The sequence below is a fragment of the Telmatherina bonti genome (assembly GCF_933228915.1).
Source record: "Telmatherina bonti genome assembly, chromosome: 6".
In the NCBI taxonomy this organism is placed as follows: domain Eukaryota; kingdom Metazoa; phylum Chordata; class Actinopteri; order Atheriniformes; family Telmatherinidae; genus Telmatherina; species Telmatherina bonti.
Genome location: NC_136624.1, coordinates 25893821 through 26037999, shown reverse-complemented (window position 1 = coordinate 26037999; position 144179 = coordinate 25893821). Strand labels below are relative to the sequence as shown.

Sequence of the window (144179 nt, the reverse complement as noted above, 5' to 3'; positions counted from 1 at the left end):
TACCTGTCTGATAGCTATACTAAAGTGGGCTACAGACAAGTTAACAAACAAACAAACAAAACCTGTTATAAATGATTAATCGTCTCCAACATCTAACTGCAACAAAGCAACAGCCATGAAACACTGAGCCAGATGATCCAAATAGAAAATGACCTTCCAGGCTTTATCAGCTCCAACAAGCGTTGGTCAGCTTCCATGATTTCTAGGGGGTAATGGATATAATATGAAAAATATGCAGTACCTGTGAACATAATACAACTTTTTCTTTCTTTCTTTCTTTCTTTCTTTCTTTCTTTCTTTCTTTTTTCTTTCTTTCTTTCTTTCTTTTTGCTGAATAGATGATTTTAGTTCACTTTAGCTACATGCTACCAGCTACCTAAGCTAACTCAGCTCAGTCAAAAAACTTTTCTCCAAAAAGAAAAATATTTGCACATAATTTCAGTTTTGCATGATGTCAAAATACTATAATTTAAAGTCCAGCTTTGTCAATTTATATCTGCTCCTTGCTGTTAGTTTTCTTTCTTACCTGAATTAGTTTTGCTGATAACCCCACTGTTCTTTTCCTGCCGTCTACATCTGCTCACAGTTATGTTCAGCCTAGTTTGAATATCTATTCTTGGTTTTCTGTTGAGCTCCAGGAGATTGTTCATCTTCATAGTGGATTTCTTTCCTTCTTTTTTCCTTGATTTTTGCATTGTCTTGGTTAAGCTACCTAAAGTTGTTCTTTTTTGCATTCTTTTACCTTGAAATTATTATTGATGGTTTTTCTTTGAATTCCCTTTTTGTAGCATCCCCATTGTTTAGTTTGCTGATGCTATTTAATGTTTATTTCCTGTTTTTTCATTCCTGCCATGTTTACTTAAGGTCTGTTGTTTTTACTTTTCAGTGTCCATCACTTGGGTCCCTCACGCCTATTTACCCATCACAATATTTTAATTTGCTTGGAGAAAGTCTATTAAATTAGTGGATGTAATAGGAGTCAAAACAGAGACAGTTCACATTCATCTATATAGCTGCCTTGTATTTGTGTCACTACTAGTTGTTACCACCAGTGGAGTGCTTTGCTGAAACTGTTGTTGGTGTAATTTGCTTAAAATGTCTATTTCCATGTATAAACAACACAATAAATGTTTGATATACAAGCACAATACTCAAGACCTGTTTTGTCAGGCCTTTAATTATCTCAGAGTTTTTCAGCATATGGCCAAAAGCTTTCAATAAAAATTAAGTACATTTTGCCTTTGGCTATGACACACACCACTGCATCTTACTACACATATAATGGTTAAACATATAGAAGAGTTGAAAGAGACAACATTCTTCCATGGCACGTTGGGACATGGTATGGAGACAAAAAGGAAAGCAACACACCAAGGATAACATGAGCTTCACTTCTTTAAAAAAAAAAAAAAACCCTGTTAAACTAACAAGCAAAAACAGCAAGCGGCAGATAATAAAGCTTACCATTTATATGGCTCAAATGAAACATGGTATGCATTTGAATTATAATTATGTATTCAACATTTGGTGAAACTGAACATAGATTTTCAAGACAAATATTAACAAAAAAAAAATAAATAATAAAAATTTCTTTCCTATATTGCTGCTACATGTCAATAGTGTAAAAGAAATATTGTGATTTATATAAAGTCAAAACATTTTTCATCTTCATAACAGATATCCCAAAAGTTACTGTATCTCTCATTGAGATATGGTCATAACTAGATTTTTAAAATGGCACCCATAATAACGTTGTGATACCCAATGCTTAAAATTCTAAATGTAAGAATGGAAAATGTCAGAAACTTCAGAAATAATGAGAATAAAGTGGTTTTTAATTGATTCCAGTAACTACAGTCACAAAGCACCTACATATCCAAAATACTCTTCTCCCACAGTGATACACCTAATGAGAAATTCATATTTTAATATGGCATTTGTAATAATGTTGCTGTAATGCGTAACGCCTGGGATATACTTGCTGCATACACACATATGCATGTCGACATTCTGTACCATCTTGCACCATCTGTGCTGCAGCACAGTGTCTCCAAAACGCTCCAGGTCATCGTTTGGGACTGTACATTGTTCCACCCTTCGCAAAGATAGCAATGCCACATCAATTTCCACTTCTTTTGGCAAGTCTCTGCAACATTCCCTAAAACATTTCCAAGCTGTTGACAATTTTTACGTTAAAAGTGTTTGTCACTGTGCAACGGGAAAGAAAAACCAGTAAGATGCTGGTAAGTTTTCCACGAGGTCTTAAAGGCACTTTTCAAAAATATCCACCATTGTGTTTACCTCTACCTTGTGTTCATGCTTTTTTTGGCACAAGTGTCTCTTGAATCCATGTCAATATTCTTACAAATGCAACATGTTACTTTGTGTCAATGCATATGGCCCACCACCAAATAGATGCAACATGTGGCAGCTATAATGTGTTGGTGACAGCAAGTTTATCCCAGCCTTTCATTTTACAGATTAATCTCTTTATGCTATTTCTTTTTTTTTTTTCTCAGTATTATAGGGTGACCCCCCCCCCCCCCCCCCCCCCCCTAAAATTATATTTGGGAGAGGTTGCTCTAGATGATATGTTTGAATAAATCTAATTGAATAGCAGCACCTCCATACATTAGTCATAGACAGACACCAAACTCATCATCAACCTATTAGAAAAATATCAATAACTCCATCCAAAATCATCAATAGTTTATATAAGTCATAAGTTTGACTCATATCTCATAGAGCAAAAGTAATGCTGTTGCCTTTAGCTTCAGAACGAAGCTATTGTTTATACTGGTAGTAGTGCTATCACAAATGCTTTCCTGAATGCAGCCATTATTCATCATGTATTATTTCCAAGTTTAGCCTTTTTTTTCACTGAGACTTTTTAGTTTATGGTGGACTTAACTTAAAATTTTAAAGCAGAAATAAAAGGAAATGGGCAAAATGGCTTCCTCAAAAAAAGTTTTCTGACAAGTTGGGGTCAGGTGGAATCACTCAACAAATGGCATGTGCAAACATGCACAGGAAACACATGATAAGATACATACAAGTGTATAAATGAGTTGCACTGGTAGGCTAAATTTATTGTTATAAAGCCAGATCCTACAAAATGACAGGCAGATTTCAATTTTTTTTTTTCATTGGAAGTTGACTGTTTAGTGTTAAAAATGAATAGATGAACATAATTTGCTATGTTATGTTTTTACTATGTGTCAGAATTGTTGTAGTGTATCTTAGGGGTCAGAAGACAAGTATATATTCCTAAATATAATATGAATATTTTAGATGACAGCAGAGAATAAAAATATATATCAGGATCTATGAATGGTCTCACTGTCTGTTTAAGATTGTGTCAGGGTAAGTGATGTAAATAGTCAGTAAGTGTAGCAAGAGAAGTGTGAATAATTTCATGCCTAAATTAGTTAGCCTTTATGACAGAATATAAAACAATTATTTGTTATTCAGGGGCTGAAAACATTTTTGCTTTTCTGATTAGGACATCCAAACAATTACCAAAGTGTGACTCAACAACTGACTTATTCAAAGAAAAGTAAAGGCAGCAAATAAATCTCTGCACTATGTCTTTTTGCACTATTTCTCAAACTTCTTTTTTTCACATTTCTTCAGATGATTTTTTTTTCTCTGAGAGCCTGTCAGGGCTCATTTAGCAGGGGTGTGTCCCTTCACTGCACACTGACCTTTCCAAAGACAATTTAAAACTATATTAATAGACAAATCTCTCCCACCCTAGAGTAAACTCCGCCTCATCTTTCTTTCCACCTACTTTGCTTTGGTTTTAATGGCCAAAACAGAAAAAACACCCAAAACACTTTAACTGCAAGCAAAAATGTCAGTGCTGTGCTTTTTCAAAAATGCTTTGAAGACTAAAACAATAAAAAAAAAAAAATAAAGTTCTTTCATAACTTCTAGTTAAAGTGAAAAGACTTTGGAACATGTTCTTGTTGTGGGATGTCTGCAAGGCTGATGAATTTTACTTTTATTATCTTAATGAGCTGCTTGAAAGTGTCAAACACTCAGTAAAAAGAATTCAGATTGCTCACAGACGGCTTGACCCCACACCGGAAACAGGTCAGCTGCCTGCCAGCCACTCAGCTGGTAGCTTGGATTGAATAACTGGTAGTTTCATTTTCAGGTCTTTCTTTTTGCTTTTACCTCTGCAGTGACCAAGGAGTTTTATTCATTGCACATTGTGTGTGTGGTTTCCCTGGCAGTCTTTTCATTTGTATCTGAAACAGTAGAAGACTATTTCCACAAAGACAGCAGCAAACAACTTCAGGGAACATAAGTGTCTCCCTAATGAACTGTCTCATCAGCTGGCTCTGAAAAGGAAAAAGAAAGGTGATTAAGAAAAAAAGATGCTATGTTTTGTCGAAAGACAATGAAGACATTTGAAAGACATGAAAGACACTTGATCAGCATCAGCTGATATCTGATTGATGTCTCTTCTCTTCAAAATAAAACAAAAAAGCAAGAAAATTAGGGGAAGAATTACAGTGTAAAAAGTGAGAAAGAGGAAAGAGTAGAGGCTGATAGGTGGGTAGGAGGAACCAAAAAGTGAAGGCATTCCTTCACTGATGGCAAGTTTCTTCTCCATTATGGAATGTGATGGAGTGTTTGCATTGCATTGCAAATGTGAGTACAGTCTATGTTTTATTTGACATCTATTCATTTTGAAAAAGTTAAATATTCCAGTATCCCCACCTCCACTCCCCGAGCCCCTCCACCACCTTCTCCAGTGTTTCCTTCTGCTGGCCAGAATGTCTTGTCATGAGAAAAAAGTTAAAGTATGCCCAAAAAAATAGCTCTAGCTGAAACCCAGCCCTCTAAGAGCTACCAGAGAGCTTCCTTCTTAATTAAATAAAGAACATAAAAAGCCTTTAAAAGAGCCGCAGTGTCTTTGCTTAAGGTCACCTTTCACCGCTACATTTCTGTTCTAATACAGGAAGTGATCCCTTTTTTGTTTCCCTCGCCCTCACACTTTTCATTTGGGCAAAACCTCCAAACTTTAAGATTTTTTGACAGTCAAAAGGTTTTTCCTACAATCTTTGTTTTGGCGTTAAAATCTGTCTGGCAAAAATATGGCACACAGATTGTCGTACTGTATGCTGTGATGCCAGACAGGACAGGTTAAAAAAAAAACAATGCAACGCAGTGGTAAAACCAGCTATTTTTCTCACTTAAACATTTTCTGTTTATCTTGCTAAGTATAATTAAATTATGTACTGCATTAACAAGTCATAAGTCATTTTGCATGCCCGCACTGCTAGTCTTTTTTTTTCCCTGTGGTGAAACAGTTTAAAAGTTTTACTCCTGTAACATCTCCAACAGCAATAACAAAAAGGGAACAACTTAGGAGCGGGCCACCCTTCAAATACTGTGGCTTTCCTGCTGGTGTGCTGCAGAGCTCTAACACACTCAGCTTTATTAAGTTTAGTCACATAAAGCCAATTCTATCACAGCAAGTATAATTTCCAAGTACAGTTGGTAAAATTATTCTATAGCATTATCAGATGACTTTCCTTCTTCTGTTTTGTTTTTTGTTTATGTTTTTTGCCTTTGTTTTATTTATTTATTCATTCATTTTATTTTATTTATTTATTTATTTTTTAATTTCATTTAGCTTTTTCTATTTCTAAGTGTGAGGGACCGAGCCGAAAAACCAGAGAAGCACAGGGAATGTTTTTAGAAAAATATAATGTCTACATTTATTTAACAGAAATAACAATAAATCTTTCAGTGCAATAACTTTGGGCCCATAAAAGAGGTCAAAGAAACCAAACGTCAACCTAGGTATTAACATAAGGAACTCAAACATTAACTGACCTACCTAACTGACACACAAGGGACACATATATACTGGCTGATCAGGCCATTCTGACACAAGGGGGGGGAGACAATACAATACTATATACCAACTGTAACATAAACTTAACTTATCAGAAAGTGTTACATATAATCAATTAAGACAATAAACTAAACAATCTGAAATACCTAAATAATACAAACCAACTGACAATCAATAGAAAAACCTAAACCCCTCCTATACTTCCCTCCTATAAAAAAAAAAAAAAGATTGTTCTGCCCAATTAGGCCTCAGCCTGATTTAAGGAGCTCCAGTGCAGCCAGGACTCTTCTTTGGCAGGCTTGAGAACACCAAGGAACTGGCAACTCAAAAGGAAAATATATTAACTGAAAGCAAAGCAAATTAAGGTGACAAAATAAACCAAATTAACAAGGTGACAATATAAGTTAACTAAGTGTGTGCACCCAGTTAGTCAACCCCCTGTCAACCCAGCTAATAAAAAATATGAAAAATGATAAAGTATCTTTAAAGTGTTTACATAATTAAGAAAAAAAAAAAAGTTACCAGACCTTTACTGGGTGGCAGCTCATGCTGCCCTCACACTCCCCCTCCCTTCAGAGCTCTCGCCCCCCCAGCTAGAGCGGTAGTCTGCCGTTACATTAAGTTTACCAGGGATGTGCTGTACTGTAAAGCGAAAGGGTTGCATCGCCAAGTACCAGCGGGTGATGCGACTGTTGGTATCTCTCATCCGCTGCATCCACTGTAGAGCCTTATGATCTGTCTGAAGAGTGAACTCTCGTCCTAGAAGGTAGTACTTCAAAGAGTCAAGGGCCCACTTAATTGCCAAGGCCTCCTTTTCCACTGTTGAGTAGCGGATTTCTCGCGGGAAGAGTTTGCGGCTGATGAATGCCACGGGATGTTGATCCTCTGTTGGGCCCTGCAAAAGGACTGCTCCAATACCCCTTTCTGAGGCATCCGTTTGCAAAATAAAGGGCTTATCAAAGTCAGGGCAATGAAGAACTGGGTTCTTCCCCAAAGACTGTTGAATGTCCTGGAAAGCGGCCTCTGCTCTCTCTGTCCACTGGACCTCCTTAGGACATTTTGATCCAATCATGTCTGTGAGTGGAGCGGCTCTGGCTGAAAAGTTGGGGATAAACCTCTGATAAAACCCCGCCATCCCCAAGAAGGACCTCAGCTGCTTCCTGGTTTGGGGCAGAGGGCAGGACTCAATAGCATGCACTTTGCGGACCTGTGGCTTGATTACTCCATTCCCAATGATAAACCCCAGGTATTCCGTCTCAGACTGGGCCAGAACACACTTCTCAGGGTTTACTGTTAAACCTGCAGACTGTAGACGCTTCAGTATCTCCTCCAAATGCTCCAGGTGCTCCTCCCATGTACCACTGTAAATCACAATATCGTCGAGGTAAGCACATGCAAAGGAATCACAGCCATGTAGTACCTGATCCATGAGCCTTTGGAACGTTGCTGGGGCCCCATGCAATCCAAATGGCAGGACAGTAAACTGGAAAAACCCCCAAGGAGTCCTAAAGGCTGTCAACTCCCAGGACAACTTTGTTAGGGGAACTTGCCAATAACCTTTACACAGGTCGATGGTGGTCAGGTATTTTGCTTTACCCAGATGCTCGATCATGTCATCAATACGTGGAGTAGGGTAGGAGTCAAACTTTGACACAGAGTTCAGATATCTGAAATCAATACAAAACCGGATTGTGCCATCTTTCTTTGGGACTAAAACAACTGGATTGCACCACTCACTCTGTGAGCACTCAATAATCCCCAATGAAAGCATCAGATCCACCTCTTTCTTCAAGGAAACTAGAAGGCGCTCTGGAATCCTGTAACTCATTCGTTTTACTTGTACATTATCCTTCAGCCTTATGTTATGCTCAATCACATTGGTGCGACCTGGATACTCCGGGAATATTTGTGGATTACATAAAGCTCTGACCTGATGTTGATCAGCCGACAGATGTGTCAGATCAAAGTCCAGGGTTCCTGGTGAGGGTAGATACTGATCATCCACAAACTCCTCCTCTTCCACTGGACTGATCAGCAACACATCCGCTTTCTGGGGTCTTTCTTCCCATTCCTTCAAGAGATTCACATGCAACACTTTGCAAGTATGAGATTTCCCCAGGATAGCGACTTGATATGTTGTGTTTCCAAGTTGCTTCACCACTTCAAATGGTCCCTGCCACTTAGCCAGAAGCTTGCTGTCACTGGATGGCAGCATAACCAGGACCTTTTGGCCTGGGAGAAATGTCCTATGCCGTGCTGACTTGTCATACCAAGTCTTCTGGTACTTCTCGGCCTCAGCAATGTGCTGCTGTGCCAGTGCTGACATTCTCTGCAGCTTTTCTCTCATCTGCAGAACATAGGAGACAATATTAGTTTCCCCACCCCCCTGTTCATCAGTCCAGGTCTCCCTCAGCAGGGCCAGTGGTCCCCTTACCTCATGGCCATACAAGAGCTCGAATGGAGAAAATCCAGTAGAAACCTGGGGAACTTCCCGATAAGCAAAGAGGAGGTAGGGAAGCCATTGATCCCAATCAGAACCAGTATCATTTACAAACTTACGGAGCATCTGCTTGAGAGTTTGGTTGAACCTCTCTGTCAAGCCGTCAGTTTGTGGATGGTAAGGAGTAGTTCGTACACCCCTTATACCCAACAACTGGTACACCTGTTTCAGCAGTGTGGACATGAAGTTAGTACCTTGGTCTGTTATAATTTCACAGGGAAATCCAACTCTGGAGAAAAATTGAACCAAAGAAGAAGCCACTAATCTTGCTTTAATAGATTTGAGTGGGAACGCTTCTGGGTATCTAGTTGCATAATCTGTGATCACCAGCATGTAGCGGTTACCAGCTTTGCTCCTCTCCAGTGGACCCACAATATCCATGCCAAGCCGCTGGAAAGGAATACCTATAATGGGAAGAGGATGAAGCGGCGCTTTCGAAGGCAGCCTATTAGATGTCACTTGGCATTCAGGGCATGTCCTACAAAATCTGGTAACATCGGTCTGTAGGCCAGGCCAGTAGAAATGTCGCCTAATACGAGCAAGGATCTTGTGTTTCCCCAAGTGGCCAGCCCAGGGGATGGAGTGAGCCAAGACCAGTACTGTATCTCATGCTTTCTTAGGCACAACCAGCTGCTTAGCTGAACCCTGCAGGCGGTAAAGGGTGCCACCATCCAAAACATACTCAGGACTTTCAGATCCAGCCTCCCTTCCATTTTCCTTGGCTCTCTGCAAAAAAGTGGTTAGACTTGGATCATTATGCTGCATCTGATTTATGTTTAAGGGCACCTTAAAATCCAGTGGAACCTCCTGAATAGCTTGTCCCAGTGGTGCTCCCACCATGTGCTGAAACTTCTCCTGCCTCTTTTGCCTGCGTGATTTCCGGAACTTGCCAGGCTGTACATCGAAGTCCGCATCATAAAAGGGCAGGGCCTTCAGGGTTACAGACGGCTCCTCTACCTGCTTGGCTTGGGATCTGGTAATGGCAACATTACAACATTGAGAGTCGGATAATAAATCAAACAGGACTGGCAAATCACTCCCCAGCACCACTGGAAATGGAAGTTTATCAGCCACACCAACATTCAAGAGGTAAGATTGTCCTTGCACTTCCATATAGATGTCTGCTGTGGGGCAAGACCTCTCATCTCCATGTACGCAGCAAATGGGAATGGTCTCAGATGTGCAAACAGCATTAGCTGGTACATACTGCCTTTGCACCAGGGTCTGAACACTGCCTGTGTCAACCAGAGCTTTCAAAGCTTTCCCATTAATCTTGACATCTGTCAGTTTAACTGCTTGTCCATTATCACTGGATCTACAAGCGCTTTCACAGGGAACCACACACATTTGGGTTAGTTTAGGTGGATTTTTTTGGGCACATTGGTTTTGTGTGACCCTCCTGTCCACACAAATAACAAATGGGCACTTTATTGTACTGCTTTGTCACTTTATTTGCTGGCTGATTTTCCCCAAGAGTTTTACCCCCACCTGGTATCACTTTCTGATGTTGAGAGGATGCAGGCCTGCGCGTGTCCTTTGCAGCCTTCCAGGTGGAATAACTCCACGGTTGTCCTCTTTTCCGAGCAGCCACAAACAGCTCTGCTAATTTAGCAGCTTCTGCCGCTGATGAGGGATTATGCTCCCTGATCCATACCTGAAGCTCAGGAGATAGCATGCACAGATATTGCTCCAAAATGATAATTTCACCAATATCTTTCACAGTTTTACCTCTTGGTTGTGTCCACTTGCCATATAGCTCCTTTAATCTCACATAAAGTTCCTTAGGAGTCTCTCCAGGCTTAACATCTGTGGAACGAAATCTCTGTCGATAGGTTTTTGGATTATCATATTTCTTAAGAATGGCTTCCTTGACACATTCATAATCATCAACATCATCCATATCCATATGCACGTAGGCGCTTCTAGCTTTACCAGTTAGCAGTGGTATAAGACGGAAGACCCAGTTGGACTTTGGCCATCTGCATGATGTGGCAATCCTCTCAAAAGTAATAAGGAAATGTTCAATGTCATCTGTTTCTGACAGTTTTTCAAGTCTAGGCTCTTGGAGAAAGCGAGACTGACCTGGAGGTTGTGCTGGGGCATGAAGATCTGATTCTTTAGGACGTCGGCCTCCCAGTGTTCTGTTTCAATGGCTACTGGTGTTGCAGAAGTCCTAGCTTGCACTTCCAGCTGAAGTAGTTGAAACTGGTGCTGCAATGCCTTAAAACGCTGCTCTTGGCGACCTGACTCCTCCCTCAGCCGTGCCTCACGGGCCTCCTGCTGTCCCATGTGAGCACGAAGAATCCCAGCCAGATCTGACAATGTTGGTTCATGAATGGCTTCATCCTCAACACCTGCTGTCCTTCCAGAGGCTCCTGGCTCCAGAGGATCCTCATGCTCAGCCTCTTCCTGTGGTTCCACACAAGTTTTATTCCGCCCACGCTGCATGATCCACTAGTTGGGGTTAGGCAAAAAGGTTGTTTTTTTTTAAAAAAACCATCCCAATGTGCTCTCTTTCTGGCAGATCCCACCACTGCCACCATATGTGAGGGACCGAGCCGAAAAACCACAGAAGCACAGGGAATGTTTTTAGAAAAATATAATGTCTACATTTATTTAACAGAAATAACAAAATAAATATTTCAGTGCAATAACTTTGGGCCCATAAAAGAGGTCAAAGAAACCAAACATCAACCTAGGTATTAACATAAGGAACTCAAACACTAACTGACACACAAGGGACACATATATACTGGCTGATCAGGCCATTCTGACACACAAGGGGGGAAGACAATACAATACTATATACCAACTGTAACATAAACTTAACTTATCAGAAAGTGTTACATATAATCAATTAAGACAATAAACTAAACAATCTGAAATACCTAAATAATACAAACCAACTGACAAACAATCAATAGAAAAATCTAAACCCCTCCTATACTTCCCTCCTATAAAAAAAAAAAAGATGGTTCTGCCCAATTAGGCCTCAGCCTGATTTAAGGAGCTCCAGTGCAGCCAGGACTCTTCTTTGGCAGGCTTGGGAACACCAAGGAACTGGCAACTCAAAAGGAAAATATATTAACTGAAAGCAAAGCAAATTAATAAGGTGACAAAATAAACCAAATTAACAAGGTGACAATATAAGTTAACTAAGTGTGTGCACCCAGTTAGTCAACCCCCTGTCAACCCAGCTAATAAAAAATATGAAAAATGATAAAGTATCTTTAAAGTGTTTACATAATTAAGAAAAAAAAAGAAAGTTACCAGACCTTTACTGGGTGGCAGCTCATGCTGCCCTCACACTAAGTAATAGCATATGTGTCAGTGGAATATTGTTGGCTCTTAAAATATTACTTATTGCCAACATATGTACAAAATACACGCTACCCTGACCCAAACCATACTAAGTCTGGTAAGTCCCATGCAACATAAATGCAACCATCAATGTTAGTATTTAGCTGCAAACCTGCAGATCTCTACAAATTCAGAATCAGAATCAGTGCATTAAACTTACCACTATAACAGCAAATATTATATCTTTGCCGCCATATTCTCACTTTCCATCAGCTCCTGTAGATGGAGCACTCCACCTGGCAGGGGTTCTGGCCAAGCAGTATCAGTGTGGAGACCTGTGGTTCTGGCCCACTATCTGTTGTGTATGAGGCCATTGTCTCATTGAGGTAAAGATAGCATCTCTCAGACATCACCTTAACAGGCACAGTATCCCCAGTGTTCACGCTCAGCCTCCCATGAATAAGAGCTCAGCTGCTTGCTGAAAACACTTTTGTTTCTCTTTTCTGCTCCCATCCTCTTTTTTCTTGTCTGTTTTAGTGTTTCTGGCCTAATTGTGTTATGACCAGAGAACCTTGGGCTCGAAACAACCCATATTTAGTTTACATTGGTGAGTAATAGGTAAACTAGTTTCTTAAACATGCAGTCAAACAGGGTGTGAGTTGAGCCTGAAATGGGAAGAAAGTAATTGATTGTTCACTGTGGGGAAACAGAGGTAGTTAATGATGGTATCAAAACTGGTGTCAGGGACAGAGAACTGCCAAGTATTTCATCAAGAGATTGGGGCAATAACACAAAAGAGTACTGTAGATGCCATTATATCTTGATATAAAGTCTGTGAGTGGGCTAGGCAAGGAGGCAAGGTTAAGGCAGACCAGGCCTGTGTGCAGTTTCCAGGCACAGATGGGCACAAGGAGCCTGGAAAGCAGAGCACCAATCAGATCATGACACCCCCTGTCTCACCATCAAGCAATCTTTGCATGTTAGTATCACCCATTTGTGAAGTGTGCATATTACCTTTATTTTTGGAGAGAGAGAGAATATGATAAGACTAGATGCTTCAAAAAATTAATAGAAATGGAAAAAAAATACCAAGGTAATTGCTTCGGTCAGTCTTCCAACTATGGGGTATTGCAAATGGTTATTGACCAATAACTGTGATACTGACAGGAACTAAATAGCTATATTGTACTGAAAGTATCTAACTGATATTATTGTGATAATGCCAAGAAATGAAGGAAAAGGAAATTCCTGTAAAAGCATTAGTATATTTTGTTACAGTGAATGTGTTTGACCATGTAATGAAAATCTGACTTTGTGAAGGGCCCAGTTCAAACCTGTTTTTGCCTCTAAGTGATGGTTTTTTTTTTTAGATCTGCAAGTTTTTTCCAAGTCTCTCCAGTTTATCTAAAGTAATCCTTTGCAGATTATTCTAACTTGGCCACTAGTTCAAATTTGATAGACTGGTGACCTCGTCCAGAATATGCTTGACCTCTTCCCAAGTCTCAGCAAAGCCCCACAAATATAAACAGTGGGGAAAAAAAAGGTTTACTGGATGGATTTAGTTGCATGTATGACATGATAACACATTTTAGGAGTTCTTTTGCATTACAGACAGGTGACATATCTGTATGTTTTCATAGTAGCTCACTGTCATAGTGAGCTAAAGGTCAGGCCATGCATCTGTTAGCCTGTCATCACATGTGACGCAACTAATGAGGCAGCAGTAGGAGGGATGTGATAACCAACAAGATAATTGTGTCTGTCAGAGTGAGACAGACTAACTATTACTTCTGAGGCCTCTGCTATCACGCTAAGTGGAGCACACTGTGCAGACATTTAGCTTAATAGCTAGAGGGAAACTTTGGGCAAAGCAGAGAAAATATTCAACATGAACAGATGTGTAACTTAATTTAATTTGGTTGCAGTTGAATAAGATAAATTCTTCTAGTGTCTAGGCATCAAAATAATACAAGACTAAACATAAATTACGTTCATTGTTTTACATTGTTAACAGTGTAAAGAGGAGAGAATTTGGAGTACTTCCTGAAATATGCTGCACATACAAGAAAAACTAGCCAATACATGTGTTTTCTTCCATTTAAGTGTAGGATACTGTATGTCAGAGCAGAAACATTTATGCATGTTCTGTCACTCAGGTAAATACTGAGATCCAGCCCAGCTCCACTCCCCACCATCACATACTCAAATTACAGCATTCCTTTCCCTCTAACCTGCACTTAAGAGTTTAAAAGGAAAGGGAAAGGATGCCTGAGGAGACATTTTAAGAGGAGTGAACAAACCCAGCACAGAAAATACCCATGCAAAGACAAATACTGAGGTTTTCTTTATGTTTGTTTGTTTTTCAGCTAAGGTGCTGCAGCCTAAAGATGTGCAACAGACAAAGTGTTGTTGTAAAATCACAGTGGAGTACTTTATAGCATAGACAAATGTAAAAGATAAAAGATAAAATATGCATTATTTATCTAGCCACTAGGGGCAGTGTAATGAGCTTTACACAGAAGATTGTGTTCACTTGGAAGGTTGGCACAATAGCCAGTTTAAAATATTGATACCATATTGTTTCACAATATTCATCAGATTCATAACTTGCCCCTTTTCAGGCATGATCAGCCTTCATTGCTACATTAAGATTTAAACAAGTCAGATTTCTATTTATCTGATAACATGGTCTGTAAGAACCCCAGCCCATCATATATCAATTTCACCTGCTTCTAACGTCCATGTGTGAAAGGGCTTCCTTCTTACAAGGATCAAAGCTCGGTGTATTTCTCAGGGATAATCTTTTCACACAGTTTCCTCAAAATACAGTAGGCCCCCACCCTGCACTCATACAGAAGGAGTTTTACTATTTTTATGATCGCGGTGCATGAATAGAAGAACTTATAAATCTTTGGACTGCCTGCTGAGAAGTTCCAGTTTACTTTCATAGAATAATGCATCTGATAATGTTCTAATAAGAATCGCTCAATTGAAGCAGTGTTTCTCAATCCTGGTTCTCATGACCCACTGCCTGCATATTTTAGAGGTAACATTAGGTGATAAAGGCTCATGCATCACAACTAAACAGCTATATTGTACTTATTTATACTAAAATAAAAAGTAACAGCAAATGGTTTAGGTTTGCTTCATTTCAAATTAGCTAGTGACAAAGGACAGTTACATGGTCTGGTTGCTAGTCTGTTTAAACACCTTTTTTTTGCTAACGTCTTTATTTCTTGAATTGACCTAACTGCTGTAGTTCTTCTATTTGGACACTTTTATCTCACATCCAATCACAACACACTTTTTTTTTTTCTTTTATTAAAAACATCAACAGTCGTAGCCTTCAAGTTTTTCCAGCACTGTAGGAAGCACCCCAGGACAGAGAAAGAGAGCGACAAACATCTTCCCCTCAGGAAACAGGATGTACTGACTCAGACTTGTGCCCTCCGAAAACTCAAAACCCCCCCAAACATAATAAAGTTTTCCAAAACACAATATGGGTTAATCGGAAGCACGGGGGCCACCCAAAGCTGTTTCTCCCTTTTGATCAGCCACTCGTCCATGCCTTTCTTAGTATTAACAGACAGATTTGCTTCCAGTGTAAACTTCCAATGCTTTAATCAAACTCATTCATGAACACTTTGAGGAGGAGGGGAAATTTTGATGAGAAAAAGAAAGTAGATTTCAGACTTCCCAGAATCAGCCTGGTTGGGTAGCACCTCATCCCTGCTTACATATTTTACGTTTAATTTTAAACAAGATCATTTATAACAAATTATATATGAATGAATACAGTTATCAGAGTTGGGTCTCAGTGGCAACATGTCGAGCAGAATTCACACAGTCACACTTGCCACTGTCTAGATCTTGCATCCACAGAGCATAATTCTCACAGCTGAAGCTGTGGTTCATTTGTTTATAAGGACGAAGTGGATTACTGGTTATGATGATTGAAGGAATTATTTGAGGAGCTCTTTTTTTCTTATTCAATATAACTAATAGAGCAGGTTTTTAAAAAGAAATACTTAAATAATATCTTGCTTGTTGTAAAATTTCCTTAATTTATTATATAGACTTCTTATCACAGGACCTTATCAGTGAACTCTCCCTGTTTAGTAGGGCCCAGTGTCTCCGATGGATCAGGACAACCAATCATGTTGACGGTTTGAATCCCACTGCCCCAGTCATCTACCATATAGGCTTGGACAACACGTTTTACCCTATTTTCCTTGCTAGTGTATAATTGTTAGAGCGGTTGTCAGAGGTCGTTGGTGTGCATTGTATGGCCTTCTATCAGTTCGCCACAGGGCAGCTGAGGCTATACTTGTAACTCACCATCTTCAAGTAGGAATGAGGAGTGGATGAACAGTGGATCCAATAGAGCTTTGAGTGCCATCAGCAATAACCTGCAATATTAATCTAGTCCATTATTAATATTCACTCTAAATATTGCAGCGTATTCTTTTAACATAGGTTTTAAATTTAACCTCAGGGCAAGCTCAGATGCAGAAGCAAAAGGTAATTAGTATTGGTACATCTAGCTTCAGATGACAATCATTTATTTAAAAGAATGTTTATCATTTGGCTTTTTAAGGAGGAAAGTTGCTGCTAAGAGCACAAGTTGATGTGAATATTGTGGTGTCCTCGTTTAGGGTTAGCAACGAGATATGTCATACATTATTTTAAGTATTTCCTCTACATGAAAGTAAAAGGAAGACTTTTCAAAAGTAGAGACATTTTTTGGTATCCAGAAGCACTGCAGGGATCAGAACTCAATCAAGTCACCTTTGTCTTCAAAGCCACATGAACCTTGGCCGCACAGAACAAGAAGTTTAGACCTTTTATCTCCTCTTCACTCTGAATGTTGGGGTGCAGATTCCTGCTATATTTTGCCTGTATGGATATCTGAATCTCAAGTAGATCCTAATCTGACGTGGCAAGTACCTCTCCCTGTCTCTTGCTTTTGCTGGTTTGCCCATCGCTCTGCTTTCCTTTAGAGAACGTGGTAGTTTTGTTGGTTGATAATCATGTTGATGAGATTTTACAATCCTTCAAATTATCAAAACATTAAAATTCCCACGGAAATCACAACCATCATGACATACTTTTTTCATTTGCTCTCTCTATACACTAATGTAAATGCAAAGATTTGTGTAAATTCCCCTGTTTTCTGAACACCTCTCTGTTTTTCTATGCAGGAAGAAAGATACAGGGCAGGACTAATAAAGCTTTGATTCAGAAAAGGCCGTCTGGGAGTATGAGTAAGACCCAAGAGCTGAGGCTAAACAAAGGATTCTCAGTCCTGCAGGGCAGGTCAACTTTATTTGATGAAGAGTAGGAATGAGTTCCTGTTTGTATCTCCTGCATGCGCAACTTCAGCACATTCTTTACTGAGAAACTCCCATTTCATTTTAGACCACTTTTTCTGCATATTAATGATGCAAGATTTTTTTTTTAAAAATAACTAAAATAACTAAAACATTCTCTTTAAATTGTCAATACACTATATTTCTTATTATGGAGTTTCCAGAAAACTTTGCATAATTCTGCAAATATTGCCAATAGTTAACATGGAATAGCTCAACAATATTCTTCATGAGTTTTGTATGCTGATGCTGCCAAGCAATCAGAAAAAAAACTATCCAAGATATGCAAAACAAAAAAAAATCTAAATTCAGAAAATAACCAATATCTTGGTGTATTACTTCAAATTCAAATCTTTGCATTAGTTGCATGGATTAAATAAATCTTACTTTACAGCCAAAAGAGCACTTTCCCAACAATCCAACTCATAAACTTTCACCCAAAAATATCCTTATTCTAGTACATATCATGTTGTTGAATAAGACAAAAAAAACAAAGAGATCAAAGAATTTTTCAACATCACATGTACGCCAATGGTTTTGTAACACCATTGTTGGTTAGAGAGTTTAGCAGCAATGACCCCTGTTTGTGGGAGGCCAGTGGTATCCAGGGATATTGCTTGAAGAAGCATGACGGATGCTGAGAGAGGTTAGAGAGAGACAAACAGAGCCGAGGGTCAGTTTGTTTGGGATTCTTGAGTAGAGATAGCGGCTCACAAAGCCTTTCTAATGGGAACCAGCTGAGTGCTAATAAAGCTATAGCCAGACAGAGGCTATTTGCGTTTGTTGTAGACTTTTGGAGTTGGGGGAGTAGCTTCTGTTTATTGTGTTTTATTCTCCCAAGCTCCTCAAAAGTACACAAGAGAAATTTATACTGGGTTAAGTTTACTTTTAGGTTCACAGGATTCAATTCAGTAACTCTCTCAGCTGTAAAAAATCCCTCTGATTTGCTGAACTTGTGTTAAGATTTGAGATTAGCTTTTTGCTGCATTATGTGTTTATTACAGCATGCTGAGATGATTAGTGTAGTAACATGGATAGCATACAGTGTATGTGATCAGTTGGATTTAAAGTCTCTGTGACAAAACAACAGCTTTGTGACAGGGTAAAAGTTATGAGGCCCTCTATCACTTTCTGACACACAGGGAAGTGCTCTACAGCAGGGAAATACTCAGCAGTTGCTTTTTGCCGATTATACTTCTGCAGCACAAACAGATGCACCAGCTGCTCCAGCACTAAATACTGTCAGAACATATCATACATGCAATCGACAATAACACAGGTGTCGAAAGAAGAGAAGTAAGAAATTGTGCCCCTATAAATGACTTAAAGAAGGGGTAAAGAAAAGGGTAGCAGGTCAGTTGTTTTAAATCTCTGGCCTTCAATAAAGGATCACTGGCTGAATTCCTGTCCTGCAAAATGTATTAGTGATTTTATCAATCTACTTCCACAGTGACTAACATTTGTACCTTCTTCACACCTGCTACATGAGGTGTTGTGAGTACATGGATAAGATAAGAATTTATGTACCTGGTTGGATTTAGACATTAAAAAATGTATGGTTGGAGTCAGAAAAACTAAACATTGTCATACATAAAGATAGTTTAAGCTGTTTTCCTTGCTATTTTATAAGAGAAGTAAGGAACTCGGGCTTAATATTTGTACATGTCTTGGTTTTTTGTTTTTTGTTTTTGCTGTTGTCATTTTTGTTTTATGTTATAATATTTTGGTGAACACAGTTTTGTAAAAGCATGAGAATTGAGCTAATTCCTACTCTTTGATTTTAAAAAAGTGATTCATGGAAAAACTAATACTGTTGTAATACTGACACAAGTGAACCACCATTAGATGTTACTGGTGGGCTGGGCACCATTTCTGAATTATGGGATCAGTTTAGTTTCCTGGGGAAGAACCTCATCCAGAACAAACAGACGTCGTGCTTGGTTTATGTAGAGAGGCGACAGATAAAAGAGAATTTGTTTCCTGCCTCCAGCTCCACGTCTTTTTGTTTCAAAGGGAAACAAGCATGTTTTGTTTTGTCTGAGTTTCTGCTGTGCTGTAGAGCATAACGGGATTCTTCTGAAAAGATCCTTGATTACATTTTGGAAATGATCCATGGTGCTGTAGGTGTGAAACTGGAATGGGTGTTACTTATTTTCTAAACAAAACATAACTTTGTTAATGCGTCTAATGACTGGTCATCATCAAACAGATTCAACCTCACAGCAAGGGTTTAGATGTGGTCAAAGCACAAAAACAAACAAAGAATTATTAGATGCCTAAATTTTACATTAGGTTGTGCTGTTTTTTTTTTTTTTTGTTTTTTTTTTAATGTAAAATTTGTATTTGTATAGAAATTAATAAAAAAAAGAACATTTTACATTTTGGAAAAATACATGCAACTTTCAGATGAAGACAACTGAGGTGTGTGCCTTTGACACAGACAAGTATGAGCAGAAAGTTGCCGCTTAAACACTTTTGCTGATGCAGGTTGAAAGGAAAATTTAAATTTGCAGCTCATCGAGGTGATAAGAAAGTATGAGAATAAACATATATGGCATTTCGAGACAAATCCATGAACAACCTCGCCATGCCAAGTTTCTTGTTAAATCATAAAAGGAGCGGGTTAATTGTTCATTGGACACAGAAACACAACCCCCCAGATGTAATCCCTCTATGTCACAGACAAAATGTCTTGTGATGAATAAATTGACCAAACCAAAACAAACATTTTTCTAGTTCTTGAGGCCTTGAGAGCAAGAACTATATGTTTTCAATAAGTCTTTGACAAAATGATCAACTACACATTATTCTGCATGTCAAGCTAAGTAAAACAGATGAGATTTTGCAGTGAAATGCATAAAACATGTGTGAACATTTAAGCTAGTAAAAGCAGTAAAAGTGCAACCTTGTTTGCTTCATTTAAACTCCTAACTGTGAGTGTTTGTCAGACATTTGCTTTCCTTAATGCAAACATACTATCTTTGGGGAGACATGTTTCATCGTAGTCATAAGAGTTTGTGCAGTCAGTAAGCACCTCTTCTCCATGTATTTTACTTGTAGATTCATCAGTGGTATTCCTAAAAATCCAGACTCATTCAGATAAAATAAAGCTGCAGCAGATGGAATTTGGGTACCTATTCTAATAATAAACACGCTGATGGATAAAGTTTCCAGAGTGGGGGTAAAAATATCACAACTGACACCTTGATACACTTCATCAGCTCTTTTCCTCTCCATCATTGTTTGGAATCAAAACAGAGGAGGGATATTTATGTCCCCCCCAACACTCAGGTTATCCCTTTTGCTCCCTCTGAGGACACATCAAGATGATTACATGGCATAACCCCATACCTCCAGTGATTAGTGTCAGTCAAATCTCAGATGTATCAAATATTCTGACCAGTCTGCTAATGATGCACTCATCTGGCCACCAAATGAGCCAGAAAGTGGAAAAATGTATCATTTATTTATTCAGCTGACCATAAAAAAACAACTAGCAGAGGAAACAATCGGTTATCTCTTGTCAGCTGAACAATAATCAACTGCATTAATTAATATGTGATTAAATTACACAATAATAATAAGAAAAGGAATTTTAGAGAAATTAAATCTCTTCTCCAAGATTTAATAATTTGTTGACTTCTAGCTTTTTTTTTCTTCGTTTCTTTTTGCATATGTGCAAACAAGAAAGTCAACATCTACCTTCTGCAAATTTCCTGATATAGTATGAATAGATCCACCATGGGAGAAAGACCTTGCAATCCAACCAAGTAAGGAAGAGTTGCTCAAATCTTTTTCTGTCAAATAAAAACATTTCATGACATTAATTCAAGAAAAAAAAAACGGTTTCACTACTACTACTTCATAGTATACAACCCACACATTAGCTTCTTAATACATGCAGCTCTTACATCTCTCCCCTGTAAATGGGCACATTTTCATTTAAAATGGTAACACTCAAGGACTGCATGTTTTTTGGGAAAATGTTAATAAAGAGCTATGTACAATTTTACATAAACTGCATTGTTTTTGTTGGATTTTCCGTTTTTACCATAGAGCTTTTATATTGACCCTCCACAACACACTGCTAATGCAAGTGTTTTAGCTACGCAAGTTCATTCCTCTCTGCTACACCGAAGGGAGACAATAAACATGTTTTTACAGTTTTAGATTTTGAAAGAGGGGAGGTTTAATATTTTTATGATTCTCATCTCATAATGATCACCAGAATACATTTGTTCTTCTTTTTTTTAGTATGTGTCTTTGTCTCTGTCTACTTCTGAATATGTATAATGTGTTGGTCTGTGGCCACAGGTCCTGAGCTTTCTTCTCATAGCCATAATCTAATCGATTTGTTCTTGTTTTGTTTTATCTAAGTATTGTTTTGTCCTTTCATGATTTTTTTTAAATGAAAAGCATGGAAAAATAAATGGTTAAATCATTAACCATGTAAACCAGTTAAATTTTTAAGAGGAAAAGCTATTGTTGACCATCATGAGATCTTGCTTGATGAGAAAACTTTATTTATTTTATCATACATTTACCTGTACAACCCTGTCGATATTTTTAGATTATGTCATTTTAACTTAAAATGGTTTTGAGTGAATAAAAGAACAAATACAAGACAGCTTAGCTTAGCTTGCTTTGGTCCATTTCATCTGAGTATCTTTTTACTTTTTAAGGATAAAATACAGATTCCAAGAGTAAGAGTCACATCAAAACTCTTCACTTTTCTCACTGATCTTTCTGTTTCCATGTGAATTACTGTCGCAAGCCCCATCTGGCTTACCACAGGTGAACAGAGCAGCCATTGAACTTCTAAAGTTATTTACTGGACATCTGCCACATGCCGATTATAGCACACTGAGCTACAAACTCCGTCAACTGAAACATGCTCTACCACCACAGTTAGGTCCTTCAAAAATGCTACATTGCAGCAGAATGAGTCACAACAAGAAGGTATGTTTCACATACTATAAAGAGACTTTGAAGTTGACCTACCTAAAAAAGAACATTTAAAAATCAACACTGTAGTTCCATAATCAGTATATTAAATCATAGTTCTTGCTATAAGATTTATATTATTCATGCATTAATAATTGTTTAACACTACCTGTATGGGGCGCTGAAATGAGATGCATGACATGAAGTCTGTTTTCCTGGCAAGTGCAGCCAGATACCTCTGAGGTTTTTGGCAAGAATGTTAAATTGAGAACTTACGTTAAATGGCACACTATAATCACCTTAGGGGTCTATTGGTCTTTACTGACAAGTTTGATGTGCATTATTTCCACAAGGGGGCCTTTTAATCTGACTGCAATCTTATTCCATTCTGTGCAGTAAGCTGTAAGCATTTATCATGTCGCTCATAGTCTCTCTTCAGATGGATTTGAATTACACTCTCACACATAAACACACTGCCTCACCATCTCTCTGGGGACTAAAACACAAGTCTTACTTTTTCCACCCCTCACGCCCACTTTTCTGTCAAAGTTTTATACTCATGGATGCTCATCATGAATAACTGCAACCACAAGGCAAATATGCCATGGGATATTTGGTTTTCTTTTAATCTATTTAAGAGTTATCCTCATCATATGTACGGCGCATTGACTTTGTCCAGAACACTGTTCTTTTGTCCACCCTTGCAGGCAGCCCTCTCAGTTGGCCCAGTGACCTGCTTCCTGCCTTTAATAAACAGCCCTCATCATGGTCTGAAGTGTTTCTCCCCTCAGCTGGAGTTGGACTGGATTACAAAAACCCATAAAGCTTTGTAAAGGTGCCATTTAGGTCTTTTGGGCAACACTGCTAACACCTTTATTGAGCCAGGAATACTAACTAAATAACTGTGTGAAGAGACAATGGAAATACCATCCTGGTGTCTAAGAAATGAACAGCTCATAATAAAGGAAATTCAAGACGTTTTAGACCATTAAAACTTATTTTACCATACAAATGATACTAGTAATGAGACAAAAGCCTAATACAAATTCACCCTCCGCCGCCGCCATTTGTAAGTAATTGTAATTGTGATGTTGCTGTAATTTGTACTTTTTGCGGCCTCTTGGCAAGGACACCCTTGAAAAAGAGGTTTTTATTTTCAATGGGACTTTCCTGGTTAAAATAAAAAATTTAGCCCTATCCCTCTGTAATGGGAAATGTTCCACTCCACTTTTAGCCACTATATTTGTAGTTTGGATGATTTTGTGTTAGAAAGTGTTTCTTTTTAAAGACTGAAATTCTATCAATTCAACCAATTTTATTGAAGGTCAATAGGTCACCAGGGACAAATTTACAATCATTTCAGGACATCAAAGGACAAAAATTCCCCTTCCAAAAACTGCCATAAAAGAATATAGAACAACAGTTATTTTTTTTCCTCAGATTTTTCAATCCTCTTCAGCCCTGATAAAATATACCACACATGTAATCATTCAAATTATTTTTGACCATTTAAATACCACTTTTTAAACACTAAGTCAAATAAAAAGTTTGTGTGTAGTTTGTGTGCTCTCGCCGTGTATGCGTGGGTTCCTTCTGGGTACTCTGGTTCCTCCCACCATCCAAAGACTTGCATGTTAGGTTAATTGGCTACTCTAAATTTTCCCTAGGAGTGAGTGTGAGCATGAATGGTTGTTTGTCTCTCTGTGTTGGCCCTGTGACCGACTGGTGAACTGTCCAGGGTGTACCCTGCCTCTCGTCCAACGATTGCTGGGATAGGCTCCAGCTTCCAAGCAACCCTTAATTGGACTAACAAGTTCAGAAAATGACTATGTAATTCATTTTGGGTTGTTGGGGAATTAATGTAAATATCTATCTGTATATACTAAAAATAAATTTAAAAGAAAACTGATCTTGTTGCACTGGTACTTTTTTTTTAGCAGAGTCGGATTCATAATTTATTACCCATTCTCATAGTGAGACAAATAAAATCCTTCTGACTCCCATTAAAACTACATTTTTTAATCTCTCCACCATAACATGGTATAATTGTGCATCCTCTAATGTCAGAGCTTTATTTTAGAGAAAAATAGTTAAATTAGTCATTTTTACTGGCTACAATGACACGAGGCTAGATATTATTGAAGCTTTTTTTTTTTTGAAGGAGACTTTTTTGTCATCCAATGACTTCAAAGGATTGTAAATTTGTGCTATCCACAAAGGTTAAAGAGGACTTAAACCCAGGTTTTTGTAATTTGTAATGAACAAAGACATGCAAGATAAAATTCAGACAAGACAGAACATCACTGTCTTGAATTAAATCTAGTTGTAGTTGAGTGTCAAAGCAGTAAATAAAAGTCCATCTACATAATGCCAGCTGGACAAAACATTTGGACAGCTAGACAATCTGTTTAACTATCATTAACCCTTTATTAGGCAAATGTCCATATTTGACCATTTCATTGGATGTATATAATGCTTCTGCATGACTCCATGAAATCATATAACCACACTGAGTTTTCCACACCAATCATCAAAGATTCCAGGTACTTCATTGAAATCAGTCTTTGGCATATACCAACCACTAGCCATAATAAACCTTTGTTATTAAAAAAAAAAAGTTATTTAAGTTGTAAAGTCTTGTAATATACTCCAATATTATGATAACACATTTTCTTTTATCAAGTATTTAAATGCATGCCTAACAAAGGGTTGACAAAAATGCATGACCATGTATTTGCAGTATGAGCACAGGAACCTTTTTCACCAACATAAAAACATCACTTAAAAAGCAATGGCAGGTGATGATGGTGATGGGAGCATAAAAAATATTTTAGGAGATGCTAAAGCCACCAGACTTCTCCTTGGCAAGTCAACTTTACTGCCTAAATTTGCCAAAAGCTCACTTCTTATTTGTTTTTTTCAGACAGTATTGCTAGTTACCACATGCACCACAACAGATTCTGGCAATATGCACCATTGGTACTGAAGTCTATATTGTGGATTCAGTAGCTTTTGTCACAGTATAAATACCAGCTTATAAAGCCTTTCCACTGGGTTGTGTAAAACTTTTATTGTAACATCAAAGACATTTTGTTCAAACAGGTTGTGAGACATTTTGTTTATCAGATTGATATAAATGTTTCTTTTTTTCTCTCTTCATAACTTAGAAATAATGGAATACGAATTAAACAAGAACATGTTTACACAACAAAAGCAAGAAGTTTTCATTCACTGTGCTTTATATTCACACTGAGAAACCTCACAGTTCATGCATCAAGAACAAAAAAAAGACATACTTTTATGCTCATTTACACGCTTGCACTCGTGGAAATATTTTAGTAGCCTACCATGGTCTGAGTTGTTGGGCAAAGATCAGATAGACTGGAGCATTTGGGGTATCAGGCTTTTCTTCAGGACATTGTAGTAGCATTACTGAGAAAGGAGGTTTGTCCATATTTCCCACCAAAGCCTCCATTCATTTTTCTTATTGTTCAGTTCAGTTCTGAGGTACAAAATAAATATGATGGAAAAAAGAACAATCATCACAACAGTGTAGCTGATACACAGCAAAGCAGAGTATCTAATATGGAAATTCAGGCATTATTATAGTGTGACACGAAGTCAGATATTCATTCATTCATTTTCTTAACCGCTTAGTCCAATAAAGGGTCACAGGGAAGTTGGAGCCTTTCCCAGCAATCACTGGGAGAGATGCAGGGTACACCCTGGACAGCTCACCAGTGCATCACAGAAGTCAGAAATTGGAATAGTTAAAAGTATCTGCCGTACAAATGTTCATCATGTCAAATGCTCTGTATTGTTATGTTACTTTTTATTCCCTAGCCATAACCAACATCCAGCCCTTTCCATCTTCACCAGTGCCCCCAAACTCTTCTTCCCTCCTCTTTACTGCCCTTCCCTCTCTCAGCATTCCACAGGTTCACCACACAGAGCCCCATTGTGTCACAGCGTTGGAGAGGGCGCAAACAGTCCAGCCTCTCATCAAGTGCTGCTTCTGGACTCACCTTAGGAGCCCATGTACTTCTTTGCGACCTTTTCACACAAACACCCATACACACACACACACACACACACACACACTGCTTCTGTCGTCATGCACCTCTTAGTTCCATAATTTTCTTTAGCTGTATTTCTGTCCCACCCTTTTCTTCATCTCTAAGTTCCATTGCTTTTGGAAACTGGCCACCGTCAACAGCCCCCACTCCCACAACCACCATCATCCTCTTTTTTTAACCTGTGTTCCTGCTCAAAACGGTTATTGATGAGACTAAAGTTTCAAGGCAAGGGCACCAGTACACCGAGGGGAGAAGTTGTAAGGAATGGTGTATTTTGGGCTCCATGCTGTCTTGTATTAAATGCCTAAGGTGCCCCAATGAAGAACACCGCCCTGTTAGCTCTTTATTAGGGCACATTCACATCAGCCTTTTTGACCGTAATCCTAGTCCATTTGCTCGGAAAGTCCACTTTGTTTGGGGAGGAGTGAATGTGCCAAACAAATTCTGATTGGGATCAAAGAAGCAGACTCGGTCCACCTGCAAACACAGGTTTCGGTCAGTTTCAAGCGCACCAAATACAGGAAGCAGATTCCAAAATAAAGTCACTTCCTGCATTTGACATAGCATTGCATTGCAGCTAAAATACTTTGCAATTGCATTAAGGGTCCTCTGCCTCATCTGTTGTTCATACTGTGGCCATTGTTGAAGTGTATTTCTGCAGTATACTCACACAAGACAAATAAAAACCCTAAACAGCAATTGTTTCCTGTTCCATGTTTAGCTCCCTTACTATTGCATCGCCCCCTTTGAAAGGAATGGGGACGTGTTCTTCTATTGATACAAAATGCAGCATGAACACGATCTAGGTCCGCATGGATACACACCTACAACTGAGCAGAGTTCTCAATCGGACCAAATCCTGCGAACTACCCTGATGTGAATGCACCCTGAAAAACCCAGAGTGAAAATTGATAACTGTCAGTCATCTGTCCTAGCACTTATAAGTAAAAAAAAAAAAATGGAAAGTTTCTTCTAAGTTAGTATCACTAACTGCTCACTCAGTTACTTCCCAAAAACCCACTCATTTAGAAAATATAAAATAGCTACAGTAATGGACAGTGCAGAACACTGCTGTTTCAAAGAAAATGGCAGTAAAGATTGTACATCTTTACAACTCGGATTGTTTCTGTTAAAATACAAAATTATCCTCATTTGGCATTTAAACTTCCAAGTTTATACTCACCATATCAACTTCACAAATGCCAAAAGAGACATGATATGTCAAATGCTTTGCTGTTTGCTGTCATGCACTTCCTTAATTTTGTAACCAGGCATGATTTGCACAAGTGGTGCAGTTAGAAACCAAATGCATGTGCAAGCAAGTCTATCTCAACATATGATCCAACAAAGCCTGAAACAGTACAAGATAACATGGATGGAACCTAAAAGTAATTCCTGTATTTTTTTTTTTTTTTTTTTTTAAAAAGGGACTTGTTTGAAACTTGACAGCAAAACTTTTTTTCACATTCATCATGTTTTATTTTATTACCTTCAGTTTTTAAATTAAGTTGTTTTTCAAGGAACAAGTATCTTGGAGCAGAATTTTAATAAAAATCCATTCCAGATTAGATTTATTCATGTGGGATCAGAATCAGAAGATGTTTTTATTTATCTGTTTGAACAAGCTAGTTTTTCCATCTTTTCTCTTTTTTAAAATTTATTTTCTTTTACATCAGATGTGAAGATAAAACCTCTCAAACATTTTTACATTAGTACAAGGGGAAGACTGTGTAAATGTTTTGTACTGCAAGAAATGACCCATTTCACCAGTTTCAGGTTAATGAGTTCAACTGGACTCATTTCAGAGATTATCACGTGTGACTCAGAAATATAATTCTGTAAGTCTGTGGTGTTTGGGTCCCAAAGTGCCACAAGTCTGAATGACAATGTTGTTTCTTACCCAAGAAAAAAGCTTTAACTTTACACAGCAAGAAATATTTATTTCTTTATACATTACTAGAGAGGTAAACTGCAAAATCAGATCTCTATTCTGTGTTTTACTAACCTTAATATGACCATCTTTAATCTAAGTATCCTGTAAGAATCTGTTATGAATGGCCCATTAACATCATAGAGACAGAAAAATAAACAGCTCTGGCAGAGGCGCACGAGCAGAAGCAGAACGGCTAACTTTACACACATGTCTATCTCACTCAGTCTGAAAGTTCAGCATTCCTGGGCGGCTTAGATGCTGGCTGAAAAGAATGAGCAGCCACAGAGAGGGATCTCCTCACGAGATCCAGCACCATGTGGCCTGCTTTCAGCCAGATTACAGAGTCAGCCACAGCACTCACTATGGCCTGAGGAATGAAAGGAAAGAGCAGGACAAGAAATAAACGGGCATTTCAAAAAAGACAAATTAATATGTATTTTTTACATCATGTCATTTCCATTGTTGAAATTTACTGTACAATACTTATTTCTTTTTGTGCTCATTCCTGAGATAAAAGGAGGAATATGCTGTATATTGTATTGGGACAGAGAGTGACACAAAATTACTGTACTGTCATAGTCAAAGTCTAAAAAATATGTACATGTTAAACAATTTATTGGGTTCCCCAGTCTCATTCAAGCCATTTTAAATCACAATAGTCACTTTGCTTTTGTCTGAAGTCATGTGCATTTAAAACTCTGACAGATCTTTTATTTTCAAGGTTTTTCTTTTTCAATATGAAATTAGATTTTAAGCAAAACCCGGATTACTGTTTTGGATAGGATAATGCTGAACGGCATCAGAGGGATTTAGCTTAAACAGCTAAATAAGCATTTATTTGCAAGTTCATTATTTTATTGTACAAGTCTGTGACAGAAACCAACAATAAATTTATGCTCCAACACAAACCCCTTTCTGTCTGAATCACTTTAACTTGACTCCTGTCACTTTAATGGACATAACCTTCGAGGCCCAGCATGCTCATATGTCAGCCGATTGGTAAGCAAGTAGGTGAGTACAAAAATATGCTAATTATGTTTTTAAAACATTTTTACTACTGTAGAAATAAAGTACATTAAATCAAAAGAAATTTTCAAATCCACATTTTAATTTTGATGTGCAGCTCACCACAATCTTTGCCAACATACCAACATTCACTTGCAACAGGAAACATACTGTTTTATGAATCACTGAAAGATGAAGGACGCTTCATGTCAGCATCAAAGAAAGTGTTTAAAAGAATTGCATGGCCAGACTCAAATCACAAGTTGGTGTAACAAGAGTGACGTGCAGCAGGGCACAGAGCCAAGGGAAGAGTCCAGGATCTCATTTGGGTGTGAGGAATGTACATATATTGGAAAGAGTCTTGCGTATTGCATGTGTGAGTGTATAACTGTGTCTGCATGCCAGTGTCTCTTTCTATGACCAAGCATTTGTGTGTGCACATGTAAATATGTGAGTGGGTGGGGGTTAGGAGTGTAACATTGTGACAGTGCTGACTTTTATTGATTCAACTGGGATAAGTAGGTTGCAAATGTCAGAACGGCCACAAGCCAGTGTCTGAGAGACAGTTTATAAATAAACTATATATAATTTTATATATATATATACACATATATAAATAAACTGTCTTTGCAATGGGAAGTTTTTCTCCTACATTCAGTTGAAGACACAAAAGCTTCCCTTTTAGTTTCTGGTTGGTTCGTTTCACAGTAATGAAAGGAAAATAATTTGGTAATTCCCCGAGGGAAAACATGATATTGTTGTCAAAGATTATTTTGGAGTCTAACTAAATGTAAGAAAAGAAAAAATGCCATACGTGTCCATTTTGCTGACTGCTTTGAATATTACATTAAGTGAAACTTGCCAGTTCAACACTGAAGCCATTTTGTAATAAAGGTTTGGCAAACAACTAAATGGAGCCCAAACAATGCAAAGCATCAGAGGCTGATAATAAAAAGCATTAATAAAAACAAATGCAATCAGCTGTTTATTGATCCATGTTTAGCTTTTGTAAAAACTTACCAGCAGTTTTACTCTCTGGAACAACTAAGGGACTTGCTACACATTTTTTTGCAAAAATGCCTGATTTATTTTCAATTCTGGAACTCGTTTAGATATGTTTAGATATTGTTTTTGATAGCTTAAAGGTCAATTAAAACTAAACAATGATCTAAAGTGTAAAAAAAATTGCTATGAAGTTTATTCAAAGACCTTTTTTGTCAGCTTTTTGGAAGGTCATCCCAGGCTAATTGATGACTTTTAGAGACTTTCCAGCCATATTCGTCTCTTATTTTTCAGTTTTGTTGTTCATCCTCAGACCTGCAGGGGCACAGCAGCTGCACAGACAGCAGCAGACTGAAAAGTTTGAATTGGGCTTTTTTTTTTTTTATGTAAAAGAGTGAATCCAGATGGAGTCCAAGAAGAACAGAAATGGGGTGATGCTGCAAAGCTTTTCAAGAGACATGACAGCTCACAGTTGCTTTGTCAGTTTAGCAGTGTAAGGGGTGTCAGTGCAGGACCACAAACAAGCACAGAGACAAAGACAATTAGATAAAGAAAAAAATCCTGTGTGAAATAAACTATTGTTTTTGTTGTTGTTGTTGTTGTTTTGACTAATTACAAAATCACTGCAGCAAATTCAGAGAGGCAATCCTGAAGAGGTCCCAGAAAATGTCAGAGATCCCACATATGTTCTGTTTTTCATTAGCACTCCAGGTTACCTTTTTCCTGTCTCTCACTTGTGGCTCCAGCACACAAGCACGCTGCTCAATGTGCCTTTGTTTTCCAAAGGAGAACTGTCCTCTCTTTCTTGAAATGGGGATCTGTTTCTGTTGGACAACGTCTCTATAAAATCCACAGAGAATCAAAGCTGTCGTAGATAAATCTGTGTCAAGAGTTTATCTTTTTTCCACAACACCTTGCCTGACTCTCTCCTCCTCATTCTTTTTCCCACTTTGAATTTTTCTCTCTCTTCTTTCTTCCTGGATGTATGTAACTCTTATATTCATGGTTTTGGCTAGCGGCGGCAACTGTGCAGTTTTGTGTGGAACATTCCATTTTCTGCAACAGATATTTGCTTTGCAATTATGCAGATCTGTCTTATTTCACAAATCAGCTTACAGTTAAAAGGGGGAAATCAGTTTCAGGAACCCCACCAATTTCTTATAGATCACAGTTTTGTGTACAGGTGTTTGTTAGTTTGGCTACACATGTGCAAAAACTTGCATAAACCCTTCTGAAGCTCCAGGGGGAGCTCTGTGAAGTGTGATAAATTCAGTCACCTGATGCTGCTTAGGGGAGTGTCAGTCTGGATTCAAGACCACAAGTTTGAAAAAGGTAAAGAACAAAGTGGGTTTACCAGACAGTCATATCCCTGATCTTCAGCTGTGCCTAAGGCTAGTAACTTATGATAGCTGCTCCTAATCCACTTCTGCCAAATGTAAAAAATCTCCACATTCTGAAAGAAAGCAATCAGATGTTTTCTGAAATTAAACCAAAATTGCACTAAAATTAAAGTATTCATATCTATACACTGTATGTGCTTGTGCAGTTTGTGTAACTGTAAAAGACAAAGTGAGACACATGAGGTGAGTGTGTCTGGTTTATTCGCTGCAACATGACACCAATTAATTACTACAGGTTTATAATTATAACCAAATGCACAGTAGGTGTGGTTAGTTAAAACCCAGGCTGCTTTGACTTCCTATCATTTGATGGGTAGTTTTCTGGTTGGTAAGGATGGTGGTCTCACTTTGACATTTTCCCCTTTCATCATCATAATTGATAGCTGGAGACTGTTGTAAGTTGTTGTGAATTTGGGTTTGATATGTGATTAGGAGCCAGGCTCAATCCAGCAGACTGTTATAATAAGAGGACATTGGTGTGTCACATGGACATTTGTTTGGCTGCAACCTGTCAAACCTCTAGTTTGAGGAAACAAGCTTGCTCAGGTTTGCATCTGCAGCTGTGGCTTTATAAAAAGGGGGAGGTGACCAGGCTTGGCTTCTTTAGAGTTCCTAGGGGCAAAAATGTGTGCCGAAGATGGAGAGCTCGTTCATAGTCAACAGCTGCTGTCTTCTCTGCTCACAAGTGGGTATTGACTTTTGGATAATGACGCTAAACAAGCAACTGTCACAGATTTAAAATTTCTTCTCCAGTGTTCATCCAAGCTCTCTTAGGATGAAGCAGAATGTAACCTAGGCACATTGCTATTCACAGAGCCAACAAGGCTTTTCACTAAATAAATGTGATATTAATCAGTACTTTCCCATCTATATAATATTTTGACTGGTACTGCTGACTTTTCTGCTACTGCGAACCACTAAAGTTTGATTGAAAAAGATTAAGTTATCTATAATGTGACATAGCTTGAATAATCAGAAAGTAACCTATTTATACACTTTTATACTTAACTATAGGCAAGTGGCTGATAGTTTGCCAAAATCACAAGATCTATTGTGTTGCATACCAGAGGGCAAATGTTTAGTTAGAGAGTAACATGTCAGGATGAATACAGAGCAGTTTTGCTGTTTTGGTAACTTAACCAAAGTCTTGTGTGTGAAACTCAAACACAGACTTCTAGATTGTTATATCCCTCTGCTGCAAGTTCAGGCTTTGACTGAAAGCATATTTTACACAAGATGGAATTCACTATAAGGAGAAAAGATAACAACACATACAGTAAATTAGATGATACAAAAACTGATTTGAATGATGATACATTATGTGATTATACAGGTTTGAAAGATGTTTTTCTTTTTAAGTAATTTAAATTAGTATAACCAATGGCCCAATGTGATCTAAACCTAAGATTACCAAAAGGAATATGTCTACATGTGGCATGAACCAGTCTCCAGCTGGAAATTTTGTATTTTGGTGATATCTCTCCTGAAATCCTGAACTGTAAATATCCACTCTGAGAATATGTTTTACGTTTTGTTTTTCACTACTGAGGGGAAGAAATCCATGAAAAAAAAATGGTAGTGAAGAACCTCTTTGAACCTCTGCACTCCTTAAGATGAAAAGATGTCATTATACTGACATGCCCTAACTGGAGTATATATAGACTGCTCAAAAACAATGAAGGGAACACTCAAGTAACATGTTGTAGATCTGAATGAATGAAATATTTAAAAAAAAATAAATAAATTTAAAAAAAAACATTGTTCTTTCCATAGCTAAATATGCTGACAACAAAATCACACAAAAATTATCAATAAAAATCTAATGTATCAACCCATGAAGGTCTGGATTTGGAGTTATACTCAAAATTAAAGTGGAAAAACACACTACAGGCTGACCCAACTTTGATGTAATGTCTTTTAAACAAGTCAAAATGAGGCTCAGTAGTGTGTGTGGCCTCTGCGCAACTGTAAGACCTCCCTACAATGCCTGGGCATGCTCCTGATGAGGCAGTGGATGTACTCCTGAGGGATCTCCTCCCAGACCTGAACTGAAGTATCCACCAACTCCTGGGCAGTCTGTGGTGCAACTTGGCGTTGGTGGATGGAGTGAGACATGATGTCTGGAAATCGTTTAGATATGTTTAGATATTGTTTTTGATAGCTTGCACTGAAAAGTGGTCAATTAAAACTAAACAATGATCTAAAGTGTAAAAAAAATTGCTATGAAGTTTATTCAAAGACCTTTCTTGTCAGCTTTTTGGAAGGTCATCCCAGGCTAATTGATGACTTTTAGAGACTTTCCAGCCATATTCGTCTCTTATTTTTCAGTTTTGTTGTTCATCCTCAGACCTGCAGGGGCACAGCAGCTGCACAGACAGCAGCAGACTGAAAAGTTTGAAGCCACATGAGGTCTAGGATTGTCTTGCATTAAGAGGAACCCAGGGCCAACCACACCAGCATATGGTCTCACAAGGGGTCTGAGGATCTCATCTTGGTACCTAATGGCAGTCAGGCTACATCTGGCGAGCACATGGAGGGCTGTGCGGCCCTCCAAAGAAATGCCACTTACACCATTACTGACCCACTGCCAAACCGGTCATGCTGGAGGATGTTGCAGGCAGCAGAACGAACGTCCTCCACGTCGTCTCCAGACTGTCACGTCCGTCACATGTGCTTAGTGTCAACCTGCTTTCATCTGTGAAAAGCACAGGGTGCCAGTGGCGATTTTGCCAATCTCGGTCTTCTCTGGCAAATGCCAAACATCCTGCATGGTGTTGGGCTGTAAGCACAACCCCCACCTGTGGACGTCGGGCCCTCATACCACCTTCATGGAGTCTGTTTCTGACTGTTTGAGCAGACACATGCACATCTGTGGCCTGCTGGAGCTCATTTTGCAGGGCTCTGGCAGTGCTCCTCCTGTTCCTCCTTGCACAAAGAAGGAGGTAGCGGTCCTGCTGCTTGGTTGTTGCCCTCCCGCGGCCTCCTCCACATCTCCTGATGTACTGGCCTGTCTCCTGGTAGCGCCTCCATGCTCTGGACACTACGCTGCCAGACACAGCAAACCTTCTTGCCACAGGTCGCATTGATGTGCCATCCTGGATGAGCTGCACTACCTGAGCCACTTGTGTGGGTTGTCGACTTCGTCTCATGCTACCACTAGAGTGAAAGCACTGCCAGCATTCAAAAGTGACCAAAGCATCAGCCAGAAAGCATTGGAACTGAGAAGTGGTCTGTGGTCACCACCTGCAGAACCACTCCTTTATTAGGTGTGTCTTGCCAATTTACTATAATTTCCACCTGTTTTCTAATCCATTTGCACAACAGCACGTGAAATAGATTGTCAATCAGTGTTGCTTCCTAAGTGGACAGTTCGATTTCACAGAAGTGTGGTTGACTTGGAGTTACATTGTGTTGTTTAAGTGTTCCCTCTATCTTTTTTGAGCAGTGTATATACATATAAAAGTCCATGCCTAGCTACTTGTCCCTTCTTCAGGACTTGTTCAGATATAGTAGCTTGTCTGTAATACTCAAAACCAATTTGTTATTTGTTTTGGGTGAGGACATGTTAAAAGGTGCTTCATTGATTCCACTCTCTCTTTTTGATTTTCTTCTTAGTTTCTGTTTGTTATTGTCATTGATTAGATTCCCTTTTGTCTCTTTAACTTTGTTTTCCAAAGTCATTTAAAAACTTTAGGACAAGTTGTTATGCAAAAGCACTTATTATCCTGAGCCACCACAACACAAACTGATTCAATTCAGGTCATTTTTCACTTTCACCACCTTTAAAATTTGGCACCTGGTTTCATCTATGAGACAGATCAGCCTCCATAAATGGGCCGATTCTTGTGCCAAACCTTGACTTATCTACAGCAGGAAATGAGCTCCATACGTTCAGGCCACACCACAGTACTCCTCTCACAAACGTGACTTCTTATGTTTGCACTATGTCACAGTGACGGGATCCAACCAGGACATGTTTTTGATGCGATGAAATGATCTGTTGACAGTCAGCCACAGTTAGATATCATCTGAATTGTGCATAATAATAAAGGTTTTTTTCAATCTCTTTTAATTATTGTTGCAATATAATTTCTTAATCTGATTTTATCTGGTCTTATAGGAACACTTTTTGAATTTTTTCTTTCAGATGTAGATCTTTGATAACAAGAGTCATGAAGGACAAACGTGCTAATATTTGACATGTTGAACCATCTATAAAGTTTTCTAATGACAGAATAATAGTGCCTAATGGCAGCAACAAAAGTGCTAAATGAAAGTAACTGGATTTGCAATAAAAAGCCTCCATGAGCCTGTGATGGACTGGCGACCTGTCCAGGGTGTACCCTGCCTCTCACCCAAAGACTGCTGGGATAGGCTCCAGTTCCCCCGGATTATGAATAAATGAACGAGCCTCCATGAGTCCAATGAATACACAGCCAGCATCCCTTCAGAATGACAGATGGATCAGCACAGATCAGTTTGTCACTTGTTCATTATTACTGTTGAAACTCTTTATTTAGCTGATTACAGTAATAAATGTTAATTAATCTGTCAAATATCAGACTTGAAATCCATAGATTACAATGGATTTGAGGTACTGAAACCAATCCAAAGAACTTTATTAAGACCTAGAATTTCCAAGAAAACTGAAGATCTTGGCGTGGTATATAAACCCTTTTCGTTTTTTACTTTGTTTTATTTGCAACATGTTCTTTCCAGATCTTGATTAGTTCAGTGATTACCCTGCAGGAGCTTAATAGAATAAACACAGGAGAAAATTGCAAACAACGTTTTACAATTGTGTATCACTAATGTAGATTGCTAACCTTTCTTGTAAATGAATACTGTTTATTGGAACAGCACTACAGCCTGTGTTTATTGTTTACTTATTGGTGTAATTGTGTAAGATTATGGTTTTGGTTCTAATCAGTGATGAGTTAGAAAAAGTTTTCTTTCCAAACCAGCTGTAATACAAGCTTTTAATTATGTTTTTGTGTAAATTAAGCATGAAGCTAAAACTAAAATCCCAGAAAACGAAGCGCATTTTGATGCTTTCCTGAGGCTCAAATATGGTGCATGACAATAAATCAGGAATGTTTAGCTCCGGTCCTCGAGAGCCACAATCATACAGGTTTTCCATGTATCCCTGTTCCAACACACCTGACTCAAATTAATTTGCCACTGTGCAGAACATTGGCTGTTGGATCCGATTAATGTGGGACAAGGGACACACTGAAAATCTCCAGGACATCGACCCCCAAGGACTGACTCTGGACACCCTTGCAATAAATGGTGTTCACAACCAGGTAAAGTTTATTAAACATCTGAAGATGGGTGTCAGATGGGTCATGCATATCAATAAGATAGGCCAACATAATTGTACAATAAAATGCAAATTATGCAATTATTGATTCATTTGTTTTAAATAAAGGATTGGTTTAATCCCAGTGCCAAATTGTTCATAGCTCAGTTTCGGTTTTATTATATTTTTCTAATTATGGGTACTTAAACTAATTTATGTAAGGCATTTCTGCCTGACCATGGATGGACAAAAATATTTGTTTAAACAATTTTACAATGGTTATTATGCTAATTAGTTGACCCTCTGTAAAATGAAATTGTTGCCTTTGGAGACAAAAAAGTGTGGCATGGAAAGTAGTACTTCAGCTAAGTGCCAAGTCTTGCTATTGAAGGTGTTAGAAATCTCGATAGCCCATGGAGAGCAGATGTGAGGGTTTGACACATGTGCAAGATGATGGATCTTCATGACCAAACAAACTGTTCAGCAGTCTTTCAGCAAAATCTTCTAAAGACCTTAAAAGCATTGTATGTCAGAAAATCTTGCATACTTTAAAACATGAAAACTGGATGATACATATTTGTTCATTTCCAAAATGTGCAACGCTATCAATTAAAGATCAATCAAGCAGAAAATTCCTTTTTGAAATGAAATAAGGTTGCAGATATTTCACCTCTCTTTGTCCTTAGTGTCAAAATTGCAACAGATAAAAATGTTCAAAGACTGCAAATGGAAATAGCTGACTTTTTGGATGTTCTCAAAGTCTTCAAAACAGCTAATAGAAAAGAAAAAAATTGTTCCGAATCCAAACGCTGGATCTGCCTGAGAGGTGGGAACACTGATCACACTGATAGACAAACCAGACACTTCAGGCAAAAATGAGAAAGGGAACTGGAATCAGAGAGATTTGTAGGGCTGAAAAATGGGGCATTCTAAAAAAATAGGGTTTACAAAATCATAGCAATATATTTCTCTTCTCAGCTGAAAATGTCATTTTTCTCTAAACTGGTGTTTTGCCAATTTGTGCCAATCTCAGCTTAAGTCCAAATGTGTGTAACACATTGAGTGTTTTATCAAAATATTCATCAGCATTATTTGCCAGGATTTTCAGCACCTTAATATATGAAAAAAAGGAATTATTTTCGAAAATATGTGAAGCAGTTCAATTATGTGTACGTCAGCGTGGCAAAGGCTCGTGAAGTTTCCATTTCTCCCCCCCCCCCGCTCGCCCTTCCTTTGTCCCTCATCATCATCATCATAGTTCCTCTCTCTCAGAGTGGAGTAGTCACTGAAACGCATGCCCGGACCAGTGAAACAAAACTCTACCAGAGATTTGGACTACTTCACAGCCCTCCCCGATTCCTTCAAGAGATTTCCACAGATGCTGCCACATTCTGCTTCTTTCCTCTATTTTCCTCTCAATCTTTGACTCTGTCTCTCTAATTCTTCTAAACTGATCAGCACCTGAAATCTGGTCATTCTTTAAGAATATATTTCTTCTCACCTTCACTGCTGTTTTATTTTATCAAATAATTTATCGTACTATTAAGTCCGTCACAGAGTAAATAAACCACATTTTGTTTAGTGGTTACTGTTTATTTGGCCAAGCTGGAAACACATTTAAACACAAGTTCCCAGCCTCTTTTCAAGCCCCTTCAGTAAACACTCGTGCTCATGTGACAAGACTACAGATTTCATCACTTTTTACAGAGTTCCTGGCTGATGGAATCATGACATGTCCAACTAGAAATTATTCTTCTGGTGTCCCTCTTTATTCTAATAGTAATCAACAGAAATTAAACTCCTACTGATCCTAACTATTGTCTAGTACCAGCAGACTGTTTCTTATGAGAATGATTGTCATTGCATTAGCAGACATCAGAAGGTCTTGGTGGAATTCTCTACATGCTAAAGAAAGGAGCTCCAATGCCTCATTTATTTGTTCATTCAATCATTATCCGAACCACTTAGTCCGATTAAGGGTCGCGGGAGAGCTGGAGCCTATCCCAGCAGTCTCTGTGGGAGGGGCAGGGTACACGCTGGACTGGTTGCCAGTCCATCGTAGGCTTCAGTTATTATTTCTTTAAAATTATTGAAAAATTGATCTTGGAAAAGTTGAGTTTTTTTATTTACATATTTAAACATACCCCCTGAGATGGACTGGTGATCTGTCCAGGGTGCACCCTGCCTCTTGCCTGCTTATTGCTGGGATGGGCTCCAGCTTCCCTACAACCCTGAACTGGATTAAGCAGGATAGAAAATGAACGAATACACGTACCTCATTATCTGTTGTCAGTCCCACACAGCATGTACTTTATGAAGACTAGCAATATCATATTTTGTTGTTACATATATAAACTATACAATTTTATTTTTTATTAAAATCCCAAAAGAAAACAGTCCTAAACAAACACAAAATGTACTAAACTGATGTTTTTTTTTTTTGTTGTTTTTTTTTACTTAATGAAGATATGAGGCAAAGAAAGAACATATTTAATTTTGGTGCAGATTTGGATTAATTTAGCATATTGTATGGGAACGGTAGTATGGTAGCGTTCACCATTGCCTCACAACATAAAGGTTATGCTTCAAGCTTTGCCTGCTGTGGGAGGTGTGTGAGCCAGGCCTTTCTGTCTGGAGTCATGAGTTCTCTCCTGGTGCTCTGACTTCCTCCCACAGTCCAAACACATGCAGTCTTAGGTTAGCAGGTCACTCTAAATAAGATGCATCTACAGCCGGTCCTAAAGGACTGCTGTCCTGAAGGTGTTGAAGCAGAGATACATTGAAAACCAGGATTGCGACCCTCGAGGACTAAACCTGGACACCCCTGCTCAAAACCATGGATGTGTAGTTTTCGTCGTCAGCATCTACTATCTGTTATGTTTTTCTTCCCTGATCTGCTGGCACTCATCATTTGGAACTTGGTCCACATTGGGCTTCCTAATTGCCTCTGCTGTGCCCATCAGTCTCATTCAGTTCACCTGGTCTTCTGCCCATTTTGTCATGACTTACAGCCTACTTAAACACTCTCCAGTCTCTTTCCTTCTGCCAGATTATCATCAGACCAATGTCTTGTTATTGTCCAGCGTTCTACAGAGTGTCGCCTGTTGCCGACCCGCCTCTTCAGGACCCTGGATTCCTCTCCTCTCCTCTCCTCTCCTCTTCTCTCCTCTCCTCTCCTCGCCCACAATGGACATCTCTTGCCTTTTGGATTTTCTGGACACAAACCCTTGCCTTGTCCCTGGACCTCCGAGCCTTGCCTATCATCCTGGTTATGTCCTGCATCTACAATATAATCTTGACCTCATGCCTCCCTCCTGACCTTGTCTCTAGAACCTGGACTCTCACAGCTGCAGATGTCCCTGGATTGATCCTCTGCTCCTTAGCCTCATCCTTCTTTACTAAAATAAACAGTTTTTTTTGTTCACAGCTCCTTTTTGTGTGTGGCTTAACTTCTGCATCCTCACAGTAACTCCTAACACTATCCTGCAACTTTTTAAATACAACCCTTTTACACCTGAACAACACACCTGAATTAAAATATTAGCAGCTGTGCAGATCTGAATGCCATGCAGATGAGGGAATTTCACATCCAGGTGTATTGGAGAAGGGGATGCATCTGAATATTTCAGGATAGTACTGTATATCTTGAAGACCAGCACCCCTTCTCTAAATTCTCTTTAGATTTGAGTGGTTAGTTCTCTCTCAGCCCAGCAATAGACTGGTGACCTGTCCAAGATTTACCCTGCGTCTTACGTAGCAGTTGCTGGGATAGGCTCCAGCTCTCCGTGACTCTGCAGTGATAAAAGGGGTACAGAAAATAGATGGCAGAGTATTGACCTCAGATGAAGTTATACTCCCTTGGCAAAAGTTGCTTTTACTGATTTCTGGTAATTTTAGAAAGTCTGATCATCTTTAAAAGGTTTTTTTGAAAAGTGAATGAAATTTAATCTAAGTTTAAGTTTATAATCAATTTGTATATATTGGTCCTGTAGCAAAAACCAGTGGTAGAATTAAACCTATATGTAGTGTAACTGCCTACCCAGCTGCTGATTTCACAGCTTGTGGTGTTTCTGCAGTGATCTCACATGGCTTGAGTTAAAGCGCTCCTCCCTGCCTGCACACCTCATCCTCCTTCCCACTCCCAGTGTCACACCCTCTCTCCTGTCTATCCTGTCGCCTCCCTCTCTTGATTCTGCATTCCGTTTCCACCCACTTTACCTCTCACCCTAGCCCACATTTTTAACTTCTCTGTCTGCCCCATCCCCATCTTTCTGTTTCCCTGCTTTTCTTTTTCCCATACTCTCTGATTATCTTTCCAGGCAAACTTCATTCCAAAACATTTAGAGTCTTACTCGCCAACTCTTCTAAAAGCTTTGTCTCTTTAAAGCAGCTCACTTTTGTTAGAAGCACAGCAGAGTGCTCATACTGCAGGTGCAATTTGTCATCAGATCATTTTTGCCATTTCTTGGAAAGTAATTAGCATTTGTTGATCCCATGACAACTGACATTTCTGATTCCTTTGGCTGAGATGTTCATGGTAGTTTGAGCGCTTTATTTTCTCATCATTCCTAAAGCACCAGGGGTCTGTGTCCCCCTTAATCCATCTTTGTCAATGGGGGGACAGGCCTGTCTTTTCAGTGGCTTTACCAAGTCATTCATCTTCAAAGTCCAGCCTTTGCTGCAGACCATCTCTTGTCTAGGCATGAATAAAATGAAACATCTTCTGACTGTATAAATTGCCAGTTACAACAGCAACGGCCAGTGTAGCCAGCTATTTACCACCAGCAGTGGCTAAATAAGACACAAGAGCTGATTTTAGGTCTCCAGTACATATATAGATAATTGTCAGTTTAGCGATGCAGTCTTTGATGCCTTGGTTACACAGGATTTATGGTCAAGCCCCAAGATTACAGAAGGAAAACAATTACAGTGTACAAGAGCAAAATTTCACATACTCAGACATGAGTTGTTTGTGCCAAAAAGTCTGAAAATATATTTTTTTAAAAATTTAAAAAAAAAAAAAACAAAAAAAAAAAAAACAGATTTACAAGCTGTTCAGTTACTTTTGTGGGGAAGGGAGAATTATGACAAACACAACTTTTAGGCAAGCTTGCTAAAACAAACACATTTACACGAAGACTAAAACTAAATTAAATATGTTAATAATTAAAGATAGTTTGACTTGGGGTTTTTTTTGTTTTTTTTGTTTTTTTTTTTTTTTGCTTTTTTGAGTGAGGCTTACTTGACCCTCAAGTAACTAAACAAACTAATTTGCAAAATGATTATCTGACACATCTCAGAACCACAGTCCTCAATACACAGCTGGGTGTCAGAGTATAGAAGCATGGTTGCACACTCAGGACACACCAGCTGCTCTTGTTTCCAATAAAGTGTGAGAGTGCCAAGGGTCAATGCTGACAGGTCACAGCCTGCAGTGGTGGTGGTGGGGGTGGGGGTGGGGGGACCCTGTAGAAATGATACAACCCAACAGAGAGAGAGGGAGAGAGCTCTTAATGAAATTTGCATGCACTCTCTCTTTGTTACTGGGATTTATGATCACAGCTACATTTGACTTGGCAGGGTGAAAGCAGGGACAATTTAAACGACTGAGTGTGTCCAGAGGTATGATGGGAAGATCAAAGCCGTTTGCATTGGCATCTAGGAAATATTCCCAAAGATTATCATATTAATCAGTTCTGCTGCAATAATCGCATTTCAAATTTGGGGGAGGAATTTTTTCAGATGTATATTTACCTACCCGCTTTCCAAGAGTCCAATTTTGAAGACAACTTTGCATTATTCAAGTGTTTGTTCTTGTTAGATGGTTCTAGTTATATTGAATGAGGTTAGTTAAAAGCAGAATCAAATCCAATCAAATTAAAGTTTATATTAGAGCACTTTTCATACATTAAAATGTAACACAAAGTGCTGTACACATTAGAAAAGCACAACAAACAAAAAATCTATCAGTCCTGCCCTTCCCACACACACATACACACACACACACACACACACACACACACTCATCCAACACCCATTTCCAACACTCGTCTTTATCATCCCACATACATCTAGTTAAATGTTGCTGAACATGGAGCAGCCTGGTGAGGAAAACACTATTACAGGAGCCGTCTGCACCAGGAGTTGATCAGAACACAGCAGCAAGGGCACCAACACAGGCACTAGTCAATAGGCCAATGACGTGAAAAGCACCGCAGCAGCCATGGCCAACACGACACCCGGTGTAGAGGGCTCCCTCTGAGGACCACTGGAAAATATGCTAAAATGACCAAATACATTTAATAATAAAACAGTAAATACTTAAAAATGAATGTCAATTATAAAATTCAGTGTATGAAGTTCATAATAAAATAGAATAAAATGTCCCTGAAATAAATTGGGTTTAAATTAATAAACAAAATTTACACAATAAGACAATAAATACTAAGTTAAAGCCAAATTAAAAAGGTGAGTTTTGAGCCTGCTCCTAAAAACATAAATGTTCAGCTCTGAGGTCCTCTGGCAGGTTGTTCAAGAGATGGGGGCCATAATATTGAAAAGATAGCCCTGGCTAGGCAGACTATCTCACTGCGCCAGTGTAGAGTCTGGGGACTAATTCACATCAAAGGATTTTGGACAAACAAGCGCGGAGTAAACCAGTCAGAAAAATGGCGGATGTGACGTCAGGAAAGAGTCAGCCTGCAATGTCCAGAAGTGTTCAGTAGAGTAAACGCAACAGAAGAAAATAAACATGCTGTGCAGTACTATCCTGACACGCCAGGCTAGAGTGCTCTGTAAATACAGAGCGACTCTACACTGGTACAGCGAGAGTCTGGCTTGCCAGGCTAATTTAAAACAGCATTTACAGCAATGTTTTGAATGTTTTGAAGAATATGTGGTGATGCAAGGCAAGATCAACCAATCAAAGGGCTGGTTTCTTTTAAGACCAATGCAAATCTCTTTGAAGTGGAGGGACTCCAGATTGAGTCGTTCTGCATTGAATATGTAGAACACTCAAGTCTGGCGTGCAAGACTATTGAAAAGTTGCCTCTCCATGGGTATGTGTCCTGACTTTGGGAACGATTAGAAGATCAGCACCAGAGGATCTCAGAGTCTGCAAGGGTTTACAAATTAAAAGCAGATCCGACAGATAAGAAGGGTCAAAACCATTAAAAGGACTTTAAAAACAATTCTTAAGTTACCTTAAAAAAGGGGTAATGTGGGCCTGCCTGTTGGTCTTCATCAGGACTAGTGCAGCCAAATTTTGTAGTAATTGAAGACCCCAAATACTCTATTGGGAAGACCGAGATAAGCAGGGCATTGCAATAGTCCAAGCAACTAGTGATAAAAGCATGCAGTAGCATCTCTGTTTTGCCCTGACAGAGAATAGGGCAGCTATATTTTTCAGATGATAAAAAGTTTTGTGGTATTCTTTATATGTGTGATAAAGCTAAGGTCTGAATAAAAAATGAGGCCCAGGTTTTTCACCTGCAGAGATGGATGCAGAGACAATGTCTGTAGTTTTAAAATGTGTTTCACTCTCAGGGTGACTAAACTAAATATATATCCTATAACTAAAACTTCAGTTTTGTCCTGGTTAAGCTGTAAAAAGTTCTCTGCCATCTGGGATTTGATATCCAGGGTACAGCTAAAAAAAAGGGCATCCATTGGTCTGAGGTCATCAGGGAAACATGGAGATATAAAGCTGTGTGTCATCAGCATAACTGTGAAAGTTTATATGACTGATGTTTATATAGTTTCCATGACTGAGATTTTTCATTTAAAGTACATTTCTGTGTATCATATAGGTTTTCAATCATAAGAATTTGGGGGGAAAAAAGTTAATTAAAAGCTTTTCTCCATAAAAATTTACCAATACATCATTTATTATCGTTTTTTTTTTTTTTTCTACATATAGTATTGTCTGGTACTTCACATAAAAGTAAAGTCTATTTATCTCACTAAAACAGATACTTTATGTCCTCAATTTAGCTTGGCATTTCATTTTGTAAAAAAGAGAAAAAAAAACTGCGATGGCACAGCTTAAAACAGCTTAAAACAATAACCTGTACAAGATGTACCCTGCGTCTTGTCTGATGATTGCTGGGATAGGCTTCAGCTTCATAGTCACGACCCTTGATTGGACTAAGCGGTATAGATAATGCATGAATGAGTGGCTTTAACACACTGATTTACTCTGCATTAACTGTGGCTGACACTGATAGGGTTGGCTGGCTGGCTGAAGCAGTATTGGTGAAGGTCTGTCCTCCTTTGTCGTTTTAACAATAGTAGGTGGGAGATTTCTAGATGGATTATTCTAAATTTAAAATAGATCCTAAAGCAGCTGAAACTTGGTGCCTGTAAAGTTCATTTCATAAGATTCCCTATGTTTTTATTACACCAGTCATTTAACATTCATCCTGAAGCAATTACCCCTGTGAGGTAATATTACTGCATGTCGCATGGTAAAGGTGGTCATTCAGAACTTTGATAGACAATTCCATTAAAAGTAGACAAGTGGACCTAAACCATTAAACTGCCTAAATTAGAGACTTACATTTGTACTTGGAAGTAAATGTCTCAGTTTGAAGCGAGAAAAATCAACCTGACGAAGGCTAATTTGACATAATTTTGTATCCAGTTTATCTCTGACTTCTGATGTCGAATCTTTCATTGTCTCTTACTTTGTCACTCTCTCTCTTTTTCTTCTCCTTCCTTTTTCTGATAATGTCCTCTTGTGTTTTGTTTTTTTACCAAATCAGATATGGTGCATGGTGTTGATATCAAGCTGCTGGTGTGTAACATTGTGTTGTAAAGCAAAACACAACTGTTATGTGATGCCTCAGGATGGAAAAGAAAACTGCGAAGTGTGGTTTCTCAGCTCCAGGATGCTGCAAAACAATTATGGTTCCAAGAGTGCGTGATGAATGTCAGTGTTTCATCTAAATGAGTCAAAGGAACAGTTTTAAGATTAGACATTTGTTTTGTTTACTGCAGATAATTCACTCCCTTATGGCTACAGGGATCTTATTTCAGTAACATTTAATATTGGGATGTTGAAGAATGGTTAGCCAACTCTCTCAAGATACATACACATACAAGGGTTGAATCTAGTTTTCCCTCACCATAGTCAGACACAAAATACTTGGAATTAATGTGCAATTTTGTTCCCACCTGATGCAGGAATTTGAAATTAGTATTTTTACATCTCTACATGTTTGCAAACCAAAGATTATTTGTTTTTTTAGAGCCATCATTCACAACGTTGTACCAAAACCAACTCAGATTGCAACTTTTGCAATAAAGCTCTACTAACACCCTGCTGAGGATGGGTTTTGTAATATGAACTAACAGCAAATGATAAGTCTCATGGAAAAGTCCAGGTGATATTTTTCTCAGTGATCAGACTATTAATTGTGTAGTGATGAAGACACATTTTTTATGTGTGAACTCTTTAGGTTTGGGGGGGCTTCAGAACCACAGAATATCATCATCATCACTTCATTTACAACTTAAAAGGGCAAATGTCTTACCATTCAAGCTTCTATGCTCGTTGAATCTACCACTTCCTGAATGATTTGACTTCCATTTGTGCTTTAGGGTGGATTTCTGTCACAACAGAACGGGTTTGTGTGACATACTGTGTGACTATGTTAACTTTTGTCAGTGTTTCCCTACTTAGTTGTGTGTCTCTGGAATCTTTATATTTGACTGTTTTGGTAAATAAACAAAAATCTTATCCAAAAGTCATCAAATGTTCAGGAATTTTAATAATATAAGGCTTAACTATGGTAGCTAATTTTCTTGGCAACCCTACGTTTTATTTTTGTTTTGTTTTGTTTTTTGTTTGTTTGTTTTTTTTAACTAATAAATGTGGCCATGATTTGTTTTGTTTTTTCCTGGTAATAGCCTTTGCAGTTGACTGCTCGTTGACAGATCTACCCAAGCGAGGCGCGTTCTTTCAGTGTAACAAAGTGATCCAGACACCGCCATGCTTTCGCTGAAGAGCGCAGCAGAGGGGACCCAAAAAGAAGTTTCAGTTCCTTTTGGGTTCATTTCAGCACGTGGGGATAGGAGTGGTCTGAGGCTGGAATAATGGAACTTGGGAGACAGAATGGGAGGGAAACTGGTGCTCAAATTTCAGCCTGACAGGGGGTAAGGGGACGGGCTGGTATTTGGGAATATACGAAGATTCATTGAAGGCAACGGGCACATAAAACTAACGCAGCTGGCCTGAAGCTGTCGGTGCTGAGTTTGTGCTGCAGGTCCGGGTCCTGCCGCTGGATTCCCCCACCGGCTCTTTGGGAAGGTGTGAATGTCGGATGGTCTGGCTGTTGTAACAGGGGACACTAAACACTAAACAGTGAGAGAAGCATTCGCTCCCCTCGCACCCTTCTTTCTCCCACAGGGACCCTGCATGTCTAATATTTAGACATGTTCAGCTTTATGGATTCCAGGACTGTACTGCTACTTCTAGCAACCCACGTTTGTCTATTAGCCATTGTGAGATGTCAACTGGATGGAGACCGTAAGTGTCAGTTTTATTTCTCTGATAAAGAAAAGCTGGAGTTCTCACAGTGTTCAGAAAGAGAATTTTCATCATGGCCACATTTATTAGACATTTGTTTATTTTCATGGAATGAACCTGAACTCTAGATAGTTCTGAGTTAGGGGCAACTTGATCATCTCGGATACAACTTTTACGCTGTTATTTGGATGCTATTTGATCGGTGAAAAAAGGTCCACAGTTGATTTCTGTTTGCCAGAAGTTGCCTAATGATATTTCTACATCGGCAGTTTATCATTTAAAAGGACACCAGATTTATTGGCGCGCGTAGGACTGAAGAACTGGATGGAGAGCTGTGGAACGTGAACGCGAAATAACCTTCAAATGTTTGATCTATTTGCTCTCTCGCTGGAGTATCAGCTGTTATTTTAGCAGTTATTTAATTTAGTAGATTGAGGGTGGTTACTGCAGTAATCCATATACATAAAAACACAAGATTGGTATTTTAATTCTCAGCACCTCAGTGCTTTTCTCCACCTAACTCCCCTTGTCTCTAGAAGTTGACCTGCCTGACACCTGTGGGTGCTTTAGGGGCTTGGACAGACTGTTTTTAAACTGCAGATTCACTTAATATAGACGAGGAGAGGGGGAGGGGATGCACAAAAAGTGAAAGGTGGCCAGGCTCAAGGGCCTTTGGTGAAAAGTGTTCACATTCCATCGCTGTCAGAGGGCATTCAGGCGAATCCTGGCTTGTTAAGGCTTAAAGATGGAGGTATCACTAAAATTTCCTTTACAAACTTTCAAAAAAACTTATTTTGCTGTTCTCTCCATGAAGAAACAAACAGTTTGTCTCGGCTATATCTGATTTAAAGTTGAATGGCTTTCTAGAAAACTGGAAGAAGGGTTTTTCTTTATTATCACTGATTTTAGCGTTCACAGTGAGCTATATTAGGGGTCACAAAAGGTCAAATATGATATTCCATATGATTCCAGTATCTCCATCTGCTTGGAAGATTACCCATAAGATGTGACAGTCAGTCCAGAGAAATTCAGAGCCAGGGAGGAAGAGGGGTGGCTGGAAAAATAGAGACGGGGCTTTATGACTTCAGTTCTAAGACGTGTCTTTTCACAGCACAAGTCAAGCCTACTAAGCTTTGAAAGCAAGCTAAAGGTGTATTTTCCCAGAAGAAAGAAATGGGGGAAAGTAGTTATGCTGAAGTATTTCCAGATGTCAGGTTACTTTTTCAGAGACATAGGTCTTGGATATAATGCAGACCCTTCTTTGGAGGAATTTGGTAGGAGACGGTGAAGCGTCTGATTGTGACCTTCGCACAGTAGTTTCCATAAGTTAGCCACAAGGGAGAAAGTTCTTCTCTTTGACCCTATATTAAGAGGCCAATGACTAGCTTGTGAAACCATAACATTATTCAGACAGGAACAGAGCAGAATCAAAGTCAAACCATTATAAAGACAAAAAAAAAGAAAACTTTTCTTAACATTTTTTTTTTAACCTTGTCCTGTCCAGCATCATGACATTAGAATAATGATCTGGCTGCTATGTTGTGCTTAAAAAATTTGCTTTGAAAAATTAAAAACTTAAATGTCTGGTAGTATGCCAAAGGTTCCTTAACAAAAAGTACATTTTTAACTATGACCACCAGCTCTCGCCTGAGAAGACTCAAATTATCCTGAGTGACGAAAAGCCTGATATCTATCAGTTCTCAGGTAGATAGAGGAATCCTTGTCCCAGAATATCCTGTATCAGGATAAATGCTCATACCCCCAATGAAAGGACAGGTGCAAGCAATTGATAATATTTTCAGGTCTGTAAAATTAAACGTCAAAACCGCCAGGTATGTGCATGAAAGCTTACCATTTTCTTCTAACGTGTTTGAACTGGCATCTGACACAGCTGTGGCCTCCAGATGGGGTTTAAAATGTACCCCATGTTTATACAAGGCAATAGTTTGTGAATTGTCCTCTCTGTTCCTTTCTAGAAAGACTCCATTCATTGGTACTCAGGTCCATTAGGTTACCTAGTCTTAAGCAGCGCATAAAGGTAAATATAGGCACTGTGCTTGCTCCTTTTCCTCACCCACTCAGAAGCCCATAGCCTAAGGCTTGCCTTTTGCTACATCAACCACTTTCACCCGTCTGCACAGGTTCAGTGATTCTAGAAAGAGCATTTCTTTCAGCAGGTGTTTGGTCCTGTTTCTGCCATTCAGACTGGAAAATAACCCCAAATTTTGCTAGTACCTGTGTGTTGATTGTAAGATTTGCTTAAGTGACGTAATTCAGACTAAGCACAGTACCAGCATTCAATCAGGACCCTCCTCCATCACATTCTCTTGTACTCTCTTTATTATTGTCTAAAATAAAGGGAAAAATAATCGTATGCCGAATGCAAACTCTTGTCTCTACTTGAGTAGATTAAACTGTCTCCTGCTGTGTAAACTAACCCTATATTTAACTTGTTGAGGAATTTGGGCACATGGTCTCTAGTTCCTGTGAAGTTATTGGAGGTTTCCTGTAGGTCTTGTGCGGCTTGACTTTGATGTGATGCTTTACTGCCACCTTGTGGCCACTGGAGAGACTGCATTACAAGTTTAATTGCCTGGCTTGGGATGGACCTTGGAAACCATAAAGATGGAATTTTATTGAAAATGAGCAATATAACTTAGTTTATCAATTACTGAACTGATATTGTTTTAATGTTTTACTGATAAACAAAGTAGTAATATTTTTTTTTTTTTTCAATCAAAAATTCAACACATTTTCTCACCGTTGAAATGTGAAATTATTACATGATATTTAAAACTTTATGTAATTGTATGTAAAAGTAAGCTTAAATATCTATGGGCAAAGTAACGTGATACAAAAGGGATAAATGTTAGATCATTTTAAAACGTTTTATCCGCAGATTGATCTTTTGAATTTGTTTAATTGACGTCTTTATGTAGATGGTCTTTAACCCCATGGGAAAAACATTCAGAAAAGTTGCTGATGAGTATTAATCAACACAGGTTAAAAAATAGCCTAAGTTTTCTGTTTTGGTTTCATGTCACTGAGAATTGGTTCATACAGGGATCCGACTGAATTTTAACAAGTAGTCTATTTTTCAGGATTTCTTTAGATTCAGTATGCACACTTCATGTGTGATTCCCAGCTGAGAATATCAATGCTTGTTTTGCTTCAGATTTTAAACAACAATGTTGTGGCTTTCAGCAGATATCAGCTATTATTTATGAGTAACAGTGAGTGATTTTCATATCTGATGCTTTATCTTCTGCTTCCTTCCTAACTGCCTTGGCATTTTTTGTATCCTTTACTGTGATCCCACACACAGAGGAGGACGCTTTTAGCTGTTTACTAGATGGACAGCGTTATAACGACAAGGATGTATGGAAACCAGAGCCTTGTCGCATCTGTGTGTGTGACACTGGAACAGTCCTGTGCGATGAAATTATCTGCGAGGAGCTGAAAGACTGCCCCAAACCTGAAATCCCATTCGGAGAGTGTTGCCCCATCTGCGCTGCTGACCAGCCTCCATCTCTTGGTTGTAATTTATTTATCTCACACCCCTCATAAATAAATTACTGTTCATGATCATGTTGTTTATTTTGGGGAGGAAACAACACATTGGCTTATTTGTATGAATCAAAGTCTGGCAAGTTGCTGTTTACCTTATGTCAGCATTTTCTATGAACACTGCTTTCTGTCCCCAAAGCAAACAAATGATAAGAAATACACAACAACAGTGACACATCTGACATGATTTCAGTGAAATGCTAACCTCACCGTCATTTTTCCATCGCTGGCGCACCTTGGCCCCATCTTGTTTGAATACTCTCTCTTTCCCTGAGTATCGTGAAAACATGTGGGAGTCATTAAGGAAATACCTCAGTCAAGCAGACACAGCTTCACATTTCTACTCTATATCCTCTCTGTGGATTTCTGCAGATCTGATGGCAAGAAAGTACCTTGACTCTCTACTGAGAGTTCATACAATTTAAAGGAGTCTATTCACTACTTTTTAAAGTGCCATGGCTTCCTGATAAACAAGGGCCTCAATATCCAAACACTGGTAGTCAGCTTTGGAAATGTAAATAAAATAGGCTGAGGGGCATCAAGGAAATCAGAAGTGTCACTGTTTGCAATGCATGCTTGTGGTTTTAACTGCTTTATAATGTACCAATTTCTAGGCATAATGAAATGCTTTGTAAGAAGTATATAACAGAATTATTTATTAACAGTATATAAATAGGGGTGATGATCAAACCTTACCACTTTTTGTTCTGACTGAAAAGTAACCTATCTATATTTGTATAACACTATTACATAGTGAAAAGCAATGCAGGTATGTCATAATTTAAATCTAGTTTTAGCATTTTTTTTCAATCAGATTATTCCTGATTATAATGATCATTTGGCCACTTTTAGACTATTTATTCATTTTAAGGTCCGGTGATAAACTGGCAACTTGTCCAGGGTGTACCCTGCCTCTCACCCAGTAATTGCTGGGAGAGGTTCCAGCTTCACTGCAACCCTTATTTGGACTCAAAAAAAATGAATGAATGATATTCATTTTACCTGTATTAAAGCATTATTTGACTTTTTAGTCATTTGAATTTATTTAAAGAAAATCTGGACAAAAATAGTTTCATTGGACATGAAACACTATTCGGCCCTATGTTTAAAATATTTAAGGTCATGTCATTATTCTGCTGACTTAATATGGCTCAGGTAAACTCATGCTGAGCCATATTTTGCTGTATTTTAACCAACTTGTTAGAATGACGGAGATTAGGAATTACCTTTATGCTTTGCAGCCACTAAGACTTGAAGCTGCAATTGACAACCATTTAAAGCTCTGGCTACTGCCTTTCCTTGGCTCTCTGACATTCCTGCAGTCGCTTTGCTTTTGCTTTGAGCTCTATTTGTGAGATGGCAGGTCAACCATTCAGTCCTAATGGGTTCTTTGTGTACCTACTCTATGATTTGGTGGTGGTCTTTAGGATAGTTTATTTCAAGAAATTACAACAGCCTTGCCACACAAGTACACTTACTTTGCTTATGGGAAAGTACTACTTTAATCACATAGCTTGTTTATTGTGCAGTCTGTTTACTAACTGTGATATGTTCCTATCTCTGCCCTGCACGGACACCTAACAGGAGTACCTGGAGCTAAGGTGAGACAATTGAGAAAAGACACTTAAACACTGTGTGTGTATGGGTCTGTAAGTGTGTGTGAATTGAATCTCCCCTGCAATTATAACTGGCTCTCTGTATATCATGGCTGTCTGTAGTTTATGGATTTAGATGAGTGTTTGATGTGAAAGATTTGCAGGAAGCATTGCCAGATGGATAATAGTAATTTCCTGGTCACACTGTGTATCATATTTATGTTCAGTAACATTGTGAATGATACTTACCATCAAACGTTTTGTTGTGAACAGTTGGTTTATAAGAGAACACATTTACTATCGAAAATGTTCATCAAATGGTCTCTTAGGGAGACTGTTTAAAATGTGACTTAGGAAAGAGAAGGAATGAGAAAAATGTCTGAATATCTTTTTTGCCATCTTAATAGCTATGTTTCTGCTCTACTTTTTGTCAATCAGGGTCAGAAGGGTGAACCTGGAGACATTACAGATGTAAGTTAACACCACGCAGTAAACAAAGTTAAAATATAACTTTAATTTGATTAAATTTGTTTGGTACCAACCATCAAATGTTTACAAGTTTCCATAAACTCATTGATGCCCATTGGACAAAGACATGTGCAGGAAGGGGCCAAAACTAAACATTCACCTACAAGTACACATTTTTGCACAGAAATGTTTAAATGTTGCTGGAAGTAAAGCCAAACTTACACATATCTCTCGACAAGTAATCGTCCATGAAAGGAGAACGCCTTTAAATCATTTAATATTTTACCGGGCTTTAAATGTATCAACAGCATTTAATTAATCTAAACACCAACATGATATAACCAGCAAACTGAAAATAGACTGGTCAGTCCATCAATTCACAAAAAGAAGATACAATTAGAGAGACATAGACGTAAAGGCTTGCAACCCACTGAGGCCTTTATGCTATCCACCATAAAGATCCTCTCAGGCAATAGAACAACAGAGGGAGTTAACTGCCTGCTGCTGCACCTGGAAATGCTTTGCCTCACCAAGGGAGCACAAGTTCACAGGAAATAAGAGGGCATTGTTTACTGTTTGTTTCTTTTAATGCTTTGCCCAAAGAGATTTGCAATTAGCAAGTCTGCTCTGACAAAAAAAAAAAAAAAAAAAGACCATGCTTCCCTTAACCTCTTATATGCAAATACTTCAGGTAAATGTAAGCTTAAAAAATTATTAAAGACATTTTTGTACAATGTAAATGATGGGTTTTTGTTGTATTATCCTCAGGTTGTCGGACCAAGAGGACCACAAGGCCCAATGGTTTGTATCTGTTTATGCATTTTTACTTTTATCCTAACGATTTGTCTTTGGAGCCTTTTATTTCACTATTTGTAATCTGTTCTTGTTGAATTCAAGAGAGAGTGGAGGTCATGTGTGTATTCAGTTTAACTGCAAGTTGCAATGACTGAGAAGAGGCACTGATTTGACATAAAACAGCAGTAGCAGAGTTTTGACTGCTTTTTCAGGTCAAATGTCCTGAGATAACACCTGAAATTATTGACTCCTTCTCCATCTTCTGTTCAATCAGGGCCCACCAGGAGAGCAAGGACCGCGTGGACCAAGAGGAGAGAAGGGAGAGAAGGTTGGTAGGATTAATCCTGAAATGAAAAATACAAAATAAAATCATTTCCCCTCTTTTGGGATTTTCTTCTCCTGACCGATAAAAACTACGGCTGCACTCTGCGCTGTTAACAAGTACAGTATGTCCTCTAGAATCAGATAGCTACAGGTCCTGGTGGGGGAGTGGGTTGGGGGATGTGTTATGGCTTGCAGGCTATGAGAATGGTAGCCTTTCATTGAGCAACTCAGCCTAACTAGTCATGTGTCGTTTCCATTAGGCTGTGTGGTCTGGGTTGTTTAACAGATGTGAGCCTGTCGGAGACTCATAATGTAAACCTTGGCTTCTCTCAGAGGCCTCACAGTCACTCAGTGTGGGAAATCAGCCTTGCTGCATTTGCCTGGCTTTGATCATCAAATTAATGCAACAACTAGGATGTGATAGTTGCTGCAAGCAAAGAGTTTATGACATGTAGTTTTCATGTTTATGCAGATTTAAACACAAGATTTAGTTTTGGCTAGGAGAGGTTAAGCAGCCTCTTAGGTGTTTAGCACATTCTTTGTTTTGGATATTCTTGCAGGGTAATTTCTCACTACATGCACAGAGGAATGCAAGTTAGTCTAATTCAGCCTGATAAATAATTGGCATGCTCTGCAAACTGTAAAGAAACCTAAGCTTTTTGTGTTTTTGGCAACAGTATTAATAGTAAATACCATTTTTTTAATATCTTTCCTGCTGTTCAAAATGACATATTTCTTCCTGATGGATCAGTATTTGATAAGAGCAGGTCAGGTGAAGTCAGTGTCTGACATGTAAGACTGTCAGTGCACTTTGGAGATGGCTCAAATAAGCTTCAGGCTGCTGTCAGCAGTAGCAGACTAATACTATGCTGTAGTGTTTTATCTGCTAGTAACAGTTTAATCAGGGCCGGATTAAAAGTGCAGAGGCCCCTGGGCCCAGAGTGTTCCAGGGGCCCCCTTCCCCACCGCAACATTGTGAAAGCTGTGAATGATGCAGAGTGAAATGACATTTCTAACATCTCTCAGCCAGTGGTACCAATAGCAATACATGAGACGCTGTGGGTTAACTATCTGGCTTTTATGTACCTTTTGTTTCATGTCCAAACTGTTGGTGTTTTCTCTGCGTGGGCCCCAAGTGGGCGTGGGCCCCTGGGCCTGTGCCCATAATGCCCATTGGATAATCCGGGCTTGAGTTTAATGAATTATCCAAATTCAAAGATTGGCACACAGGGCTGATACGAAGGCTGAAGACAATTGTAATTTAAAATTATTTTCTGCTTGCTTAACAAACGGGACTATTACTAAAGAACAGGTCATTTGTAGCTGCAATTAATTTCAAATTGATGGTGTAAGTTTTAAAAAAAAGTGTATGTGACTATAAAATATCAAAGTAACGGTCTAAGAATAGATATTTGCAACTTCTGGATTTTTAATTACATTTTTATTCTAAGTTACTTGAGGTAACTAACAGAAACCTGATTTATGTATTCGGCAGCAGTGGTTTGTCTTCCTGTCAGCAACATAGCTCAAAATGTTAAGGCTGGATTTTGATGAAGTTTTTTTCTTTAGGGAGATATGGATAATTTTGTCAATAGACCTTCTATCTAAAATATAATGGCTACAATCATTGGCAAAAAAAAAACCAATACAATGGCTTGGCAGATGTGTGGCTCACTGAGTGCTTCTATTTGGAGCTATTTTCATTTTAACCCAATTTTAGACCACAAAGTTATTTTAATTTTATCTGTTAATTTAAGGGAAGCCCAGGTCCTCGTGGCAGAGATGGTGAGCCTGGTACCCCTGGAAACCCTGGCCCCCCTGGACCTCCAGGACCAAATGGACCCCCTGGCCTTGGCGGTGTAAGTATCCTGTGACTGGCATTCATGGGAGCTGACAAGCTGAATACTTGATTCTCGACCAAGTATGGGTTTGACTGGCTGAAATGAGCAGAAAAATGGGTAAAATGGAGCAAAGAGATAATGCAAGAACACAAAAGATGTGCAAAACTGTGGGCAATAGGAGGGGGCAGAGAGACAACAGTGCCGATGCAGAAGGGAAGAATAGATCGAATGCCTCTCATTCTTCGCAGGAGAAAAGAAAGGAGGAGGTGGATTGATGGGCGGGTGGGAAAGTGGAAGGGCAGGGGGTGATATTAGAGACCTAAGAAGGGGAAGGGAAGGACTCTTTTTAGAGAGTGGGGTAAGAAGAGTCTTTGTGAAGACCGTTCACATGCCCTCTGTCTCTCTTCTGTCTCTCTTCGTAATCACATAATGCACAATGCCAAAATGATCTTGTGTCTGTCTTAATGCCTACAAAATTGGTTTTAAGATGAATGTAGGATTTTAAAGACTGGAAAAAGTCTTCCTTTTCCCCCTTTTCAACCAATTCTAGCCAAATGTCAGAATAAATATATCTTTAAGAGCTTAGGATATTGCCTTATATCATTTTAGTGGAAAGCTGTTTTTATTTTAAAAAAAAACCGGAGTGATGTTCTGTTTGTTGCCTGTTTCAGAACTTCGCTGCTCAGATGGCAGGTGGTTTTGACGAGAAGGCAGGTGGCGCTCAGATGGGTGTGATGCAAGGACCAATGGTAAGCAAGCCTTGATGAGACCTGCTGCCAGTGTCTTTGATCTTTTTTAAAGTCGAGTCAACTGAATCTGCAAGGATGTTCGAAGAGTCTTCTTGCACGAGGACCTGGGTCACAGAGTTGGAAGGCCAGAATCAGCTCAACATCTTCTGTTTTGCGGTTGATCTGCACTTAAACCCTTCAAGGTGGAATATAATTTACAGCCTACATGAACGCATGAGGAAACACTGGCTTATCAGATCATAAGATAGACGTATCATCGTTCTTCATCTAGTCCTAAATCCTAGATTCTAGTATTTACCTTCACAAAGGTTTGGAAGAAACAACAAAAAAACATTTTTACAATGTGTTTTTCAGTCTTATTGTAAATGGTTTTGATATGAGGTTAAAAAGTACAAGTAAGCACTTTATCCAGCAACAGTGAAAGGACAGCACAGAATTTTGAATATTTTTGGAAACAGAGGCATTTTACATGGAGTACAGAGGCTTTTTTCATAAACCAAAGAACCATTGCCATTATATTTCAAGCTTACAAAAAACTGCAGCTACTGGTTAATGGGCATGCAGTGGTGTGAGAAGCATTTTGGGAGCTATTTTTGGAGCCACAGAAAGGCCTGGCTGCGCCTCAATCTAACAAAGTTTTGAATCGCCAGAAGGGGAGGGAGGGGGTGACTGGGGTCGGATTAGATCCTTTAAGTTAGCATCAGTCTGTGTGGCAATACTCCTTCTGATGGTCCCACCACATGTCTGTCTGAGAGTTTACCGCAGTATTGGGTCTCTGTGAAGCCAGCCCACGTTTACTTTGGCAGTTTCCAGCGTGCTAGTGGAGAGAACAGCTGAAATGGACTGAAGTTAGATCACAAGTCAAGCTTATGAACCCCTAAACACTTACTCAGTTCTGGTCTTATATTCTACACATACTTATCAAACACTGTAACAGTGCATTCACTGAAATATATGCACACAAGTACCCTCTAAAACATTCAAACATCTTGAGGATATAGAGCCCCATTGAAAAGCTTCTAAACACTGTGGTGGACGCTTCCCACACCCACTGAAAGGTGACTTTCATTCACTTCTGAGAATCACTGTGCTGTGTTGTGACATTTTCTTTGGCTGCATTCCCTGACTTTTGAATGAGGGTTTATTAAAACAAGACTAATGAAGGGAATAAGTTTTGATCCCAGAGAACAGCTGTCACAAGTCGTCCGAATCAAGTTTTTTTTGTTTTGTTTTGTTTTGTGTTTTGTTTTGTTGAAGCGCTTGGAATTCTGTGGCATCTTGAGGCAAACATACTGCAGCTGATTTTCTTTAAGTGTGTCTGTTTTGTGTGTTAGAACAAAAGAGCAGAAAGTATTGGATTGTCACCCTCATGCAATGTCATTTTCTATTGTTAAGCATTGATGCATAAAGCTTAAGAAAAATTGCTTTAGCGTATGAGTCCAAGCAGACATTCTCACAGAGCAGATCTAGTTTTGCTCTGAAAGAGCTGAAATAAAAATCTTACTTGCTGTCAACACGTGAAATATTGATGTTTTTTTTTTCTTGGAAAGCAAACATGGCTTTATTACTTTGTCTTTCTCTCTGAAATAGTGCAGCAAGTCATTTAGCTTTCAGTCACCCGTCTTACAGGATTACAGAAGTCCAGCTGATGACCTCTGAACTTTATAAAAACACAACGGGTTGGGAAAAAAAGCTAAAAGAAGACAAGGAGAAGTGGTAGTTGAAAAGCAGTAAAAAAGAGGGATCTGAAGGAAGAGAAGGTCTGAATGTCACCGAGGAATTTCTAAAGATGTATGGTTTTGACAAGTTGAGTTGCTGAGTATTATGTAGCTTTGGGGTAAAGCAGGTGATGTATTTTTCCAACTTCTGACTCAATTTAAGTGGATAAATATGAATGTTTTCTTCTTAAAACTCTTTTAAAAAATTCTGAAACATACAATTTAATTGTACTTTTGCACCAATTATGTCTTTAATGTTGAAAGATGGGACTATCCATTATCTTCCTGAAACTTTGCCTCTGATTTCTATCTTTTCTTTAGGGCCCTATGGGACCCAGAGGACCACCTGGCCCCACTGGATCACCTGTAAGTACTTCCTTTACTTCCAAAACAACACACAAATGTAGCTGCAGGTGCTGCAGGTGAGATTCTGTTAGTTCACAGACAAGGTACTCATAGCATAATCTCCTAATTGTAGAGTCCATGTTGGTGTCTGCTCGTGCCACACAGCCTATGCTTCCTTTGCTGTATTCAATAACAATATTAAGCTCCACCTCACCTCTGACTTTGTAAATTCCTGGAAGGTCTGCATATCACAGGCTGTACGAGATGAATGTTTACACTCAGCCCTCATCAAAATGACAGCATCTCCTGCTTTTTCCTGCACACAAAGAATACTTGAGTCTCCCGGTTGTAGGCTTCAGGGCTTTTTCCCCCTGCCACAACCCAGACACACTCTACAAAACCTGACAATTTCCCTTTTGATACCGCCTACTGGACTTACACTCCACACCCAAACACACCCTTCCTTTTTCCACTTTAACCTGAGACTGTTACTTACATTTGGCTCTTTTTGCACAACCATCTTAAAGCTGCTGAGCTGAAGGGATTCATTACCTCTGCTTGGTGGTTTAATCACATGGATCAGTTCACTTTTAGAGATTTGTAGTTTCCCTCTCTGACAGCTTTAAGATATTAATAAAAAGCATTGTAGACTCTTTTGAGAGAGATTATGTGCATGTGCATACGCTTATTTGCCTGAATGCTTAGATTGTCAGTCAACAGTTTAAAGTTAGAATGACATACATTAAATAAATTAGATATATATGTACTCTAATAGCCAGAGTATGAGTGCTACAAAACCTTCTACCATCATAATTAAGACAAAGGAAAGGAACTGCCTCTTTTTTTCACTGGTTATTGATCGGATTACCATTTTAATTCTTTGTTATGTGTACGAAATGTAAACAAACAGTACAGAATGACTTGTCGAATTAAAGTGCTTCTAAAACTCAATAAGAGTACTCAATATAACTTACAATAAGAGAATCTAAATAAAAGAAGCTTAAAATTTTGTAACAGAGATTGGAACAATAATGCGATTTTTTCAACCTTATTTTTACTCACAGGAAAGTTTAGTAATTAATCTTTTATCTATCATTTAAATCAGTGATCAAAAACATGGTTACAGCTTTCATAAAACCCACATCTATCTCTTCTTTCCACATCTCAGGGCCCACAAGGTTTCCAAGGCAACCCGGGAGAGCCTGGAGAGCCCGGACAATCTGTAAGTATTCTCCAGTGAACTTATCTTTTTCCAGGCCAACACTCCAGGACTTTCTCATTATCCTCCCCTAACCTCTGTGGGGTTTTTCACCTTCTCTCTTGGCACTTTGTTGCTCCTGAATATTTCTGTTAATACCTTCTCAAGCTTATTCCTTTTTTTTAAACAATCTTCACTGTTAGCAACAAAGTTATTACCATTAAAATTTTCTCAAGACAGTTGACCTAAACGTTCAGATTGTGGAAAACAGGGTTTAGAGCACATTCAGGCCTTTTCCAACCTCACTGTTACGACTTTTGACAGGTGAAAACATAGTTCCCCTTTATATTAGTTATAATTTTCCTTCCTGCCCAAGCCTTATTCTGTCCCAAAGATTCACAAATTCGGACCATTTTCCCCCATTCCCTCAGCAGGTGGATGGCATAGGGTCTGCCCACCACTGTGTTAATCTGCTCATGTGGAGTTCAGAGAATCAGACGATGTCTGGGATTCCTTATTCTTTTTTAGTATGCCAGTACATCATTAGATGTGATTAAAATCAAACTTAGTTCCAGAAAAGAAGTTGAAAGGTCACAAAACAGCTAACATGAGAAATGCAGAGAAAAGGTTTGACTCTTCAGTCAGAAACATTTTCAGGGTTTTTTTAGTTTGGGTAAAACAAATCAATCAAGTGTCCCCTATTAGTTTAATAATAAAAAGATAATACTTTGCAAAGAGCACATAAAATACAGTGATTAAATAAAAATATCCTATCGTACAAAGTAATTTGTTCTTTAGTTTAACCTAAACTGTGAAGCTGGATTGACAAAGAGAAAAAGAAAGTAATGCAGCATTTAGACTCATTCACTGAAGAGATTCATCAACATATAAAGTAGGAAATCTAAGGGACAAAAGAGGCTGAACTTCTTAAAAATATTGTTTTTAAAGTTTAGAAATGATTTATATGTAATAATCCAACAAGTTTATGTGATAGATTCCTACATTAATTTTTGTACACTTTATAGTAAATGTTGATTAATGTAACATTTTAGCAGTCGTCTTAACACATTAATTCACTTTGATACCCACTTCATCCTGTTCAGAGCCACTGAAGAGGCCTTTGCCTCTCACAGCTGTCATGGAGTGACTGGCTTGGAACAGTTTATAACAGGACTTATACTGAGCCAAACAATCATGTACATTTACACCTACAGTTATTTTTATAATTGCTAATTAACATTAAATTAATGAACTCTAAATCCATGTTTCTGGAAAAAGTTGCCAGAGAGAACTTATACGCAGGGACAATTAAAACTTCATACAAAAAGATCCCTGCTGAGATCCAGACTTAAAATTTTCTTGCCAAAACAAACTAATCTTTAGAGAAACATATTTACAGGTCAAATATTAATTAAGTTTGTGTGTTCTGCTGTGTCTCATTTGGCTTTTCTGTTTTCTGCCAGAGCTTATCAGAGAGAAATAACAGCACAAGTCATCCCCATGAATAATGATATAATATTTAAACTGTTTGGGATTGTCTTTGTTTACCTTAGTTGGTTAATGACAGAAACTGTATTTTCCCTTTGCTTGTGTCTTCTCTTACTAATAGGGCCCCATGGGACCCCGTGGCCCTGCTGGACCTCCTGGAAAACCTGGTGATGATGTAAGTCCAACTGTCCTATGTATATACTTCGTATAACTCGGCCCTATTGTTATTATTAAAACTTGTACTTTGACATTACATAAGCAGCAACTCTTGAGAATGCTGCTAAATAATGAGTTTACTTAGTGTTTTGTAGCTTATCATCAACCTTTTTTTTATAGCTGAATCAATGAGAGCACCTTACAGCAGAAGTAATCAGAAACAAACACGACTAAATTAAATATTTTCTGGTAGTTACTCCATCTAATTTTACAAATGAAATCCTGCATCTTTGAAAGCATTGTGAGTACCTAATTACTCTTTATTTGTTTCACCATGACAATATAAAGTACTTGTATAATTTATTTTTCTTTTAAAAGTAAAGTTTGTTTATATCATGTTTTGGGTTATACATGTCAACTTAAACTAATCCCACCAAAACATTTGTTTTGCTCAATTACATAAAAATATGCTCCATTAAAAAAAGAAGAAATCCTGGGTTCAAAAAGAAACAGATAAATAAATAAATGAACACTTCTTCTTTTTTCATTGGAGCATATTTTTATTGCTGGCTCATTTGTTGTAGTCCTAACATGCTTGACATTTTGAAGCTGGTTAGGTTTTATTAATGGTGGCAGAACAGGTTTATGTGTGTATGCCCGTTCACTGATGGAAAGGTAACTGACATAAAAAGTGTAATTCCTCCCTTTTTCCACATGGTGGCAGCAGACATGATTTCATTCAACGTATCCATTAGGGACAATTATTGCAGAAACTAACACATTACTGATTATTTAACTGTATAAAATTTATATATTTCTTATTTTTCATTTTTCATTAATGCAGCTGGAGATGAAAGCTGCGCAAAATTTAAAAATGACTGCAGATATTTTCACATCATTTCTCCCCTCTGTCTATTTTAGGGTGAAGCAGGAAAACCTGGCAAAGGAGGCGAGCGTGGACCTCCAGGACCTCAAGTAGGTTACTGTAGCTCTTGATTTTTTTCTAATTCCTTCAGAATTTTAGCACTGTGTGATTTCTTAAAGAGGAAACTGTTTGACATATTGTTAACTTTTATTTTGTTTCTTCAATTAGTTTTCATAATATGAGAAAATTCTAAGGACATAATTTGTAATGCTTTTTTTTTTACACTGAACAGATGATGAAGAATCTCCGAACACAATCATATTAGATAGTGTGGAGGAAGTTGTTCATTATTACAAAGTTGAGCATTGGTGAATGAATCTAGAACCAAATTTAAAAGTCTTTCTGAGTTACTTGTTGGTGTTGGTTTTGCTGCTTTATTGTTTAGATCCAGAGTCCTTCTTTACAACTCTAGGCCAGGAAAAACTCCTGCAGTAGCCAACATTAATCCAGGAGTCAGGTTCAGTAAGTTTTATTGGGCGGGGGGTTGTGAGTAGAACCTGGGACGGGCCCTGCCGCTATTTGAGTTTCCAGTGGTGTAGTATAGGCCCCAATGAATGAAGTGGAAGTTTTTTTTCCACTTGTTGAAAGATCTGGCACATCAGGATTGCCAAGGTGTTACAATATATTTTTATTTAAATTATACCTCTGGAGTATCCATAAGTAAGCAAAGTAAGCTATTATACTTCATTTCACAGGACTGAAGTCCTTTCAGCATATCTTTTATAAACTGTGTATAGTTCTCCTCCATCTTTCCTCCTGCGTCATAGGGTGCTCGTGGATTCCCAGGAACTCCTGGCTTGCCTGGCATCAAAGGACATAGAGTGAGTTTTGTTTTTTTTTTTTTTGCTTTATTTATTTCCAGCACAATAAGATGGTTGTCTTTATTCTTGGATTCCTGACTGTGCACTGACGAGTTCTTCATCTTCAGGGTTATCCAGGTCTTGATGGTGCAAAGGGAGAGACTGGTGCTGTTGGCTCCAAGGTAAGATTTTTAACCAGTGTGTGTGTCTCTATAATAAATCAAACTATACAAAGGTTAAATATTTCCTCTTTTTAGGGTGAGGCTGGTGCTCCAGGAGAGAGTGGTGCACCTGGACCAATGGTGTGTATTGAAATATTGCACTGCAACAAAACATTAAAAGACCTACAAGCCACTAAGTGCTAATAAAAATGGAAAATTGTTGTTAGATTTTCCTTATCTATCATTTACCTGCATAGGGACCTCGTGGTTTGCCTGGTGAGAGAGGACGTCCTGGGCCCAGTGGAGTTGCTGTAGGTTCCATCTTTCATTTTGAATCTTCCTTAGCCACAGACTTAATATTACATTCTCTCAAGAAGATCTCCTTGATCTACGACTCCAACCCAACCAGTTGAGGCAGATGGCTGCCCTCCCTGAGCCGGATTATGCAGGTTTTCTTCCTGTTAAAAGGGAGTTTTTTCCTTCCCACTGTTGCCTCGTGCATGCTCAGGATGGGGGATTGGATCGAAGTTATGATTCGATGCAATCAGTTGGTTTCTATTATACGCTATGTATGAATTGGCTTGAAATGATATGTATGTAAAGTGCCCTGTAACAACATTGTTGTGAAGTGGCGCTATACAAATAAAGCTGAATTGGATTGAACTTGTTTATGTCAGTTATTGCTGGTTGTTGTCCCAGTAATCATGTCAGTGATTATTTAACTTTTAACACGCCACAACTTTTTCCTCATCATCCCAAAAATTTTTTTTGTTCAGGGAGCACGTGGAAATGATGGCCTACCTGGTCCTGCTGGTCCTGTAGTAAGTATTCTTTTTTAATTGACATCATTTGAAGTTTTATCTTTTAAGAACAACACTTTATTAAATCAGTCTCTGTTTTTTGACCCTCACCTCTTCACACATTTGCCTTTTCAGTATGATAGTAGGGCCTGAACCTCCAAACTTGTTCGTGTTTGTGCAAGAAATTAGCTAACTTTTGTTTTCCTCTCTGTAGGGTCCCGTTGGTCCAGCCGGAGCTCCAGGCTTCCCTGGTTCTCCTGGTACAAAAGTAAGACACATGATTACCTAAGTGGTGCCTCCACTTCCTCCTCATGTATACTTCCATTTTCATGATAATGTGTCTGAACACTCGGTGATTGCTCGCTGTTAGAACTGCAAGCCTTAATGAACTTCCAGTCACTTATTTTAGAATTACGCTTTACACAAAAACAATTTAAATTTTAATTAGGTCAAAGTGAAAGAGTGAAACTTTCTGAAATCAATTGAAATAAGTTTCTAACATAAAATGGCTGCACTCTGTTCTGGGAGCGTTTTGTGGGGACAAGATGAAATGCTTTGATGAAATTGGAGACGGCTGCTCCGTCTCCATCTGTGCGGAAAATTAGAGAGGAGGGGGTTTTCAAAGTGTTCCTTTTCTCTCATTTTCATGCACTTTTTCTTCTATATTCTCTCTCTGCTTTGCATCTGATTTATCTGCATGGCAGATAAATGCTGAACCCTTTGCTCAAGGGTGCTGCACTGGGGGTTGCTTTCTCCCTCAAGCCACTTTATTGTTTGGAAAATCTTGTAGGAATTGCAAACAGGGGATCTTTTCAAAACCTTGAAGCTTCCATTGAAGTAGTAGAGGTAAGCTGAGCTCAAAAAGGTGTGTATTCATGCCTTTTAAAAAGTTACATTGAAAACTATTCAGTCTTCTTCAATATGTGTCTATAGAAGGAGATCGCCTCAGTGTGACTGAGGAGTTTCAATGCGACTGTATGATATACCAAGGAACCCTCCCTGATGGGAAACATTAAAAATCTCACATTACGTGCTTCTGCTGTGCCTTCAGGAATCTACTGTCTGTTTATCAGACCTGCTTGTTAACTCTCTGAGTGTCATGTAACACAGTCTTATATTAGTTTTTCTTTTCCCTGTTTTATCCTCATGAGTATGGATTTGCCCAGTAAAAGAGACCATGTGAAGATTTTAAAGTCCCAGTCATGTAAGCCTAAACTGAATAAACTGTGCCCCTGAAATGATCACATCTAACAGTAGGAGTTTTGTTCAGCTCTAGCTGTCACTGAACATACTAAGTAGTCAGGCTATAACCTCTTATATGCTGAAAATTTGCCTTATTTAACCTATGTAAGTTTAAAGAGAAATGTTCATGTTCTCAGTCTGGCTTCAGAGACAGTAAAAAGTTGGTGTTGACACCAAGTTTGCCAAGATTAGCATTTCCGTCTACAGAGCTACATCACCATTTTTGCAACCACATACAAACTATTATGTCATAGTATTTGCTCTGCAAAATCTATGAAGCTGCAGTAGTCGAAAAGGAATTCCATTCAGCCCCACAAGACTGCATACCGGCAGTAAAATGTCTGGCTTGTGTCCATAAGAGGTGGTTTCTCAGAATAGCTCCTTTGAATAGAAGTCCAAGTTTTTCTCCGTACTGAATAAAAACATCTGCAAAACATTAAGCACTTGGCTTTGGATAACACACAGGAGAGGCATAAAAAAACAGCAAAGTGTTTCTTCTGTCCACTTAAATGTTATTTATCATAAACATTTGACTCTTGTTTGAACAACAAAGCACAAAAATTAGGTTTTGAGCTTTTTTTTCAGGTAAAGGTAAAAAGTGTCCATTATTACATATGATATCAGTAATGTAACTCACTCTACAAAAATGTTAAAATCACATCTACCATTTGAATAATTATTATGCCAAATATAATATTTAAGTTTACCCTACCAGGCTAAGCAAGGTCACATATAAGTCTACTAATTCACATATACATTAGAAAGGAATCATAAAGTTATTACTCCATAACATGACAAGACTGACTGTCAGCAAAATGTAAACAAAACAGGAATCTTGCAGTAAAGAGACACTCTCACAGACTAAAAGATTAGTTAAGCTTTTGAATATGTCCTCTTTTGTAAGTTAAAGTAATTTAAAGTCTAAAATATATTGTGTATAAGCAGACTTAACTATAACCCTAGGACTTCTCAACCACAATTTAATGGTATTATGCACACTTTTCAGAAAGATAAATCTTGTTACAAAATTAACAATTTTACAAAATGTCAAATTAAGGACTTTTTTATTCTGCCAAAGTATGCTTTACAAAGATTTCACATTGGTCATAACAACTTTCCTCACTAAGGTGATGTTAGCCATGTGTCCTTTAAAGAGCAGTTTATAGTGATTGATTTGTGGTCTGGGATCTCTTCCACTCTTCCACATTCATATATGGAATGCCAGAGTGAGAAAGAGCAACAGTGAAAGACCCCAAAGTAGAAAAACAGAACAGTATCAATGACAAATATGGCATTTATTTGGTCGAATTAGAAGTTTAGCTTTAGGTGAATTGTAAAAGAGCTTGAGGTAAAAGGGTAAAATATGCATACCATGGTTGTTTACTTGGACTGCTTTGTATGAAATTTACCAATAAATGCTGAAGTTAGCTGGTGTCTAGATCAGCTGATGTATCAATACTAGACTAAGCTTAATTCATTATGCCTAAATAAATTTGTTCCAAATTAACAAGTAATTCCAAAACACCCATGTGGTGATGGCTTGGTTGTCTTGATCTGGATCAGTCCAAAATTATACTTTGTTTGACATGAAAAAATATATTGTTCCTATAATATCAGTTTTTACACGACAACAAAACGAAAGCCAGAATGCCCTCAGATTGTATACTGTGAGAAATATGATGGCACAATCAAAAGTCTTTCCTTTTATATTTAGTGCTGGTATTCAAAACAGTCGTACTGGTCATGCATGCTTTGTAGGAGTCTATAAAGGGAGGGATTGGGAGAGAATAGTAATGTGTTTACAGAAACGAATGTGTGGGTAGCTGAAATAGCAGAATTATAAATCTCCATTCCTGAAAGAGAGATAAATTCAGCTCAGAGAGATAATTTCAACAATGGCGTTTTCTCCAACACTCCAATAGTTTGTAGGTGCAGTATCTGTCTGTCTGTCGGTCTGTGTATCTGTCTAACACGTTACTTTTGTAAATTTACAATATCATCTTTTTATTGCCGGTCTAGACAGGTAACATCACTTTAAGACACCTGTGTTATTACTTCACCAGTCATGTATTTGGCAACATTGGCGTTATAGCGTTATAACGATCTGAATCACAACTTGGATCCAGGATTTTTTTAAAAGGATTCTTTACTATATATATATATATATATATATATATATATATATATATATATATATATATATATATATATATATATATATATATATATATATATATACATATATATATATATATACATATATATGAGGAGATGGGGGATACTGGGAATAGTGGGGATACGTTTGCCATAAAAACCTTTAACTGAAAAATAAGGCCCATAATGTCTATAGCTTGGCGGAGATCTGCACGCTCTGTGTGCTTCTAGTTTTAAAGTCTCTTTTACTAGAACTGTCCTTCTACATGTTAGATAATCTACTGTGATGTGCTTGCCAATTAGCATGAAGTGGGGACAAATTTATAATAGAAATGGGTTATACTGCCTGTGGAATAAAGTATTACAGAGTGCAACTGAATGTGCTTGGTATATTAAATGCAGCAGAGTGTGATTTGCAGGTCTTAATTTACAAAGTTTGATTTATAATTCTCAAGCATCATCCTTCTTTAAGTGATTATGATTATAGCTTTCCAACTTAAATGTGATTCAAAATCGCTTGCAATATTAACTTGTAGTATTTGAGTGCAATTCTACTTCATGGTTTTGAAAAAATGACTTAAAATATACATATATACATATATATATATATATATATATATATATATATACACATACATATATATACATATATACTGTTGAACGTTTTTTTTTATGAATAACAATATACATTTTAGAATAACAACTGAGTTTTTAATCTTAACTATAAACGTGGTTATCATCAGTTCCTCCCTTTTTTAATTTTATGGCCCTGAGAAAACATGCTGTACTTCTTACAGTTTCTTACATGTTTCTATAAGTTAGATTTTGTAAAAGTTGTCTGTTTTATCTTGACTTGTGGTCACTGATTATATGTAAGCATAAACCTGCTTATAGTTGTTGATTTATTCATGTTTCATTTTGTTTCTGTTCAGGGAGAAGCTGGACCGACTGGTGCTCGTGGACCTGAGGGAGCACAGGGACCCCGTGGAGAGTCTGGCACTCCTGGATCACCCGGACCTTCTGGTGCTTCTGTAAGATGAAATAAGCATTATTTTTTTAAAAGACAATTTTGCATTAATATGTCTGCTGAAATCTATTATTTTAGCTTAAGAAACAAAGACAATTGACAAACAAAGACACAATATTTTGTGACCTTTCTAATTAGACAAGTCAGTCCCACATGTGTGATCGTTTGGATGAATTATGATTGTGGTTATACTTTGCTTTATTTGTTTACTTTTTCTCTTCTTTAACAGGGTAACCCTGGTACTGATGGTATCCCTGGAGCCAAAGGTTCAGCTGTAAGTTGAAAACAACTAGTTATTTCATTTCATTTCATTTTATGTGTATTTCCTAATTTGGCATTGCAAAAACGTGAGGCGAGAGTGGCGTGTTGTTGTAGCTAAGTTTAGGGCTACACTAGTGTACATAATGCATGTTTTTAGTCCATTTGCATGTAGACAGAATTGCACATAATGTGTGTACCTGACATCATGTTTAGGTTTGTTCGTTTGTATATGGAAATTAGTTTGAGTTGTACTTCATAGTTATAGGTCATGTTATCACTTATAATTTCATACATCAAAAGTTAAAAGAAATGCCTTATCTCCATTACATGGAGATGTACACTGTAATGTCACTGAACCAAGTACGATAGTTTTGCCACTAATAAATTCACTGGAGAGTTATTCAGATCTGCATCCAGTAAGCTTACTAACTTTATATTTGGACAGATTTCTATGTACTTCTTGTTCTCTTCATAGGGTGCTCCTGGCATTGCTGGGGCTCCTGGTTTCCCTGGACCTCGTGGACCTCCTGGGCCTCAGGGAGCAACTGGACCTCTTGGACCAAAGGGAACATCTGTATGTACTAACTGACTCAGCTTGTACTAAAAGATAGCATATTTCATTTGAGTTTGGAAATAGTTTAGCTCATTCCCATTTCACAAGTAGTATCAGCTTGACTTTCAGATACAAAATAATGAAAATTCCCAGAGAATTATTAAGCAATCCGTTTCCCCTCCTCTTCTCTATTTGTTGTCATCTCTGTTTTTAGGGAGATCCAGGTATTCCAGGGTTTAAAGGAGAAGCTGGACCCAAAGGAGAAATTGTGAGCTTTGTTTTCAATTACTTGTCCCCAAAAATATAATGAAGTATTATTCTTTGTTTTGTTGTTTATATTTTTGCTGTTCATATTTTTGTTGTTTTTTTCTTCTTTTTGTCGCATTTCTTTTTTTTTTCTTATCAATAAATTGTTTATCTTATGATTTGCATATTCAAAATCAATTTCTTTTTTTTTTTTCTTTTTTTTTTTTGTCTCTATGGAAATAGGGACCAGCTGGTCTTCAGGGAGCACCTGGCCCACAAGGAGAAGAAGGCAAGAGGGGACCCAGAGGTGAACCTGGTGCTGCTGGACCACTTGGACCCCCTGGAGAAAGAGTAAGTACCATGTACTGTATATTTATTGGGTATTTTCAACCAATTCACTAGCTCACAATACATTATGGTTTTTTATATGCACCACATCTCGTCACACAAAAAGCTCATTTCCACCAGTGGTTGTGACTTTAAACAATGCACTCTGAAAATGCCTCAGACATGCACCTCATTTTAGTCATTGTTTTAGTTATCTTTTAAGTGCTGCATTTTATTTATTATTTTATTTTTATTTCTACTCGATTTTAAGATGTCTCTAGATGGGTTGCATGTTTGCCTAATGTGCTCTTACTACTGCCTTCCAATGTGGTTTTAATACTGTAAATGGCAAATGAACTGAACTGAACTGAACTTAGAATAAATATTATGCTATATTGGACCATTTATATCCAGTAGGTCAACAAACATTGCAGCTGCCATATTTTTGTCACCATTGTTACTATGGTGTCTCTGAAACTGCAGTGCCAGCTTTGTTTGATAGGTACTCAAACATCGAACATTGAACATAGACCATTGTTTTCTTTAAAAGGCCCATAGAACAAGACAGTACCAATGGTCATGACTTTGTAGAAGTTACCTGTGGTTCAGTCATGGCTGTACGTGATGGCCACAAGATCCACTAATAGATTAAATGTTTATGTCTAGATGAATTGTTGCAAATGATCAGATCAGATATTGTGTTTTCTGCTTAGGGCGCCCCTGGTAACCGTGGTTTCCCAGGTCAAGATGGTCTGCCTGGTCTCAAGGTGAGAATCATCACAGTAACGCTGAGACTCCTTAAATTATCTATCTATCTATCTATCTATCTATCTATCTATCTATCTATCTATCTATCTATATATATATTTGTAAATGTACTGAATAGCTTCCCTTTGATTACAATTATTGAAATATCACCATTGCAAAGAATAATAGCGTTGTGATTTTCTAGAGGCTGAAACTTGAAAGATAAAACGGTTTTAAGGTTTCCTACGAAACTTTTGTAATCCCATATGTCTTATTAATCTATTTTCTTCTTTAAAAAGGTACATGGGCTCGTTAATTTTAACTGACCTTTTAAAACAGAACAAAGTCCTAAACTAAATTGGATATGTCCTTTGTACTTTTGTGATATTTTTTCATATTATTTATATCAAATTCTATTAACCTGCATTATTAAGACCAACTTATTGACTCATGTCTCAAATGACATATCCACATCTCTTTTCCCCTCACATATATATTATAATAATTAATTCAAGTTGAACTGCATAAAGTGGCTTGCAGATGATAGAATAATGTGGTCGATAATGCACATAATGTATGCTGTGTCACCTCATAGCTCACTGAACTCAGATCAGCACCTAAGTTTTCAGCAAAAAAAGGACATTGTTTTGTCTTGTTTGTACTGGTTTGGTTTGTTTTTTGTGTTTGTTGTTGGAGGATTTTTTTTTTTATTAAATTCAAAAAGTGCTGCTTGTCAGCTCTTTTATTTTCTCAGCAGCATCAACAATCTTGAAACTTGTTTATTCGTGATACATGTAATTCCACTTTATGGCCAGAAGGTGGCAGCATAGCTCACCACCCCTTCATACACCGCTGACCTACATGTCCCATATCTCCAAAGCCAACATCTCATTTAACATTATCTTCCCACAGACAGTTTCATTTAAACTAAAATGAATCTATCAGATTTTAATCTTCTCATCTCCAGCAGGTCAATGAAACTCCTGCACACTATTAAAATGGAAACTCATTTCCTCTGGGGTTGAAAATTGTGTCACCTCTTCAGCGTTTGACCAAGTGCTTTATTCTCTTTCTCCTAATAAAGGGAGCTCCTGGTGAACGTGGACCCCCTGGAGCCAGTGGTCCAAAAGGTGCAAGTGGTGACCCTGGACGTCCTGGAGAGTCTGGACTTCCGGGTGCAAGGGTAAGCTTTTTCAGCACCAAGGGGGCAATATCAGAACTTGATTTTGGTCATTTTTAAGAAGGTGGAAGTATAAAACACATAGTGTCAACTCTCATTTAATCTTTTTCAGAAGTGTTCTTCATTGTTAAATATATTTAGCTGTCTGCTGGGGTTTTAACTTAAAGTGTTTTTTGAGCTGATCTTATATGAACTTTGAAGTTCCCCTCGGGGATGAATAAAGTATCTTTGATTTGATTTATTTGATTGATCTGTCCTGTGAAATTCTTAAACATTTTTAGACTACATTTCAGAGCAGGATGATTCGAGGTGAGTCACTAGATGCAAAGATTTTAGCATTTATTCCCATCTGTATCCAAGACTGGATTCTATCATTGATCACTTTGCATCCAAAGACATTTTTCAGCAAGTATTTTGATATTGTAACCTACAAATAACAGTAAATGTCTCATAAAAATACTAACAACTAAACTTTAAATAGTTTAAATTAGTTTTGATTTGACTTCAGATTTTACACTACAAACTTTGTTTGTAGTGTAAAAGCATCACAGTTCAAGGGGTAGACAATGTTTATACCATGGAATATATGGGCAGTGAAAACCTGAAATCTACTTCACACTAACAGTTTGGTCAGAGGTTCAGGTGTTTTGTATCAGTAAGAGCTTACGTTACCTTGCATTGCTAATGACAGGCAACGATGTAAAGTGGGTTTGGTTTAATTCATTACCAGTCTTGTAGTTTTTCGTCCTAAATCATGCTGGATAAGGTGTCATTACCTGAGGCAATTCATGACATTTGGTGCAGCTCCCTCTACTATAAAATGTTTTATCAGACGTTCTGCACTAATAAAGCATTACTACTCCTACAGCGTTGGAGCACAAGCAATAGAAGAAGTTGATCAGCTTAAAACTTGGGAAACTACAATTTTTTTGTTATGTCTGAATTCCCTGAGGAGAATCTGTGTTTCATAAGTGAAATTAGTTGAGTCTACGTTCATTCTTTAAATGCTTCTTCAAACACAATTTACTTATTATTTTGCAGCATTTATATTTCCTATTGAAGTCATTGAACTTAATATCCAATAATCTAATATCCAAGTTCTTATTATTTTATGGGCAAATAATTCAGTCAACGTTGTTTTATTGTCTAATTCAGGTCTCAGTTCTTAGTTATTTAACACACAGTCAATCAGCCATGTAAACATACCTATATTTCCTGCACTGGCATACTTTTATGCTCCCTTGTTGCCTTTGTACATGTCTCTATGAATGGGTTTTAAGACTTATTCAGACTCTGTTTTTCTCTCACAGGGCTTGACTGGTCGCCCTGGTGATGCTGGACCTCAAGGCAAAGTTGGACCCTCTGTAGGTGAACTTTTTCATGTTGTGATATGAATGATATATTTCTTGTTATCATGTGTGTGTTGGGGTTTTTTATATCGCTTTTGGAACAAACAGATAGAGTAATGTCATCTAATGATTTATTTGTACTTTCATCAAACTAAATTGCACAAGATCTATCAACTCATTACACACCAGTATAATACTGAAACTTAATTCAGCATTCACATCAAATTCACAAAGTTTAAGTGTTTGTTGTTTTTCTTTTTGGGTTGTTTTTTTTTTTTTTTTTTTTTTTTCAATTTTTAACCTGTACAACTGTGTCTAAACCAGAACTCTCACGTGAAACTGAGTGGAACAAGGCCTCTTTTGGATAGTAATCATTTTACACATTTAATTCAAGTCTTATGTTTTATTTTTCCTTGATTTCCTTCACTTTTTTTGTAAACTTGACATACTTTTGCACAAGATTAGCACTTTTTCCTTTTACAGATGTTTCACATTTTATGACTGAAAGATGGAGAGACTGGAGGATTTTTGGAGCTGTAAAGTTTTTGCTTTTCTTTGCTGACTTGTTCCCCACTCTATTTTGGAGAAAATTTTGCATTTTAGCTACATAAGTTTCAGTTTTATATCAAACAACACTGAACATTTATTTCCTTACTGTCATACCAAACCTTCAGATCCATTTCTGTCCAGATCATCTGAGCGTCATTCCCAATTATCACAGTCTCACGTCAATAAATTTATTCACGGACTTATCAGTTGTTTGTAACTGTGAATTTTACTTTAAAAGGGAGCTGCTGGTGAGGATGGCCGTCCAGGACCCCCCGGTCCTCAGGGAGCCCGTGGACAGCCTGGTGTCATGGGATTCCCTGGTCCCAAGGGAGCAACTGTAAGTAATTAAGATATTAAAAAGAAAAATATATTTTGCTTTTTATTATCTGTTTAACATTTTAATTTCAGGTCAATGTAAATATTTGATATTTTCTTTTCTGATGCTAAGATTACGCTGCTGAACGCAACGCACCTTACTTGCACCATCTGGCAGGCTGCTGAGCACCTTCATACCATTTTATGTGCATCAACACATTTTCCACCTCTATTCTATAATTAGGAGCAGCATCAAGTGGAGCAGCAGTGGCATTTTTGACTGACAGCTGCATTTTACTTCTGTTGTTAGGGTGAACCTGGCAAAGGTGGTGAGAAAGGATTGGCTGGAGCTCCCGGTCTAAGAGTAAGTTAACTTCTTTTTGTACTTTAAGAAACACGCTTCAGTCTTCCAAATAGATTTAATTGTACTATTGTTCTAAATCCTGCTTCTATCTTCCTATTTTACAATATGTCGAACTGTGATTGGTTGTGTTTAACACACTAATTTCAAAATAAATAAACAATGTTATGACTGTGACTGTTCTTGATCTGTTCTGGAAACATCTTATTCAAAAGCTCTGATAAAACTATACATTTTAATTGTTCTGATAGTATCTGCATTGGCTGTTGTTTAACTTATGATATTTATCTGTTCTCTCTCTTCAGGGTCTGCCTGGCAAAGATGGAGAAACTGGCCCTGCTGGACCCCCTGGCCCTGCTGTATGTATTTCAAAATCCCATATCTAACTCTATACAGCTTCAACACTGATGTTATCGCTTCCTTCTCCAAGTCTGCACTTAGATGCGCTTGTCAATTTCTCCATATCCCAGACTGCCTCTGTGAAAGCTATTTGTGGGGAAAAAGGTCCTTGCCTCTTTTGCTTGTTGAGAAAATTGTATTTCAGTCCAATAAAAGAGCAACTCCCACTTTATTCACGTTTTCTCCAAATATTAGAGCATCATAAATTGAACATTTAGCAAATTTTTACTACTATATTTTCTGAAATATTCAATATAACAGAATGTAACAGTCGGGAACTGTGGGTTGTCTGTTTAGGGTCTTGCTGGAGAGAGAGGAGAACAAGGACAGCCTGGACCCTCCGGCTTCCAGGTGAGTCTGTATACTTTCGCCTCAAATAGCTTGTTGATGTTTAAATGAAAAATAAGATAAATGTGGCATTATTTTGAGGTCATAAGTAAGTGATCAAGTAAAAACATCAGTAGGTTTGTCACTGATATTCTCAGCATCAGCTAGGACCAGGTTCTCTGATAGCAGTTCATCTATGAAGTCAGGACAAGTATTTGTATTCTTGCAAACATTTCCATTTCCATGTGGATGTCCTAAAATATCACTGATCAGCCAGAGCAGGCCACTGAGAACTTCCTGAGGCCATTATGTATGTCTGTTACACTACAGAAAATCATGATATACAATGTTTCAGTACAGTGAGACCTTAATATGTCCATTTTATGTCCTGCGTATGTTGCAGGTATATAAATCACAAAGCAAGGTGTTGAATTAAACACAAAACTGCTTCTGTATTTAAACATTATGACTTTGCAGTTGGAAGTCCATCATTTTCAGTTCTGTGCCCTTAAGGATTTATATCACTAATTTTTTCTCTCTTTTAATTAAACAGGGTCTTCCTGGACCCCCTGGCCCTCCTGGTGAAGGAGGGAAACCTGGAGACCAGGTTAGTAGACTTTTCCGAATTATAGTTTGAAAGTCCCAGAAGAACTACAAGTAATTTTCTGTCATAATACTGAGGAGAAAAACTCTAAGGCTCTACTGTGTCCATTATGACACTAAAATTATTCACTTTCCTCCCAAGATCAACATAATTTGTGTTTTTCTTATTTCATTTCATAGCTGTGCTGCACAAAAATAGTATCCACATAAAAATATATGTAACGTTAGTTCAATAAAAACTAAGAAATTTTCAAAGAGTGTGATTAAAAGAGAATTATATTAACCAATTATAAGGCCATTTCTCTATAAAAGTGGAAGTATTATGTTGCAGTAAGATGGTGTGAATAAGATCTCTTATCATATCTTGTTTTCATGTATGTTTTGCTTCTGATTGTGATTTAGTTTCTTTCATTGTAAGTCAGTAAAAAATATAACTGCTTACCAATCACAATGCGATATTGTCCTGACTTCTGTTTGTCTTTTTAGGGTGTTCCTGGAGAGGGTGGGCCTGCTGGTGCCACTGGACCCAGAGTAAGTTCCTAGTCTTCATTTAATTTTACTGAAATTTGTCCATCTGATTATTAGACGTGCTGCTAATTGTACTACTTCTCAGGGAGAGCGTGGATTCCCTGGAGAGAGAGGAGCTGCTGGCCCTCAGGGTCTGCAGGGACCAAGAGGTCTACCTGGAACTCCTGGAACTGACGGCCCCAAGGTGAGACCAGGAACCAGTGGATGGTTTTGAAATTTTGAAATTGCAATAGTATTATGAAACAGCTGCTCAGTTCAGTTCTATTGATGATGAACACACAATCTTATGAATGGGAATTAACTATAATTAAAGCTTATGGTCTGCCTTGCAGAAATTTTATTTCTCATTAAGAATGAAAAAATATTTTTCTGATAATCTTTTTTACAATTGAAGGAAAAATTTGCTTTAGACTTAAGAAAAGATCATAAGAAACCTGTTTTGCCACAAATGAAAAAAAGGTTGGGTAGTTCTGGTTCAGGGGTCAGAGTGCCACCAGCTGCCAGTATTAAATCTGTGCCAGTTCAGTTTTGGATCTTTGTATATGTTTTTTCCCCATTCATTACCTTGTCTTTCCTTACAAGTACAAGATCCAAGATTTTTTATGTATACTTAGATCCTACTTCAGTGCTTCAGTGTTTTTCCTTTCCTACAGGTAGCTTGATGTACTTCAAGCCTCACTAGAAGTGCATCTGTAAGTTCCAGATATGGCAATTTGTCACTGTTGCTCCATGAGTAAACAAAGAACTTTGAGCAGCTGCAGTTCCCATTTTTGGTTCGTTATCTGCTCAGATTTTAATCCCAGTGTATAGATTTTCTTCCCATAAGGTCAGACAAGAGCAGATAGAGAGGATGAGGATTATGAAGCTGAGATGAATTTGATGGTGATGGATTGGGGGGGTTGGAGAAAAAAAAAAGAAAGCTGCAGAGCAATTTGTTGTTCAAGTCACGTCATCATGCATCAGTCATCAGTCTCTGATTCAGATTTACCACCAGTTTCAAAGAACAGACATCCAAAAAATTGCACTTGTATGATTCCTGCTGTTTCCCTTAATGACAGGAGATGGGGAGCAGATATCTGATTTGTGTGGCTGTTGCTGCAACAGCATGCTCTGCTGATAAGCTTCACAAGTGTTGGCTGGGCGTGGACCTGGTGGAGTTACTTTAAAAAAATATCAAAGACTGAATTAGCTTTCATTTGTTTGGCTTTGATCTGGAGAACAGATTCTTTCCTGATGAAAGTCCCTTTTTGTTTTTGAGTGGACCTATGCTGAAAAGGAGCACACAGGGTTGGAGATGGTTTCAATTTCTTAAACCAATCTAATTAGTTGTTGTTTATAAATTATTTATATGTTGTGTTTATTCTTCTGTGTGAAGAACACCAGAAAAGGAGGGAATTATTTATTTGACTTATTCTCTTTATTGTTTGATTTCCCTGATAACCCTGAATGCAATATTCAATATATGCAAATGTGCTTTACCTTTGAGACTGTCACCATTTTTTTTTTTGTTATGATTTTGAGTTTGTACAGTTTGTTGTAGCAAAAGCAGTTCAAATTGTGACAAAAAATATGGTTACAATCCAAATAGCAGACACATTTGGACCTAATCTGGGACATTTTAGGTATTCTTGGCCTAGTTATGGTTCATATTTAGGCCACATATGCTTTACTATTTGGGGAAAATCTTGTTCAAAACCATTCCTGTGCAGGTACTTACATTCAGAGTAACCTTAAATATACTTCTGCCTCTTTCTCAAACTTCTGGAGTCACTGCTTTAACCTGTCTTTCGATCTCTGATCTGTAATAGGGTGCCATTGGACCTGCTGGTGCTTCCGGAGCTCAGGGACCCCCAGGCCTACAGGGTATGCCTGGAGAGAGAGGAGCTGCTGGCATTCCAGGACCCAAAGGAGACAGAGTAAGCCATAAAGCGAACAAATTCTTCAAAAGAACATTTCATGATTAAATATGATGCCTTTTTTTCCCCCTATAGGGTGACATTGGAGAGAAAGGTCCTGAAGGTGCTCCAGGCAAAGATGGTGCCAGAGTGAGTGAGAACAGGCAGTGCTGAAGCAACGTATCTGTTTGAATCTCAAAAAGAAGTTGATTTAAAAAAAAATTTCTTAAATATTAGATAATTACTTTTGAATAAAAGCTAAATATTCACTCTCATCCTGCTTCAAATTTTCTTGTTACAGGGTCTTACTGGTCCCATTGGTCCTCCCGGTCCTTCTGGTCCCAATGGTGAGAAGGTAAGCGTTAGTTTGTGGATGAACTCTTATGAGTAGATTATGGCACCAAGATCAAATCTTTGTCTGTCAGTGTATGTAACACAGCTGTGTAGACCTTGACGTCTTGCTGATGATGTTTTTGTGTTCTCATGAAGGGTGAATCTGGCCCCGCTGGCCCTTCTGGAGCTGCTGGTGTTCGTGGTGCTCCGGTAAGTTTTGCAGTGTAACTGGTATCATCTCACTGTGAGAGATGCTTGTGTCTTAGAAAAATCTCTTATAGAGATACAACTTACATTTCCACCTTATTCTTAAACACTGTCAGTTTGAGAATGACCTCGTATAAAACTTCATAAAACTTTTAGTTTAAACCTTTTCTATTATGTGACCTTAGGGTTTGAGTTTTGTGTGATCTCTTTCTTGTCTTTTAGGGTGACAGAGGAGAGACGGGACCTCTGGGACCTGCTGGCTTTGCTGGACCTCCTGTAAGTTTGATAAAAAAATAATACTATGACCATCTCTTACCACAGCACTGCAAAAAAAGGGAAATAACTTCAGGGCTACAGACTGCATGAAAGTAGATATGAAACTAAACCAATTTTGGATAAATATGAATTTCTATCCAACCATAAATATTCACGATACAAATTTAAAAAATGTTAGAGTCCTGTGTGCCATTTCACAAAATGCTATACTTAATTGAAAGTAGTTTAAAAAAAATATCAAATGATGAAACTAAAAACCTTAGTTTCAAAGGTTTTCAAAAACATTGTTTTAAAAAAAACAATGCTTTTGCAATTTGCAAACATATGAAAGGCAGATTCAGCTATTCTAAACCTTTTATTGTGGATTTATGAATTACTGAATAATCTTTCTGAAAATAAGCAAGCAAATACTTCTGCCAAAATGCTATATAATTTTAGTATTAATGCGGCTTTAACAAATGTGGAAGCTACTCATGCTATATGCACTAATGCACTCCTATACTTTAGCTGCTGGCCTTACTATTGTTTACCAGTGACATGCTAGACAGTCTCCTCTTCAGCAAAGAGAACTATATATTAATTGATTTGATTACATACATAAATCTTTCTTTATACCAACCCAACTGAAATTGGCTTTATTTATCTAGCACCAATACTAAATCAAGTCATCTCAAGGTATGTTTACAGACACAGTTTCTATTAATACAAGTCATTGTAGTTCAGATATAATCCAGTTAAAACAAATCCATTACATTGGCCACATTAATCCCATTTATAATAATGGAATTCAATTAAATTCTAAGAAGCATTTTACAAACTAATGGTGCCAATGGATTGCACTGAATTTTCTCTTCAGTTTAGTCCCCCACCCTGAGCAGTGGGTTACAGTGAAAAGGAATAATAAAAACCTAGAAAAACTGGAACGAACAACCTGTAGGAAAAAGGTTCGCCACGTACCTTGACAATTTTCCATTTTTCCCAACTAGGATAATATATATATATATATATATATATATATATATATATATATATATATATATATATATATATATATATAAATGGACAATATAGATATATATAGATATATATATATATATATATATATATATATATATATATATATATATATATATATATATATATATATATATATATATATATATATATATATATATAAATGGACAATATAGATATATATAGATATATATATATATGTATATATATGTATATATATATATATATATATATATATGTGTGTGTGTGTATATATATATATATATATATATGCATATGTATATATATATGTATATATATGTATATATATATATATATATATATATGTATATATATATGCATATATATATATGCATATATATATATATATATATATATATATATATATATGTATATATATATGCATATATATATATATGCATATATATATATATATATATATATATATATATATATATATATATATATATATACATATATATATATATATATATATATATATATATATATATATATATATATATATATATATATATATATAGTCCATTTATTTGCTTTTCTCCAAATACTCCAGAGAGAGATCAAATAATTGTTTTTCATACGCCACATCATTTCAAGTAGATTTGGTCAATACATTTGTGACAACACAATCTTTCTAAATGCTTTTTCCCCCAGATTCCATTATGATTTATCATAGATTTTCCATCAGGACTAATAACATAACAACAGGTGTAGTCATTTTTGTTCACAGCCTACAGACTTTAATATCACAGCTTCGTGCAGCACAGACTGAAAACAGAAATGGACACTAACTAAATCAGCAGCAGCTTATCAGTGTTTTGTATTTTTTTCTTAACTTTGCTATAAAAGCCGCCACTGTTCCTGTCAAATTGTCTAAAACCCTTCTTCTGCAATAAGGTTTTGTCCATTTTGAAGTATATTTCTGTGACTGTGTAGTGAATATTTCTGCCACTATGAGACAGTTCTATGTTATGCTACGCCAACTCCTTTGGCTTCAAGTACCACAGAATAAGGATAAGAACAACACTCAAAGGGAATAGCTTTGCTAGGAATGACCTGACATGGTAAGAACTTATAGTTCTTTAGGGCCATGAAATACACTGAAAGTTTATTATGATATTAATATCAACATGTGAAGAATCTTTATCACAGAGACATTCTAACTTGAGAAGTCAGAGGCAAAATGAAACCGCCATATATAAAGCTGAAATCTGCTTGATTTATCACAAGTCGCATCATAACTGCAAGAGTCAGTAATATTTCATATCACGTTTCCAAATGACTTGCAGTCCATTAAGACAAAACTATTTTTCATCATTAAACTGGTTAGAAAGTCCTTGTCTATGCCCCTCATAGATTTTTGCCTAAGATAATATGGATACTCTGGATGCTAATGTTAAATTACAGATTCACTCTTGTTTTTATCATTTAAAAAATGTAACCAAACTGAGTTCCACTGTGGCATGCTCTAAGATGGAAACATACATGCAATACATCTAGAAAAATGTCCTTTGTTTTTCACTTGTCGAAGTAAAAAATCATTAAATCATCTGCAAGTTGTACAGATAAAAGATTGCCATGTCCTCCCATTGTTAATTCACCTGTACTGGGTCCCCATCGACCACAGAGTAAAGTTTTCTTTTTTCTTTTCTTTTTTATCGCTTGTCAGGGTGCTGACGGTCAGCCTGGAACCAAGGGAGAGCAGGGAGAATCAGGACAAAAGGGAGATGCTGGTGCCCCAGGACCCCAAGGGCCATCTGGTGCTCCTGGACCTGCAGTGAGTGTCATCCTATTCTTTTTAGCTGCATGTCATTGAAACCAAAACATTTTAATTATGGCTCATTGAGCCACTGACACAAAACAAATGTCAGGCTGTAACACAATGTGTTCTGTTACAGGGTCCAACAGGTGTTTCTGGACCTAAAGGTGCTCGTGGTGCTCAAGGTCCTCCTGTAAGTGGCTTGTTTAAAATTTGTTTAGTATTTACCATTGATAGTAACATAAATGGAAACTGTCATTGTGCATGGTTGTCTTAGCCTGAATTATTCCTTCTTTGTTAGGGTGCCACTGGTTTCCCTGGAGCTGCTGGCCGAGTTGGACCACCTGGCCCCAATGTAAGTTCAGTTTTCTGACAGCTTGTCTACAAAGCTTGCATTTAGAGTGCATGAGTTAAAATATACCAATTAAATTTTAACGTTGAATTGTAAAAAAAAGATAGATAGTATTTGGCAATATGGGGAAAAATCATAGGTATGGCAAGGAAGAATATCCTACTAATGTGAAGGTGCAGCAAAAAAGTTGCAGGTTATTTTCCTTCATGACGTCTGACTTGTTGTTGTACAGAAACAAACTGTAAAGCATGTACTGTTGTGCCTCAAAGACTTATTCACCCACCTCTCATATCTAAACTCCTCAGGGTAATCCTGGACCCTCTGGTCCTGCTGGCCCTCCTGGCAAAGATGGACCCAAGGGAGTGAGAGGAGATGGTGGACCACCAGGGAGGCAGGGTGATGCAGGACTCCGTGGTCCTGCTGGGGCTGCTGGAGAGAAAGGAGACCCTGGAGAGGATGGTCCTCCTGTGAGTTTTTTTTTTTTTTATCTCCTCTACACTCAAGTAATAGGCAAGAGTGTTGTGTAGATATGGATTTTTTATGCATGAAATACCACGGTGATTTCTCTAGCACCCTCGTGCTGATGCGTGTGGGTTCTGTTTTAGCCACTCAAGACAAAAGAAACTGATTAAACCTGTTTTCCCCCACAGAGCTACTGGTTTAATTTCAGTAGCTCTGTCAGGCCAGACAGCCAATTTTATCAGTAACAGACACATTCTTCATTAATACTCTTAGCTGTCAGTGTCCATCACTGACTAATGGCAGACTAAGACATATGACAGTAAAGGGCAGTATCCTCCAGTGACAGGCTCATGATTGGGCTCCAGGCTTTTACCTTTTTTATTCCCCCAGCTGCACACATGCATCCTTTATAAACAAACAATGATTCCTGTCAAGATAATTACACCTGGTATCAAAGATCATAGCCTACTCAACCATCTAAATAGATACAGCGCCAAGACGTTTCCCTTCTATAGATTTCATCCCGTATAGGAATTATTGAGTTGTGCATTACAACATCAGATCATTGTGTGCTGAAAGGTGTGTCTCAGTTGTCATGTAGTCAGGTGTTTATCGTGAACATTGTTTCGGGGAAGTGTTGGACATTGTGACAGAGCAGGCTGTGGAAGTGAGGATGATGTAGACAGAGAGATGATGCACACACTGAAATGTACAACTGCGACTGTGAACAAAATCGCAGGTGCAGCAAGTGCCAGTGAAGATACACCCACAACGACTCCTTAACGTGGCTTTTTTTTAGTAACGGGATTTTTCATGAAAATAAGCTTTTAAAACACAGCTAAAAAAAAAAAAAGATTTTCTACTAATTAATGACATTTTCTATTTTGTTTTTTTCTCAGGGTCCCCCTGGTCCCTCGGGTCCTCAAGGCTTGGCTGGTCAGCGCGGTATTGTTGGTCTGCCTGGACAGCGAGGTGAAAGAGGCTTCCCTGGTCTTCCCGGACCCTCTGTAAGTAATAATGCTTTCTTATTCAAGTAATTCAACTTTCAAATTGATTATACTGGAAATAATTTTTCACTTAGTTGATTAATTAATTCAGTCTCATTGAGACAGACAAAAATATGCTCCTCACTATTTCTGGTAGCCTTGGGTAGCATCCTCAATTAACTTGTTTGTACAAATGCATAAGATATTCAATTTACAATGCAGCAATGAGTTTGTCAATTGATTAAATAGTATTCTAATTAAAAAAAAGTTAGTTATCCAGAGTTCTGATAATATGTCAATTTCCTGTGGTTTTTTTCTTTCTTTTTTTTTTTTTATAGTTTTTTTAAATGTCTGGGTTTGCAGTTTTTTGTCATGAAAAATAAAGCGCACCTGTCAGCCAAACCATTATGACCATTATGACTAACTGCTTTATATCGAGTAGGTCCTGCTCATGCTAACCAAAGAGCTATGATAAGTCAGAGCATCAATTCTAAGTAACCTTAAGTAAAAACTTAGATTTAAGTAGATACCCTCCCCATCCTCTAAGTCAAACTCTTAGTTATTCATAAAGTTTAATGACTGTATTTGTTTTTTGGTTTGTTCTTTTTTTACACTCTTGCTGTTATTCCTGTTGAGAGTATCTGTCAAAATATATACCGGCATAAAAATGTGATTTGCACATCTTTTCCAGCAAATTTTGACTAACAGCTGATATATGCAAACATTTTTTCACATAACTGCAGGGACCATTAAGTCACGGTTTCAGTGGAATTAGCATCTTATTAGAGTTTCTCTCACTGAGAAGGGGAGACATGAAATAATAGTATATCTCAAGTGGAAACATGTACTGGGCCCAAAATAAAATTACTTTAACCTACACTTAAAAAGAAAGACCATGCTTATTGATCATTTTTCAACCAATTTTGCATTCAGCAATTATTTTCAAATTGTATTATGCTAACAAATCACTTTGTGTAAGGAGATGGACATTTTTAAAATGGTTAAACAGTCTAACCTGCATTTATACGATACGATCTATAACTTGGCACCTGTAGGACAGATGAGACCAATATTCTACTAACTCAGTCCTTGTTTTTATTTTAGACAGTCACACACAAACTTGCACACTTCTTGAAATGTTCTAATAAAATCAACCCACAGACATATCAATTATACAAAGACCTCGAGTTTTTCCATTGATTCCTTTAGCAGTATTTCTCCATGACCACATTTTATCATAATGACACACACAACCAGACAAGCAGATTCACAAAGTTAAACTGCTCTCAACCCTGCAGTCGTGGCTGCTGATAAATATTCATGAATCCGCCATATGTGCGTAGTGCTGACAGTTTTGTCACTCAGTAAAGTGAAAGTGGAAAACTGGCAGACAGACTCTGGACTGACATCCTGCAGTGCCCTAATTTGATCAGTCAGAACAAATCTCGGCTGAACCAGGACTTTTCTCATTGTGATTCTGTCTAATGTTCAGTACATCAGAAAGCTTTCCCTGCTAACATCTCAAACTACTTGATATGACATGAACCACATCCTGTACTTACAGCATCTCACTGGGCATGTCCTTACCATTAATTATTCATCAGTATGCAACAAGGAGATGCCAAGAAATTTGCAGGGATGCCAAAGTCACCAAGGAATATGCTTTTAATATAAAAGTGAGCTGCAGATTCAGTTTCTGTTGTGTTCCTAAGGTTTTTTTATGTCTTCTTTGAGGTTTTATAATTGTCCAATATATACATGAAATATTTTTTCCTTTTTAATTAAAATATGAAGCATCATATAACACTTTTTCATTTGGTGATTTTTTTTTTACATCCTTTCATGTAGTTGATGATTGATGGTTATACTCTTTAACTAAATGGATGAACAATATCCTTCCCAGACCTGTGATTTCCTTCCCAGGCAGAATTTCCCTTCAGATAGATTTGACGTCAGCAGGTCAAGCTTTGGAAAAAAAAAGACTAAATACTGCTTCTTTACTAGGGGTGGGAAAATCTAATCGAAAAATCGAAAATCTGGATTTTTTTGCTTCACAATTTTAAAATCAATTTTTTGTTGAAAAATCTTTTTTTTTTTTTTTTTTTTTTAATCAACAATCCATCAGTATTTTATCAAATAATTCATTTTAAAATTGTTGTCATTTATATTGTTTTTAATGATCTTTTTACTTGTCTTCTTGGGCATTATAGCAGCAGAATGATGATCTGACTACTGTGTTGTTTTTTCCTAACTGAAATCAAGAAAAATGAAAAAGTTTTATGTATTTATTTTGTTTTTTAATCTACAAAAATCATCAATATCGAAGAATTGTGAGAATCGCAATTTAAATTGAATTGGCACCAAAAAATTGGAATCGAATCGAATCGGGGGAAAAAAGCATATTGTCACAGCTCTAATGTTTACAGCAACTTTTGGACCTAAAGTTGACATTTTAAGATTCCAGCAGACTGCAAAGACCTGGAAGTGTATAAACATTAAAACTTGCCATCTTCAGAATGGGGAGAAATCTACCTGAACACCTGAGTTGAACTGAACTGCTCTGTGTAGTTTAAGAAGAATAGGAGAATGCCTTTCCAAAAAGATCTTTACTTCCACTGTTGTCAATCATGCAGTAGCTGCAAATATGTCAAGCAAGCCATGTTTTTACTCTCAGGGTGAGCCAGGAAAACAGGGAGCTGCTGGTGGTGCTGGAGACCGTGGACCCCCCGGTCCTGTTGGACCCCCTGGACTCACTGGACCAGCAGGAGAACCTGGCAGGGAGGTCAGATAAAGGCCAACTTACAGCACCTGTGATCAGATTCATAACCTCCACATTTTGTGGCCCCCAATGTCCATTAAAATGCAGCGCTGCTTGCATCACATGTACATTTGCATTGCATTTACACCATGTCGGTAATGTGTTTCGTTGTAGTGGGAATGATTATGCAGCCAATCTGTATTCAGTATGACATCTGGTGGAGTGGTGGTTGAAGGGATTAACACTTGATGTTATTCCATTGTTTGGCAGGGCAACCCTGGATCTGACGGACCTCCTGGTAGAGATGGTGCTGCTGGAATCAAGGTGAGAAACACTAAATATACAGGTTACCGTTTTGTGTGATGCTGCTTTCATAGACCACTAACCATGTTCTGTGAGTTAGTATGTTACAAGATGCTGTGTAGTGAAATTTATATAACACATTTACTGGCCACAAGGAACAACAAGGACCTATTTTTAGCTTCTGTGTGCTTAAAGTAATAGTTGTTTAGTGGATTTTCTTTTATGTTGCTGGAGTAATGTTGCTTTTCTTGTTTTTGTACAGAATGGTGATCCTGTTGTCATATCTGTTTCTTTTTTGCTATCCTTGTTGCAGGGTGATCGTGGTAGCACTGGTCCTGCAGGTGCCCCTGGTGCTCCAGGCGCTCCTGGCGCTCCTGGTCCTGTGGGCCCCACTGGCAAGCAGGGTGACAGAGGACAGCCCGTGAGTTATGACTCCAACAAAAGCAAAACACGCCCTCTTATGCACAGAGTACAATGTTTTAGGGGAAAAAAAGCTAATGAATGACAGTTTCTTTTCCTCATATAAGATTTATACGAGAGAAATTATTGCTTACTGAATATTTGCAAATCACCTGGTATAAATTGCAGCCATAACTGTCAGTTAAAAGCAACGCGGTTAATTTCTTAGGCACAACATTTGTACTTCTGATCATCTGTTTATTTTGGTGTTCAGGGTGCACAAGGACCTGCTGGACCTCCAGGACCTGCTGGAGCCAGAGGAATGCCTGTATGTACCATAAATTGTCATTTGAGGGGCAAGTTTATTGAATTGAATTGAATTGAATTGAATTGAATTGAATTGAAATGACTTTGAAATTTACTAATTTCTAGTCTGCATAAATAATTTTTAACTCATAATTAGTTTTAGCCATTTCAAGAATAAAATCTTGAATTTGAATTTGAAATTTTCACATTTTAGTCTGTACTTACTTTGTCCTCAGGGACCCCAAGGACCCCGTGGTGACAAAGGGGAAGCAGGAGAATCTGGTGAGAGAGGACAGAAGGGACACAGAGGTTTCACTGGTTTGCAGGGTCTTCCAGGACCCCCAGTAAGTAATAATACTGACTGTATATTTATCCACTTTATTGTTTCATAGGTTCAGTGTAATGCATTTAATTGTCTTATGATTGCTGTGTTTTGTTTTGGTTTTTTTTTTGTTCTGTTTTTTTGTTTGTTTGTTTGTTTTTGCATTAGGGTCAAGCTGGAGATCAGGGCGCTACCGGACCTGCTGGACCTTCTGGACAAAGAGTGAGTACAACTACCAAAAATCTCAGCTGCAATTAAAAGCAAACCATTGTTTTGGGTTTTTTTTTCTCATTTGTTTTGGTTTTTACATGCATCGTTAAAGTAATTTACATATAAACTCAATAAATATTGACTTATTTATATTTACAATTCATTTAAATTGTATTTTATATGTTATTTTAGTTTTATACTTTTTGGGCTATTATATTGTTTTAAAGTATTGATATTTAGTTTTTAAAATATTAAGAGATGTTTTACTGCATATTGTTTAATTATTACACAAAGACAACAAAGGCTTTTGACTGGATGTTTGGTTTCTAATAATGTTTAATTTGTTACTTGTTTTGTTGTCGTGCTATCCTCTTTGCTGCTCTAGGATTAATAAGGATTATTTAATCTCATCCAACATCTCCATCTGTAGGGACTACCTGGCCCAGTTGGCCCTGCTGGAAAGGATGGTGCGAATGGTCTGCCAGGACCCATTGGGCCTCCTGGACCTCGTGGTCGCTCTGGAGAGACAGGCCCAGCTGTGAGTAGCTTTGATAACTTTGCCTGTTTGTCTTTTTATCTCCCTCTGATTTTTTTTTAACAGGCTAGAAAAAACGTTTAGTTTGTTAAAGCGTGGTTTAGCATATACATTTTCATCAGACCATTTAACAAAACCATGTATTTAAGTTACATGCTTATTTTCTATCGTGTTTGGAAGGAATTTAAAAAAATGCCCAGAACTATAAGATAATTCTTGCCTGACTTTGAGACAGTAAAAGCATGACTTTGTAAGATTCACACATTTTAATAGCTTAACCAGCACAGAGTCTGCTTTTAAAGATGTAGTTTCACTATGCAAACTAATAATTACATATTAAATGGACTTTTGACCTGGCTAAGTCACCTTAATATCCAGTTTTCCTTTCCACCCCGATGTAGTACCGTATATCATGTAATACTTTCAAATCATATGCAATATTGGACTGAGAATAACCTTCTCAGTTTAAATTATTATCAGAGAAAATAAACACCATGAAGAAGAATTGATAAGTAAAAAAAAATGGTATTAGATATGTCTAAATTTAGAGTGAGTTTTAGTTATATAGTGACTTAATTTCAGGATAGTACAGTTTAGTTTTACAAATTACATGCATTTTCATATAAACACACGACAATCACTAGATTTAGACGTCTTCAGATCCAGTTTAATTATGAATTATTTTGCTTATTTAAGCTATGGTATTTAACTTGGCATTAAAGAGGTATCACAAAGTTTATGTAACAAATGCATTAAAAAATTGTTACGTTTGAACTGTTTCAAACAGAAAGGAACAAATCGAGAGTATTAAAGCAGTTTAATAACATTTTGGCAATATTGACACTATGAGTTCAATCTTACCAGGAACAAAAGAGATTAAAGCACTGACTGCTGAACATTTTTTTAACCAATAGTAGGAGATGAGGTGGGACTTGTATCTAGTCTCAGAGAATCAGAAAAAAACTTGGGAAATAAAAGCACTTTGCACAAAAAAATACAAGATTTTCAGAAGCAACATTTCCATCTCTCTCTTTTGTCTCTCAGGGTCCTCCTGGAAATCCCGGACCCCCTGGTCCTCCAGGTCCCCCTGGCCCAGGCATCGACATGTCTGCTTTTGCTGGTCTGGGTCAGACTGAGAAATCCCCAGATCCTCTCAGGTACATGAGGGCTGACCAGGCTGCCGGAAATCTCCGTCAGCATGATGCAGAGGTGGACGCCACACTCAAATCTCTCAACAATCAGATTGAGAACATCCGCAGCCCAGAGGGATCCAAGAAGAATCCCGCACGCACCTGCAGAGATCTGAAGCTTTGCCATCCCGACTGGAAGAGCGGTGAGTGACACCGAGAGGAATTGGTTGAATTGGGGTCAAATAATGAAGTAGATAGTGGGTAGGCTAGGAGCTCAGTTTGGCAAAGTAAGGACTTGAGACAAATCTCATTTGTGCTGTGACAAAGTGTTTAGTTTTAAGTAGATTTGAAGTTGTTGTTTTTTTCCATTTTGTCATAACATCTTAGAATGACACAGTATGATGAAACAATATGCAAAACATTTCCCAGATTAGCAGCTCTTTGGGCTGCCAGGGAGAAAGAGCTTGATGTGAACCAGTGATCTCCACTTGGAGACTGATGTTTATGTTATATCACTTTTTTCTGTCTGTAGGTGAGTACTGGATTGATCCGAATCAAGGCTGCACAGTAGATGCAATCAAGGTCTTCTGCAACATGGAGACAGGGGAGTCCTGCGTGTACCCTAAACCTACTAGCATACCACGCAAGAACTGGTGGTCCAGCAAGAGCAGGGACCGTAAACACGTCTGGTTCGGAGAGACAATGAATGGAGGATTCCACGTAAGTAATACTTCCTGTTTTACATGACAGCACCACAGGAATAATGAATCTTGATTTGCTCTTGATATTTGCATTTATATCTTAATTGCAAAGCTTGTTGTTTTGCCTTCTGTGCAAGCAGGGCTTATGACAAAAAAGATATAAATCAATGGATTTTATTTTGACAGTGAGATCAGAAATCTGACTTTTTGTCACGCCTGTTTGGAGCGCAGAAAAGGATACATTGAAATTAATTTAAACAACACATTGTGAATGTTGTATTTTCAAAGCCAATTCAAAAGATCATTGTTATTCTGACACTATCTGTCCGATGCAGTTCAGCTATGGTGACGACAGCCTAGCGCCCAACACTGCTGCCATTCAGATGACTTTCCTGAGACTGCTGTCCACTGAGGCCTCTCAAAACCTCACCTACCACTGTAAGAACAGCGTGGCCTACTTGGATGCTTCAACAGGCAACCTGAAGAAGGCCGTGCTGCTCCAGGGCTCCAATGACGTGGAGATCAGAGCCGAGGGTAACAGCCGCTTCACTTACAGTGTCATGGAAGACGGCTGCACGGTAAGGCTGCAGAATTAATTGACTCATTTGTAAATGTAACTTTAAAATAAAAAGGCATTTAACCCATCTGTTTAGTCTGGCATATACTCATCACATGGTCTCATTCTATCCTGTTTTGGTGAAGTCGTGGGTCATTTATCTTCTGTTGTGTTATTTCCCTCGACACAGAAACACACAGGACAGTGGGGCAAGACAGTGATCGAATACAGGTCGCAGAAGACCTCTCGTCTGCCCATTGTGGACATTGCTCCCATGGACATCGGTGGAGTAGAGCAGGAGTTTGGAGTTGACGTCGGGCCAGTGTGCTTTTTGTAAAGAAAGAGGGATTACAAAGAAGATAGAGAAGAAGTGGAAATTTGAAAAAAAGAAAAAATACTAAATGAAACAGGAGCACTCTTCAGAAAATAGAGAAGAGAAAAAGAAAAATCAAGACACTTTTCTTTTTTTTTTTTTTTCTTTTTTAAATGGGACTTTTTTTTCTAAATAAAAAGTGCTTTTCCAAGTCGAACTTTGTAGGATATCTGCACTGAATGGCACCAGCAACTGTCATTTGTGATTCATCCATCATTGCCTCCAGTCAGCTCTTCCTCCCATCATGCACACCCTCCTTTCCCTAAAAACCCCTTTCTTCAATCTTTGTGAATCACAATCCCCCTACCGACACCGTATCTGTGAACAAAAAGGAGGAAGTATGAGGAGAGTACAGGAACATACCAGGGAACGAGAGAGAAAACAGTGTTTGGATTTTATTTATTTATTGTTTAGGTTTGGGTCCCAGGTGTGGTAGGACTGGGTTTTGCAAAGTAATAAAAGGCCCAAATACACATATTTAAAAGAAACAAAGAACTCATCCACCATTTTCCTTTTTACTTCCTCTTATTCCTCCTTCCTTATTGTCCCATTGCTCCAGTATCATGTCCACTAAAAAAAAAACATATCTTTGAAACCAAAAATGTAGCTACATACTGTAGAATGCAGGTGTTCCTATTTCTACTGCCACAGTGTGTATCGAAAATTACTGTGTATTATAATAAAGTCAATGGTGCTATGTTGTAAAACAGCTTGTATTTTTTAAACAACCAGATACTCACATGTAGTGACTTGTATATATGTATATATATATATGTATATGTGTGTATACATATATATATATGTAGTTTCTCGGAATAAGCATTTTATCCTGGGACTTTGGATTTCAGGGTGATGTATGTCCCCACTTCACCCCCTCCTGCTTCAAAAATAAGAAATATGGCCAGGAGTAAATTTCACAATCAAGGCTATTATGAACAAATATACCTTCCTTTAATTTTCTGAACATTTCTTTTGGTATTTCAAAGCTACCTCACACACATACAAAACAAAAGAGAAAAGGAATCCCCACACATCAAATGACAGCTGCCCCCCCTCCCCAATGTTTGTGTAAAAAGTTCAGATTTTAAAGTGTTAATACCATCATGTTTGGTCATGTAAGCCCAGTCTGCTGCCCACTCCCCATTTGCTGTGACCCTAAACCCCTACCGCGACTGTCCCCCCCTTCCACACTACCCTCCCTCACACAGCGTATACCCTCTGCCTCAGTCTTCACACACAGCGCAGTGATTTCAGGTGTGTCTGTCTGATGCTACAGTTCCACAGCCAGTGCAGAGGGTTCATTTATGTGAGGTTGTGTATATTATATATTATTAATAATAGTATTATTATTAATAATAATAGCATTATTATATTATTTTGATCTTGAAATGTTTTTGTTACTTTTTAATTAATGTAAATTGGAAATAAAAACCAGAACCAAGTAACAGGCTGATGTTGCTTCTTATTTATGTACTGTTTTGTCTTCCCCCAATGTTTGACTATCTGGGGCAGTGGGATTTTGTCTTTCTAAAAAAAAATAATAAAAGTGACACCTAAACATTTTTTCTGTGCCCTGCTTCTACTTAATGTTTAACTCAGATTTTCAATCAAAGACAGAGGAAACATGGATGGATTGATTGTGTTTTGATCTTCATTACTGAATGAAAAAGTAAACACATCCAGTAGAATGTACACAGTGTACCTGCATATGTAAAATATATTTCCCATCATTTTCTCCTGTGTTAATGCATGGTAAAGACGAAATTAAAAGACTGCCGACCATAATCAGCTCACTCTGTGAATTGATAATGTCTTTCTGTATTTCTATTGCTTCCATTCATCTTGTTACCATTTTCAACCTGCAGTAGAAATAAAACTTTAAGCATTTCTATGAACATACTAGAGCAATGTTTCTTTTGTTTGTTTTTTTTTATATATGTACTGGGGTTTTTTTTGTTGTTTGTTTGTTTTTTTTATTAGTGTACTGATTGCTTATTATTTAATGTATTGGTTTCTGTTTATGACTTAAACTTGTTTGAATCATTTTCGCTAAACAAAGAAAGTAAATAAATCCCTGGGACAGAAACACATCAATAAAAAGGCCACAGTGAGGAAAAAAGACGACAACAGACATGCTTGCTTTTTTGAGTTTGGTATGGTCAGTGTTGCTCAGCTAAATTTGACTCCATATCAAATAATTGGGTATGTTTGAAGAAACTGAGCTGTGTGACACACACATATACATGATGCATGATTCATGACAAATAGAAAAAACTCAGGACATAAAAATTTAGGCCAACAGTTTATACATTGTTTTGTCTTTAAAATCACAGAAATATGCACATCATATTCTTTTAGCCTGTGGTTCATCAACATGGACAGTAACAATATCAACTGATTCTATTTCACAGAATGAGAACAGTACAGACCACAGTCTCTCTGAAAATGACAAGGAACACGCACCACATTTAGCACATGAAAGAACACAGAGTTGACCTATTCCAAGCAATGTTTCAGCTTTTTTCACTAACCAATTGTCAGATAAAAATGGAATACAGTTATATTTTATCATATATCATAAACACACAAGGGTTTATACACTTAAATCACGTTAAAGACACACTGAGGCCATGAGCTTTGTAATTCTAGATGAATTCCTTTTTATGACTTGAAACTTGAATCAGACAATAAAACAGACGAGACCTCCACAGTTAAGTTGGAAAGTTCCAAATTTCTGACAACCAGTCATTGCTGACCAAGAAGCCTGTAAACAGTCACTATAACCCTGATCTACATCAGATCTAATTGTACCCTCTCTTTATCTCACAAATTGTATTTAAAGTCTGATTGATTAGCAAAAAAAAAGTAAAACATTTATTTAAAAAGGTTGTATAATAAACAAAAATGATAGGATTTGTTTATTTGTAACAGTAAACTAGATTTATATATCACTTTTCACTTTACACTCAATCCATCATTCATGCACTCCTCATTCATACTCAGTGATGGTGAGCTTCATGTGGAGCTGGGGCAGACTGAGAGAAAAAGAGGGGGAAGCATCTTGCCCAGGGACACACACAACAACAGATTGACTGGGGGTGCAGGATTCAAACTGCCAACCTTCTGATCATTGGACAACCTCCTATACCTCCTGAGCTACTGCCACCTTGTAAATGTGATGAAATCGTCTACAATAACATCATTCTAACAGCTCTACTCGCACCTAAATTGATCCAGTAACTCATTGGCGGCAGACGAAAATGAGGAGGAATATTAAAAGACTAACATGATGATATTTATTAACAGATTTTTCTTAATTTTTCCTCAAACCCTGTTGGGAAACATGGTCCTAAATATAAGTTTAAAGGGTGTTGCCTAGGAAATGAGAAGAAGCCTTATACAGTTTTTAATGTAAAAGTGAAAACTAACAAGTCTTCTTATTTAATTATTCCATAAATATCCCCACAGATGATGCTTCACAGTAAATATGATTAGAAAAATGTAGCTGTTAATCCAGTCAAGGTTTTGTTGGGCGGATATACAGAGCACCTACAGTACACACATAGGGACCCACATTCATTTGAAGATTGCACACATTACGTGCTCTCCTGCAGAAAATGATTTCATTCATCATTATTCCATGAAATGAGTTGCTTATTTTCACAGTGGCTTGAAAAACAGAAGCTATTATGATAGCGGCAAAGAGGAAAATTCTAGGACCAAAAAAGCAGCAGGATAAATGGCAACACAGAGAATCCAACCCTAAATTGAGCAGAAATATCTCTAACAATCGCTTAAATGCACCAGCATTTATGTACATACGACTGTCCAATGCTTCTGAGCTTATTGCTGCAGCTTGGAGACTAAATTGCTCACCTTCGGCTCTAATGGCTCTCTGAGAGTAAAATTAGATCACTAGCTCTCTACTGGCACCAAAACAACTGGAGTAATGTCTGCATAATGTAAAAGGATTAAACAGCATCCGCAAATAATCATCATTATTAAAGTGAAAATGGACAGAAATACCAGCATGTGACCGCATGCATACACACACGATTGAAACAAGCAATTAGAAGAGGACACACATTTCAGTTTGCACACCTGACAGACACACTCCGACTGATTAGTGCTTTTCAAGTGTTCATTAAGGGTCAACTGGTCAAAGTCTCCTAATTAGAGCTTAATGAAAGATAAAAGAGCACAGTATAAGGGATGGTGAGAAAAGGAAAGAGGGATTACAAAAAGAGACAGAAGGTAAAATTTTAAGTTTAAATAATTGTCTTTCTTCATATGTTCTTCTTTTATCATCACTTATGCTTCACTTTCTTTTTAACTCTCAGTGAAAATTGTATGACAAGCACCTTATATTGCTCAATAAAACTGTGAACATTTTAATAAAAAAGATTTTAGAAAAAAATCTATGTAAAGAAATTTAGTAATCAAATAGCTGTAAAGGGTTATTTTTCTCTGTGTCTGCATCCTCCTCCTCCAGTAACTCCTCACAACACAGTTGCTTTCGATAAAGATGGCATTTGATTATTCCATTTAAAGCAGAGCTGAGTTCAGAAACCAGTGCTCAGGGTATCTGTCTCTATTGGAGTCTTGCGTGGGCTTGGCAAGCTCTTCAGGTACTCCAAATGTCTGCGGGTCTCAGCTTGGTTCTGCCTAACATAGTACACAACATAGACAATGACCATGAAGAACCACACAAACATGGTCACGAGCATAGCTACATCGGTGGTCTTACTCTGCATGCTGCAAAAGTTTACCCCAGAATCCAACAGTTTGACTAGTGGCTGACCTACGTGCTCCCCCTGTGACCCTGGGTCTTCCCACCTGCTCCCCTCGCCCACCCCCCTCACAGAACTCTCACAGATGATCCCGTTCACCGTCTCAGGCTCCAGGTTCAGTGTTTCCATCAGTTCCTGGAGGGCGCAGTCACAGTGCCAGGGGTTGTGATAGAGGCGTGTCTTTGCACGAGTGGATCCAAACTCCTCCCTGCTGGCCTGCCTCAGTTGGTTATGTGAGAGGTCCAGCAGGCGCAGCTCAGGTCCCAGATGCCGCAGTGCCCCTGTGGCAAGTGAGTCGATGCGGTTGTGGGACAGATACAGGTCCCGCAGGTGAACCAGGTGGCTGAAGGTACTCTCAGGGATACTGCGGATGTAGTTGCGTTCCAGGTGGAGGGAAACAGTTTCTGGCGGGATCCCCTCTGGGATCTCCCGCAGGCCTGCATCCGAGCACAGTACAGTAGCCGTGTCCCAGGCACAATGGCAGCCATCTGGGCACTGAGGAGTTGCTTGACCCCACAGAGTGGAGAACAAGAGTGAGACACACAGCCATGAGTAAAGGTCCTGTCCTTTACTTCTACACCTTCCTTTTTCTCTCCACTGATGGTGGCACATCTCTCCTGACACCAACCTGTGTACATTTCCTCACCATAGCCCCCTGACGAACATCAGGTCCCAGTCAGACTCACACAGTTGCACCAGAGGAATCTGACAGATTGAGAAAAAGGGGGTCAGTCTGGAAAACATGACTGCATCACTAAACCTTCAATCAAAATGAACAAGGAGAATAAGAATGTTTTGAGAAAAGAAAGAAGAAAAGTGCTTAGTGGCTGAAGACACAACATGAATTTAAAAGGTTATCCAATAAAAACCCACCTGTATGAACCAACCATTGTGTATAAAAAACATAGGATGATTTCTGTGCAGGAAAAACACTTAATCTCAGGCACCGTGCATGACAACTAGTTCAGATCTGGTGATGCTTCATCGTAAAATTGAAATTTAAGAAGAGGCACACACATATTTTATTGCAGTGATTTCCTAATTTAATCACAGTCTAAGCAGCAGTGATGATCGTTTAAGTGGTCTAATAAGGTTTAAAAGCCTTTTTGCATTTCTTCAGCTGAAGGACATAAATCATTATAGGTGATTATCTCAAATCCCCCCATCCCCACTTATATGGTGTTCTTCCAGCAACCCAAACTCAAGACAAGAAGAAAGGCATCATGATGCTGATCAATACACATTCATCTCATACACTCCTCTATTTATTTTCCCATGATACCACAGCCCCTTAATAATGTTCCAAGGCTGAGGTAGGGATGCTGTCCATTGTAGAGATGGAAGCTAGAAAGAAGAGGGATCAATAGCCCAAGAATCGCCTGTTACACTATTAGGGACAAGAACATCAATCTTGCCCGAGTTTCACATTGTCAATAAAAGACATAGCTTAAAAAAATACCCAGCAGTGGTCTGGGTGTTGCCATCTGCTCCCTACTCCTGCAGTTAGAAGGCAAAAGTTAAAAACAAACACAAAGAACAAAGCAGTGTGGCTACACTTTTTAGATGTGAGAACACCATTGGGGCACATGTTTCACATGAGTTGTGTGTCTGCAAATGCTCTCATTGCAGTTTCCTCAGACAATCAAATCAAGTGTTTCCAAGACATTTTTGTTTTCCTTAGACAACTACGGCCTTTTGATGCTCTTGTTCCAGGACAGAAATCACAAGAGACTGCTTGAATTTGATTAGAAGACTATCCTCTTAAATGTCAAGCACCTTCTGTTTTCATAACAAAATCAGAACTGCCATGTGTGTCTGCTCTCCTGATAGACAGAATACACTTAAGATGTCATCTGTAGACTAGAAAGTGGCCTAGATTTAGCTGATATGCCTATAGGAGACGGGGTAACAGCTCTGTGACACCCGTCAAGTGGCCCTGTGTGTCTTCTAAACTGTGGTTGAGGATTTGTGCATCACTCATGTCTGTTATTAACATACTGAATGGTGATGCATGCAAATCCCTAATTAACTAAATAATCATCTGATGCATGAATAAGAATAAGGACGAGGTAGAAAGAGGTAGATTGAGCAAGACTCTCAAAGCAAATACAGCATTTATTATAATTTGTATTAGCATTTTAAGCATTTTCCATTTTTCTTTTGTGAAGTTTTTTTTTTTTTTTTTTTTTTTTTTTTTTTAAATAATAAATTATGCCACCCCAGGTGTCCTGTACAGGGATCTAAACGTTTCCAGTGAAATTTCGTGGATGCGAAATGAAATGAATGTAAGTGTAGCCGGTCACACAGGTCCATCAGAGGGTTATGACATCCGGATTACAGCCTGTTCTGTTTGTTGTAGGCGGAGCGCGTGCGGTTGCTCTTTAGGATACATTCAACTTTTAAAGGCGAATAAAAATATTTTGTCGTGTTTCTGAAAATAAAAATTGTGCTATTACTTTAACTTTAGCTATTTGCAGTTTCATTTTTTTATTTTTTTATTTTTTTTTTTTTTTTTTTTTTTTAAAGAGCCTAAATAATATAACTAAACCTGAACAACCTATTTTTACGAAACTCACTTACCTGTAAAATGGTTTCTTAACAAGTTTGTATCCATATGGCGGAGTAGGAGAGGTTTTTCACACTCCGTTTGTAGATATCTAACTTCTCGCTTGTTCAGGCTGGACAAAAATCTCTTCTTCAGGGCAGATTCGTATTTTTAAATGTCGTGTAAAGAGAAGCAGCTGCGCTTCGCGTTTTGTCACCTGCAGACGGCTCCATCGCCCTGTCACTGTGGAGGCAGATATAGCAATAAAGATATGGGAAAAACTCGCTCTCTTTCTACCTCTCTTTCTCTCTCACTGTCTGTATGTGCGTGTGAGAGAGAAAGAGATGGAGAGAGACAGGGCGTGTGTGTGTGTGTGTGTGTGTGTGTGTGTGTGTGTGTGTGTGTGTGTGTGTGTGTGTGTGTGTGTTAGAGGCGCAAACAAACACGTGGGGTGTGTGTATCGTCACCTGTTCCTGCCCCAGGCATCAATCTTTGTTTTCTGAAAATATGCTGGTTACTTCCATAGGCTATTAATTTAATTATGTTCATGTATAATTAGAGTGTTAATATAATTATTCCAGAGGGGAAAAGAACCACAGACAGGTACACACCACTCACATGAGGACAGATGCAAAACCAATAGGCTATAGGCTGACCATAATCATAAAATATTTGACCTCCACACAGAATGGGGATACTCATTTAGAGGTATGAGTCATTAATCGAAGTTGTTCAGGGAGATTATCCTCATCCAAAATGGAATTGTGCTCTCTGATTAGATGAATAAGTGTGTGGCTGACCTCACAGCTTAACATCGTTGGGAGATTTTGGACTGAGCTCTTATTATAGCAGCAACCATTATCAAAAAACATCAATTGAGGGAAAACATTTTTTGGAAGAATGAGGCTCTGGTTTCATAAACTTGCAACATTATTAAAGGAAGTTTTGAAAAGTGTTTTGGTATTGTGGATTGTCACCTTACTAAAAAATGAAAAATATATGTTGTATTTATATCCATTGGTCTGATTCACTTCAAATTGTATTAATTTAATATCCACTTCTTTTATATATAAAATCCAGCTGTGCTGTGATTATTTGAACAGTAAAGCATCAAATCAAAACAACCACTGAAAGTTCACAACTTTAAAGGGATACCATGTAACTTTTGGACACAAGGGGCACTACACCTGTAACTTACCGCTGGCCAAGACACTCACAAAAACAGTCTCCATCCTGTTTTGGATGCATATCTGCAGACCACTTTAACAAGCTAATTGTGAAGTAATTTGAATTTAGGAATTATTCAAAGGATTCTTTACCATTAAATGATAGGGTCCAGGAGGATGCGTCTCTAAAATGTTAAGGGAGTTACATTCAATTTGGTCTGTAGTCAACAAGATGCAATAGACTCATTTAGCCTCTACTAAACAACAAAATAAAGACACAGTCACATAACACAGCGTCATCAGGCATTTACTACCATTAATTTGAATAAAGGTTGGCTAAAATATATGAAAACATATATCACATTTTGGTATGTTTGCTCAACAGGCAAAGAACTAACTTAGCAGTCTAATGATACTGAAGAAAACAGGAAAAAGGAGCACAAAGCAGAGCCCTCTGTGCTTATAGAGGGGGAGCTGTAAAGAAAAACATTTCAGGTCACATGATCTCATGACAGACTGATCCACTCCTGCAAATTTACAATTTTGTCTGGTTTCTGAAGAGGTCTGATGATGAAAATTCTGAACATAAAAAAAAAAAAAAAAAGAAAAAGAAAATTCTAAACATAAGGGTGGAAAGCTTTCAGAGACTAAATAAATAACAGGGATAAAGTGGTTTTTGGTAGATTATGTTAACAGCTGTGACAAGACTTATACATGCCCAAAATCTGTTTCTCTTGGCGAGATAAGGCCAAATTTAGATTTCTGATATGGTATGAGTAATAAGTTTGTTGGTAACACTGTTAATGACTTCATACTCTTGCTCATTCAAATTATGAACAACAAAATATGTTACCATAGTTACGCTGATAACAGACAAATTCAAATAACCATCTCACAAGTAGACCATAGCCTATCCAAACACTGATCAAATGCATTGATCTAATCAAAGATTGGATGTGTCAGAATTTCCTTTATTTAAATAAAAACAAAACTAAGAAAATAGTTTTTGGAGCCAAGGACAAAAGATTAAAAGTATGCACTCACCTTCAAACAGTGATGTTACAAATCAACTTCTAAGTCAGAAATCTGGGTCCTGGACTCAGATGGCAATCACAATAAGACAGTTATTAAGTCAGCTTTTATCACTTAAATATATCAAGGATTGAAGGATGGATGTCTCAACAGCATTTTAAAAAACTTTAACATGCATTTATTTTTTGTTGACTTGACTATTACAACACTGTCCTTGCAGGTCTCCCTAAAAAGTCTATCAGACAGCTGCAGTTAGTCCAGGATGCTGCTGCTAGAGTCCTCACTAAAACCAAAAAAGTGGAACAGATCTTTATACTGGTTTCCCTTTCGTTAAAGAATTGAATTCCAAATCCTGCCGTTAGTTTACAATGCACCGAATGCTTTAGTGCCAAAATACATTCAGAATTTTCTGGTTCTTTCAGGTTATCATGGTCAAATCTATACTTTCTGTTCCCAGTCAGAACTAAACACAGTGAGTCAGCATTAAAATCTTGATCTAATGGTCTTGTTCATAAAATGCATTCAAATAAACTAGCCTTGCCATTCATGATATTTTAAAGTGTTACAAGTGGAGAATATCAGGCTGCACTCCTGACATACTTGATGCCACTCAACCAATGATGCATGGTGGCAGCAGTATCATGATGTGGGAGTGTTTTTCAAACACAGGGAGAGGTGGCTGAACAGATTTTCCTTCATGTAGACCTGCCGCAGAGCACTCAGCTTTTCAGTCTCATCTGAAGATTAACCTTAAACAGAAAAAATGACAAAGAACTTGAAATGCAACACTAGAGAGACTCGGAGACAACTAAATATCTCCCAAACCAAGAAAGGCTGTAAACTCTGACACTGTGAATGATTATTTCAGAACATGTCAATGTTATTTCAGTTTCTTCTTTTTAATAGATTGGCAGCTCTTTATGTAATTCTGGTTTTGCTTTTAATCAACAAACCAAGTGCTGACTTTCTGAATGCCAAGCATCACTTGCAAAGCTGTGCATGCACAATAGATGTCACTCTGTAAAAAAAAAAAAAAAAGATTATTTGCAGCTGTCACTGTTGGATAAACTGCAATTCTGGCTGATAGAGCTAAAAGACATCAACGTTAAAGGAAAGATGTGCCTCCTCTAATCATTCCTGGTTTGTCCATGCTCGTTACTGGAGGTCGAGCAGAGTGAGAGACCTCATTTGTAACAGTGAACAGAGAACCACTGTACATCAAGTGAATCGTGGAGATTGACTTGGACAGGCATAGAAGCAAATCTATTCATTCAGAAACACAGGAGAGGCAAGACACACTGCAACCTTGAGTCTCATACACATTACATAAAATTTTCACCTAAATAACGACAGTGGAAATGCACACGCACAAATGAGAGCATTGCAGAAAATGTTATCCACGAGGTTTACTTTTAGAACAATCATCCTCCATCTTGCTTTTATTTTCTACCACATGGGACAATATTGGCTCCTTCATAACAGAGCCCTCAGGGGGGGAAAGGATCATTCTGACAGCCATTGTGGCACCTTGTATGCCTCCTCTGCCTCCCCAGCCTGTCCTGCTCCCATCAGCCTGCAAAAACCTGACATTTTCACTCCTGACAAATATATGGCACACTGCTGCATTTTTTTTTATGTTTCTATGTCCCATTTCATATATTAATTTTTGTGAATGTTCTGTCCTTGACAAGATATCTCCATGATGAGTTTTATAGGTGATGCTTTTTGTAGGGAAAAACAAATGGGGGAAAAAAAGCTTAATGAGAAAGCACACAGAGATAGAAATAAAAATCTCAACCCAACAAAAGTGTCTATTTATTTCTGGTTTCTGAACTGAGAGTGAAAAGCATGATGCTAGGTGAGAAGTTCAATGTGCAGTAAGGAAAAGAGAAATGTGTGTGTGTGTGTGTGTGTGTGTGTGTGTGTGTGTGTGTGTGTGTGTGTGTGTGTGTGTGTGTGTGTGTGTGTGTGTGAGTGTTGGGGGGGGGGGGGGGGGGGGTGGAGCTGGGAACACAGGTGACTATGGACTGTCTGTCTAGGATGATCTCAGAGGAAGCACTTCTTCAGGATGTACATGCCTATGAGCAGTTTGCCAGTGACGATGTTGACAGAGTCAACTCACGGGTAAACCTGACTGCAGTGCAGAGAAGCAGTTGGTATCATCTGTTTGTGTTTGGCCAAGTCCTCAGAGGGAAAAAGTGAATGAACCGCATGCAACGTTAAAAACAGAAGGAGGCGGTGGCAACATTCTGAAAACCAGCATGAGAAATCTCTTTCAAGAAAACGAGTACATGCAAAGCAATTCTTTGTACGTTATCTAGCATGAAAGGAAATAAAAGAAAATTGGCAAAAATCCCAAAACACATTTTCTTGTGAGTAGTCCTGATAAAGCAAGAAGTTTGAAGATTTTAAAAAAAATCGCAGTGAGACTTTTCTTGTAACTAAGCTGTCAGTCGCTATGTATCAAACCCATTAGATAGTCAGACTCAGGGCAGGTGTTCTCCTGAGACCCCTGCCTTTTCCACACTGTGGCTAACTGGTACTTGCCAGGTCTGAAGTCATCTAAAAATGCTTACGACCAAGGACAAACAAAGGTTTAATCTGTTGCTGTGTCACTAGAAGCTGCAGAGCAGATGGAAAAATCGTCATGCTGACAAAACAAAGTGTTAAAAAAAATTTGCTTTGTAGGTACTGTGGGTGACAGGAAATAACTTAGTGTGGGCTAGTTCTCTCTGCAGAAAACAAGACCACAACCTGAAATAAACAGAAATAAAAGAAAGGGCTTTTGAGGATTCTCACAATTTAAAGAGAAAACTAGTGATTTCCCTATCAAACAACCAAACTTGGTCATGAATGAGCATGAGATAGTGCATGCAAGGGTAAAGTGGTGACTGCAAACTAAAATCAATATGTTTGGCTACACGTCAGGATTTCTTCTTTTCAGATTGGCATTTTGTTCAGAACATCTCCAACTACATCATGATTAATATAACTCTGTTCTGCCCTCCTTCCTTCAGTGAGGTGACTGAAAAAGGGTTACCTTCTGCATTGCCACAAACATTACAGCATTAGTAGGCAGTTATTACCATCTGTACCATGTGACTATGAAAGGCTGTCACAAAGGTGCCTAGATTAGATTGGGACTTTGGCTCTGGTCCAGCACAGGAGAGAGCAGAGTATTAACACTGAAATATTTGTTTGCATGTGCTTCTGAGACAAAGACAGAATAAAAAAAAACCAGAAGATGTAAGAGGAGTGCATTGCCAAAGCTATTAACATAGCCAGTTAACTCTTAGCTAAAAGGAAAACAAATAATTAGTGGCTCAAAATATAAGACCATAAATAGATTGGATGACATATTATCAGCTGTATTGCTATGAACATTCATTATCTACAAAATCTTCAACTTAAAGGGATCTAATATTTGCATTTAAAAGCCAGTTTTAATCCGATTAAAAACATCTCTGTTCAATCAAGAGGGAAAAACATTAGCAGAATATATTATAACCATACAATTAAAGAATCAACAGCCTGCACCACTGAACACCATGAATGAAGCAGAGTAGCATTAACAGCACTAAGAACTGACATGATTTTTTTTCCCCCCACAGTGACATTTTCACAATGACAGTAGCACTGATGGGAAAAATAAAATCCACTGCAATGAAATTAAAGCAATATGTTATATACAGCAAGAGTGGCAGAAGGTCAGCTTCATGGAAATCGTAGGGAGGGAAGAGTAACAAGTAGAGCTTGGGGGAAAAAATCACAAGTATTAATGAGAAAATTCAAGGTACATCCCCTGACTTTATTACTGGGAAATTGACTGTGGTTGTAACCTTGTCACAACACCGGCTGCCACAAGGAGACCCTCTTTGCGGCGTTTGGAAATTTAATTTCTTTGAATTAATCAGGATTCATTATTGATGCTTTGATCTTGGAGCTGGCGGAAGTAGCCTCTGTAGCTCTTTGTTGTGCTGTGGGTGATACCACCAATACTGGAAATGAAAGGACGGAACCACAGTCCAGGTGTCTATATAATCAGCCATTGAAAGGTAAGGCTGTGGTAGTCAGACTTTGAACATGCTGGAGATGGTCCGTCAGATGGTGTCTTATTAATTCTATGAAATGAAACCCAAGAGATGCAAGTGAAGTAGAAAAAACTGTTTATTGCAGTATTTATGATGCACGAAATTCAAAAGACCAGAATGCCAATAACAATAAACTTCTATTACCAATAAAGACCAAAATAGATGCAGTTACAAGGACAACAGAGAGAAGACATATGAGTCAACGTGATCAAGTGTGAGTCAAGATCAAGCAGAGACTGCTCTGATCTGATTTGGTTGGCATTTCCTTTCCATCCCACATCTTGTACAACATTAACAGCATCAAAATGTAATCTGCATGATAACAAACCAAAATTTTCTCTATTCTCTTAACACTGACTGATGGATCAAACAATAAGTTGTCTTCTTAGACCAGTTAGCTGCTTCCGTTTTTTGGGGATTGGGCAGCAGCCTGCAGGGTCCTCCGAGCCATCTCCAGGGCTCCTTCCTGGGTCTTGTTCCCGCCAATAAAGCCCCCGGCGTGGACGAAGATGCAGCCCTTAATCCCACTGAGCTCCGACAGTGCCTCATCTCGTACACCGCGCCACTCTTCCGGCAGCGACAGCCTGGGACAGGAGACAGAAGGGTAAGTTGGCTGACAGATGGACACAACATGGTCAGCAGCTCAATTCCTGTTGACATATTTTTGCAAAACACACTTTGTTTTCATTGGCACAAAATATAACTTTTGGAAAACAAAGTCTGGAGCCAAATATTATATAAATTAAAGGGGGGGACGAAAATAAGAGTAAAAAGTAAAGCTGTAAGAATAAATTCACTTATGGAAACAAGCAGATATCTTTAGCTAATAACTGAACAAGCCACTTTCTCAGCAAAACACCATAAATCAGCTGGCAGTATACTCTTTAGTGTGAAAAATGGGTTTGTTTACTGTGAAATAAAATTCAAAATGAACTTTAAATTTTACACTGTACAAGAAATAAGCAGTGTGATTGTAACTAAGATCCAGGAAACTATTATATCAAATTCAATTGGTTCATATTTAATTAGAATTTTTTTTTTAAAAAGTATAACAATAGACAATCATTACTTACTGCATCATAAGCCCAATTTAAAAAAAAAAAAAATCAAAATAATTTTTTTTTTATTTGTACACAACAGAAAACTTTAAATTATTCTTCTGATTTCAAAATATCTGACCAGAAAAACATAAAATATGAGGCTGATGTCAAAAACAAGCTGCAGAAATCACTGCACCGAGCACCACAATCCTCAGAAACAGCAACCAGAGCAATACGAGTCAGTTTTATACTTCTTTGCCAATGTGGAAAATTACAAGTTGGCTAAGTGGGGGAAAAGCTTTACTGTGGCAGTGAAGTCAACAGGCAATCTTACAAAGATTGGCTTTGTAGGGGTTTATGAGCTGACCTCAACAAAGATTCTCTGGATAATGTGTGCAGAGGCTGACAATTCATAAAAATGTGGAGCAGCTCATTTACCACCTACTGCATGCAACACACCCCTCTGTCAACAAGAGCAAGCCAGATCATTTAAAACATATTACCGGTTTTCTTAAGTGTGTGCGCACATGCATGTCATTCTTGCTTTGATGGGGTTATATTACCTCTCTCATTTTAGTCTAGTCCTCTTCACAGTATTTTGTTGAGCAAAGCTTCACTCTGATTTAATTCAAGTCATCACATATTGCTCTTATCTTACACTTTGACTGCCACTGAAAAGGGCTTTAAATGTGTAAAAAGAAATGCTTAAACACACCTACAGCTTGTCATATAGGTAAAAAAAAATTTTTTTTAAGTGAATTACAGAGATGCGTGATAAAACTTGTCATTAAGAAAATGCCATACATGTTCTGCATCTCAAGCAACATGCTTACTTTATAAAATAGAATGAAAATGAAGTGATATTTAGCTCAAATGGTTGACAAGGTTACCCAATACACAGAGGCTATAGATCCTCTATGCCAGCGGCCCCGGTTTGAATCCTGGTCTTGGGCTATTTGCTGTGCAGCTTCCCCAGCTGCCTCTGACCTCCTTTTCTGTCAACTCACTGTGTATTAAAGGCCACTACAGACTTAAAAAAATTAGCAGTTTGGTTAAAATGCTTGCATATGCATGTTCACCAAACACGGTTACTCTCTACGTTATTATCTCAGGACTTTAAAATCTCGCACCCATTAAGACTGTCACCTGACAACCTGGAGTGAGGAGCACGGCAAATCTGCTATATAATCCCTGTTAAAGAATCAACCAATCGATCGCTTCACAGTGTGGTTAGAAAACAAGCTTAGAGGAAAGGTCAATATGGCTGGTAATGAGGAAAGAATTGGGAGGGGCTGCTGCTGTCGTGGCTGATCAGGAACTTCACATTGTAGATGACCATTCTGTAAATGAGACCTCAATTAGCTAATTGAGGTCTTATGGAAAGAGCCCTCCTAGAACTTAGCAGACAGAGGTAATGGAAAGAAGTGCTAAATAAATGATCACCATTTTTATATTATTAATCGTCATCAACGTGTTACTTTCCTGCTCGTATATTAGAAACAGAAAATCCTCGGTTAAGTTTATCATTATTTTTAAAATTGCATGTGATTAGTAACATGCAGAACTTCTGGTCTGCTTTTATCCTTGAGGTGGTAAAAAATGAGAAAAAAAAAACAACGTACATATGAAATAATTATCTCCATATATTTGGACAGCAACACATATTTACCTGATACTCTATCTTTAGTCATAAAATAATTATACTGACAGATTACAGCTCTTATGTCCCAGACCCTCCTTTTAAAGAATTAAACATAATGAACATGTAGGGGCTGCTTCTCCAACATAAAATGGTCTGGACTTCCACAAAAGTTAAAGCTGGGTAGTTAATCTTGTTCAAACATTTTTTTTTTTACTCTGGATGAAGTGGTTCCTTGTCCTGATAGTAGTCTATACATTTTTAAATCATGAACAATAAGAAATATAGTTAGACCCCCCAGTTTACTGTAAATCTGTAAAAACTCTGACCAATCAAAACGTTCGGGCCAAATTGAAGTTGCTCATTTTTTATATTTCGTAAGCTTCCTAATGGCTGATAAAATGCAGGAAGGATTTCTCAGACCTGGCTCGGTTTATTTGCCTCCTCCTGCTAAACAGCTGAGAAAGATAAAGTCGTTGGTGGAAGAAGCTGCGGACTAGAAAAGCACTCGGAGAGCGCAAACCTCCGCCATGGTATCTAAAAAATTCCTGATTCCAAACGGTGATCCGGATCCCCACCAAAATGAAATCAGTTCATCCATGTCACATTTCTAACAACTCGCAAAAATTTCAATGAAATCCATCCATAACTTTGAGTTATCTTGAATACAAACAGATAAGTGCTGGTAAAAACATAACTTCCTTGGCAGAAGCAAGAAAAAAGCCTTGGATCACGCAAGGAGCAAAACCAAAGGGGGAGGAACCAAGACAGGGTGCTACATGAGCTAAACCAGCTTTAACAGTAGGTCTAATGCATGATTTTCTACGTCTTAATGATCGAGAAAAATTCCTTTGCAAGATCCAGCCAAGTTACCAGCACTCACCAGTAGAAAGATAAACCAATAACTGAATTTATTATAATCACAACATTTCACAACAGCAACTAGAGAGGACTCTCAACAAAACACAAAACTATCCTAAGCCTCTAAATAAAGGATTAGACTAAGCATGTTTAAAGCTGGAGCAATTCTGGGGCAGCAAGAGATAAAACTAAGATTAACCGGTAATACAATGTCGGTGGGACAAAAACACAAAAAAGGCTTAAATCTGAAGCATCATCTAATAAAAACCCAGAGGCCGTGTGATGCATGAGCAAGCATACTGTAGCTTCAAATAGCACTGTGTGTCTGGTGCTCAATGATACTGTGAGAGATAGATACATTCTGTAGTGTACAGGCCAGGGTTTAACCATCCACTCACTTTAGTCAAATGCCACCAGGTTGCAACACAGAGCTGTCAGTTCGGAGGGTCCCAATAACCCAAAACATACTGAGAGCTCCTGAAAAAGAAAGTTCTACGCATCAAAAGCTGTATTTCTAAAACTCGTCTTCCATCGGAACTCCCTTACATTACAGCTTAGCATAGCATCTATACATTAGGACAGAAGGCATTTTATTTTGGAAACTTGGATATGTTTTGGAACACAGCTAAATATAACAAAAATGTATACAGTGAGGAAAATTAGTATATGATCACTATGCAATATTACGAATTCTACCACTTAGAAATGATGGAGAGCTCTGGAATCTTTATCATGGGTTCATTTCCATTATGAGACAGAATCTATAAAAAATAAAAAAAAAATAAAAAAAAAACACTAATCCGGAAATCCATTTGTATGATTTTTAAATATTTTACTTGAATCTTATTGCTGGAAATAGAGAAAAGTAAAAAGAATTTAAAAAATTGCATAATTTGACTATTTCCAAAGAGAAATTACATGAAAATATATTGATTAAATCATTTCCTTCAATGAAAACCAAGAGATGCAAACTACTTTTTTATGTAAGATTTCATTACAGTTCTAAAACATGTTATAAATGGTTTCTTTAGTTTCATAACACTGAATATAGTTGGATTTCTGGACTTCTCAGTTCTCTGGTAACAGGCAAGGGTGACAGATATCAGGACTGCTTTCTGATTTTCATTTGCCAGATTATCACTAAAAAAGTGTAAGAGGGGAAATAAGAGAAATAAAATACAAAAAAAAAAAAAAAAAATCAGAAGACCCACATCAGTGTGACAGCTGACAGCAGACATAGTTTCAGATATAGCCCAAATTTCTTGTTTATGTTCTGTCGCGTTAAGCCTATGATATTATTCTACAAACAAGGACTCTTTTCACTCCCTTCTTCATTCTCCCAGCTCACATTTCCTTAGCAATGTGACGCAGATAAAAATAGACCTCTTTCCCCCCAGGTGCAGTAGCAGGGACACAGGCGATAACAACTCCCCTTTTGCAGAGTTGGCAAAAGCCAACTGGGAAGATGCGGGCCACCCAGAGAAAGAGCCATCTGGAGCTATGCATGGTTTTTTTTTCTTTTTTGTTTCTTTAGAATATCCATCACAAGCTATTGTTCTCATTTAGCACCGCATCAACCAGCAGGCTTGCATTAAATGCAATCTTTGAGGTACTCTGTGACCACAAACAGATGCCTGCGTTTGTAGTTGAAACGTGGTGCCGCCTGATGAGATTCTGCAGCGGTGTGGAAAAAAAGTCTAGCAGAGGGATGAGATGAGGAAAGGGTGGAAGGTGAGATATGGCAGGGGGCAGATGAGGGAGAGGATGACGCGTTCAGGAATGAAAGAAACTAGGACTATCTGGATAACAGCAAGATGGACAGGAAAAGTAATGAAATAAGGTCAGAGGTAGAAATGTTAGGCATAAGAGGGGAAAAAAATACATTAATTGGAAAGCTAGCGAAAAGAGCTCATGGAAAGAGGTGAAAATAGAAGGTAGCTGACACCCACAAATCATACCTGGAATGAACCATATATTCCACTGTCTTCCTGTGTCTGTGGACATGCTGTGCTTAAGAGGTCTTCTACTGCTCTTAAGAAGCCCACAATCAGTAATGAGACCCTTCATTCCAACTCTGTTTTCATGCTTTTGATGGGTTTCATTTTACTGAGCAGCAATCATTCAATGTACACTTAAAAATCATAACTCTTCAATCCCAATCGCCCTCGCTGTTTATTCTGTAGATCCTACTTTGTCAACTGCTAATGCAAAGCTCACATCCCTGACGACAACTAAACCGCTTCTTGAATAAAAAAAAAATATTTTTGCTGTATGATGATTATTTTAATAAAATACACAAATCTGAAAAAAATTCTTCATATAGTTAGTATCAAAGTAATACTGAGGAAGCCTTTGGCTAAAGATTTCTATATTATGTAGAGCATATGCAACATTGTCCGTTATGTCCAGCAGCAGTTACATGAACAATAATATCCGAGAGCAAGTAGCTCAGAGAGAAATAACATTTAGAGCTTGATGAAGATATAGTCCAGTTGAAAATCATTATTCCTTACATATTTAAATGTGTTGAGAACAAAATAAGAGAAGAATGAGAAACAGAAATCAATTAGTTAACCCATGGATTCTGGATTCAGAATAATGCTCAAAATAAAAGTGGAATGATCATATCACACTTTGACCCAACTTCTGTGGAAATTCTTTAAAACAATTCAAAATGATGTTCTTAACGAGAATGTATGAACTCCCAACAAGGTCTTGGCATATTCCAGAGGGATGTCCTCCCAGAGCTGGAGCAGGGCATTAGTCAACTCCTGGATGGTCTGTGGTGCACAGTGGTGGTAGTGGATTGAATGAAACATGATGTCCCAGAGGTTAATTGGATTCAGGGCTGGTCAAAGAGCAAGCCAGTCTATGGCATCAATACTTTCATCACACAGGAACTGCTGGTATACTGGCCTGTCTCCTGGTAGCTCCACCATGCACTTGACTCTGCTAGGGGACAGCAGACCTTCTTGCCACACTGCACGTTGATGTACCAACCTGGATAAGCCGCACTACCTGAGCAACTTCTGTGGATTGCAGACACCATCTCATGTTATTGCTAGTGGTGAGGGAACTGGCAAAATGCAAACATGGCCAAAAATCAGCCGGAAAGTACCATGTAGACAAAGAAGCAGTGTATCACCACCACCTACAGGACCATTCCTTGACAGGGACTGTCTTCCTAATTGCTTCTTGTTTCCACCCGTTGTCTTTTCCATTTGTTCAACCACGGGCGAAATTGATTCTCAATCGGTGTTACTTCCTAAGTGGACAGAACTGGACAAACTGATATTCCAGAAGTGTGATAGACTTTGAGTGACATGGTAAGAATTATATGTTTCCTTCATTTTATTTTTTTTAATCAGTGTTTTAAAAAATGGTGTTAAAATGTTATAAATTGTTGCAGTTCCTGTGGTTATTTTTCAAGAATGAAAAAAAAAAAGTGACTCCATGATCTGATCTGTTTTTCCACAGAATTTTAACACAAGACAAAGGATGTCAGACAACAATGTACAATCTAATTTTATCATGACAAAAGGCCCATTTAATATTTTCTACAGAACCGAATGGCCCTGGCTGCACTGTTAGCACTGTGGCCTCACAGCCAGGAGGTCGCTGGTTTGATCCTCAGCCAGGGCAAGGTTTGGTCAGTGGCCTTTCTATGTAGAGTTTTGCATGTTCTCCCAGTGTATGCATGGGTTCTCTCCAGGTACTCCGGATACGCTCTAGCTTCCCCACGACCCTGAATTGGACTGAGCGGTTGGGAAAATGAATGAATGAAGGATGAATGGCCCTGCCTGCTTTGGAGATTTTATAATGAATACATACTTCGGATTTGAGTAGTTTATGTACATGAGTGACATAAGCGTGATGGAAAATAAGGACAAAGTATGGTGTATTAAGTTTGCTATGAGTCATACTGGTAAGACTGGGGCACAAGTGGACATCAAAACAGCTGAGTCTCATAAACTTATTAATTGAACACTAATAACCTTTTCCTCCCTCATTCTTCACAGTATTATCTGCTGTCATTTTCACAAATCTCCTTAATGAATCCAAATCACTCTTATCAGGTATTATGAGGTTTACCTTTAAACATGGTCAACTGATGAAGGACAAAGAAAAAAAAAAGTCTTACCATTCTGTGCCGTCTGAACACTACAATTTATTGTTGAACCAAATTAATTTTCTCAGACTTCCAACTTAAAAACATGATAAGCAGCATTAAATATTAAATGCTAATTAAACTTCCCTGATAAACGACAAGAACACATTCCTGGCCCTGTCACAGAGTTAAAATGTGTTTTTGTCTTTTTATTCACAAACAGTCTTTGACCGAGTACAGACACTGACTGCAGGGAGCAGATAGATAAAATTTTCATTTTAGCTTTTATACAATTAACTTTAATTAAATACAGCTGATGAAATCGGCTACTGGTGAAGCTTATTATTTTAACCAGCAACAGACTGCTAAAACAATACATGAATAGAAGTTTAATAGATTATGTTCTGACAGTTTCTAATTAAAGATCAAAGTGAAATAAAATATAAACAGCACAGGCAGTGCAAGGGAACACTGAGAGGTACTAATTGTAATAAAAGATACTTTATTAAGAGATCCAGGCTGAGTGTAGAAAATATTTCCATGTTCATCATTTTTAATAATGTGGGGCATATTAAAACATTTAAGGCAACAATGTGACAACAGCCCAGATGCAGAGCTCTGGTGAGAACGCTGACAAGCTTATTAAAGCAGCTTTGTAGGTTGGACTTTCCAGGTAAATAATTCCCCTCCAGAGGTAAGTAGCACAAGTAACATCATCTGACAAATACACACAGGACTTTGTATGTCTTCGGTCTTATAAAGCACAATGCTACTGAGCGTAAATTAAGTTTTCTAAACATAGATGATGCACCTTTCGTTGGAGTTGCAGGATTGAAGATTTAAAGCGTTTTTACTGCTAAGACATGTAGAAATGCCTGAAAAGAAAATAGCAGGGGTTGCTGTGCATGGTATGGAGGGCAGATGTATGAATGAGGAGGAGTATATGCTTTACCATACTTTGTGAGCAGGACAGCTTTATTGCAAGCATAAAAAGAAGGAAAATGCAAAAATGTGTTCAGTGAGGGAGTAATCGTACTGATTGTTTTGATTCAGTAAATAACAGCTATAGATTTTTCTTTTAACAGGTTTTAATTAAAGACAGTTTTTTTATATAATTACTGTCTAAATTTGTTTAATATTTTTATTTCTGTTTGTAATTGTTGTGAAGCTCAAATTTTTATGTTTTTTTTTTTTTTTTAAAGGTGCTTTATAAATAAACTACTGACTCTCTTGCTAAATGATAAAGTTTCAAACAAACATGCCTAAATTATGTCAATTTTGCACTAGGGTTTGTTTTATTTTGTTTGTAAAACAAAAACAATATTTATTAATAATCTACCTTTCCATAACAGACGTAGAGAAGATTTATTTTATAGAACATTTTGGTGCAGAAACTGAATTCTCTTAGCTCCTTTAAGAAGCAACGTCTGCTCTGTCTCTTCTAGAAGATGGCCGCTGCGTTACATTTCCAGTCCAGTTTGTTGTCTCGCTGAACTTCCAGTTACATTTTCTACAGCTGCAGCTAATTCAGAACTCTGCTGCCAGAGTCCCCACTAATACTAAGAGAGTGAACATCTGTCAGACTCTGAGGTCTTTACACTGGCTGCCAGTCTATCAGAGGATAGACTTTAAAGTTCTGGTACTGGTCTATAAAGCTCTGAATGGTTTAAGACCATATTACATTAGAGACCTCTTGTCCAGTATGAACCTACCAGATCCTTCATGTCATCTGGATCTGGTCTTTTATCAGTTCTCAGTCAGAATGAGACATGGAGAAGCTACTCAGCTTCTGTGCTTCACACATCTGGAACAAACTCCCAGAAAGCCTCAGATCAGCAGAAACAATCAGTTTATTTAAATCCAGTACTTTTTATTTGAAATTATTTTAAGTTTATTTTAAGTCCAAAATCTCCATGTTTCTTTTAAACTGAAATTTAACATGATTTTAATAGTTTCTATCTGTTATTTCCCTTTCCTTGCTTTTTTTGTTTAAATTGAGCTTCATATTTTGTTGTGTTTTAATGTTTCTGTAAAGCAATTTAATTGCCCTGGTGTTGAATTGTGCTCTAAAAAGAAACTTTACTTGCTTTGCTTGTCTTCTTCTACCTCTTTTCCCAGGATGTAAATAGTGCTTTGTTTACTCCTTTTCCTCTTCCTGAAGTCAACAACATTCTATTCTGTTTAGTTTGTGTTCAAGATGAGGAGTATGTTACCACACCATCACACAAATGAACTGACCAATACTCTGTACAAGGCTTCTTGTCCATCACTGGTACATCCCACATCTGCAGTCATCAGAGTATTTCTGCCGATGGTAGAAGAGTTGTGCTGGAGTCTGAGATGTACAGTGTGAAGAGAAATGGTGAGAGTACAGTCCCTTGCGGTGCTCTTGTGCTGCTGATCACCATCTCAAATGCACATCCTCACAAACACTCATAAACTGGGGTCTGTTTTTTAGTCAGTCATAAATTTAGGCATTTGTTAAGGTGTCCATCAAGAATTAATTGAGCTTCTGACATAACAGGACAGGCTGAATTGTATTAAAAGCACTTGGGGAAAAAACATGATCCTTAAAGCACTCTCTGATTTGTTCAGGTGAGACTGGTAATTTGCTAATTATATTCGCTTTTGTAGCTCTTCCTGCGGTTAAATACTTGTCTGTTGTCATGACAACTTTTAACAGTCTTGAAAGAGTTTAACGTAAGCACAGAAATCATTTAGGCAGCCCAACCTTTGAACCAGCATGAAAAAATCATGGGGGAAAAAATGGAACAACAGTGAATGTCTTGGGGGGGGGAAAAAAGTTGTATCTAAATAAACCAGCACAGTCAGCCATACAACTGTTTGCAGCCACCATGCGGTGCGTTGTAGAGTAGAATGACATGAAAAAGATGAATAAAAATATGAAAGGGGCATTAAATTACTTTCCTTTTAAGAGTCAAGGATTAACAGTCATCAAGCCATCAAAATGTCCTACTATATGTCCAACTGACTATGACTTTGTTGTAAGTGGAAACTACTAAGTAACCTGCATACTTTCCATTGAAAAGCATCTTACTGTAATATCAACTTACACTGAAGCTGAAAAGATGCTATTATGAATGATTGCAATGTCAAATGGAAAGAGTGTGTTACAGGTCTACGCATACACGGTGGGAAGTGCAAAGCATCAAAGTAACATCCAGGATAATTTCAGGGTGCAACATTTCCCAAAAGGACATTGTCTTGCACCGAGATGAGCAGTGTTATTAATTCTCACAGTCAGTGGCTGATTGGTGTCAATAGTTCATTCTACAAAAATAAAATATAATTAATTTTTTTAATAATGCAATACTTTTTATTGCTTTTTTTTAAATTATTTATTCCAAGAAAGGCATTCAGACTACAATCTGATAATCATCATTTCTGCTTTGGCCAAGGAAAATATTCATTTCTGTTTAATCTCAGCAAATTTGCACAGCAAAACCTTTAATGTGATTATTCCTGTCATTTCAAAATCAAATGAGACTTTGAGAGGTCTAAATCACATTCCCATCCGGAGAAGCATGCGAGTAGATAATACTGCCCTATGTAAATAAAGTCCCTTCATCGAAGAGACTATTGTTCAACGAAGCATGGATTGCACATTTATTAATATTCATGAAAATCTTTAACATGTAAGTAGAAGCTGTAAATAAGAGCGTCTGTCAAACTGGCAGCGTGTCAGCTAGGTTCGTTTGAAGCACTGGGTCCAATTAACAGCAGGAAGACAATAAAGAAACACCTGACTGAGGAGAGTGTGCATGGAAAAAAAAGGACTCAGGTGGCTTTATGGAGGTGTTAGGTGTGTTTACATCTTCAGCTCCTTAGAGAGCTATGTGAGAGCAAAACTGCAGCATTGACTAAAGTATCGCCTTCATTCGCCAAACAAGTTTTTCTATCCATGTAGCAGCTTATCGTCTCACTGGAAAGCACGTCCGCTCTTCACAAGCAGCTGTCAAACGGTCCAGTAAGCATGAAAGTTAAATCATACGCCAGGGTTCATCTCTGCCACCAGAGCTCAATGCGATTCAACACATGTGGAAAACTCAGAAGGTGTGCCTGTCAACGTATTTTCCACTGTTTAAAACAGAATTGTTTAGGGAAATTTCCTACATAACCTGTACCATCACAAGCAGTACTCCGTAGTCCGGGAACCGCCTTAAAAGCCTTCACAACAACTTTTAAAAGATCCATGCTGGAAAAAGTTGTATTTGTAACTTCTGTATTACAATTACTGATTTTAAAAAAAAATCCCACCTGTTTTGAAAAGTGTGGAGTCCAGCAGGGACACATTGGATCCTCCACTGTCCATTCTGGTCTGGGTAAAGGACAAACTTGATGGGAGTTTCAACCTGGAGTTCCTTCTCCAAGGCGAACAAATGCTCCTTCCAGGGACACCCACCTTGAGAGAACAACACCACCTCCCCACTGGGATCCACCTGGAAATACAAAGAATAGACACATATAGGGAAGAAACCTTCAAATGTAGAAGCACAGCAACAAAAAGTGTCTGTAATTTTATATTACTTTAATAAAATGAATATAATACCAGTAGTACATTTTAAAATCTAACAGTAGTTACATATTTTGTGATGAACTCTGAAAACATAAGTAAACCTGACATGTAAAATGTAGGTAAAAATGCATCTAAATAATTTCAAGATTTGTAATAAATTAATCTTGATTATTCACATTTTAATTGCATTGCAATATTTCTCCCAATATTTTTTAGTTCAATGGATTTTATGGGGTAAATTAATCAAATTATAGACACAGACACTAATATTGTAAACTCAGGCTCTAGTAATGCCTGGAAAAATACATTTAATCTTAAAACTGTAAAAATTAAATAGAAAATATCTCTGTCCAAAACTGAAGAGGCCTAAAGTTACATTAATTTGATGTCTGTCTAAAAACTATAAATTTGTTGCCTGTCAAGACTGAAAAGTGCTTTGCGATGAACATTGTAGTCAAATATTGTCCAGTCATTAAAATTCCAGCTCATTGGATGAAGCAAAGATCATAGTTTGCAGGAAATCCTCACCTGTCTGCCATGTGGAATTAAACTATGGCTTTTGTTTTTTAAAGGGCCTTTACATAAGAACCAACAGCTGCTGATAAACTGTAAAAACAGTAAAACAAAAACTGAACGAATGAATTGTCCCGTCACCTGATGTCTCTGCTTGACCGCTTCCTCCACAACCACACGAGCTGGCAGCCAGGAGGACTTGTAGAAATCTAAACGGTCCAGAAACTCCTCCCCAACCATCTTCAATGCCTTTCTGAAACCCTCCTGGTGATAAAACGCAAGCACATACATGCATATTTTGTCATACAGAGAAAGCTTGCATAATACATCATATTAAAAATTTTAAAAAGTAGCTTTTGACAGCTGATTGGACATCAAATGTCAATTTGAGGGGAAAAGAATAAAAACACCTCAATGAACTTTACAAACCCCTGTGCAGTTCAAAATCTTTTTTATCGTTTATGTCTTTTGTCTGTGTAAAAAAATGTGTGCGTCTAAATTCCACTAAACTGATGTGATGAGACTGGGTACCAGAAAAAACAATGAGGTGAAAAAGTCTTGTCTAACCATTTCCCCCGTGGTCCTCAAAGCCCCGCTTCATCAGCTAACTGTCATATTTTGCACAAAGGCCTGGTATGACTTCAGTTTCTATTGGCATCATGAGGAGAAACGCAAGAGAGCAAGACAAAGAAAGCTTGAGATGTAGACAGAAAAAAAAGGTACAAACACATTCACACACACAATACATTGTACAGAAGTCTAATCTGTATGCATCTGAATGAGGAGGCTGCAGTGGCCCTGGGTTTTAACAGTCATGGGTGGAGGAGATGAAAATCCATTAGATTTTTTCAATTATTACAAAAAGCCACTGTTGAGAGTTCAAAAGGTCAGCCTACCATAAATCAGTCTCAGTTTCTATAGCTCATAGATGCCTTGCCTAAAGCATTAGTTGGTGTGGAAATTGAAGGAAAATGGAAGGACATGAATAACAATCACATGAGCTGAGATGTGGGGAAAAGATAAATATTAATAAACAAACAAAAGGAAAGAATTTTCCCCGGACAAGTAGTTGACAAATATAAGTACCTGCAATACATGGTGGGCTGCAGGGATCTTATGAAAGGGCCTAAAAGGTTATTTTCAGAAAAGACATTCCTGATATCCAATAATGAGACATAAAGACACACACTGTCGTTTCTCAACTACTGTTTTTACTCCAAACCTCCGACAGGAACTGTACTGCACTTGCTTTGAAAGCCACAACCTTCTCCATCCTCATCATTTCAATACAGCTCGTTTCATTAGGTGTAGCAATCATGAGATGCGATTTCTATTAAACAGAAATGTGTGGAAAAGTTGGAAAAAAAAACTTTCTCATGTGTGGAAAAGCTGTCAAATATAAAAGTGAGAAAATAAAAGGGTCTTCTGGCAGCACAAGCTAGCACAAGCCAGATTTTATAAAGATGATACATGGCCTTTCACTGTGTTTTCAAAGCAGTTTAACAGAATACATCTAACTCTATATGTTTGACTTTTATACAAGATGTTTATTCAAAAAAGGAATCTCAGAGGAATGTGATGACATCAACATGGGCTTTAGGCAATTATGACAGGCACTTTTTTTCCATGTCATTAAGTAAAAGACAGATTAATCAAATATTTTGAGCAAAATCTAATTTAGCTGCAAGTTGTTTAGAATTAAGATCTGAAGTATGCTCAGTTCAGCTGTTATTTTGTTTCTCTATGCCTTGTTGTGGCAAAAAAAAATTAGCTTTGGTGGGGTGTAATAATAACTCAGAATACATATGTAAATCCCCTGTATTAACTATAAAAAAAAACTAAATTAAGAAAAAGAAACAAATGTGGATGTTGTAGATGTGCTTGGGTTTTAATCCTGGGAATATTTGCTTCAGTACTAAAACTTAAGCTTGTAGCACAAAGCTACGTGACTCTCTAACGTGGTGCTTCATGCCATTATCTTAATCTAGTAATTACATTTATAGCACGTGATGTACTGCATCGTGAGTCACACTGTAGAAATCCAGACATTAATAACTAAATACTATTAATAAACTAAAAACAAATAAGTTAAAAAGAATGAGTAAATAAATATATTCAGTAATCTAATATCATGTCCTGCAATACAGTATATCAAGAGCAATCTGTGTGCTTCTGCATGTGTTGGTAAATGGTATAGGCACGCTCACATGTGCTCACCTCAGTATCCTGGCTCTCGCTGTTCCAGCGAGGATTTAGATGTGAGACACGTGCGCTCAGCGTGGTAGAGACGGCGTATCGAGCCTCTCCCTCATACTGTGAGATGCCATTGTCTACAGCATCCACTTCTTCCACAAAGTTCTCATACAGCTGCACGCAATAGAAAGATAACCATATTTCAGTGGTAATTAGGAGCCTGTGATGCCACAAGAACTAACTATTTGCAATCTTGTCTGACATGCAGTCAGTGTCTGAGCCAGTTGAGCAATAAGAGCAGATTTGTGTATTGAAATTACAGTATGAGGTAAATACAAGAAGAATAAAAAACACAAAAAGTAGCAGCATATTTAAAGCTGAAGGGTCAACTTCTCAGTAAATCAGAAGTTCAATCACAAAAAAGCTGACATTTTTTCAAGCTTGCAAGAGGAAATAAGCTTTGGGGCAAAAATAGAGCTTCATTTCGTCTGATCTGGCAGAGGACAAAACATGCTAAATCTGAAATTAAAAGAAGCCCCAGCTACAAGTAAAAGGATTACTCTGGCTCTTGAACAAGCTGACACATCAAACAGCCAAAGATGACACGGGTTAACAACGCTAATATTTATGTTGACTTGAGGTTTGACTGGCTTAAAATTCATGCCAAGACTTCCTTTTGACTGAGCTTTCCTTAAAACCATTAAACAGTTTTAATCATCACACTACTGCCAACTGTCTTATGCAGATACATTATAGGAAATAAAACTATAAATCAGATATATTCTGCATTTCTTCTAAATTTACTGTTGTTTTATTTTATTTCTTTTTAATGACAGTTTATTTGCTGGTACATTTGTATGCATAAGATCTAGGTGTACTTAATTCAAATTAGTTACCTCCCCAATTTGCCCATAATCCAATAGAGTGTTAAGGTTCTGGTAATTAGTGGAGACAAAAGTTCATTTTCATATAAATGTAAAATGTTTGCAATGGAATGTTTGTTTGGTGAATAAAACCCAGTCTGTGGTAATCCACCCGCAGCAATAAATCCATTCACCTTGTCATAAAGCACCTCGAGCTGCCTGTCACCTTCCTTCAGCTGTGTCAGCTGAGCCAGGAGTTGACGACCAAAGTGTAGGTAGACCAGACCGGCAGAACTGAGCTTTGTCACCCACGGTTTCTCTGGACACAGGCTGTTAAAGCTCTCTGCAAAAGACCTGGTGAGAAGGAAGACAACCTGTTAGATTAATGCAACAAACCCATAAATAGCTTTTCATGACTTGGACAGCAAGACAGAAAGAGATCATTTGAAACAGTCAGCATTCCTCACCCACATAAAATGTTTGTCAGTGTGGCATGTTCAATATATTTGAGTTATGATTCCTACTTTCCTTGTCTGCTAATTTAATATTTCTTTTTCTTTTAAATAGCAAGTTGTAGCACAGCCAGAAAAATCGAAAGATGTCCAAGGAGGCAACTTCTCCATGACCTAACAGCCTAAAATATTAGAGAACATCAGTAAATTAGATCATTACAGAGGCTAGCAGTTGCCAAGTCTTTGGCGTTTTGGGTGCACAAATAAACCTGTCCCTAAATGAACTAATACATCCATAAATGTGGTTATGAGACCAAAAAGTTGTAAATATGATGACCATGGTAAAATATCCATCCATAACGAATGATATCAATCACGCTAATTACCTTTTTTTTCTTCCCTTGACAGCTTTTATTATGATTTCATGATGTAAAGCAGGGTTGCTGAAGTCCACTCCTTAAGAGCTGCTTCCCTGCAACTTTTATTGCATCCCTTCTCCAACACACCTGAATCAAATGGCCAAATTAGCTTATGCACGTGCCATTAGCTCTGCAAAGGTTTGGTTATGAACATTTCACTTGATTTAGGCCAGGGTCTGCACAATAAAACATTGGTGATTTGTTCTTTAAATACTCCAATATATTTTCACTCAATAACTGACTCCAACAATAAAATGCTACATTTACTTGGAGTGTTTCAATATCAATATTGAAGCACTCATTAATGTTCATTTTCTCAGGCATGCCTGTAAGCATGAGCACACAGCAAACAGCAGAAACGTGATTGGTTGAGTGGGGTCCAGAATTAATCCTCTGCTGGTTATTTAATGCAGTTGTTATAAGCATTGTTGGGCTACAGCACAGCTGATACAGACCACCAAATGGATCAGTGGCAAGACAGGGAAGTAGGGGGTAATCACAGCCATTAAAGGGCTAATTAGTTAAGATCTGGCATTTCTATGCTGATAATCAAGAAATAGAAGTTAAAGAGAGGAAAAATCTCCAACTGAAATGGGAAATGTTGAGCACATTTCCTTTGGTCAAAGATAAGTGATTATATGTATTTCTGTCAAATTAGAGGCAGTAACATTTACAAACAATCATAACACAAAATCAGAAGATAAAGGCAAAAAGTTGGAGATATTAATGCAGGAGAACTAGTAATAAATAAAAAAAAAACAGGCAAAAATATAATAACATATATATTCATAATATATATATATATATTTGCATGAGCAAACTGTATTATTTAAACGCAGATCGCTATAATCATATGAGGAAATGACCCAACTGAACGCCATTAGCAGAATTATGCTTCATGAATCCACTCAAGTACTTGCAAAACAAAATAAATCATGTTTCTTGCTCCTGGGAATGATGACATTGTGGAGTGACATTGCTTTTTTTTTTTTTTTTTTTTTTAACAAATTTTGCTTTCTTGAGTTTTTTTTTTTGTTTTTTTAAAGGTAACACTAACTAAAGCGACAAAAACCTTGTGTGTAAATCGTATGTAAACCATATCTGATAGTGTGAAAAAACTTTTTGTGTTAAATGTTTTTGAAGCTTTTCAGTCATTATCAGCATTGGCGTTTATAAACCAGCCGCAAAAATAAAACCAGAACTTCCTTTGTGCTGCTAGAACAGCTTTTACCTGGTATAATACTTCTTTCCTACCTGACACCCGGCTACTGACAGTACAAACCACTGGGTTATGAGGATTGTTGTGAGGAGCCTCTGTGTACTGGTCAGTGGGGAAGTCAGTGGTAGGGTCAAGGCTTTGTTATGTTCCTTGAAGCACATTACAGACTTTTTTTATGTTTTCGGTGAAGCCATCATGGTTGGGCTAGTAGCACAGAAGTATGCCATTTGTATTTAACAATATTTCACTGAAGTATCAGTCAGAGCAATATGCATGCGCATACCACGACCCAAAAGGCTTGCAGCGGGATATTGCATTTTAACAAGATGACTGCTTCATACTTTTTACCAATTTACAATTTAATTCTAAATTTCAGAATTAATTTCAAATAACTGTGCCCATATTTTATTTTTATTACTATTAATAATTTGGGAAACATTTCTACTGCTTCAACTACTTGAAATAATTTTCTTCTATGCTTAAAACATATTTAGTTTTGCTGTATCTTTCATAGTTTCTCAGATTAGACGTTGTTTCATGTCACAAACGCATTTTTCCCCCCATTTTGCTTTGTACATAAAACCCCAGCAACTAACAACAAGATCCAGCTAAAGGAAAATTTTCCTGACATGTTTAATTCCCTAACAGCAAAGGCAATCCTTACGAAAAGCATATTAAACATCTGTCATGTTGAAAAAAACATCCTGAATTATTACTGGTTTATGAAAATCTTACTCCTCACTAAGACTGATATTTCTTAACATATGGTTAAATTAAAAAAAAAGAAAAAAAAAAGAAAAGAAAGAAATGTGATTTGACCTAATGTTCATTAATATTTTTCTAATTAGCAGTGTGTCAAAACAAGAAATATACAATTCACTCATCTCCCAGCTGGCTTGCTACTGGTCTGATGGGGACTTACATGCTTATGATGGATCTGGTCTCAGCTCAACATTCTGGACAAACACGTTTATTCTCTTGCAGAGACAAGTCAACATTATACTGCTTACTTGCCGTATCTCTTAAAAGCAGAAGGCAGCTTTTCTGTTTACTTTTCACAGCAATAATAACTACAAACAAGGGAACCAGCAGTGACCAACTGCACGCAGGTAACAAGATCATCTGAGGTGGGTTCCAAACTTACTATCAGACTCTTAAAAACAAAGACTGCGTCTTTCATGAAATGATGGAAAACATATTTCATTTTATTTCCATGCAGCTTTCAACTTCATCTGTTTAATTGCTCTTGCCAGCTCCTTCTTTAACTTCTTCCAGCATCCAATCCACTTTTTTAAATCTCAACTATCAGCACATGTGAGTGACAGCCACATTCCCTGGTGGCCCCTGATGGTGCTGTGGCAGCCTGTGCGCCTCGTGAACAAGCGGCAGGGGGGCGTCCAGTTGAAGGAGTGCTAATTATCTCTAACAGCCTGCTAGGAGGCAAGTCCTGACATATCTTTATCATCCTGGTCATAAAAGCCATTTCTGATTATCATTAGGACATTAAGCTGGAATAGGCTGCTTATTCAACGTGGTGAGATGTTTGCAGAGCAACCAATTGGAAAACGTTCTTGAGATCTTTAAGCAGAGAAGAAAATCATGGAGAAATGAAGGATTCATGCTGTCAGGGAATTTCAATACTGTTAGAACAAAAGCCACAAGGATATTTGCTTCGTCATTACTGAACACTAGTTATGAAAATATCTAATGATAGTATCTCAAGATAACAAGACTTCAACACTATTTATATTATAATTATGTTACAGCAATAATTATCCAGGTTTAATAGCAGAGATTAATTAGTGTCTGGCTCAAAGACGTGGCATACTGGCACCTCTTAATGGAATGAGCCTGTTTATAATATTAAGTTCCACCTATGTCTGGACGTTATGTCAAAATGTCTGACCTGCAAGTGGCCAGTTGTGCGATTCTGTAATGATTCAAACTTACTCGAACAACAATGCAAACATCAGCTGAAACATCTCAGGATCTACTAAGTTAGTGTTAACAGGTCAGTAACATGACTAGATATCAGTGTTTGAATTTGATTCACTAGTGTTTGAGCAGGGAAATATCCAAATGCGGCCAAATACTTTAAGAACAGTAACAATAATATAACAATGACCATCAGATTTTTGCTTCACACTTGCTACACGGCAATATTGTTATAATAAAATCTGGTCCTCGAGCGTTGGTGTCCCGCAAGTATTTGATGTTTCCCTACAGCAACAAGAGACTTGTGTGATACTTGGCAACAAACTGTGGAGATCAAGTTTATGTGAATCACGTGTTGCAGTTGAGAAACATTCGATACCTGCAGGATACTGTCCCTCGAGGACCGGATCTGGAAATTCCTGATTAAGAGAATGTGGAATATCTCCAGCCACAGTATAAAACCAAACAGTAACACTAAATGGGTGTTTAAAACTGAATCTGTGGCAGAATTTAAAAGAAAAATGAAAAAGCAGCCAACACAGACTAAATAAAAAAATAAATAAATAAACACAGTTAATGAACACATCTCGTCCAATAAATGTGAAAATATGCAAATAATTCCAGAACAAAAATGCTGCCTTCTCTGGGCTTCAGCTTATTTATAACAAACTATTGTGAACAAACTGTTCTGGGGTCTGATTAATCAAAATAAAGTTGTACATGACATGATCAGCATGTTTGACAGACCCACAGATGCTTTGACATGCATACTTTCCATCATGAACTGGAAAATACAATGCAAGCCCAAAGCTGTTGAGCAGCTGAAATCCCAAATCAAGTGAGTTGCTGACGTCAATTTCAAAAAGCATGAGAAAATGATTTTCCCCAATTAACAGAATTTCTCTGTTTCAAATTTGAAAATTTTGACAAAGTAAAGTTTTCAATTAAATTTAAAGTTAAATTATCTTAAAATCTAAAATAACTTCAATTTTATATGACGTCTACTACCACTCTGAAACATAGGATTACTGCAAACTGTCACTTTCAGCTGGCAATGTTCAGTATTACGGAAGAACTGTGAGAAATCATCAATTGTCCTAAGGCTGATTTATCTCTCCAGAAATTTAACCATCCTTATACCTGCTTTGTAATACCTGCAGATGGCTGAAATGAGTCCCAGATGACACTAAGCAGGAGGCATTGAACATCCTAGATAGGATGCCAGATCTTGTATTTTTTGAGCCAACATTTACACCTTCAGCCAAAAGGTGAAAAGTGGGAGGAACAGAAGCGCTCCAAAGCATCTCCATAAGCACGTGGATGACACAGCTGCCTTACTACTTAGTAATAGGTCTACTTTTAATAATATTCATTAAAAAATAACGCAATATGGTGTACCATTCTTTTACGCCTGTCCTGTCATGACAGAAGAATGATGGTCTGGCTGTAGCATTGTGCAAAACAAATTTAATTTGCCAAGAGGAGCCTTCTGAATATAGGGCTCCCATTGAATCTTAAATGTTATTATTTAATGTTATTTTATTTTATCATTTCTTTCTTTTAAAACATATTTCTTAATAGAATGAGCTGGAGTGAAAACAGAAGAGAGCGGTGTACCATTTTAAAATTAAATGATTGTGAAGAATCCTTTTAAAAATTCCTGTGTCCACAAGTCCTTCCAGATTATTCCCTAAATTTAATAGAATTTAAACTAATCTAAGACCCAAGCTAAAAAAAAAATTATATATATATACACACTACTCACAAAAAGTTAGGGATATTTGGCTTTCAGGTGAAATTTATGGAAAATGCAATATGTTCATGCTACAGTGATATAATATCATAAAAGTAAGACATTTAAGTAGAAGGATGCACTACTGATTTCCTCATCTCAAAAAATTCATTCAACACAAAAGGTCACAACAATGGTAGTTACACCACAAAAAAAAATTTGAACGTCTCAGTATCTCGTCATGTGCCCTTGAGCATCAATTACAGCTTGACAACGACGTCTCATGCTGTTCACAAGGCAACTTATTGCCTGCTGAGGCATGGCATCCCACTCTTCTTGAAGGGCAGCCCTCAGGTCATTGAGGTTCTGGGGTGCAGGGTTTCGAGCCTCTACACGACGGCTCAGCGGATCCCACAGGTTTTCAATGGGATTCAGGTCTGGAGAGAGTGCAGGCCATTCCATCTGAGGTACACCAGTCTCCAACAGCCGTTCCCTGATGATGCGGCCTCAATGAGCAGGAGCATTGTCGTCCATGAAGATGAAATTAGGCCTGTGCTGTTCATGTAGGGGCACAATCACTGGATTAATGATGTTATTCAGGTAGTATGGGCTTGTCACTGTACCATTCACAAAGTGTAGGGCAGTTCTGTACCAAGTGGACACCCCTGCCCACACTGTAACACCGCCACCACCAAAAGCTCGCCTGGTGACAACAGTGGCTGATGCATAGCGCTCTCCCTGACGTCTCCAACATCGTTGCCGGCCATCATTTCTGCTCAGTGTGAATCGACTTTCATCAGAGAACAGCACTGAGGCCCACTGGTTCCTCGTCCAGCGTAAATGCTCCCTGGCCCATGCAAGACGATGATGCCTGTGCCTGGTGGTGTGGTCAGGTACCCGTGCAGGTCGTCTAGCACGCAGACCACACTGATGGAAACGGTTTCGAATGGTCTGACGTGACACTTGGGTGCCTCTCACCTCTCTTAAACGTGCCTGTAGTTGAGTGGCATTCATCATCCGGTTTTTTCAGGGCAGTGTTCACAATGTAGCGGTCATCAGCACGGGATGTGGCCAAAGGACGTCCACTTCTAGGCCTTTCTGTGACTCTTCCAGTCTCTCGATATCTCTGTTGCAACCTGCTGATGACACTCTGTGACACTCCAAGCTCAGTGGCCACTTCTGTCTGAGAACGTCCTGTTTGAAGCATCGCAATGGCAAGGGACTGTTGTTCCATTGTTAGGTGTCGTCTTGGTCTCATGATGTCAAAATGTGAACAGCATGATGAGGACAACTGTTTAAACACCAGCTCTAATTGAACCAGGACATTTATTGGTCAATTCAAGGATCACACACCTGCTGTGATTTTTGCCGTTAAGCTCCTTGTTAGAGAACAGCAACTTGTGCAAAATTTATTGAAACATTTAACAGTTGGACATGTGCATTTAAAAGCTTAGAGAAGATCACATTAAGTTCACCTGTACAGGTTTGAATGCATTTTAGGCTTGTTGTGAAATTTCACCCAAAAGCTGAATATCCCTAACTTTTTGTGAATAGTGTGTATATATATATATATATATATATATATATATGCACAACTTGTTTGTTTAGAGCTTTATGTACGTCTCGTTGTATATTTTAAGTTCAAAGGATAGAGAAATAAGCAAGAATTTAGAAAAGAAAGCCCTTAATATTTAGTTATTTTGAGGTAGACTCTGTACGGTCTGTGGTTGCTCCTGCTGTTATGTTGGGTTAGGAGCTACCACTCCTCCCCTCTCATTAACCTACGTCATCATTCAGTCCTTAGCAGGGAAGCTAACGCATATTTACCCTCGGTCATTTCCGCCAATGTAAACATGTAGCCGCTTTGTCATTCTAACGGTTTTAGTTTTTCTTTGGCAAGTTTTCCGGTGTCCGAATAGCGATGGCCGTCCTACAGGGAATATGTTTTTTTAGAAACAGAGCGGCGTTGTATTAGCTCGGTCCCTAGCTAACACAAAAGCTAACTAACTATAAACAATTATTACATTTTTGCATAAAGTTGCCATCAAACACATAAGCAGGTAAACAAGCAAATACATAGCCTCTTTGGTAGGGGTAATAAATCTGCAAAACATTTACCACAGCAGCTCAGAAACAGTAAGAGATTAATTTACCTGTCTTGATTTTACATTATTTAACAAATATTTTGAAAAAAATAAGACAGTAACAGTCTTATTTTCTTCTAGACAGATTAATACCAGATTTGTACCTCTGATGATGGTCATAGCGATGCCTCTTTGGGTTAAACTCCCCTCCAACGTCCACAACAACATCACATTCGGCCAAGAGTGCTGGGTCCCTGGTCCGAACGATCTCAGCATTCTACAGAAAGAAGAGGAAGATACATGCAGACCCATCATTCTCTTCATAAATGTATAATCTGCATACATTACTTTTTGCTTTGATTATTTTGAATAGACATCATATTTTTAAAAAATAAAACAATTTAAAAAAATAAATAAATAACATCATATGATTGTAGCCATAATTAGACTGATGAAGGTCTAATATTAAAGCTCACGTTGTCATTTCATGGCACTGAAGAGTTGAAAGTATTTTGAGTTTCATGACAATTAAGGTCCGCCATGTCATGCTGACCGTACAAACAACATCCAAAATCATATATTCTTGGTTTATGAGTTTGTCAGTTTCTCCTTCTGGTTAGAGACAAAAGGTAGACCTATTGGGTGAGGCGCAACTAATACTAATACAGACAAACATCTTAATGTAACAACATAGTTATTGTTATAGTTACATAGTAATTACTTAGTGCTGTAAGATTTTGACTGTCATATGAAACAAATTTGCAAATAGTTTATTCACTGAATTTAATGTGACCATTGTGGGTAATGCTTAGAACACTGAGCTGACTCTTGATTATATCATTATATTTCTATATAGTTTTCTGCTTTAGAAGGTTTGATGTAATCGAGTTTTCTTGTGGTGTTTAATGGTTTGGTCACAAGGTTGTACGTTGGTCATAAATGTCAAATTGACTTTCTTAGTCAAGAACTTAATCAAACACTATAATTATCGACTTAATCAACACAAAGGTTTTTGAGCAAGTGACTTAGACAATAGACCATTATCTTAGTTATATACTTCTGAAATTGCACGTAGCAAAAGTTAATTAATAATTATGCCAATTTAGAGACAATGACATTTAATCATAAACATGATTGGGAGATTTATTCATCTGTACAGCAGCACCACCGCTCGGTATAAAATAGCATGACATAGGAGTCTTTGTAGAACAGCTGCTTTTAATATTATTATTATTATTATTATTATTATTATTATTATTATTTATTTATTTATTTTTAAATAGCGCAGGAGTCTGCAATAAAGTTCAACACTTCCCTTTAAACCATTTCCCTTGTATTTAATACTGACCGTATATTCTGGTAACTGACGGAGGAAAAAACAAGCCAGGACCTCGTCGCAGTGAAAGGTTCCGTTGTGTGTCCCAATCTTTTTAATAGTCATGTTTTCAGTGCAGACCCTCTTGGGTTGACTTGACATGTATCGTGGTTCTGCGCGAGTAAAGTCCACAGGAAGTGAAGAACAGCAGCTAGTCCGTAAATGTAACTGCCGTGATGTACTTACAGGTTTGCTGGTGGCAAATGAAGACAATACTTTTGAAAATCTAAGTGCAACAATACGTGCACGCGACATTCACCCCGCGAGAATTGTATAAGTGGAGGAACGATTTGGCCGCCGGACCGGATATGGTGCGCGACTTTGTGAACCGGGTTTGTCAAAGACATGTCTTTTCTAGATTTAACTGTAATACACTTTTAATAAATCACAGAACTTTTGATAGCAAAACATCGTTAGCCTGAATGAAATGAAAGGGCTCATTGAACATACCTTTGCAAGAATGTATTTTTTGTTATTTTAAAGAGTGTGACAGCAGAGGGCGCTGCATACCTTAACACTAAACATATACAGGTTGTCTTTATGGGCACAAAGTTTAGAGCATTTTACAAATCAATTAATTTAAATATTTTAAATAATCTGACTAAGTCAAAATTTTTATCAGGCTTTTTGTTTCCTATCATAAATGATAATATAATATTTTGTTATCGGCTAGTGTTTTTCACAATAAAACAGAACAAACTGTATTTAAAGAAGTCTTCAAGTAGTTTGTAATTTATTTATTTATTTCTGTCTTTCCTTGAAAAGTTCATGAAAAATACTTAACAGTGCAAAAATGTCAATTATTTACATTCTTTGTTATTATTATTATTATTATTATTATTATTATTATTATTATTAACATACAATAATAATAATAATGATGATGATAATTAATGCAGTATGTAATCAAAACTATGACCTAATTCCTCTGCATCACTCTTAGACAGGATTTCCTTCATTTTCATTGAGTGGAAGACAGTGGTTCTCTAGTTTTAAATGCAAGCCAAAGGACTAATCCTGGTAAAGAAAAACTCCAAGGTTCCTCACTGAAGTACTGAAAGCCAAATTAGTGCCATCCAGATTAATTACATAGCTAGACTTTTTCCAAAGTTTTTCAGGTCCAAAGACAGCAAACTCAGTGTTGTCTGAATTTCAAAGGAGGAAATTCAGAGCCATCCATATCTTTATGTTTGTAAGACATTATAGTAAACTAACGAACTAATTGATTTTATCAGGCTTCATGGATCAGTACATCTGAGTATCACCCGAATAGCTATGAAAATTTATACCATACTGTCTAATAATATTAGCTAAGGGAAGCATGAAAAGCGGTCCAAGCACAGAACCCTGATGAGCATTAGTGTCCTCAAGGAGATGAGCAACTCATCTCATCAGGTATGAGATAAGGTGCTCATCTCATACCTGAGCACGTCAGGTTTGAGGTATGTGAGGATGACACCTCCCCTCAACATCATATGCACCATACATAGGGCACTGTGGGGTGGTTGGATCAACGGGCTCGGCAGAGGGGTCCCCAGTGGGGGTCCCTTACATACCTGTGTGAGTGCATGCTCCACTATATTTCAATCGTATTATTTTAGATATACATACAATTATGGCCTTGTGGGGACAGGGACATGGGCTGTGGGTGGATGTCAAGGAGGCATGGTGGTGGCCCTGCCCCTATCCCTTTCCTCAAGAACCTCTCTCCCCCTTATTTTAATTATAACCTTGACCAAGCATTTTAAATCAACCAGAACAAAACTCTCCAGTGTTTCCTTGGGTAAGATATTAACAATAAAAAGAATGCTTTAGTCATGTTAAAATTAACATTCCTTTTAGATAAAATTCTAATAAAATTGATCTTACTTATTTTGTACTCTTTTGCTTGATTTCTGATATTTTTTTCTCCTGTCACTGGAGGGCCTTAGGACTTAAAAACACAATATGATGTCTTGCTATAAAGGCCAAGTGATTCACCTTGTCCCTAATAAACTCAAATGAACCTTTAGCCACATCCCAGTGGTTATTGAAACAAAACAAAAAAAAAAAAAAAAAAAAAAAAAAAAAAGATTGATCACAACAAAAATAAACAAACATAAAAAAAAACTCAGTAATTAGTAATGGCAATATGAAGTCAATGATCCATTCGATTCAATGATTCAATTAAATAAAAACTACACATGAATGCACGTGTCTATGCAGAATAGTATCTACACTCTAAATACTAATAACACTGAGTAATACTAACAATAGACTACAATATAATGTAAATTGTTTCATCTTTTATTTGAGTGCATCTTATGGGCCTATTTCCATATTGATTAATGCATTGATTTAATCTTTTTTGTACATTAATTACATCTAAATGATTTTAAATTGTAGATAAATAAAATAATTTTTAATAATAAATAAATAAAAAGTATATGATTCAGTGTTCATCCCAAATGTCGTTTATGTGACATTACCCTCCAGGTTAATTGACAAGGTAATAACCCAGATGGGACCCCTGTAGCAGGCAAACTGAGTAGTAAGGGTGTTCAATGTCTTCGCGTGTAAAACAAAAAGCTTTCCTCTCTGACCCACCCATGGAAATTAACTGAGAGAGCTCTATTCTACAACCCTTCATAATAATAAGGTAGGCTTTTTTCTTCTTCTTTTTTTTTTAAACCACAGTTATGTTTGTCGAATCATCTTCTGCAGCCATGATGACTCGTCTTTTCCATTTTCATCATGCAGTGTTCACCGACATCGTTATCATTTATTGTATATGAGAAATGTCCACTGTGTGTTTTGTTGCTGAATTGCAGGCCGTGTCTTCATTTCGGAACAGTTCAGAGGTGTTTATTCAAAAAAGTTATATGCGACGGAATCTCAGTTTAGTTTTAAAACAACAGGTGGCGCTGCGGGTCAGACGTGTGACTACTCTACTGCTAATCCACCAAGGTCCACTGACAACTCTATATTAGTCCAATAAAAAAAAAAAAGAAGCAAATTATCGATTCTAATAGAGGTAGTTCACTTTTCTAAAAGGTATGTTTGACTACTAAAAAGAAGTGTTGGAAGTTGATTTGTAAGGGAAAAAAACGTATGATCATTGATTAGAAAAATAATTTATCATTGTTCTTTAATTTTTTCTGTCTGTTTCTGTATCAGGGCTCATATGTAATGAATGACAAAAGGTACATTTTTCCAAGAAATGTTCTTCAAGTTAACATTTAACTCCAGAAAAAATTTAACAAAACATTTACAAAATTATTTTTTAATCCATAAAAGAATCCCATCGGTATAGGGCGCAATGATTCACGTTTCTCTCCCGATATTGACACTGTATTGTGTCTTTTCATATAGATGTACATTCCTTCACTAACACCTGAATCCGTAAACATTTCTGTAATTTTTGTGTAAGCATCTTCACAACTCTATAGTGGCTTTTAAATGAGATATCCAACTATACACTGGATTGAATAAATGTTTGTCGCTTTAAGTCAAGATCCAGTTATTCTTTCAAACCATAGTTTAATTCAGGGTTGTGGGAAAGCTGGAGCCTATCCCAGCAATTAGCAGGCAAGAGACAGGGTTACATCCTGGACAGGTTGCCAGTCCTTCGCAGGGCCAATGCAGAGAGACAAGCAGCCATTCACACTTACACACCCTCCTACGGAGAATTTAGAGTGACCAATTAACCTGACATGCATGTCTTTGGACTGTGGGAGGAAGAGAACTGACGTATACACAGGAAGAACATGCAAACTCTGCAAGAAAGGCACTGTTCAAACCGTCGCAAGTTAAGGCTCAAACCAACAACCTTGTTGGTTTGAGCCGTGGTGCTAACTATCACACCATTCAAGATTTCAAACAAAAATATTGTGAACAGTCATTTTTATGTAGTGACTCTGTTTTTTAGAGCCTAACAGGAATCAGACAAAACCACACTAGACATAAGTATGAATTATTATTTTGATGCTTGGATGAAATCTGCTGCAGTCACTTAAAGTCGGGGATCATGTTTTTATCTTCAGCTTCTTCTCCTCACCTATTACTGCAGACGCTACAAGCTGCTGCTTGTTTGTGGATTATTGTAGCGTTTGACTTTTTCTTCATCAATTAAAATCATTCTCCATACATCCATCTATCCATCCATCCATCCATCCATCCATCCGTCCGTCTGTCCGTTCATCCATCCATCCATCCGTCTGTCCGTCCGTCCGTCCGTCCATCCATCCATCCATTCATTTTCTTAACCACTTAGCCCAATTTAGGGTGGTAGGAAGCTGGAGCCTATCCCAGGAATCAGTGGACAAGAGGCAGGGTTCACCCTGGACAGGTCACCAGTCCATCATAGGACCATAAAATCATTCTCTTGAAACAATTTTTTTCTTATCTCTTGAGTTTGGCTGTTTTTTTTTCTCTGTTTTGATTTTGAAACATTGCCACAAATTTATCAGACCATACAACTTACTGCACCTCAGAATTCCTGTACCTATTACCTGTCTCTTATTAGTAACATTATTAAAAAAAACAAAAAACACTGATTTGTTTCAGTTCTAGCCAAACATGCTCATCGGTTAAAATTATCTGCAGCATGATGGTTTATTGCTGCTTTTTAAGATTGTTTCAAAGTGTTGATTTAGCCAATCTTATTAGTCTGTTCAGTTTGTTCATCTTCTCGATCACCTGCAACTCTTCAAGCTATTCTCCTGTGTGGACAGTTCCCATAAAATGTTAGTAGATGTAAACTAAACACATCCTCAATGTGTTGTTAAATGACTAAATTTTGGTGACTGTTTGACTGTTTATGGTAGAGCTGGGAAAAATTGAATCGAAAACCGAATATTGGGATGTTTTGCTTCACAATTTAAATTTTTTTTTCAAAGAAATAAAAATAATCCATTATTAAAAAAAAATTGTTTTTATTGATCTTTTCAATTATCTTCTTGGACATTATAGCAGCAGAATGATGGTTTGGCTACTGTGTTGTTTTTTCTGAATTGAAATCAAGAAAAATGACGAGCAAAACAAGTTTTGTACATTTTATTTTGTTTTCAGTCGACAAAAACTACTAAAGCTTTTTCCCAGCTGCTGTTATAATGTGCATTTCATAAACAGAAAGTATTTTAAGCTTTGGCCAGTTGTGTCTTAATTGTGACAGCTGTTATGGAGCATTCTGTTGCCTAGTCTTCACTTTTTGAAAAGTGTGTGATATGAGCGATAAGTGTGTTCTGATGACCAAAAAATATGTTTGCTTTTTGAAAAACAAAAACAAGAATTTTAGGAACTGTGTGCAAACATGACTTATGTTCAAGGTTTTGAAAGAGGAGTCTTGTTTTTAGGAAATGTGTGCAGTCAGTTTGTGGTCATGTACAATCAATGGAAAGTCTTATCAATTAAGAAAAGTTGAAATACAAATCAACCTCAAAACACAACAATCTGAAACTTCCATCAACATGAGCATATTTGACATATTTTTTAAATTGGCTTCTGCCTCTCCCATTATTTATGTCCTGATAATCTCACTTGAACATCAGCTCCATCACAGTATCATAGCAAATAATTATTGTTCCTCAGCTGAATTCATGACTCTTAATACTGCTAATATGTGATCCAGTGAAGTAGGAAATTAGCATAACTTTGTATAATTGGAGGGTGCTTTACCACCAGAATACAAATTTGGAAAACAGTGCCATGCAGAATATATTAGGCAAATGTGGTCAGGACAACTACAGAAAATCACAGAAGAAATAATATAAAATGTGTAATGGGTAGAACAATAGTGCCCAGTGTGAGAAACATAAACAGTCACTTTTAATCAATAAGATCATTTAAATATTTCTCTTATATGTCTGAGAGGAAATTAAATAAAATATTGTTGCATACTTTTTATAATACTCTGTCTTCATGGTTCCTGCTGTTTATAAAATATGTGGAAAATACATTAAAGGAGGGAGGAGAAATGATACTCCTCTGTACTCTTGCAATAATAAGCACACTTCTATGAATTCATAAGAAGATTCTTAAAGCTAATATTTTATGTATTTTTGTCTGGAGTTACAAGTCAAACCACCTAAACCTCCAGCTTAACCTGAAAGACAATCTAAAAGAAAGTCTGAAACAAAAGTCATGAGAAATCCAGTTTTTTGTTTCACAGCATGGAGGGATGGCAGCAGTTTCCTTTTCTCAAATTTAAATTCACAAGTAAAATAAAATAAACAAACTGAAGATAATGTCGACCCACAGCCACAGCCTCCTGCACTGCTGACCAGTCAGCACTGTGTAGACTGTCATCCTATTCCCCATTGGCTCCCCTCAAACCGTAAGATACAGTTGTGGGTGTTGACTGAGGAAAACGTCACAGAGCCTGTGATTTTTTTTTTTTTTCTGCTTCCAGGTTTAAACGCAGCAATGATGGGAAATGAACCTGCACTGACTTTCCTTAAAAGGAAGACAAAAACACACTGTTCAATCAAAAGTCAATTATGAGCTACAGTGCAGTGGACATGTATTATAACACAGCAGTAGCTGATGTGACAAGCAAAAAGAGTACCATGGTTTTGAGATAACACACAAAAGATCAGAGATGTGTCTTTTTATCTATGAGAAGTCACATATTAATGGTATAAAAACAACAATAGCCAAAAACACTAGCTATGTTAGTAAAGGATTGATTAGACCAGGGGTAGGCAACTCTGGTCGAGTGCCACAGTCCTCCAAATGTTAGGAGTTTCCCTGCTGCAACACACCTGATTCAAATCAATGGCTAATCGCAGACTTGTGCAGAGTTTGATGTCACTCTGCGCAAGTCTGTAGATTAGGTCTGATGTGTGCCAGGTGTGTTGCAGCACAGCGACTCTTAAAATTTGCAGGACTGTGGCACTCGAGGACCGGAGTTGCCTACCCCTGGATTAGACAATATATATCTATCGTATAATTCTTTGATCGTTCAGTATCTAACTTATTGTATTGAAGTTCGGGAACTACATACAAAACCTATATTAGTCCAGTTTTCATTTAGCAAAAAACAGCAGTAAGAAACATTAGTTGAAGAAGATATAGAGATTAATGTAGTAAACTTTCTGTTAATTTACAATTGCTAAAATTAATTTTCTATATATATATATATATATATATATATATATATATATAAAATAAATAATACAGTATTTGGAAGCTAATGTATGACGCTCATAGAAAATGTTTACAATAAATGTCCAGCAAAATATTTGAAGAAAGACAGAGCAATTGTAATTTAAAAGGATTTGTGATATTTATTTGTAGATTCAAAACAAAAGTGTTGCAACAATGTGTTTCAGTGGATGGAGTCAGTTTCAATGAAAAAAAAAACATAGGTAAATTACTGTGTTTAAAAAATGATTAAATCTGTTGTGATTAAAAATGAAATATGACAAGTTGATTTGTTTGTGTGTGTGTGTGTGTTTTTAACCCTTAAAGAAAAGTTTTATTTAAGTGCTGTTTCTCTACAATTCATTAAATGGATGCAAACTAAATTTCTATGAAGCCAAATAAAAAAAGAAAGCCAAAATAGAGACAGCATATAATGGTCAACATAATTATTAATTCCTCCTTTGGACCAGCTGGTGATCTGCTGCACTCCAGGGTATTTGGGAAGTGTAGTTAATCCAATGATAATCTTGAGCATGGTTTACACATATTATCGCTTTAAATGCTACTTGTGCTGTGTAATTATACTGTCACCAATTACATGGATGTAGTTTACTTGCTTGTCTAAGCACTTGGTTCCCTGTAATAGATGTTTGGTTTTTTAATCAACACAAGCCAGTGAAGCCATTAAAATTTACATTATTGGATTTTCTATTGACTTATTGAATGAATTATATGCTCACAAGTGTAATAGTGCATTATGATGCTAATCTTTAATGCTATATAGTTGTTAGAGTATAAAAATAGGGAAATCTTAGATGTGAAAGCACGGCCGATTTAAGTTGATGCTGCTGATAAAAGTGTGTGTGTATACTACCACATCCATTAAAATGCAGAGTACGTTCTCCACTGTGACTCACACTTGCTCCCCCTCCCCTCCCATCCACCCACCTACCTCACAGCACCACCAGCATCTAAGTGCAGTCACCACCTAATAATACGCCTCTGACTTCACACCGGCCAACTTAGGATTCTGTTTCTACGGCAACATCCTCCAGACTCCTCCCTTCTTCTCCATCACCACCCCCACCCCTTCCCGGCACAAACCATGTGACTTTCAGGAAGGCTTCTCCAACCTCCCCTTTATTGTTATTAACCCTCTCCTGACTGTGTCACTGCCAGAGGCCCTTAACAGCAGGCTGCCCTGCCTGCCTCCCTGTTTCTGTGGGCTTTCAAAGGAAAATCCGACATGTCTCTAATCACCATGAAAGATCAAAGTAATGATTGATCTGATTTGGGTGTTGGACTTGCATAGTTTAGAGCATGACGGAATAAGTCGAAATGTTTCATCACTTGTCTGGTGTTCTTATGGCTATAAAGTTAAAACTTTAAGTTATTGTGTGGATATATAATTAACAGTGGACAATCTAATTTACTTAGTTGTAGTATCTATTACATTCTCCCTTATTGCAGATTTTAAGTTTCTACTCAACTGAATTTGACTTTTTTGCTTAATTATCTCTATTCTTATCAAATTTTCAAACTCAACAAGTAGTTTTTGAAATGTTGTGCATGCTGACTGTCCAAGCAATTAGTTGCATCAATATAATGCTGATGAAAAGACAGATATTTCACACAGCTTGAGCATACTGATGTGTGGATGGCCAGCCAAGTCTGTCATCAAAATGTGCAAATGTGTGACTACCCTGTGAGGCTGTTAGGTTTTCACAAGATTATTGCCATCATGATCCTGAGAAAAATCCTACTTGCCAAGCTCTACCCTTTACAGTTCGGTTGCAGCACCCCAGACTCATCACCCGAGAAAAGTTAGAGATTTGAAAATGCAACTTTTATAAATGTACAGAGGACACATGCGTTTGAACCCATTGCATGAATTCTCCTAAAGCTTGTTAAATGGCTATAGTACCTGATTTTAGCCAAACAATGTATTTAAAACCAAGTTCATAATTCATTTTAAACAGTAAATTTAGAAATATGAATCTTATGAAATGTACTAAATGAAGCCCTTTAGCTAGAGTTATGAAACTGAAGCCCCCTTTACATTTATGGTTGAGTTTAATCATCATTCAGTTCAGTGTCAAATGGCAACTGCAGCTGCATGTTTTTATCACCTTCACTTCAGAGCAGCAGTTATAGAAACAAGGGATAAACACTGGCCACTTCACCGAATGCAACTTTAGCCCATAAACACCAAGCCACAGTAACTACTACTATCTTTTAGTAATGTATTACCCCTCACCTAAGCTAAGGTTTAACATAGAGCGTGCTTTTAATTTGTTGAAAGCAAAAGTTACTTTGTTCCTTCCTGGAAAAGCTAATGCTTCGAAAATGCTGTTGTGTGGCATTTTCATGACAAAAAAAAATATCCAAAAACAGGCATGTTTAAAAAAATTCATTTGAATGAATAGTCTGGTTTACTTAACCTATAGTCTAAAACCATGACCATACTGCATGAAACGCAAACCTTTTCTGCATGGGTCCTGGGAATTACACCACATCTGCCCCTCAAAATTCTAATGCAGCTGAGATTTGTAAGATTTTCATTTTATATAAATGGCAAGTCGTGTGACGATTACGTGACGTGAATTCAGGCCAGTCAGAAATAGTTCCACCAATGTGTTTCATGAGGAATCATGAAACAAATGTTACCTGTTTTGCCATGAGCTATTTGGGAAGGCTAAAGATATTGTTTGTTGGTCTTAGATTGAAGAGTATGAACAAAGCAATGGTATGTTTCATTTTCTATCAACTGAAAAATCATATAGCATTTTTTTTTCTTTCTTTTCTTTGGTTTCCTGGCTGCTACTTTACACTTCTAGTTGCTTCATTTTGGCTGCTGCAAGCAGCTGGGAAAACTACTAAAATCCACCCAATATTATGGGATTAGCGTCAAACAGCACAAATATAAATGATATAGCCACTGGTAAACTAAATGGACAATTTGAAAATCACAGATTTTTACACAGTTATTCATTGAAAACAAAACGTAAGGAGTAGGAGAGTGAAAATTTCATTCTGGTTCACGCTGAATATGTAAATATATTTGTATCAGGTTGCTGTCATTTCTTTGTTCTCTGTTTGTTACTTTAATGCATGCAAGGTCAAACATTGTAAGGCGACAAACATTCTTACTTTGTAGTTTTGACAAGGGCAGAGGAAGCTTGGCATCTGGCAGTGATCTCACCTGAATTGCCTCACTGGCACAACTGTCTCCTCAGCATCCTTTTGGTGTTTGGTGTGTGTTTGTGAGCTCATATCTGAGCACACGCATCTGTGAATGGATGAACTTCATGAATGGAAACTCTTCCTCTTTAGCTGCAGACAGGAGGTGAGATCATCCTCTTGAAATGGAGAATCCCCCACCCACAACACCCTCCTCTGGCCACCCACCGATGCAGGTTGGCGCCAGTTTAATGAATCCCACCGCTGGATGATATGGAGGTACCATACAGTAGTGGCAGCCTGACTGATGATGCTATTGGACAATAAAAAGTGTCCATAGCAGACTGAAGATCTATCAGCTCACATTAACACAGAAACAGCCAAAAACAGAAATGCTGACTTTTTTTTCTCTTATCAGAAATCTGAAAAAAAAAAAAAAAAAAAAACCTGCTGTTCTGCTTGTTAGTTTCCAGTTAATATGATGGTAAAGTAGAACTCCAATTATTGTTGATTTCTTTGTTTACATTTCTTTTAGGAGTTGAATTGAGTGGATTTGATGATTAGCCACCTATTCAGTTGTGTATGACTGAAATTAGTATCAAACAAGGCTGCAGATGAGAATCCATAAATAGGCTCTACAAAGAGTCAGAAGCTGCCCTCCCCCTCATCCTTTAGTCCAAATCCAACCATACAAACGTGCACACACACCTCTCCTCTGCCACCTCCCCCCTCAACCCGGCTGGGACAATCTGTGTCCTTTTGGCACTGGGCCTCACAAAACATACTGTACACTGAGAGGCAGAGGTATGGACACACACACACACACACACACACATGACATTCCTCCAACATTCTCCGTTGCAGGCTTCTGTTAATTCCCTCCTACAGATAATGATACATGTTGCCAAGCAATGCAGTATTTTACATCAGCTATTTGGATGGATGCCACATAGTGCGTTTGTAGGCTGCCGTTTTTTTGGGGTTTTTTTTTTTTGGTCATCTGATTTTCAGGTTATTATTGTTGTTGTTTTTTTCCCTTAAAGAATTGCTGCTGGATTTGCACTGCAATGTGAACATATCTTTAAAAATCTCAGGTGCAGCATATTAAAGAGTGAATGTAGGAGCAATACCCTGCAGCTTTCATTCTGTGCTTGTTTCTGGTGTAACCACAACAGAAACAGAAGCTGTGTTGGTGGACATCAGAGCACTTTTGATCCTCCGAGGCTTGAACATCACTGAAGTAGAGCTGTCTTGCAAATGCAAGATCCAATAAATAAATCATGAAGAAGGAAATAAGGAAATAAAATGAAAGAAAGCATGTGTATACGTTCTTTTACTGCCTGAAGACAGGACAAGCAGAGGAATTGTAGACCAGGATGGCATGAAGAAGCAACACTGATTAATGCTTTTGAACTTATTATTCATGTGATATTAAAACTGGCATAAAACATTCATAACAGTATTTTTAGCTAATGCTCTTTGTATATTCATTTACAAACTTCTGTGAAACTGCACAATTAAAATATAAGTGAAAGCTACCATTTAAAGTATAAATTATTCAGAAAATACTACTAAGAGACCATATTCCTTGACAGTGACTTTTCTGTTTAATAAAATATAAAAGTAGAAATTTGGGCACACATTCAATTACTTCAGTAAAAATAAGATCACTGATAATTTGCAGTGCCTCTCTGTTTCCCAAGGTGGTATAAAACAGACTGCTTTTTTTTTATTATTATTATTTCAAGCAGCACCCACAAAATTATTTCTTATTTCCGTGGCTTGATATCAATGCAATACAACTGACTGAAGCACATTTTTCTTTTTTGTTCTGATATCAAACTGAATATGTTTTCATCTTGATTTTGTGATCACAAGCCAAACTAAGAGTACAGGAAGGCTTTCACTGCTTGCATTTGTGCAGTCCTGCTACAGTTTGTGCACTAGTTGGGGTTTCCCCCGCTGTCTAAAAGCAGCAGGATGAGGTCATCGTCATGGGTTTAAGCCCAACATGGGCTTAATCTGAGAGATAAGGACTGGATTTGGATTTAGCACTCAAAAAGGGTCATGTAGCTACAATCAGTTACACTCTGTGTAAATACAAAGATGGACACAGGATCTCCAGCTTTTTTGTACTGTCATGATCTCATATTCAGGCTGCAGTTCATCTGAAACTAAGGAGGGTTTCCCTGACATGTGAAGCAAATCCTAAAATTTTAATACACTGTTTTGTTAATTCAGATTTATGTTTATGTTTAAAGCTTCCCACTTTTGTCAAAACAGCTGAAGAAATAAGCAAGATTCATTTTTGTATATTTTATAACATTTCTAGCATAAATGCCACAACTTATTAAATGAATAGAACTGTTGAAAACACAAATGGGTGGATGGACAAACAGTGAAATGCTTCATTCAAGGAGGCGATTTATTGATTAGACTTTTATATTGTTGCTCTTGTTTGGATCCTTGGAACAAAACTAGATTTGTGTTGGCAGATGATAGTTGTTTCAATGAGAGTTATATTAAATTTCATTCAGGTTAATTAAAGTCGCTCAGGGAAACAAATCGTGCCTGGGGAAAATCCCATTTAGGTCCTGTATGCCGGCTGTCCCACTCTGCCTGTCTCAGAGAAATGGGTCAGCAGAGATTGGATTGGATGTGATAATAATAATAATGAAGAGGGGGGGAAAAAACTGTCGACCTTCCTTCATGTCCAAACTGTGGCAGACGGAGCCCGCAGATTATGTACCAATTACAGGGCATCCATGGTGTTAATAGGGTTTGAAGGGATTTAAATGCTGCTGTCCAGTCGACTGCTGCATGCTTTGAGAATGACATCATTTCGATCACCTCACATACCGGCTGACTACCCCCCTGCCAAAAGTGTTGCCGCACTCACAAACACACACATGCCCGTGTACCTGCGCTTATCCCGTGTCTCACGGGAGCGCGCTCGTCACCGCGCATTTCTCATCTGATAGGAGGACACAACTCTGGCTCTCTCCCTCCCATCCTTCCTCTCTTTCCTTCTTCTCATCGGTGGTGTGTATCCTTACCATATGAGACGTTCCTATAAATTCCTGAGTGTGCGCAGATCGCATCCTCAGAGAGGAGAAGGGGGGAAAGGAGGCGGTTTGTAGGAATCACGACAACAAGCGATTCGAGGGAGCGTATAGCTGTAGCTGTGTTTACCGTGTAGGTTACTGGATTTAACGCAGAAGAGACGCAGACCTCCACACAGCCCCCTCCGCTGCAGAGGAGGCTCGCTGGATGCAAAGGAGGAAGAGGAGGATGAAGCGCGGATGCTGATCACACAGACAAAACCAAGACAGGCAGAATTATTAGATTGTTACTCGACCAGAATCTCAAACTTAAGCGGAATAAGCGCTCGTGATTCACAGCAATGGAGTCCAGCTATTGGCACTGAGGTAGGAACTGTTGGATTGGCAGCAGCTTTTTCATCCGGATTGACTGTCAAGAGCAGCGGGCTGCTGGGCTTGGTAGGGAAATTACACATCCTTTCTGTTATTATTCTAATGTAAACAATCGCCTGGGTTTGTAAGTCCAATGCTGTCAGTAAAGCTTCAGTGATGCGCTGGAGGTGGGAGGAGAGTCGATGATGCGGCGACGAAACATTCACGATGCAGTGGCCTGTATCAGAGCGTAGCCCACTCCCACAGCTGATATCTCCAAATAAATAAAGTGAGGTAAATAAAGCGAGGTTATTAGGAGACAGAGTCAGTCGGGTGTGGATGATGTATTATCCCAGATGTGTCTCAGTAGTGGCATCCTCTTGGAGCAGAAAATTATAATGATTTTCTTCTTCTTTTTTGCACATTTTCAGGTTTGTGGTTGAGACTCATTTAATGAATCCTTCAAACAGTTTCCCTTTTTTTCTATTTTCTCTTTTGTTTATAATTTTGTGACGCTTTTTGAGTGATTAACAATGAACAATGCTACATTTTATAGTATAGGCCATAGCTCATACAGTAGATTCTAGGTGTATTAACTGCATAGATTAAATTATTGCAAGAGCATGCAGTTACATGAGGACTG

The 144179-nt window shown here is 37.8% G+C and overlaps 3 protein-coding genes across 4 annotated transcripts; 1 reads left to right on the top strand and 2 right to left on the bottom strand.

The window, feature by feature from the left end:
- The first annotated feature begins 46932 nt into the window (after positions 1-46932).
- Positions 46933-93113, top strand: col2a1b (collagen, type II, alpha 1b). 2 transcript variants are annotated; one of them, XM_079242305.1, is made up of 54 exons: positions 46933-47231; positions 50557-50766; positions 52383-52399; positions 52832-52864; positions 53630-53662; positions 53931-53984; positions 55738-55839; positions 56493-56570; positions 58610-58654; positions 59802-59855; positions 61441-61494; positions 62397-62450; positions 63168-63221; positions 63329-63382; positions 63458-63502; positions 63619-63672; positions 64138-64182; positions 64376-64429; positions 68490-68588; positions 68814-68858; positions 69321-69419; positions 69613-69666; positions 69888-69995; positions 70685-70738; positions 71803-71901; positions 73209-73262; positions 74035-74133; positions 74422-74475; positions 74778-74831; positions 75169-75222; positions 75752-75805; positions 76288-76332; positions 76415-76513; positions 78138-78245; positions 78321-78374; positions 78526-78579; positions 78714-78767; positions 78987-79040; positions 81745-81852; positions 81974-82027; positions 82136-82189; positions 82492-82653; positions 83548-83655; positions 86309-86416; positions 86663-86716; positions 87009-87116; positions 87369-87422; positions 87637-87744; positions 87891-87944; positions 88363-88470; positions 89512-89800; positions 90130-90317; positions 90634-90876; positions 91045-93113. In XM_079242305.1, the coding sequence occupies exons 1-54, from the start codon at positions 47138-47140 to the stop codon at positions 91189-91191; spliced, it is 4476 nt and encodes a 1491-aa protein (XP_079098431.1). In that variant the 5' UTR covers positions 46933-47137; the 3' UTR covers positions 91192-93113. The 2 variants fall into 2 exon arrangements, with proteins under 2 accessions (XP_079098431.1, XP_079098432.1); XM_079242306.1 differs by lacking the exon at positions 50557-50766.
- A 2676-nt stretch (positions 93114-95789) lies between these two features.
- On the bottom strand, positions 95790-96629 carry LOC306757088 (leucine-rich repeat-containing protein 3-like; the record flags this gene model as incomplete). Its single annotated transcript, XM_079242051.1, has 1 exon — positions 95790-96629. One exon carries the CDS (start codon positions 96627-96629, stop codon positions 95790-95792), a length of 840 nt encoding a protein of 279 aa, XP_079098177.1.
- Positions 96630-104909: 8280 nt separating this feature from the next.
- Positions 104910-130103, bottom strand: myg1 (myg1 exonuclease). Its single transcript, XM_079241543.1, has 7 exons — positions 129795-130103; positions 128611-128723; positions 120800-120959; positions 119767-119916; positions 117691-117813; positions 116778-116959; positions 104910-105435 (listed from the first exon to the last, which is right to left on the bottom strand). The coding sequence occupies exons 1-7, from the start codon at positions 130074-130076 to the stop codon at positions 105246-105248; spliced, it is 1200 nt and encodes a 399-aa protein (XP_079097669.1). The 5' UTR covers positions 130077-130103; the 3' UTR covers positions 104910-105245.
- Positions 130104-144179: the final 14076 nt, after the last annotated feature.

Bases quoted from the DNA above. Each gene is read 5' to 3' on its own strand.
- myg1 (XM_079241543.1), bottom strand. From the start codon at position 130,076: ATGTCGCGTGCACGTATTGTTGCACTTAGATTTTCAAAAGTATTGTCT. The intron at 117,814-119,766 runs GTGAGCACATGT...TTTTATCACCAG, and splicing joins GCGAGAGCCAGGATACTGAG to GAGGGTTTCAGAAAGGCATT. The intron at 105,436-116,777 runs GTGGGATTTTTT...CTCCTGTCCCAG, and splicing joins CTCCACACTTTTCAAAACAG to GCTGTCGCTGCCGGAAGAGT.
- col2a1b (XM_079242305.1), top strand. From the start codon at position 47,138: ATGTTCAGCTTTATGGATTCCAGGACTGTACTGCTACTTCTAGCAACC. The intron at 63,503-63,618 runs GTGTGTATTGAA...TTACCTGCATAG, and splicing joins GTGGTGCACCTGGACCAATG to GGACCTCGTGGTTTGCCTGG. The intron at 71,902-73,208 runs GTAAGCTTTTTC...TTTCTCTCACAG, and splicing joins CTGGACTTCCGGGTGCAAGG to GGCTTGACTGGTCGCCCTGG.